Source organism: Macaca fascicularis, chromosome X (assembly GCF_037993035.2).
Source record: "Macaca fascicularis isolate 582-1 chromosome X, T2T-MFA8v1.1".
Taxonomy (NCBI): Eukaryota; Metazoa; Chordata; class Mammalia; order Primates; family Cercopithecidae; genus Macaca; species Macaca fascicularis.
Window position 1 is genome coordinate 75,980,236 of NC_088395.1, and position 144,179 is coordinate 76,124,414.

A 144,179-nucleotide genomic window follows, 5' to 3' on the forward strand; every position below is an offset into this window, starting at 1 on the left:
GATTTTGTCATGACCAGGCCTGCATTACAAGAGCTCCTGAAGGAAGCACTAAATATGGAAAGGAAAAACTGGTATGAGCCACTGCAAAAACAAACCAAAACATAAAGATCATTGACATGATGAAGAAACTGTATCAACTAAAGGGCAAAATAACCAGCTAGCATCATAATGACAGGATCAAATTCACACATAACAATATTAACCTTAAATGTAAATGGGCTAAAAGGCCAAATTAAAAGACACAGACTGGGAAATTGGATAAACAGTCAAGATCCATCAGTGTGCTGTATTCAGGAGACCCATCTCACATGCAAAGACACACATAGATTCAAAATAAAGGGATGGAGGAAGATTTACCAAGCAAATGAAAAGCACAAAAAAGCAGGGGTAGCAATCCTAGTTTTTAGACTTTAAACCAACAAAGATCAAAAAAGGCAAAGAAGGGCATTCCATAATGGTAAAGGAATCAATGCAACAAGAAGAGCTAACTGTCCTAAATGTATATGCACCCAATACAGGAGCACCCAGATTCATAAAGCAAGTTCTTAGAGACCTACAAAGAGACTTAGACTCCCACACAGTAATAGTGGGAGACTTTAACACCCCACTATCAATATTAGACAGATGAATGAGATGGAAAATTAACAAGGATATTCAGGACTTGAACTCAGCTCTGGACCAAGCAAACCTAATAGATATCTACAGAGCTCTCCACCCCAAATCAACAGAATATACATTCTTCTCAGCACCACATCACACTTATTCTAAAATCTACCACATAATTGGAAGTAAAACTCTCCTCAGCAAATACAAAAGAACAGAAACCATAACAAACAGTCTCTCAGACCACAGTGCAATCAAATTAGAACTCAGGATTAAAACCCTCACTCAAATCCACACAACTACATGGAAACTGAACAACCTGCTCCTGAATGACTACTGGGTAAATAATGAAATTAAGATAGAAATAAATAAGTTCTTTGAAACCAATGAGAACAAAGACACAATGTACCAGAATCTCTGGAAACAGCTAAAGCAGTGTTTAGAGGAAAACTTATAGCATTAAATGCCCACAAGAGAAAGCAGGAAAGATCTAAAATCAACACCCTAACATCACAATTAAAAGAACTAGAGAAGCAAGGGCAAACAAATTCAAAAGTTAGCAGAAGACAAGAAATAACTAAGATCAGAGCAGAACTGAAGGAGATGGAGACACAAAAAACCCTTCAAAAAAATCAATGAATCCCAGAGCTGGTTTTTTGAAAAGATTAACAAAATAGAGAGACTGCTAACCAGACTAATAAAGAAGAAAATAAAGGGCTGGGCACAGTGGTTTACGCCTATAATCTCAGCACTTTGGGAGGCTGAGGCGGCTTGATCACCTGAGGTCAGGAATTCGAAACCAGCAGGGCCAACATGGTGAAACCCTGTCTCTACTAAAAATACAAAAAATTAGCCAGGTGTGGTGGCGCATGCCTGTAATTCCAGGTACTCAGGAAGCTGAGGCAGGAGAATTGCTTGAACCTTGGAGGCAGAGGTTGCAGTGAGCTGAGTTTGTGCCATTGCACTCCAGCCTGGGCAACAAGAGTGAAACTCCACCAAAAAAAAGAAAAGAGAAGTATCAAATAGACACAATAAAAAATAATAAAGGGGAGATCACCCCCAATCCCACAGAAATACAAACTCCCACTACCATCAGAGAATACTATAAACACCTCTACACAAATAAACTAGAAAATCTAGAAGAAATGAAAAATTCCTGGACACATACACCCTCCCAAGACTAAACCAGGAAGAAGTTGAATCCCTGAATAGCCCAAGAACAAGTTCTGAAATTGAGGGAATAATTAATAGCCTACCAACCCAAAAAAGCCCAGGAATAGACAGATTCACAGCCAAATTGTACCAGAGGTACAAAGAGGAGCTGGTACCATTCCTTCTGAAACTATTCCAAACAATAGAAAAAGAGGGACTCCTCCCTGACTCATTTTATGAGGCCAGTATCATCCTGATAACAAAACCTGGCAGAGACACAACAAAAAAAGAAAATTTCAGGCCAATATCCCTGATGAACATCGGTGCGAAAATCCTCGATAAAATACTGGCAAACCGAATCCAGCAACACATCAAAAAGCTTATCCACCATGATCAAGTTGGCTTCATCCCTGGGATGCAAGGCTGGTTCAACATACGCAAATCAATAAACGTAATCCATCACTTAAACAGAACCAATGACAAAAGCCACATGATTATCTCAATAGATGCAGAAAAGGCCTTCAATAATATTTAACAACTCTTCATGCTAAAAACACTCAATAAACTAGGTATTGAAGGAACATACCCCAAAATAATAAGAGCTATTTATGACAAACCCACAGCCAATATCATACTGAATGCGCAAAAGCTGGAAGCATTGCCTTTGAAAACCGGCACAAGACAAGGATGCCCTCTGTCACCATTCCTATTCAACATAGTATTGGAAGTTCTGGCCAGGGCAATCAGGCAAGAGAAAGAAATAAATTGTATTCAAATAGGAAGAGAGGAAGTCAGATTATCTCTGTTTGCAGATGACATGATTTTATATTTAGAAAACCCCATTGTCTCAGCCCAAAAACTCCTTAAGCTGATAAGCAACTTCAGCAAAGTCTCAGGATAAAAAATCAATGTGCAAAAATCACAAGCATTCTTATACACCAATAATAGACAAACAGAGAGCCAAATCATGAGGAAACTCCCATTTACAACTGCTACAAAGAGAATAAAATACTTAGGAATACAACTTACAAGGGATGTGAAGGACCTCTTCAAGGAGAACTGCAAACCACTGCTCAAGGAAATAAGAGAGGACACAAACAAATGGAAAAACATTCCATGCTCATGAATAGGAAGAATCAATATCTTGAAAATGGCCATATTGCCAGAAATAATTTATAGATTCAATGCTATTTCCATCAACCTACCATTGAATTTCTTCACAGAATTAGAAAAAATTACTTTTAGTTTCATGTAGAACCAAAAAAGAGCCTTTATAGCCAAGACAATACTAAGCAAAAAGAACAAAGCTTGAGGCATCACACTACCTGACTTTAAACTATACTACAAGGCTACAGTAACCAAAAGAGCATGGTACTGGTACCAAAACAGAGATATAGACCAATGGAACAGAACAGAGGCCTCAGAAATAACGCCACACATCTACAACCATCTGATCTTTGACAAACCTGACAAAAACAAGCAATGAGGAAAGGATTCCCTATTTAATAAATGGTGCTGGGGAAACTGGCTAGCCATAGGCAGAAAACTGAAACTGGACTCCTTCCTTACACCTTATACAAAAATTAACTCAAGATGGATTAAAGACTTAAACTAAGACCTAAAACCATAAAAACCCTGGAAGAAAACCTAGGCAATACCATTCAGGACATAGGCATGGGCAAATACTTCATGACTAAAACACCAAAAGCAATGGCAAACAAAAGCCAGAACTGACAAATGTGATCTAATTAAACTAAAGAGCTTCTGCACAGCAAAAGAAACTATCATCAGAGTGAACAGGCAACCTACAGAATGGGAGAAAATTTTTGCAATCTACCCATCTGACAAAGGGCTAATATTCAGCATCTACAAGGAACTTAAACAAATTTACAAGAAAGAAACAAACAACCGCATCAAAAAGTGGGCAAAGGATATGAACAGACACTTTCAAAAGAAGACATGTATGTGGCCCACAAACATATGAAAAAAAGCTCATCATCACTGGTCATTAGAGAAATACAAATGAAAACCACAATGAGATACCATCTCATGCCAGATAGAATGGTGATCATTAAAAAGTCAGGAAACAACAGATGCTGGAGAGGATGTGGAGAAATAGAAATGCTTTTACACTGTTGGTGGGAGTGTAAATCAGTTCAGCCATTGTGGAAGACAGTGTGGTGATTCCTCAAAGATCTAGAACTAGAAATACCATTTGACCCAGCAATTCCATTACTGGGTATATACCCAAAGGATTATAAATCATTCTACTATAAAGACACGTGCACATGTATGTTTATTGCAGTACTCTTCACAACGGCAAAGACTTGGAACCAACCCAAATGCTCATCAATGTTAGACTGGATAAAGAAAATGTGGCACATACACACCACGGAATATTATGCAACCGTAAAAAAGAATGAGTTCATATTTCTTTCAAGGACATGGATGAAGCTGGAAACCATGATTCTCAGCCGAATTGCACAGGAACAGAAAACCAAACACTACATGTTGTCACTCATAAGTGGGAGTTGAGCAATGAGAACACATGGACACAGGGAGGGAAATATCACACACCAGGACCTGTCAAGGGATGGGAGGTTGGGGGAGGGATAGCATTAGGAGAAATACCTAAAGTAGATGACAGGTTGATGGGTGCAGCAAACCACCATGGCACATGTATACCTATGTAACAAACCTGTATGTTTTGCACATGTATCCCAGAACTTAAAGCATAATTTAAAAATGCATTTGCTGTGTATGTTAACCTTCTTGTCTCTTCTATTTTTAAATTTTTGAACTGTGTGAATTTATTACGTAGTGAAAAATATAAACTTCATTATTTAAAATCTAATAATGTGAATGACAATTTTTATTTACACAAACAAAACAAGGTCTCCTCATCTGTCACACACCTAACCTTGGCCATGCTGTTTCCTCAACCTAAACTGCCCTTCCCCTTCCTTCTAGCTTCTCTGAATGGCTACATTTGCACTGCCCATTCTGGTGGGTACGAGCTGCACATGGATATTAAGCACTTGAAATGTGACTAGTCCAAATTGAGATGCACTGTAAGTGTAAAATCCACACCAGAATTTGAAGACTCAGTATGAAAAAAGAATGTCAAATATCTGCATAATTTTATGATCTTCATTACATGTTAAAATGAGAATATTTTAGGCATGTTGGGTTTTAAAAGATATAATTAAAATTAACTTCAGCTTCCTCCTACTTTTTAAATATGGCTGCTACGCCAGATGCAGTGGCTCACAGTTGTAATCCCAGCACTTTGTTGGGAAGCTGAGGTGGGTGGATCACTTGAGCCCAGGAGTTCAAGATCAGCCTGGGCAACACAACAAAACCTCATCTCTACAAGATAGAAAGTGAAGATTAGTTGGGCATGGTGGCACACACCTATAGTCCCAGCTACTTGGGAGGTTGAGGCAGGAGTATTGCTTGAGCCTGGGAGATCGAAGCTGCAGTGAGCTGTGATCATGTCACTGCATTCCAGCCCAAGCAACAAAGCGAAGCCCTGTCTCTACAAAAAAAAAAAAAAAAAAAAAAAAAAAAAAAAAAACCAAAAAACATCACACACATATATATATACACATACACACACACACTAAAAAGAAACATATGGCTGGGTGCGGTGGCTCATGCCTATAATCCCAGCACTTTGGGAGGCCGACTTGGGTGGATCAACAGAGGTCAGGAGTTTGATACCAGCCTGGCCAACATGGTGAAACCCCATCTCTACTAAAATATAAAAATTAGCTGGGCACGGTGGCAGGCACCTGTAATCCCAGCTACTTGGGCAGCTGAAACAGGAGAATCACTTGAACCCAGGAGGCAGAGGTTGCAGTGAGCCAAGATCGTGCTATTGCATTCCAGCCTGGGCAACAGAGCGAGACTCCGTCTCAAAACAAAACAAAACAAAACAAAAAAACAAACAAACAACATATCTCACAGGGTTTCTGTGAGAATTAAATGAACAAGTGCACATGAATCATTTCATGGTATGCTTACAGTAAGTACTCATTAAATACTGGCAGCTATATTATTACTGTGTGCCAAGCACTATGCTAGTCATGTTACACACGTATTCCAATCGTCACAATTATGTCATGGCAAGCATGTATTACCACCCTCACATGAAGGATGCAGAAATTTAGTCTAGAAAGACCCCACATTGATATAGGTCTCTACTGGCAGAGCTGACATTGGCTCATTCAGTTCCTGCCCCTTCCCGCTTTGACATGCCTTGATCCATTCAAAGGACTTCTGGTCATCTTCAGGGCAGAAGTCTCAACCACTGCTTCCCCTGAGTGCCAGTGAGGTTCAAGGAGTTGTTATAGGCCTTCCTCTAGGAAATGTGCCTTGACACTGGCCTGGCATGGAGTCTCCAGCCAGCTCTTTAGAGTGGAGGCTGGATCTCAGGTTCAGAGTCAACCCCAGAGCAAGGACCATAGAGTCAATGGCCATTGGGTCATGCTAGCTGAGAAAGCACACGTTCTTGAAGCCAACTCTGAGTTCAGATAGCTAAAGATTCATCCAAAGCATTTACTGGATACCAGGGACTACTCTAGGTGACTTTACATGCCTCATCTCAATGAATTATCACAATGAGGTAGGCTTTACTTCCCCAATTTATAGGTAGGGGACCTGAGGCTCAAAGAGGTGACTTACCCATCTGGAGCAAGAAATCAAACCCAGGCCCCACTTGCTCACCAACTCTATTAATTCATATTTCTTAGTCTTTCATTAATCACCAATTAGGTACTGAGGACACAATGTAAATTAATTTCTGTTATAGAAACCAGACTGGGGGAGAACTGAGAAGGAAGAAACCCAATGACAGCTGGGAGGGGTGTGTGTGTGTGTGAAGTGTGTGTGTGTTATGGGGAGCATTGGCAGACAGTGAATGTCTCTGAGACAAAGCGTTTATTGAAGAATAAACACAATTTCACTGGGGGTGGGGAAGGGAGAAGGGGAAGATGTTTTAGGGGAGGGAATAGCTTGGGCGGGGCTGTCAGAATGCAGTATGTTTTGTGGCTGATGAGAGACAAGATGGTATGTGGTGGGGCCTGTAGAGGACATGGGGGACAGTGCAGGAGGTGGACCTGCAACCTGTATCTTACAGGTCTTGTATGCCAGTGCAAGGTGTCTGAACTGAACTTGATGGGCCTGGGGAGCCACAGAGGATTTTATGCATGGTCAGTTTGCTTTGTAGAAAGACCACTCTGACAGCAGGGTGGAGTGCAGATCTAGGAGGCTGAACTGGAGGCAGAAACCCAGACAGAAGACCTTGGGAATAGGTCAGGGAAGGTGATAGATAAACTACAGTTGTGGCCCTGGGGACAGCAAAGAGGGGAAAAATCTCCCAAGAATTGTAGTGGGTAGATGGGACAGGAAGGATTAAAGGCAGAGGATGGGTGGAGGTCAAGGCTGATTCCTAGGCTCTGGGTTGGGCATCTTGTTAGATGAGGTTGCCAGGCCCTGAGTCAGGAAGCAACACAGAGGAGGAGCAAATGTAGGGCATATTGAGTTTCAGGACATCCAGGTATAGAATGGCTACATTTGGAGCCCAGCAGTGAGGTCTGGGCTGGAGAGAGATTTGAGAACCCTTGGCTGCTTTCTTGATTCTTGGTCTCATGCTCCTCCTATTCTGTGCAACCGACGTCAGATATCTTCTGAAAATGGACGGGCCTGGTGACACAGCAGAGAAACCCCCATTGGATTTGGGATCTAAAAGCAGTCCAGCCGGGAGGCAGTGGGGTTTCTGCAGGGTTCATGCAAATGCAGCAAGACTCAGAGAGCTGGACTGAACGGAAAGCCAAGAGGTCACCTCATCCAGCTTGGTTCTAGGCAGAATTCCACCTAAATCCTAATTTCCATGAGAGCCCTCCCCCTCCCCCATCATACCCAGTCAGGGAGAGAGCTGGAAGAACTCTGAGTAGTGCTAGGAGAGGACCAACCGGAGCGTGATTTGCATATAATTTGCATAAGACAATCTGTTCTCTGGTAATTTTCAAGTGAAAATGTTATCATCGCTCCCGGAGGGTTACCGCTGCTTGATTTTTCTTTCCTTTGTTCTTCCGCACACACAGACTGCCCCGGGTCTGCCCTCGAGGAAGGCTTAATGGAGAGGAGGGGCCAGAGAGGGGCTGGGAAAGTAGGGTCTGTAGCGTCCGGGTCTGTGCTCAGTCTGGGGCTCCCTTCCCAGGGCACAGTGTAGACCCATGTTTCTATTGAACCCCCTTAGGGCTCTTCAGAGCCTCCCACCCCCCACCAGGCCTGGGCTGCTGCCTGCCTCCCCCTGACCCCTGGCTGCTGCCGTGCTCTGGGGCCTCCCTTGGGGCCCAGCTGCTCCGTGGGTCCCAGGCAGCTCACAGCACAGGCCTGGCTCAGGGGACGTTTTCTAATAGGCGGATAATTGCCTCTGTTAATTGCAATTTGATTTTAGCAATTTTTCTCTAAGAGCCTAGAGGCCTCAGGCCCAGATATGGAAAGGAGGTGCATGGGTGGAGCCTCCAAGCTAGGGTCTGACTGCTCAGAACTTACCACCTGCTGGGTCTCCCCTAGGCTCTGCCCCTGCCAGGCAGGGGACTGAAGCCTGCACTGCATCTCACCCCACAGCCTCAGCTCCGCAAGAAGGACATGCTGCAGATGGCTCTGAGCAACACCAGCCCTGAGGGAGTAGTTTGGCGGAAGCCTCTGGAAGGGGTCAGTTGGCAGACACCCCAGGGGCAGAGCAGGAGCCCCACTGCAAAGCCTGGAGAGCTTTCAGCTGGAGCCAAGAGACTGCAGGAGTTCTCTCCCATGGCCATCCTTGTTCCTCAGACCCTTTCCTGGGACTGCCAGTCTCCCCTCCCAGTTACCAGCCAGCCTTGTCTTCCAAGGTCCCTCAGAGCATGGTTTTGGAGCCCAGACACCTAATAGACCTAGAGCAGGTTCCTCTATTTCTCTGTGCTTCAACTCCTTGGTCTTAAAGTGGGGAAATAATAGTATCTCCATGGTAGTGATCAAAGCAGTTAATGTAAGCCAAGTTCTTCACCCAGTGCCTGGCACATATTAACTTCTCTATAAATGGTAGCTGTATTCTGGCTTTTACCATAATCCACATCTTGGGATGCCCTGGACTGGCCTCTAGTCCTGCAGCCTATGACCATATGGGTCTTCAGGGGCAAAGATGGAATCATGTAGGAGAAAAGTGCCTTAAGGTGAGCGTCCCTAGATGAAGCAGGGTCTGCCCGGGACGGGGCTGGGAGCTAGGAGGGAGAAGCTGCAGCCTGAAGTCTCCAGAGTGGAAGTTCATCGATTTGAAGCTGAGTGCTTCAGGATGAAGAGTAAATTATGCCTCTTGCCCATCCACTCTCCTTCACCTCTTCCTACCCATCCAAACTGGCCATTCCTCCACTAAAAAGGACTTCTTGGAGGAAGAGGCCTCCAGGGAAGGGAGAGGTTTGTGGAGCTGCATTGCTTCCTTGGAAAGGCATGTAGGCCAGATTCCTTTTCCTCTTGTTAGCCGTGAGCCTTGGGCCTCTGACTCTACCTCTCCCAGCCTTAGTTTGCCCCTCTGTACCAAAGAAGCTACTCTATGTCCCACATGGGGTGGCTATGGGGAGCAGCTAGAATAACGCGTGGCCGCCTGTAAGTAGGTGCTTCGTAAATAGCCATTTCCTCCCCTGCTCCCTCCCCTTCCTTCATGTGTAAGGGGAGCAATTCTCTCCCTGTGTTTATGCTTGTGCTGCCTGCCTCTCCCCACCCAATTCCTCAGCATGGAGGTGTCGGCCACTGCCTTCCTTCCCACTGCACACAGGCCTTCTCTGTTGCTGGCAAGGAGGGGGGAGGTGGAGGCAGGCAGTGGTTTGGGGCCCAGGGAGAGTGTCTCGGCGCCTGCCCACCACCTCTGGCCTGCCACTCCAGGCAGCATGCTAATTAAGCCTGGAGGACCCACAGAACAAAATTGCAGGCCCCCTGCCTCAGCCCAGCCCCCAGTGGCCTAGTGGGGAAATCTGGCAGCACAGACAGGCCCTTTGCTTTGGGCTTGGCGGAGGTTGGGTAGAGCTGGGCTGGGCAGTGGCCCAGAGAGGAAACAGAGGAGGGATTGGCCTGGGTCTCAGGGAGCCTGGCCTCTTAGGCAGGGCAGGAACCAAGAGATGTGAGGAGAAGGCCACAATTTCTGCTTGGTCCTGGGCCATGCTGGGCCTGGTCTGGCCCGACCCTGCCTGTAAAGGAGGTGTTGACAGAATGATGGGGTGGGAGCTCCCCAGATGGGGGCACTGCAGGGCCAGCATGCTGGGAGGTGACTGCCTGGTACCTTTTCCTGGGGCTTCTGGACTCTACTACCCACTATAAATTTGTGTAACTCAGGGGAAAGTCCCTTTACTTCCCTGAGCCTCAGTTTCCTCTTCTCTCAAATGGGGCTGATGATCAATATGTAATGAAAACATGCATGGAAACGAGGTACGCTAGATTCAGGAGAGTGGTTATGTCTGGGGAGGGTGAGAGGAAGGGAAATGGGCCAGGGCAGGAGTATATAAGGACCCTTATCTCTGCTGGATTGCTTTATTCCTAAAACAAGGCGTGAAGCAAATGTGGAATACTGTCAAGATTTCACAAAACTGGGAGATAGGTACACAGGTGTCTGTTAAGGTATTTTTTTCTTGTGTCTTGTCTGTGTGTCTGAAACATTTCATAATCAAACAAATGTCCAGTGACAGCATTACATGCAGGATTTGAAATGTGCTGAACCTCAGGAATCCCTTACAAGAGTGAAGCAGATGTGCCCTGGGAAACAAACTCCAGTGTTGACCGGGACCTCGAGGCCAGAGGCATATGGAAATCCGTGCATTTTAGATTAAGTGAGTAGGAGAAAACAATCTCAAAATTCACGTCCTTTATCTGGGACGAGTGGTTTCCAATAGACATGTACACCTAACTAAGGAGTCAATTAAGTATTACAAGTAGAATCGACAAGCTGCCATGGCAACTGTGGCACATATGAGGCAGCCACCTCTGTCTCCTCTGCCATGAAGTGCTGGAGTATTGGGTCAAACCTGATTCCAGTGACCACCTAGATCACTGGTTCTCAGCTCTGGCTTCACATGAGAATCACCTGGGGAGCTGTTAAAACATACGAATGTCCAGGCCCCATACCCAGGGACTCTGACTTAATTGGTATGGGGTGGTGCCTGAACATTTGTATTTTTAAAAGCTCCCCAGATGATTCTCCTGTGTAGCCAAGGCTGCGAACCACTGGGCTACAGCCAGCAAGGCTGTTCCCAGCACCCCTCGGCCTCTCCCTCTTACCTGCTTTGAGAGAAGGCCCTGAAACCAAACACAAGCAGTCATCCTTCTTGGGCCAAAGCTATGTGATCTTTCGCCATCAGAACACATTGCCTGGAATCCCTGACTCCTCCCTCAACACACAGAGGACTGCTGGCTTTTAAGGAGGGTGAGGAGGTGAAGAGGAATCATCTCCCACCGTGAGGCTGAGTGAGGTCGTAATTAGAAATCATCCACCCCATTGGCTACTTCTCCACCTGCATCTCCTGGGCCTCTGGCCCTGGTGGATGCAGCAGACTCCTTCCTGAAACTCCTCTGTTGATTTTCATGAAGACTTATTCTCCTGATTCTCCTCTGATCTCTCTGCCAATGCTCTCTACCAACACACAAACACACACACACACAAACACACACACACACACACACACACACACACACTTCTCTGCTTCCTCCTCTTCTGTTCACCCACGCCTCATACATTCCCACCTTGAGGTTCTGACTTTGGCACAAAATTTCTGTCTTAAGACACTCTCTGCTCCCTCAGTCACACTGCTGCCCTCTTAAAAGAGGCTTTTCTCTTTTTTTTTTTTTTTTTTTTTTTTTTTTGAGACGGAGTCTCGCTCTGTTGCCCAGGCTGGAGTGCAGTGGCATGATCTCGGCTCACTGCAACCTCCAAAAGGAGGCTTTGCAAATTTCTTCCCAGCCCCATCCTCTTTGCCAAACTCCAGTCTCACATCCCCAACTGGGAGACACCTGGAATTCTCTCTAGCACCTCAAATTTAACATGGCTAAGCTAGATTCATCTTGTCTTCCATGTGCCCTCCACCAGCCATCTGGTCCAATTACTGCTCATGGTACCACTGTTCACTCAGCTCAGCAAGCTTCAGTCACCACAAATGCTCCCTGTCCCTGCTTTCCCCTTACACATCCTCCAGCCAGTGAGTCACTCTCCAGACTGTTGAGTCTCCTCTGGTCATGTCCTCTGCACCCCAGGATTTTCCTCCACCTCTCTACTCCCCACCCCTGCTTCAGTTGAGACCATCTCATCCCTGCTGAAACCATCACAACTGCTGCCTCCACAGTGGCGCTCCTCCCTCTTGACATGCCTCCCCATTGCCTGTCGGTAAAGTCACAATTCTTCAGCATAGGAGACAAGATCCTGTGCAGTCAGTCTGCAACTGCCCTTTCTAACCCTCTCCCCATAGCTTCCGCAGGAAACCTTTCTCTCCTGGCAGGCTGCTACCATTTGACATGCCTTGAGCATCCAGGGCTCCACACTGTCCTCCAACAGTCTCGGTCTGCATGGAGGTCACAAAAATCATTGGCGTGCAGAGGCTGGGTAGGGAAGGGAAGTGAGGGATGTGAGCTGAGTTGGAGATGCAATCAGGAGTAGGGCAGAGTGTGGAGAATGGGAGTGGCATGCCTCATTTACAAGTGGTGACATTCTTCAATTCCCACCAATCATGCCCATGCAAGAATGAGGGCCTGTCTTAGTTTCTTCGGACTGCTGTGACAGAATACCATAGACTGGGTGGCTTATAAACAATGGAAATTTATTTCTCACAATTCTGGAGGTTGGGAAGTCCAAGATCAAGGTGCTGGCAGATTTGGTTTCTGGTGAGGGCCTGCTTCGTAGATGGCCATCTTCTCACTGTAACCTCAATAGCAAAAAGGACAAGGGTGTCTCCAGAGTCTCTTTTAGAAGGACACTAATCTCATTCATGAGGACTGCACTCCCATGACCCGATCAGCTCCCAAAGATCCTACTTCGTAATACCATCACCTAGGGGGCTACGAGTTCAATGCATGAATTTTGGGGGGAATACAAACATTCAGATTACAACAGGGCCCAATGTTGCCAGATCGATCCTCTAATTTATCCAGAAAAGCCAGAAATCCAAAACCTGAAGGTAAAATCTCTAGATTTTTTAAAATGTCAAATCATTCAGATTTTTGTAAAATTTTGAGCTGGGTCACACAAAACACATCTGCCACCAGGTGCTGCTCATTGACTCCAGTCTTGCGATATCCAGGCTCATTCCACACCCAGCCCTGCTTGGAGTAGCGCCCTCCTACCCCTCCTGTCTCAAGCCTCCCCAGTCTTCAAGGCCCAGGTAAGGTACAACCGAGCTGGTGAAGCCCTCCCTGGCCACCCCAGTCCTCTCCAACTTCCTGTGACCTTTAGCCTTCAACATCATGTACCTGGCACCCCAGCTAGGGTGCTTAGGGAGGCAGCAGAGCACCAAGATTAGAGGTCGGAAGTGTGGAATTGTAATTAGGCTCCTTGGATTTGAATGTTGGCTTAGCAATTTATTAGCTGTGTGACCCTAGGCAAGTTTTTAACCTTCCCTGTGACCCATTTTCTTTCTCATGGAGTTGTTATAAGGATTAAATGGGATAATCTATGAAAAGCACTTGGGGCCGGGTGTGGTGGCTCACGCCTGTAATCCCAGCACCTTGGGAGGCCGAGATGGGTGGATCACCTGAGGTCAGGAATTCGAGGCCAGCCTGGCCAACATGGTGAAACCCTGTCTCTACTAAAAATACAAAAATTAACCAGGCATAGTGGCATACGCCTGTAATCCCAGCTACTCAGGAGACTGAGGCAGGAGAATCACTGGAACCCGGGAGACAGAAGTTGCAGTGAGCCAAGATCGCACCACTGCACTCCAGCTTGGGCGACAGAATGAGACGCCATGTAAAAAAAAAAAAAAAAGAAAAGAAAAGCGTTTGCAACAGCGTGTGGTTTATAATAAACACTCGATAAATGGTACCTGTGATTATCATTGCTGCTGGGGGTTGTTTGCTCACCATTTACATGTTCAGATTTTGCCTATTTGCCTATATGCCCAGAGAGAGCAGGAATCATGTCTTATAGCATCTGCACCCTCTATCCCTGAACCCCTCAATACCTTGTCCAGACACTCAGGAGCACAATTGACACATCAGAAAATGTTGGTTGCAACAGATTGAATTCAATTGACAAACATGTATTGCATACTGACGCTGTACCAGGCACAGTGCTAGACACCAACAGCAAAGCACTGCAGTAGCAACACTGGCATTGGAATCAGGCACCCCAGCCTGCTGCTTCCTAACTATGTGAGTGCCAGCCGACTGCTTCCTACCAGTGGACTTCATGTCAGCATCTGTAGGATGGCAAGACCTCCCTATACCTAGGGTTGCTGGGGGCACTCTGGAGAGGTATGGGTATCCTTGTCTCAACTTAGGTAGCTTTTCTAAGATTAGAAGGAAAGCACTCAAGTATCTGTTCATGGGAGGGAAGCTGGCAGATAGGCCACTTCTCCCAGTATCTTCTGGCTCTGAGCCTGCGGCCCTGAGAGATTTTGCTATAGATTGCCTCACTGCCCCGCAGGTACTGTCTCCAGGCTCCCTCTCAGGGAACACACTCCCGCCAGGGGGTGTGTGTGTGTGTGTGTGTGTGTGTGTGTCGTGTGTGTGTGTGTGTGTGTGTGTGTGTGTGTGTGTGTGTGTATGTGTGTGTGTGGCCAACTTGACCACAGGCTGGATAAGACAGAGTAGCTTACAACATAGAATCACCATCAACTTTAAAGCAAGTTTTAGACACCGTTCTTTAAAAAGTTTCCTGAGTGTTTCTCACCATCTAGGTAACCTCTAGCCTGCTTGGCCAGCTCTCTGCTCCCCACTGTTTGCTACCCTATGGCAACTCAAATATACATATGTCTACATCTTCCCTCCCACTTCATTATAGTGAATAATTCGACCTTCTCCAGCCCCTGCCCCCACGCAGCTCCCAGACTGCCTTTCTACCTTTCCAAATTCACTATCATGCTCTACTTAACACTGGACCACTTCCTTTCTCTCTCACACTTTCTCTTTGCCCTAGAGGGGAAGGCAGCGGTACAGAGATGTATCCCCTATCCCCACCCCATGTGAATTTTGTCTCAACCCCTTGGATGCTAGAAGTAACTTTAGTTGTTTGGGTTTAAACTGTTTTTTTTTTCTCTTCCATCATATATTCACATGTGTATGCAGCCATGAAGCATCTAGTGCATCCAGTGCAGCACCTGGCCTGTGAGAGGCGACCCTTGTGATTAACCCTCCCCGCATCTTACGCTTCAGGTTCTGAGGCCACAGACTGGAAAAAGACTGATCTCTGTCCCACACCTCACCCCACCCAAGAGCTCACAGTCCAAAGAGGGAGAGGAAGAGCCAGACACCCAAACCTGTGCTGCCAACAGGAGTAGAGAAAGGAGGTGGGAAAGCCATCTAACCTGGGGCTAGTAGGAAATCGCCCAATAGAAAGTGACATTTCAGCTGTGTCTTTAAGGATGAATGAGGGCAACGGGAGTGGCATGCAAAGGACAGAGGTGAGAAGCATCAGATAGTCTACCTTGGCAGAGGAGAGAGTGGATACAGGTGTGGAGTCAGGAGAGGAGCTAGATTGTGGCCCACTGTGACTGGCCTTGAAAGCCAGGCTAAAGAATTGGGACTTAATCCTGTCGGCAATACTGAGCCATCAGCGGTTTTGTAAGTAGGGGAGTAACATGATCAGAGCTGTGTTTAAGGAAGATTAATTAAAAATAATGTATGGTGTGTTTAATTCATAGCTAGCCCTGGGCTTTGGAGAAGACAGGAGATGAAGAAAACAAGGCCCCAATGAGCAGACAATTCACAAAATAATGGCCAATAAACATATGAAAAGATGTTCAACCCCACTAGAACGCAAAGAAATGCAAATTAAAGCAACAATGAGATACCATATTTGGCCTATCAAATTAGCAGGGATTAAAAATGATAACACTTGATGCTACGGAGGGTTTTGTGAGGCGGTCCCTTGCTCACTGCAGGGAGGGGTGCAGGGGAGGGAGTCGGGCAGCAAATCACTTCGGCCGTTGGAACGGCCGTTTGACAAGAAATAAGAAAAGCTTTTTAAAAGTGCACATCGTGTGACCGAGAAATCCCACTTGTAGGTATTTGTCCTAAAGAAATTGTGAATGTGAGTAAAAATTTATGCCCCAAATGTCCCCCCGCCCTGGGTGTTATTTATAAAAGCAAATAACTGGATCGAATGGGGGAAGTGTTAAAACTGTGTGACCGCGACCTCGGAGACTGGACCTTAACATTTCTCAATCCTCAAAGGCTGGAGGCAGGAGACAAAACCGCTATTTCTTTTTTAAGCTGCCGGTGATGTGTTGCCCGGGTCTCTAAGGGGAGCAGCTAAAATTTGTCCTGGAGGCAGACGGTGCCTTTGTTCCGCTAGGGACCCGCAGGCGAGGCCTCTTGGTCATGCAGATGTACCTCAAGTACCTATTCATTGTCTTGGGGAGGCCCTGACTCCATATGCAGATGCGGTAAGCAGCGATGTTAAGCATTCTGTTTAATAATGTAAAAGGCCTTCTTCATTGTGGGCTGGGCGGCATCTCTGCAGAATCTCTTGTGATGTTAAATGATTTTCAGCTTCCTTTGGCCAGGCTTTGCGACAGCATGGGGGCAGGTGGGGCGGGGGGTGGGGGGTTGATGACAGCCCTGGCATGGGAATAGAAAGGACGGAAGAAAAGAGGCTTGGGTTTGAGGAGGACAGGGTCCCAGCAACGAGGCGGCAGCCTGGATTAAAGACCATGACCGCCAGCAGTGAGCCCTGGGAAAGGGCAGAGACTCAGAGCAAATGAGCCCACTATCAATTGTAATTCCCCATGCCAGTATTACCCCAAGAGAAGTTCTGTACAGGAGAGGATTTTAGGTGGGCCGTGGAGGAAAAAGAAATTGAATACTTGCGGCTGGGTGCGGTGGCTCACGCCTGAAATTCCAGCACTTTTGGAGACTGAGGTGGGTGGATCACGAAGTCAAGAGATCGAGACCATCCTGGCCAACATGGTGAAACCCCGTCTCTACTGAAAATACAAAAATTAGCTGGCTGTGGTGGTGCGTGCCTGGATTCCCAGCTACTCAGGAGGCTGAGGAAGGAGAATTGCTTAGAAAAGAAAAGAATACTCGCTTAGGCTGAAACTCAAGCAAAAAGGTGAGGGGAGAGTATTGCTAGAAAGACCAATATTAGTGTGCATGCTAGGACAGGTGAAACATGAATATGGCAAGTGGCAAAGGTGGTTCTCTATGAACGGCTATGGGAAACACCACTCTGTGTTACCAACAAGCCATCAGAAAGTCAGTAAGTTATGACTTACCAACTCAGCTATATGATGGGAAATTAAGACAGAGGCTGTAGTCTACACAGAGACTGCGGGTCTCAGAAATAGCTGCAGCAACACAGAGAGAAAGGAGCGATGAGGGCACCAGAAGGGAAGAGGGAAAATCCCAGAGCACTGGGGGCTGCAGGTGACAAAGGACAAGCAAAACAACAGAATCACCGGAGTTGGAGCATTGTAAACTCTGGGAGGGCTCTAGCCTTCCTCCGGACACCCAGGTGGGCTCTCGGACTTGGGCCATTTGGATGTTGAGTGCTCATGGGAGGCTGGAGAACTTGGAGATGTTCAGGTCCTAAGTGCATAGCACATCCAGCCAGATGGCTAGGCAGCCATTTACAATTTTGATTTCAAGCATTCCTAATTATGTAGAGGGATGCCAGCGAGATATTGTGAAGTGAAAAAGAACACAAGGTCAAGCACAATGGCTTACACCTGTAATCCCAGAACTTTGGGAAACTGAAGCAAGAGGCTCACTTAGGGCCAGGAGTTTGAGAGCAGCTTGGCCAACATACTGAGGCCCTATCTCTAAAAAAAAATTTTTTTTTTAACTAGCCCAGCATGGTGTCTTGAGCCTGTAGTACTAGCTACTCAAGGGGCTGAGGCAGGAGGATTGTTCGAGCCCAGGAATTTGAGGCTTCAGTGAGCCTTATTGTGCCACTGTACTCCCCAGCCTGGGTGATAGAGCAAGACCCTGTCTCAAATAAATAATTTTTTTTTAAAAAGAAAAGAACACAAAACAATAGTAAGTTATGATTTCAATTATGATTATTATTTTTTAAGACTAGAAGGGAGGCTGGGCACGGTGGCTCACACCTGTAATCCCAACACTTTGGGAGGCCGAGGTGGGCAGATCACGAGGTCAGGAGTTCGAGACCAGCCTGGCCAACATAGTGAAACCGCGTCTCTACTAAAAATACAAAAATTAGCCGGGCGTGGTGGTGGGTGCCTGTAATCCCAGCTACTTGGGAGGCTGAGGCAGGAGAATGGCGTGAACCCGGGAGGTGGAGCTTGCAGTGAGCCGAGATCAAGTCACTGCACTCCAGCCTGGGAGACTGAGCGAGACTCCGTCTCAAAAAAAAAAAAAAATTAGAGCAAAGGTTAACTCTAAATGTGGGCTTTAACCAATGCAACTTCACTGGTATGTGTTCACAGAGAAAGAAGGTCATCCCATCCGAAAATGAAGTTAAAATATCATGAAGTCCTTTCTCCTGCATCCAAACTGCCAGTCTATCACCTCTTCCACAACTCAGGAAATGATTAAGAGTGTGGGCTTTTTGAATTTGAATCTTAGTTCTGCCACTTACTAGCTTTGTGACCTGAATGAGTCATTTTACCTTTGGACTTCAGTTTCCCTAGAAAACTTCATAGGCTTGTTGTTTAGATTGAATGAGTTAATATTTGGAAGGTGCTTAGAACAGGGTCTAACATATAGTAAGTGCTATGCAAATGCTGTCAAAGGTATGATTATGTCATTCCTCACTTAAAACCCCATGCTACTTCCTCTTCGTCCCAAGCTAACCTCCTCCATGAAGTCTTCCCTGCCTGTCCCTCCCTCAACTCCCAAGAGGCTGTGCTGTACTGTAGCTTACCTTCCTCTACACAGAAGTCTCCCAGCAGGAGGTCAGGGACTCTGTCAGAGCTCTTGCTTGGCTCCCAGCATTACAGCACAGCGCCTGCACAAAAGCAGGGCCTTGGGAAATGGTGAATGCATAGATGTTTTACGTTTGAAGAGCTCCTTGCACTTTACAAAGCGCTTTTCACTTCTGTTGTCTCACTTAAACCACACTCTAGACTTGTAGAATGGGTAATATTGCCTTCATTTTACAGATGAGGAAGCTAAGGTTTTGAAAAGTCAGGGGGCGCAGCTAGCATATGGCAGGGCTGGGGTGCAAGCTCGGGGCTTCTGCTGTCAAAGCAAGTGGGAAGATAGCCCTGGGTGAAGGGCTAGTGGAACCCAATTCCTATTCTGGTTTTTGCAGCTGGACTCGCTGTATGATTTCAGATACATTCCTTTCCCTCTCCGGGCCTCTGTTCCCTTACTTGTCCCATGAAGAGGTTGGACTGGAAGGTCCCCAAGGGCCCTTTCAACTGTGGCCTGCTGTCAGTAGTCATCTGGTGCTCCCTTGCCCTCCCTTGCTGCCCCCCATCCCTCACTGCCTCACACCTGGGATCAGCCCCCTTGGAGAACAAATTACATGGGGGAGCAGGGGCATGGAGAGGTGGCAGTGCTGGCTGGGCCCCAGTGGAGGCTAAACTGTTAGAGGACTCATTAGATGGTAATGAACTGCAATTGAGCATATTGATTACCTCTCAAATCATTTCCTCCTAATTCAGTTCTCCAGGGTCAACAGGCCCCTGGCTTCTCTGGGCTTTCCACCTACCCTCTAACTAAACAGTCAAGGGCTTCATCTGAGGGCTGCCAAGCCCAAGGGGAGCAGGGTGGGAGGAGGGAAAATGCTAAGGTATAAGCCCCCATATCTGTCTTACTGCCCCTTCAGCTTGCACTTGTATAGTCAGGGCCAGCCTCACAGATATGCCACCAGTGCAATCCACAGAATCCCACACTTGCTTTAAAGCTCTGCTGTTCTCACTTTGAAATTCCTTTTTTTTTTTTTTTTTTTTTGAGACAGGGTCTCATTCTGTTGCCCAAGCTTGAGCAGCGTGATTTCGTCTCACTGCAGCCTCGATCTCCCGGGCTCAGGTGATCCCTCACACCTCAGCTACCTGAGCAGCCGGGACTACAGGCATGTGCCACCATGCCCAGGTAACTTTTATATTTTTTGTAGAGATGGGGTTTTGCTATGTTGCTCAGGCTGGGCTCAAATTCCTGGGCTCAAGCAATCCAACTGCTTCAGCTCCCAAAGTACTGGGATTACAGGCGTAAGCCACTGCACCTGGCTGAAATTCTTAGCAATTTTTTTTTTTTTTTTTTTGAGATGGAGTCTCACTCTGTCGCCCAGACTGGAGTGCAGTGGCGTGATCTTGGCTCACTGCAACCTCCACCTCCCGGGTTCAAGCAATTCTCCTGCCTCAGCCTCCTGAGCAGCTGGGACTACAGGCACACCACCACGCCCGGCTAATTTTTTGTATTTTTAGTAGAGATGGGGTTTCACCGTGTTGGCCAGGATGGTCTCGATTTCCTGACCTCGTGATCCACCTGCCTTGGCCTCCAAAGTGCTGGGATTACAGGCGTGAGCCACTGTGCCCAACTGTAATTTTTTTTTTTTTAAATCAAGAGGCCTTGCATTTTCATTTTGCACTGGGCCCTGCAAAGTATGTAGCAGATAGGTAGTCACAGGCTAGACTGTGGTCTATGTGAGTGGCACCCACTAGAGTGTTCAAAATGGTAGCTCTGGCTGAGAGGGCCTCTCGAGCCCATAGAGTTTAGTCCCCTAGATTGATACTCAAGATGGGAATACACTTGCCCAAGGCCACACAGTCCAGCCAGTCAGTGGCAGTGTGAAGAGTAGAACCTAGACTGCCTTTCCTTTTCCTCCAGATATTAGAACCCTCCAAGCTTCTCTAGAAAAAGCCCTTGGTCTAGATCACTCCTGTCACCCTTTTTAAAATTTTTTTATTTCCATAGGTTTTTTGGGAACAGGTAGTATTTGGTTACATGAGTAAATTCTTTAGTGGTGATTTGTGAGATTTTGGTGCATCTATCTCCTAAGCAGTATACACTGAACCCAATTTGTAGTCCTTCATCCCTCACCTCCTCCCCACCCTTTTCCATGAGTCCCCGAAGTTCATTGTTGCCATTCTTATGCCTTTGCATCTGCATAACTTAGCTCCCACTTATGAGTGAGAACATACGATATTTGGTTTTCTATTCCTGAGTTACTTCACTTAGGATAATAGTCTCCAATCCCATCTAGGTTCCTATGAATGCGATTAATTCATTCCTTTTTATGGCTGAGTAGTATTCCATCATATATATATATATATATATATATATATATATATATATATATATATATCACAGTTTCTTTATCCATGCGTCGCTTGCTTGATGGGCATTTGGGTTGGTTCCACATTTTTGCAATGGCAAATGTGTCACTTTTTTTTTTTTTTTTGAGACAGAGTCTCACTCTGTCACCCAGGCTGGAGTGCAGTGATGTGTAATCTTGGCTCACTGCAACCGCCACCTCCCGGGTTCAAGCAATTCCCTGCCTCAGCCTCCCAAGTAGCTGGGATTACAGGCGCCTGCCATCACGCCTGGCTAATTTTTCTGTTTTTAGTAGAGACGGGGGTTTCACCATCTTAGCCAGGCTGGTCTTGAACTCCTGACCTAGTGATCCACCCACCTTGGCCTCCCGAAGTGCTGGGATTACAGGTGTGAGCCACCGCGCCCAGCCATGTCACCCTTTTTTGACAATTGATCTTCTAAGTGCTCAGAGCTGGAGATCATCAAGGAGCTTCAGCCCCCACCACAACTCTCATTGGATGCAACAGGCTCTGGTTTTCCTCCCAGGTCATTGCTCCCCTCTAGTGTCAGAGCTCATTGCCTCACATGGCAGACCATTCCATTGTGAGACACCTGTGACACTTTTAGGGAAGCTCTTTAAGAAAATTGTGTGAGTTTCCCTCCTTATAATAGTCACCCTTTGGCCCTAGTTATTTTCTTGAGGAACACCTAGAATTAAGTTGGCACCTTCTCCTCTCAAGACTCTCAGGTTGTAGGCCAGCAGAACAGCTTTTTTGTAGGTGGGAAAATGGTGGAGTTGATCTGTTCACCTTTAGTCCTATTAGCCCAAGGAATCAGGGTCTCCAATAAGGAGGCAGAGGAAGGGCATGACAAATGAGCACACTTGGCTTGCTGTGCTCCCAGGTGGGAGAGCATCCAAGGGTGTGGGCAGCCTCTGGCTGGGAGGTCAGTACCCTTAGAACATGAGAGCAAGGTAAGCTCTGGGGGGTGCAAGGCTTCCCTGTTCTTTTGATTCTCTGCTAAATCTGCCAGGGCTTGTTACAGAATTGAGTCCACAGGAGGAATGCTGATCGTGTACGTGAATGCCCTGTAGACCTCAGAATTGTTCTTAAAGAGAGGATGTATTTCAGTTCCCTCTCTCTCCTGACTGAGGAAGAGCCTATGGGTTAGAGTCACAAAAGGAGGTCTGTGGGTTAGACACCTGGAAGGACTGCCTGACTCCGAAGCCTGGGATGCATCTGAATGAGTACCCATAGAATGCTCTCTGGCCCTGGTATGTTCAACCTCGGCTGCACATTTGAATCAGAGGGGAGCTGTTTCAAAGTACCTGTACTCAGGCCCCATTCTCAGAGACTTGCATTTTTTCAGGCAGGGATATGGCCCAGGTATCAGCATTTTCAAATGGATCCCCAAGGGATTCTAATGTGCAGCTGAGGCTAAAACCTAGTCATCTAGAGCAGGGCTTCTCCAACTTTAACGTAAAGGGAAATCATCTGGGGATTTTGTTTGAATGAGGATTTCGATTCAGTAGGTATAGGCCTGAGATTCTGCACTCCTAACAAGCCACCAGGAAATGTCCATGTTGCCAGCCCTGGACAGCACTCTGAGACATCTTTAAGCCAAGGATGCCTTGAGCCCTCTTAAGTCTGGGACTGGACAGATGGAGTAGGCCCTGAAAGCTCAAAGATGGACTTGATGCCCTTCAAGGACACAGTATGGACAGCCCAGGCCCGGCTCCTCTAGAAAAGCCTCAGGTTTGGTCCTGAGGCAGCAGTACTGGCCGAGTAAGAGGGTTCCCATGGTCAGCGCAGGAAACTCTATGAGCCAGTTTTTGGAGCTCAGAATTTGCAGTTACAAGGTGAATCTCACAGCTCCCAGCATCCTCATTCACTAAGCTCAAGAGCCTGGGCACGTGTTGGTCCGCACTTCCTGCCAAGGTCAACAGCACTGGAATCCCCAAACTCTCCACTGCCCTTAAGGGTGATGCACCCTCAGCCTCCCTCAAACCTCCAAACCAGCCGCTAAGTTGAGCCTCAAATGGTGATGGGTGGCAGAGGGCCCAGATGTCCCCTGCTTTGCTCCCTTGGGCTGTCACTGTTCCCAGGGGCCCAATTAAGCCAGCGCTTTGTCCCTGGGCAGTGAAGGCAGGCATCCCTGGCACTCTTCCGCTCCACACTCCATCTCTTCATCAGCTGTCACCAGACAGCCCACATAATGTTGGGATTTCATGCTCAATATTCTTGATGAAAGTGGAACATCAAAACCTCAGCGGGGTGGACACATGGAGACTAAGTGAGCCTCTTGCCAAAGGAGCTATCTTCTCAGCACAAGAAATCAACAAAGCTCCTTTTCCAAAGCTGTCTTGTATTATTATTGTCATTATTATTGTTGTTGTTATTTGCTTCCCTTGCATCTAAGTAGGAATAATAAGTTACGCCTTGCTTTTACACACACACACACACACACACACACACACACACACACACACAATCTATATATCTATTCTCTCTCGTATGCTTGCTGATAGCAATCTCTGCCTCCTGTTATAATAAATATTGATTGGCACTGTTAGGAAATGCCAGGGCTTTAATCTCCTGGCTGCCTGCTCCCTGGCTCAGCGACATGGGTGTTAGGGAGGACGACTGTATTATCAGCTCACACACCTGTTTTGCCACTCGCCTCTCTCCTGCAGCAAAACTTGGGCTATTAATGCCATGGGGAATTGGCTTTCCTGTGATGTCGCTTTGTCTCTTCCCTGTTCTCTTGTTCTTGTGGCTCCAGGGAAAAGCACTTTTCTGGTCTGCCAGCCTTGGGCTGTCACTACCCACACAGCCCCCTAGGGCCCAGGCGTAGAGAAGGAGGGCACATAGTCAGTCATTTATTTGTTCTTCACTCATTTAGTTGTTCTGTCATTGAGCATTTGTCAAGCACTGACTTTGGGATGGGCTCAAGGCTGAATCCCATGGAAGCAGTGCTCCATGAAACATAGTCCCTGCCCTCCCAGAGCTCCCAGATGGTAGGAAAATGATCCTATTACATACGATGTGGTCAGCATGAGAGCAGAAGGCAGACTAGCCATGTGAGTGGCACCATAGAAGAAAGGGAGATGCTGGCTTCCTGGAGGAGGTGACCATGAGCCTAAATCAAATACCAGTAGGATGGGAAATGTCAGCATATCCCAGCTGAGAGTTCCTTCAAGACCAAGCAATTTGAGGTTCTCAGGAAACGGGTGGCCCTGAGAGGGGAAGAGATGTGCTGAGAGCACTGTTCATTTCTAGTTTGAAACCCCACCCTGCCACTGACACAGCCCCTCTCTGGCCTCAATCTGTCCTAAAATGAAACATGAGCTTCACCTCTTCTCAGAATGGGAGGTGCCCACATCCCTCCACCAGGGGCAGCTCCTCTTAGAGGCAGGAACCACCACAGTGTGAGGTTGTTCCCTGGGTGGAGTGTGCCTGTGACAATAACTCTGTCTTGACGCAGAGGTGAGCAGATCCTCATGCTCAGAGAACCATGACACTGACAGGAAGAAAGGAGTGGGAAGACAAGCAACGCTGGCTTCCAAAGAGCCTGCCACGGGGAGCCAGCACAGGGCCCTTGTCAGAAGTGGAAGAAGAGAAGAATGAACATTTATTGCATGAGGCAAAATGGGAGGCACTTTAACATATATGATGACATTAAATCCCTAACACAAGCCTGTGAAGTAGGGATGATCACACCCACCTCACCGATAAGGAACTTGAGGGGGTGGCAAGGTTTACAGAGATACTCTGCTGTGCAGTGGCTAAGAGCTTGGGCTCTGGCTCAGACCACCAGATTTGGAACCTGACTCTGCCTCTTTGTAGCTAGGGGACCTTGAACAAGTCACTTAACTCCCAGTTTTCTCAGCTCTAAATTGGAGATGATAATCACACCAATTAAATAGATTAAATGAGAATTATCTATATATAGAAACAACTTGGCTGGCGTATAGCAAGTGCTCAAAGATCATTGCTACTAGTGGCTGAGGTTATGGAATCACTGTATTGCAGGGCTACAATTTGAACTTGAGGCTGGCTCTGAAGCCAACACTCTTTGCAATGCTCTGTACCCTCTAGCTTGCCACCTGCTCACCAGCACTGCCGCTCAAGCCTTTCTTTTGAGCTAGGCTGAACAGAGTAGTACTTGGGGCACTCCCTCCTGCTTGGTGGACTTACTGAAGCTAGGTGCTAGATTTCAGAGCAGAGCACTAAATGTAACGGAGGAGAGAGCACAGCGCTATAGGAGTCCAGCTGATGATCAGCACTTCTGAGAGGAGAAGAGGAGCTGTCACAGAGACTGCTCTAATAGTTATTCAATACCTACTCTTCCCTTCTCCCTGAGTAACAAAACTCCAGTTTTACCCACGACGGCAATGCCTAGCTGAAACAGTATATTTCCTAGCCTCTCTTACAACTAGATGTGACCATGTGACTACATTCTGAGCAATAAAATGTAAAAGCAAATGTCACATGGGACTTCTGGAGCTGTTGCCTCAGAGGAAATTGACAGTTAGGATATGTGTCCTTTCCCTTTTCTATTGCCTGGAATGGTGACGTGATGACTGGAGCTCCAGCAGCCATCTTGAATCCTGACAAGACCTTGAAAATGAAGCTGGTACTAGGATGTCAGAGCAGAGAGATGGAGGATGTGAGATCTTGATGACTCCATAGTGCCACTGTGCCATCTCTGAGCTGCCTATCTCCAGGCGTCTGGTATCTGAGACTATAAACCCTTGCGTGTCTAAGCTAGACTTTTTTGGGTTCAGTTTCTTGCACTGAGTGCAATTCCTGAGTGATTCGGAAAAGAACTCCACAGGAAAGAAATAATTTGCATGGGCTCCAGGAATAAGTAATTCCGGACAGAGGAAACAGCCAATTCAAGGCACAAATGGAGGTTTGAAATGTGTGACACATGATAGATTTGGCAGGGGTAACCAAGAAGTCAGACATACAGTAGACACCTTGCATCCCAGTCAAACAGGACTCCTGGCTCATACACCATGCACTCACTCGCTCCACAGTGTGGTCCCCTGAACTCTTCTTTAATAACTCTAGGGACCAGCAGCTTCAGTTGTAATTGTTCATGACCTGTTTATTTTGTCCTTACATCAAATCAAAAGTAATGCAATTTTCAGGTAGTCAGGTGTTATGATCTCCATTTTGCAGATAAGAAAACCAAGGCTTGTGGAGGTTTACCAGCCTATCCTAGGTTACACAGCTAGTAATGGCAGAGCTGGAATTTAAATCCTGGTTGGCCTGAGTCCATTGCCCTCTTTCTACCACTGGTTCTCAAACTCTAGATGCATCAGAATCATTAAGAAGGCTCATTAAAGCACAGATTGCTAGGTCCTACCCCAGAGTTTCTGATTCAGTGGGTCTGTGATGGAGGAGCCAAGAGCTTCCATTTCCAATAAGGTGCACAGCAGGGGAGGTTGGGGAGGGAGTGATGCTGCTGATGTGTAGACCTACTTGGAAAACCACTGAATTGGAGCATTCGCCAGGGACTGGGTCTCCTCATAGCAGGTGTGACAGTGTGGAGGCACTGTGACTTAGCAAAGTGGTGCTTCATCTGGAGTTCTTGAATTTATGACCCTTTTCATCTACTGTCAGCCAGGCCAGGATGGGTGACACCTGAGCCAAGCCTGGGCTTGGCAGGAATGCTGAGAATTCCAAACTAGCAAGCTGCCGGCAGGTTCCAGCTAAAATGCAGACAGGCACCACCCTTAGTCCCTGGGTTAGATTTCTTTGACTCCTTGGCCCTCAGCCTCCAGAAGGGTTAATGCTGACCCACTGGAACAGAGAGACAGAATGAAGAACTTTTTGTAGGCCAAGAACCAATCTGAATCTCACTGAAAACCTCCAACCAGACCTGAGAGATTCCATAAGCCCCCAAGAGGTTGCTCGAACAGGAGACTACCGTGTAAGTACTTTCCTACACATTCATGCAGAGGTTTTAAAAAGATTGTGTCTTAATAGTTGTGCCCTGTTGGCACATCAGTTTCAGGCTATGAATTCCTAGAGAGCAGGAAATTGATTTGCAGGGATGAGAAATTAAAATTCACAATGACGGAGATAACGGTGATGACGATTATAGTGTTAGGATTGATGTTGGTGGCCACAGTGTAAAGAGGAGAGGGAAGTAGTGGTGGTGGTGGGGAGGTGGAAATGAAGGTGAGGGAGGTAGATGGATGTGAGGTTGATGAAGATGTAAGTGGTGAGTGAGGGTAATGAAGGTAGTGAACTGAGTTGTCCATACCCCTCTGAAGACACTTTCCCTCTTATCTCTGTATGTGTCTGTTTCCCCTTCTAGAACCTCCTCTGGGGCAGGGCCTGTGCCTTGTTCACCTTTGTGTCCTAGCACCTAGCCTGGTGCACTGCACATCGTCAATATCAACAAGTGCTTGCTGATGAATGGAGTGCGAAATGGCGTAGGGCAGGAGAGATGGCAAGGCTGGCCAGCCATGATGACCTAGAAGAAGCGGCCACGTTGGAACACTCCCTTGAGGGAGCAGAGGCTCCACAGAATGATGTCCGTGCCCCTGGAGCTCAGAGACAGAACTGTCCCCATGAGGCACAACAATGGTGCTCCCTGCAAGTGGTGGCTGTGAAATGAGTACAGGGGGCCCTAGAGGCTGGTCTGTCTAGTCCAGCTGGGCTCAGTGGGCCCCAACCAGGCAGCAGCAGCAGCAAGTTTGGGGATTTGTTGATTTGCTCAGCCTGCCTGCTGGGTGCAGACTGTTTTTCCATAATCATCTTTTATCTGGCTGAACAATAGAGGTGAAGGGGCAGCCAGGCAGGTGGGACATAGGTTGACAGGACCCAGGAAGAGGAGGGGAGGCTCCCACACTGCTTCTAGCCAGCTGCCCCACTGCAGGCCTCCCTTCCCAACTCGGGTCCACTGCCGTGGACCCCCAAAGGCTGCTGATGATTCTCATCAGGCCTGGGACCCCGCCCCCCGCCCCCCGACCGGGGCTGACTTTCATACCTCCCCACATACCTCTTTCGCTCAGAAGCTTCGAGGCTTTTGATAAATGTTGGTGTGGTTCAGCGCCTGAGGAAGGCAGGCTGCTCCTGGGAGGAGCCTGTCGACATTCGACACTGGGAGAAGGATGGCCCCACATGGGAGCAGGGTGGGGGTGGGGGCTGCAGCCCAATTCCCCACAGAACAAAAAGAGATTTCTCTCTCCCTTGCACCAGCTGCTGAGTCCCAGCCCTGGCTTGATCATTTTTCAAACTGCAGTAAATTAACATTTTCTGGAGCAGGAAAACCACACGGAGAGGCCTAAATACCAAATTTGGGGATGGCCTCAAGCCCCTTTCGGCCTTCTTCCCCTCCCCCCATTCTTACTGGGGACTGGGGAGGACAGAGCCCCAAAGGAACAGCTTCTTCCATTTCACTCACACCTTTCCCAGGACTGGCTGAGGGACCCTCCCCCGCTCCCTGCACACAACCCTGCCTGTCACCTCCTCTTTGCTGACATTCCCTCCTCCATCTCTCCCACCCCATAGAATGTAGTGCAAGCATGTTTATTCCCACTTTGCAGAGGCGAGCTGGAGGACCTGGGAAAGAGTCGGGGAGAAAGGGTCCAGTGAGAGTGCAGGGAGGGGGCCTGACGTTGGGCCCCTGAGGCACAAGTTGGAAGTCCTAACACCCCTGGTTTCCCGAACTTGAAATTGACTTATTTCCACTGAGTTGTGAAACATACAGTTTAGATAGGACAAGGAAGCCCCCATGCTCTCTGGATCATCTTCCTGTCTCTGCAGGGTGGGAGCTCCCCTATTCCAAGCCTCCAAGGGAAGACATTCCGGAAATAAAGTCTGCTGTGGGTATCTCTGCTTTTGTATCTCCTTGTGGAGATACAGAAGTGTTCATTTATTCCGAGCAAGGCAGTTGCCCTTTGCTGTGTGCTTAGTATGTGTCAAGTAGCACGCTGAGTACTTTCCAGGCATCATGTCACTGAAATCTCAGAGAACACCTCCAGGGAAGGGAAACAGAGGCAGACACTGAAGCTCAGAGAAGTGAAATGACTTTCCCAAGGTCCCACGTCAGAGGCAGCATTGCTGTCCAGGTCTATTGGACGTCAGAGCAGTGCTCTCTTCTCCCACCACTGCCCCGTCACCCTTCCCACTCCTCTGTTCAGTGGGCCCAGCTGCCCATGGCGACCTTCCCCTGTTCCCTCTGTCTCTTCTGACTCAGGACTGCCCACACAGGCTTGAACCAGCTGCACTGTCCTGTCACCAGCTGGTGCCTCAGCTCTAGCAGTGGGGAGCCAGGATCTTGGCCTTAGAATGGAATGGGGGGGGGGCTGGCCACAGCTGGAAGCAGCTGGAAGGCAGGCTTGTGGAAGGAAGTGCAATGGCACACACACAGAGATACACGCACAGAGAGATACACACACAGAGACACACACACACACAGACACACACACACTGGGGTTGGGTGGGTGCTCAGGGGAACCATTCCATTTGCCTTTCCAGAGAGCAGAAGGAATAAAAGGAGTCAGGCTGTGGCCTGAACCCTTGTGTAGCTCAAGCCCCAGGACGCTTGGCTCTCTCAACATCAGAGGGCTATGAAGTACCTCAAAATCTGGCACCCATCTACCTTTTGGAACTTATTTCCTGCCCCTTCTCTTTATACTCTCTGGTTCAACCAAACTCAACATTCCTCCTCCGTGCCTTCCCTCATGCTGTTCCTGCTGCCTGGATACCTGCCCTCCTCACTTCCCTGTACGCAAATTCTATCCATCAGCTAGGGCCCTAGGGCCCCGGTCAACTGCCACTTCCTGCAGGAGGCTTTCTTGTCCTCCTCACCTTGATACCTCCCTCTTCTCTGCCCCAACCTGAAAGAAATTCTTCCCTCCTCAGCACTTCCTCTCTTAAGGCACTAGCTACTTTCTCCCTAGAATTTGAATCGTCTGAATTTGCATCTTAGACTTCTTCTAGACCAGGAGTTCTCTGAGGGAGGAGCTTGGTCAGATTCATCTCTGTATTTTCTAGTACTTTGCTTGAAATTCCTCTGAAATGTATTGAGTGTCTACTTCATACCTCACACAGGAGGGTGGCATAGTGTAGTGGGAAAAACAAGGCTTTGGAGTCAGAGGCACCTAGGGTTAAATCCCTGCCCTGCTTCTTTCCAGCTAGTGCCCTTGAACCAGTTACCTTCCCACTGAGGCTTGATTTTCCTAACCTCTTGTAGGATAAAAATAATAATTGCTGGCTGGGCAAGGTGGATCACGCCTGTAATCCAAGCACTTTGGGAGGCTGAGGCGGGCAGATCACGAAGTCAAGAGATCAAGACCATCCTGGCCAACATGCTGAAACCCCATCTCTACTAAAAATACAAAAATTAGCTGGCCATGGTGGTGCGCGCCTGTAGCCCCAGCTACTCAGAAGGCTGAGGCAGGAGAAATGTTTGAACCCAGGAGGCGGAGGTTGCAGTGAGCTGAGATTGCGCCACTGCACTCCAGCCTGGTGACAGAGTGAGACTCCGTCTCAAAAAAAAAAAAAAAAAAAAAAAATTGCTACCACCCAGGGTTATGGTCAATATTAAATGTAGAACTAAAAAATAAAGCATCTCCTAAAATATATGGCACATTTTTGTGTTCAATAGCTTATTTGCTCGATACTTCTCCCTTTAACAGGGTGTGAGAAATGAATGAATGAATGAATGAATGAATGAGGAGATTAATTAATGTTGTGCCATTCAGCCGGCTGTAACCTGAGGTGCTGGGCCACCTCTGGCCTGGCTGTCCTCTCCTCCAGGCAGACCCACTCAACAGCCCACATCCCTCCATTCTGTTCCCAGCCGCCCCAGGCCCACAGTTTACACGCTAAAATTCCCAGAAGCCGAGACTTCCAAACAAACCCCCGAAGTTTGGATTTATCAGCCATGCTATTAAAACAGTAATTTTCAGCTGCCTAATGTTTCCAACTTCTGCTCTAATCCAGCGGGTAAATATTTACGGAGCCTGACACCACTCCTAGGCCACTTGCTCTGCTGCCAAACATTCATTTCCCTTGTAGCTCCACTGGTTTGATATTTTTAGGAGCGGGGGAGGATGGAGGGACGTGTGTGTGTGTGTATGTGTGTCTGTGTGTGTGTGTGCGTGCATGCATGCCTGCATGTGTGTGTAAGGGGTGGGAGACAGGCTGTCTTTCTCATGGTGAATTCCTGGATGGGGAGAGACACAGGGTAACATAGGCCTTTATACTTCCTTCTCCTTGATCTCCCCTACTAGGGGCAGAGGGGCATGGGCTTGGTACAGTGTGTACAGATCCTCAGGCATCCCCTTCCTCAGCCTCCCTCAACCCTTCCACCTTCCCACTACACACACAGTCACACATGCACACACACAGCTAGCCAGCACAAGTCTCCATACAGGCTAACCATAGAGACAGCAAAGAAGCCTCGGGGAGCGCATGCAGGCACTGGAGGCCTACAGACTTAGGCGCCTGCCTCAATTCTGCCATTTGCTAGGTGGGTGGCCCTGACCATGTCCCTCCCCAGCTATGAGTCTGTTTCCTCATCTGTGAAATGCAGGTAAGAATGCCCAGCCCCATGGTGAGATAAGTTGGCGAGCACCAAGCACAGTTGTGCTAGGTGCCCTGTAAAAAGTGCTCCCCTCTTGCCTCCTCCCCATTTCGAAAGAAGATAGGAAGCATGCCCTCCAACCCACTGATGCCCCAGTCCTGCTGGAGTGCTGATCACCTATCAGAACTTCCATGCCCTTGCCTGTGCTCTTTCTTCCGTCGGAAATATTCCCTGAGCCCCAGGAAAGTTCTCAGCATCTTTTCTTGAGACTCAGAACTCATGGCCCTAAGAGAATCTCACTCTGTCTCTCTCTCTCTCTCTCTGTCTGTCTTTCTCTCTCATTAAGCATTCTTAGTGAATGAAGCCTGAGTCATATTCATCTCCACGGCCTCAGCATCTAGCACAGAACTAGACAAGGTGCTCGAAGAATATTTGTTGTGCATGTGCATATATGTTTAATATTTATGGATTGGTTGGAAGAGGGGAAGGAGCAAAGGATGGCTTTTAGCTTGAGCTATCTGAGACACTTTGTCCCCCTCACAGGGAGAACAAAAGGAAGAGAGAATGAGACCAACATTTATGGAATGCTCCATGCAGACAGGGATCTTGTCTGTCTTGTTCCTGTTGCAACCCCAGCATTTAGAATGGTCTCATGACATTTAATGAGCTCCACTCTGTGCCAAGCAGTAAATACTTTACATGGACTAACTTACTTAATCCTTATAACAGCCCTGTGAGGTAGGTGCCCTATTGTGGAGATAAGGTCACTGGAGCACAGAGAGGTTAAGTCATTCAACCAGGTTCACACAGATAAGAAAAGGCAGAACTGGATTTTGAACTCGGGGAGTCTGGCTTCAGAGCCTGCACTGTTACTACACTATCCTACCTCCCTTCGTAGATACTCAAGGAACATTTGTTGAATGAATACATGAATGAATGTTTACCATGTGAATGGCTGTGCATGGCACAGTTATATATATTATTTTATTGACTCCTCACAGCAGCCTTTCCTTGCAGGGTAGGTGCAATCATCTCCATTGTTCAGATGAAGAAACTGAGGCTCAGAGATGTAAGGTAGCTTGTCCCAGGTCACACAGCTAGGAAGCAGCCAGGCCAACTTGCCTCTGGTGTCCTGTCTGGCTGGAAGCTGCAGGGAGAAATCCGAAGGGTGCTTTATTCTCATCCCTTGGTGCACAGAAGGGAGCAGGACTTCTGAATACAGAGGTTTCAGCAGCCCAAGAGGCCAAGCTGGAAATGATCATAGATATCATCCATCCCACCCCTTCAGATTGAAAATGAGGAGCTGGGCCCAGAGAGATTAGTGGTTTGCCCAAGGCCATACAGCAACTAAGCCAGTATACCTGAGCCTGCACAGTGCCCCTGCTCTCCTCATCTCTCTCAGATCTCCCCAGGCCACCCAGCTGGCCCAGCCATGAATGTATTTCCCCACGGGATTGGCTTCTGCTAGCTGGAAACTGAGAGGGGTGTAATGAGGAGGAAAGAGTCCAGCAGGGAGAAAATGGGTTGCTTCGGGGAAGAATTCCAAACAGATTGAGCTACAATGGAGCCCCTGTTATTAGTAATTGTAGTATCATGAAGATGCCTGAAATGATGGTGGCGATGACGGTGATGATGATAACATTCACGGGAGGGGGATAAGGAGAAGGAGGATTTGGCCTCATGGCTTGGCAGGTTCCTCTCTTCCCCTCCTAGACCAGGATTTGCTCAACCCACAGTAAAGAAAGGACAGCCCAAGTAGGGCCACGCGGATGGCTGTGTAGGCTGAGCCCTGCTCAAGAGTGCCTGCTGCAGGTGACCAGTGGGAGCTAAACTTCAGCCCCAGCTCTTTGCACCAACCCATGTACCTTGCCCAGAGGAAGGGATACCTTTTTCTAATTGCACAGGTTCCATGTATGTTAGGAGTGGCCTTGAGATGAATCACACAGGAGCGTGTGTTGGGTCATCTTTCCTGGCCAGGCCAACATCCTGGAGCCAAACAGCTGTAACCCTGAATCTGGCCCATTACCTGTTCCCTTGTGATTTGACCTTGAACCAATCACTTTACCTCTCTGAGCCTCAGTTTCCTCGTCTGGAGAATGGGGCAGTGTTCGGAGAGTTAAATCAGATAGATAACGTGTTGAACAGAGTCTGGCCCAGAACAGGTGATGAAAACAAAATGAATTCCATCTTGCATCCCCTTCCCTCTTTCTCCAGGCATTAAATATTTGTTCTGCTTTTGTTTGGGGCCCAAGCCCCTCCCAGGCCCCACCCTTACCTGCCTAGGCATCAGGGATTAGAAAACAAAAATTGGTCCTAGGACCTCCAGAGATCCAGAGCACCAATGAAGGACCTCTTAGGTGGTTTCTCCTGAGCGTTTGTAGGAGACCTAAATGTCTGGGCCAGTAATACCCTGCCTGGCTGTCTGGGAGGCTCCCTTTGGGAATTAAGGAGGCTGCAAGATCACTGGGCCTTTCCCCTGCCCATCTGCTCCCCCTCCCCAAGGCTGCTGAGAGGCTGGGGTGATGGATGGGGCTCTGACTTCCCCTCACCACTTCTTTGATGAGAAGAAAGAAAAGTCCACCTGAGTCTCAAATCAAAAACAGGTGAATTGCCTCTAAGTCAGGCTGGGCCCTCTCTGGGGTCTGCAGGAAGGTTGGGGGCTGAGGGGAGAAAGGGAGAATGTGATAAATCACACTGTCAGGTGGGGGTGCTACCCTCCAGCTGCAACAAGGACCACTGGCGGCTCCAGAGCTGTCTCCTCCGAGGATGGGTGTGTGCCCAGAACAAGAGGTGGGGAGCAGGCAATCATCCCCAACGACTCCCACCTCCCATCCTGCCCCCAGTTCTGCCATGCACACACACACACCTTCCTCCACTTCACCAGTCCCCCAAAGCACGTGCCAGATGGCAACACCACCTCACCTGCGTTCTCACAGCCCCAGCATGCTCACAGCTGAGAGGCGCGAGCCTCAGGGCCTGGTCTCAGCTCACCACCACCTTGCTGCATGTACCCAGGCAAGTCTTTGCCCCTCTCTAAGTTCTTTTGGAAGCTAAGAGGTGAAAGGCAGGCAATAGGCCTTGGGTGTGTACCCTGGTATAGAGCTGGAGGGTGGAGTGAGGACCACAGGGGTCTCATATATTGGTGTTTGACTTATCTCTGCCCCAAACCTCTTCCAGCACTGACATTCTACAATTCCAGGCACCAAGAGCTGCCCAGATCTCCAGAGTCAGGAAGCAACTACGCCAGACAGATTCCCCAACATGCTGACATCAGGGCCCACACCCAACCCCAGTCCCTCTTCCAGTGCAACTCACAGACACAGACCCCTCTCTGTCATACCAGTGGCCCCTAGCATTTTAAAGGGGGCCATGGGGACAGAGGGTGAATGTGGGAGAAGCCACGCTCAGGCCTCCTGGGATTGACAGTCGCCACTGAAAAATAAAAAAAATAGAGGAAGGGCTGGGAGAGTCCTCAGAGATCTACCTCTCCATTGTGTTCAGGGGCAAACTGAAGCTCAGAGAGAGGATGGGAAAGGTCACACTGCCAGGACCAAGGCCAGAGGTCAGAGCTGGAGCTGAGAGCAGGCCCCAGGTCTCTGGATTCTCAATCTCCCTCCCCTGCAGAAGAGGCTGCACTTGCTAAGAGGACTGGAGAGTTTCTGACCCGCGGCTGCCTCCACTCCCAGATTCCAGCAGCGCTGGATGTTCCCTCCCTCACTCCCTGTCTCAACCCACAAAGCCTGGGAGCAAGCCCACAGCCCTGGGAAGAGGCAGGGCCGAGGCCCACTCCACCCTGACATCTCCACTCCTCCAGGGAGAGGCCGTCTGAGCCAGGGCAGAGGGAAAGGAGAGGGAAGGCAGAAGAGAATGGAGAAGAGGGAAGGAGGAGGGGAGAGAAGGGAAGGGAGAAGAGAGGAGGACAAGGGGAGAGAAACAGGACGGGGGAGAGAGAAGCAGGGAGTGAAAGTCGAAAGCTGATAAGGAAGAAAGGAGGGGAAAGGTCCGAGGAGAGGAGATGGAACGTGGGCTCTGAGAAGGGAGAAGGCTGACCAGGCGGGGAATGAAGGGAGAGATACACCCGAAAAGGGGACAAGCTGAAGACAAGAGCAAGGAAAAGGGGTGGGCAGAGGGGCAGGGAAGAGGGCTCCAGCCCAGGGGACTCCCCTCCCTACGTTTCACGGACCTCCCCCAGGGGCAGTAGGGGCGAATCGAAAATGAAACACCTCGTCCCCGGGCCCAGGGATGTGACCCTCGGCATAAGAGGATTAGGGAGGCTTCCAAGAGGAAATAGGGAGGGTGCCAGGAGTGGGGGAGCCGAATGCAAACTCCTGCTGCCCCCGCGCCCCCACCCCTCCACACCGGCAGAAAGCGCGCCTCCGCGCCCGCCGGAGCCATGGAGCGCCAGTGCCCCCTTGTGGCCATGGCCCTTGGCTCACCCGGCAGCAGCGGCGATCTGGAAAACTAGGGGAAAGGGTGCACCGGGTGGGCCTCTGAACGCCTGAAGGAGACGAGTGCGAGGGAAAATCCAGGGGGTGGGCCAGTGACTTTGCTGGAGGCCTCCAAATCCTTTAAGCATCAGTGAAGACCTCAATAGTGAGGCTGGGCGTTTCTCGGTGGCCTCTTCCACCCTTGCAAGGGTGGCTCACAAGGCACAAAAAATCCCAGCGCACATCCACGCCTCCGAATGTCACGCCCACCCCAGAGGCACAGTTTCAGTCCTTGCCTTCCTGGCCTCTGCCTCTCATCAGCCTCTGGGTGCCTCCCACTTCACTCCCAACGGCCTGCTTCCCTAGGCCATCGTGCATAGCCTGTGTTTGTGTGTGCGTGTGTGCGTGTGTGTGTGTGTGTGTGTGGCGGAGTATAGAGGTTCTTGTCCACAGTGAGGGGTGGAACTAAGCTGGATAAGACACTTACTGGGAAGAGTCCAGAACCCTGGGTTCCAACTTGCTTCCGTGGCTGTCTTGCTGTGCAACTTTGAGCATGTCTTTGCCCTCTCTGGGCCTCATGCGCCCCATCTGGAAACAAAAAGACTTGGCCTCAATGATTTCTAAGGGTCTATCCAGCCCTCTCCACTCTATCTCTATCTCTAACACTCTGTCATTCCAAAAGAGAAAGCTTGAGGAAGAAACTAGTCCAATGCAAGGGAGAATTAGTAAGTACTCCATTGTCATGTGGAGAAGGGGTTTGTAACTACAATCAGGTGGACATCCCACCCAGCCCTTGGCCCCGGCTCCTCCTCCAGTGCCCTCAGCAATACTTCTGCCCCAGATCTGCACAGAGACGCCTGTGGGTTTCAAACTCAGGCCTGCTCAGTGGGACTGGGGTAACTTCTCCCACACCAGAGGTCCGGGGCAAGAGGCCAGCCCCCCTCCTCAGTCCCTCACCGTGACAGCGGGTGCAGGACTCCTCATGTGTCCATTCAGAGCCCAGAGCCCCAGAGTGGATGGAAAGTGCAAGGTCAGCAAGATATCTTCTCTTCAGTGCGCCCAGCTCAAGGCAGGAGACTCAGCCTGGAAATGGAGAAACCTGAGCCTGGCTCAGCTCCCCCAGAGAGGAGGGGAAGGAGGGGAGGAAGCACAGGGAGGTGAAGGGCACCTCAGGGAGACAGCCCGGCTCAGGCAGGAGAGACCTTGCCCAGTGCTGAAAGCCATGAAGGAGAACGAAGCCCTGGAAGGTGCAGGGTGGATGAGGCAGGGTCACCCAGCTAGAGAAATGAACCAGAAAGAAGGCAGAGGGTGTCTTTGGTTTCAGAGTCAGTTTGGTGCTTGAGTCTGTCAGTTATTTTTTCTCTGCCTCAATTTCCTCATCTGCAAAATGGGGGTAATAGTATTCAATTAACTGAGCTGTTGTGAGGATTACGGGAGTTAATATTTGTAAAAAGCACTTAGAACGTTCCCTGGTACCTAGCCAGTAATTTTGTTTTATTTCTATTTTTGACCCCCAGGAAATCCCACCCCAGAGCATACCAGTCTGAGGAATCCTGGAATGCTCTAAGACCTTTATATTCAAACACGTAAAAGAATTGATCAGGGCCAGGCACGGTGGCTCACGCCTGTAATGCCAGTACTTCGGGAGGCCGAGGCAGTTGGATTGCTTGGGGCCAGAGTTGGAGACCAGCCTGGGCAACATGGTGAAACCCTATCTCTACAAAAGATACAAAAAATTAACCGAGTGTGGTGGTGCCTACCTGTGGTCCCAGCTGCTCAGGAGGCTGAGGTGGGAGGATCACCTGGGCCCAGGAGGTGGAGGCTGCAGTAAGCTGTGCTCACCCACTGCATTCCAGTCTGGGACAGGAGTGAGACCCTGTCCAAAAAAAAAAGAGGGAGAGAGAGAGAGAAAGAAAGAAAGAAAAAGAATTCATCAGGTTCAAATTTCACTCCTCAGCTCCCTGCTACCCATTATGAATACAAATAGGTCAATCTAAGCTCAGAGACTGAAAAAGACTTACCTAAGATCACACAGTAAATTGTGGCTCAGTTGAGGTTTCTTCACTGCCAGGCCTGAACTTCTGTTTGTCCTTCCTCAGATTGGTGTCCTTTGGTATCTCTGCTTGCCAGCTCTGACCCTAAATCTTAGATGGGATCTCAGCAAGTGTCCCAATGGCTGGACCACAGCTCTGAGACTGGGAGGCTCTCCTTCGGTTTGTTGAAGGTCCTGTCTGGCAGTTAGTTCATCTCTTCACTCCTGTGTCCCTTGGAACCAGTTTTTCCAGCTGAAAAGAACTTTGGAGGTCACCTGGTCCCCAGCTTCCCCTTTCATCTGCCATCTGCCATCACTAGAGACCTCCATCGCCATCCTTTCCCGTCTCTGGCCCTCTGACCCCCTCCTCCAAACTCCCTGCCCCCGACTCTGCCCCCTCCTGCAGGTCTTTAACTCCAAATAACCTAGACCCTCCCTGGCCTCTTGTCCTATTTCCCTGGGGGCCAGCTGTGTCTGGTTGAAGAGCTTGCTGAGCCCGGTGATTGACATCAAACAGGACAACCAGGGAAACAGAGTCATCAGTCCTATTCAGCTCAGCAGCCAGCTAGCCCTCCTGCCTTGCCACCACCCCACCAGGCTGGCCGCTATGCCAGCTTTTGCCTTTTCTCAGTTTCTGCTTGGAGCGGCCAAGTGTAACAAGCCCAACTGCCCTGCCCAGGAGAGGACAGTGTCCAGAGACTCAGGCAGGACTCCAGGCCACCGGAGAAAGTGACCATGAGCCACCACCAGCAGGGCTGAGGAGCTGGAGGAGCCCTCTCATCCTTCCAGCACTGCCCGCTCCCTCCCTGCAGCCCAGCTTGGGCTGGGCTATTCCCTAGCGCCTGGGCTAGACCTGTTTCCAATGATTCACGTCTATGCATTCCCACCTCGCCCCTGGGAGCCAGCTCTGCACTCTTAATAGATCTTACGGTTAAGAAGTTTTTTCCTGCTACTCAGCGTTAGTGCTTAAAGTGCAGTTACACTCTGAAAATTGACCATAAAATGACACCATGGGGTCCACATTTATCCTCCAGTCACAATTCCAGACCAGCTTGGTTCAGTTTTCAGGTTGAAAAATGGCTTTTGGGGGCTTCAAACTCCACCCAAGTCCTAAATCTGCCTCAGTGCTTCCCCCTCAGTGGCGCCTCCCTCCCCCAGGCTGGGGGAGAGGCAGGCCCTTGGACTGCTGAGGTGGCGAGCCAGGCCCAGCTCAGCTTGGACCATTTCCTGCCACAGTCGGGTGGAGGTGGGGGCAGCTGTGGGAGTGTGAGGGACTTGGCCTGGACATAGGCAGAGATGGGCCCAGCCTACCCAAGCTCTGGGGCCTTGAATGAGCCCCCATGCTATGAGGGACACTGGAATGAGTCCCCCTTCCATCCCTGCTTTCCTGGCAGGGCTAGGGCCAAGGCTGAGAGAGGGAGCTTCCTCAGTCCAGAATCTCTGCAGAGCCTCTGGGAGGCAGGGTGGGAAAGGGAGTGATATTGGAGGTCTTCAGATGCCCCCCTGCCCGTTATTATGCCTTGAGGCAGGGGCAACCCTCTGTTCAATCGCTCTTGTTTGCTCAGCAAATGTGGCAGTTCTCTTATCTTGGGTGTGCTACTCCTCAACTGTTTGGCCAGTTTAGGACTAAGGGCTGGATTCACACTTGCTCTGGCCTTGAGATCACCTCTGGTGCAAGTCAGAATAAGGAGGCACCTGGCGGTGTAAATGTGGGGGCCACGGGCTTTAGTTCTGAGCGCTGTGAGCTGCTGGCTGCTCAGGTTCTCGGCTGCCACCAAGTGCCTACACTAAAGCACAGGCAGGTTACCTGTAGGAGGACCCTCCTTAGTGTTTTTCCCTCCTGTTTACTCGAACAAGGCCTGGTTATCTGGTTCCCCAGTCCGCAGCAAATTAGAAGCAGTAAATCAGAAGGAGGGCAGAGGGGCTGCTGGAAGCAGGCACACTAAAAGTGTCAAGAAGTGAGAGCTGATGGCCTGACAGCAGGGGAGTAGGCAGCAAACTAGTAAAACACAAAACAACCCCAACCAGGTACAAGAGCTCAAAGAAGACAAACAAGCTGGGGCCATTTAGCCTAGAGGGGACACCCTGGGGGAGAGCGCCACAGCACAGTGCTGATAATGGCGGGCTATTAATGAGGACGACCCCAAATCTTTATAAAGCAGAGGCCAGGAAGATGAGAAAGATGTTTCCTAAACATGTATGTCAAAAATGAGTGATCTTGGGCCGGGTGTGGTGGCTCATGCCTGTAATCCCAGCTACTCAAGAGGCCGAGGCAGGAGAATCACTTGAACCCGGGAGGTAGAGGTTGTGTTGAGCTGAAATTGCACCATTGAACTCCAGGCTGGGCAACAAGGGTAAAACTCCGTCTCAAAACATAAAAAGGAGTGCTCTTTTTGGTTTTTTGTTTTGTTTTGTTTTGTTTTTTGGGGGGTTTTATGAGGTGGGCACTCACTGGAATAAAATCTCAGCTTTCAGGCAAATTCTAAAGTCCAGAGTGCCTCATTCCTCAAACCCTCCCCATCCTACAGAGCCGAAGTCAGCTGGGTCACCCATTCCAAGAGCCAGTGCACAGAGAGGCATGCCTGCCTGCCTACTTTGGAGCCAGTCCTGAGTTCAGCCCCAGCTCCAACGCTTGCTGTCCATGGGACTCTCGACAAGTCACTTTACTTCAGCTGTTTCCTCTGTAAAATGTTGGCAAGAATACCTGCTTTGCATGGCTGGGCGGATTCAGTCAGGAAAATTAAAGCCCACATGTCCAACCCCCAGTGCATAGTAGGGGCTCATTAGGTGTTTCGTTTTTCTCCTTTGAGGAGCTCTCCTTCCAGAGGTCTGAAAATTGTGGCCCAGCCTGTTTTTCCCAGACCTCCCTTGTGATAGGTTCTCAGTGGGCAGCAGCACAGGGGCCTCTGCTGTTAGCCTGTTTGGCAGGAACAATGGAGCTCAGAGGTGATACTGGCTTTGGGTGGGGCCATCTGCTCGTGTGTGCCAGAAGATAGGGGAGAAGAGGGAGGAATCAGGGCTGTGGGAGCCAGGAGTTAGGGGCCAAGATGGGGAAGAGGTCAAGAAGCCCCTTTTGCTTCTTCCTCTTCCCCTGGTCTCCACAGCCTTCCCTTTCAAGAGCAGCTCCTCTAGCCTTCGTGATGCCAGTCAAGAGCACCTGGAACTCGGGCTGGGCATGGTGGCCCAAGCCTGTAATCCTAGCATTTTGGGAGGCCAAGATGGGCAGATCAACTTGAGGCCAGGAGTTCAAGACCAACCAGGAGTTCGAGGCCAAACCCCATTTCTACTAAAAATACAAAAATTAGCTGTGTGTGGTGGTGTGCACCTGTAGTCCCAGCTACTGGGGTGGCTGAGGCAAGAGAATCACTTGAACCGGGGAGGCGGAGTTGCAGTGAGCCACTGCACTCCAGCCTGGGTGACAGAGCGAGATGCCATCTCAAAAAAAACAAAAAAACAAAAACAAAACCAAAAAAAAACACCTGGAACTCAAGCCAGGAATAGTGAAGAGGGGCCCACCTCCTGGGGGACAGGTGCCAACAAATGTCATGGAAAAAGTACCTGTGGCACAAGCTAAGCTGGCCAGTGGCAGCATGGACCAGGCATAACCAGTGTCTGCAGACAGGCGGGCACACCTGGCACCTGCTGGCCTGGACACCAGTATTCCAGGGACATGTGGAACACAGTGGAAACTTCAAACTTTCCTTCATCTCACTGATTCCATTCGCAGAGCTCCCTTTTCATCTCATCTCAAACACCTTAACTCTAGTCTCCATTGGAATTCCAAGCATGAAAATAACAGATGGCATTTGTCCAAAAGCCCCTCCCTGTCCCGAGTCGCCCACTCTGTGCTCTTCAGCCTGCTTGGGGAGAATGAGGGAGTAGGAGACACCTGGATCTATCGCATTCAAGAGAGAAAAGTGACATTTGAGGGACCGTGAAAAGAGCACTAGATTAAGTCAGTCTCATCCCAAACCCAGACTGGTGCCGTCTTTTGAGTTTCAGTTTCCCCAAAGAGCTTGGGCTTTGGGGACAGACAGACCTACTTCCTCGATGACTCTGGGCAGGTCATTTCTCCTTCATAAGCCTCAGTTTCCTCTTCTACTTCATGAGATTGCTGAAGAGAACCTGTGATTAAAAGGACTGGCCTGGCACAGTGGCTCACGCACTTTGGGAGGCCGAGGCGGGTGGATCATAAGGTCAAGAGATTGAGACCACCCTGGCCAACACGGTGAAACCCTATCTCTACTAAAAATACAAAAATAATTACCTGGGTGTGGTGGTGCGTGCCTGTAGTCCCAGCTACTCGGGAGGCTGAGGCAGGAGGATTGCTTCAACCTGGGAGGCCGAGGTTGCAGTGAGCCGAGATCACACTACTGCACTCCAGCCTGGTGACAGAGTGAGACTCCGTCTCAAATAAAACAAACAAAAACAACAGCAAAAGGACTAAGCCTGGTGTCTGGGGAGTACATACTAAATAGTGTATGTCTACACACTCCACTATGCTGAGTACTTTCCATGGATCAACTCCTTTACTCCTCGCAGCAATGCTGTGAACTAGGAATTGCTATAATGCTCATTTTAAGGATGGGGACACTGAGGTTCTGAGGGTATAAGTGACTTTCCCTATGTTGCATAGCTAAGAAGCCACAGAAGCAGGATTCAAACCCAGGCATCATGAATCTAAGGCTTTTACCAATTATGCCATAATGAGGATTTATTAGGCAAATGGATGCAAAAGTGCTTTGTCAACTGTAGGCTGCTAAACTCATGTGAGGGGTAGGTTGTGTTATTTAAAAATCATGTTGGCTGGGTGCAGTGGTTCACGCCTGTAATCCCAGCACTTTGGGAGGTCGAGGCTGGTGGATCACTTGAGGTCAGGAGTCCGAGAGCAGCCTGGGCAACATGGTGAAATCCGGTCTCTACTAAAAATACAAAAAAAGAAAAAAATTAGCCCGGCATGGTGGCAGGAGCCTGTAGTCCCAGCTACTTGGGAGACTTAGGTGAGAGGATCACTTGAACCTGGGAGGCGGAGCTTGCAGTGAGCCAAGATCATGCCACTGCATTGCAGCCTGGGCAACAGAGTGAGACTCCGTCTCAGTGAAAAAATTAATTAATTAATTAATTCAAATAAAATAAAAATCTATTAGCAGCTAGTCCCTGGAGACACGGTGGACACAAGGCTGCAGAATGAAAGCCCCCCGGCCCTGCAGGTCTGGGCGGTCCCTCCCAGGCCTCTTGCTTCCCTGGTTTCCAACAACCCATGTTCCTCTTGGCCTGGGCCTTCGTGTGTGGAGCTTCTCTGCTGGCACCTGTCCCCTGGGACCCAAGTCTGTGCAGGGTGGCTCAGCACCCTGCTGCTCCTAAGAAGGGGACATCAAAGTGGCAGCACGAGGGTGAGATGGCTGCCTGCTTTGTTTTTAGAGGCGGTGGGTTTCATGGCTCACATGCAAGCACACAAGGAAGAGGAGACAGACTGGCAGGCAGGCAGGTCAAGGAGCTGGTGGGCTGGGGAGTGGCTGGGAGGAGCAGTGTGGAAGGAGGAGGGTGAGAGCAAAATGTGACAAAGGCCCAGAGGGAGGTAGGGAGGGAGGGAGGTAAGCGGTGGTATTGGTGTGGGCGGCCGGGAGGGTGTGTTCATTATGTCACTGCTGCTGGGCTTCTGGAAGGAAGCCCTGGGGAGTGCTGTATGCCAAGCATCAGGCTGCTAGAGGGTTGTGGGCTGCCATCGGTTGGTATTTCCTTCCTTCCTTCCTTCCTTCCTTCCTTCCTTCCTTCCTTCCTTCCTTCCTTCCTTCCTTCCTGCATGTATGCATTCATTTCTACATTCACCCAACAACTATTCATTGAACCATCAAGTATGGAATCGTGGGTTTAGCGAAAGAACTCTGGAGTCAGACTGCCTGTGTTGAATTCTGGCTGTACTTTTTATTGGTTGTGTGACCTGGAGTGAACTACTCACCCACTGTGCCTCAGTGTCTGAATCTGTAAAGTGGGTATAATAATAGTACTTACCTCAGAGGATGGTTGTGAGGATTCAATGGGTTATTCCATGTAAAATTCTTAGGACAATGCCTGGCACATAATAAGTGCTCAATAAACATTTGTTAAGTATGTTCCTGCTTGCATGCATGCATACACACACACACACACATGCACGCGCACACACACACACAAACACATATGCACAGCCTGCCAGACCTTGTGTCAGGCACTAGGAGCACAGGGATAACAAGACAGACACAGTCCCTGCTCTCATGGAGCTGACCTTTAGTCTTGAACTGATGCTATAGTGGAGGCCTTCCTGTCATTTATAGAATCCTCCTAAGCAGAGAGAAGTGAAACAAATGTTTAAACTGGCACTGCTGGGCCCAGAATGCAGCCTCTGTCCCTCTCTGCTACGCATTGCTCAGTGGGTACAGGCCAGGCCTCACAGTTCTGCACTTTGGAGACCTTTCTCCACAGTCCTGAAAGGAACTAGCCCATGAGCTCAGGCAAATGGCGTGACCAGAATGGACTTCATCATTAGCTGACTTCTAGGATATTTCCTAGTGGAATGATGGAAGGAATTAGTTACCCAAGAAAGTGGACCAGGAAAGAAAATCAAAATCAGTTCTCTCTCTCTCTCTCTCTCTCTCTCTCTCTCTCTCTCTCTCTCTCGATGTTCTTGGGCTTTCTGGATTAGCCCACACTGGTAGGCATGTCACTAGTGTGCCTACACGCACCTCTGCATAGATATATGTAGGAACATGTGCCCACGTACATGGGCACAGATGGACCCAGAGAGCCTTAGGAAAAATGTCCAGGTAAAATGAAAGAACGGGGCAGGTAGAGGGTTGAGCTGAAGCCTGGACTCCAGGCCAGTGTGATGGGATTCAGCAGGTATGTCCTCTAGGGCCCAGAGGAACCTTGCTACCCTACCCATAGTGGCCACTCTGCCCCAGCTGAGGCATGGCTGTAGAACATCAAAGTGTGTCCCAGAGAGCAACAGTGCCCAGGAAGGGAAGAGTAAAAAAGAGGCATCAGGACAGAAAAGATTCTGTGTCAAACAAATATGGAAAAGCCCAGTTAAACCGAAGTAAATAGTTTTTTGGTTTCTGGTTTTCTACTGCAGGACTTCTCAGAGCAGTAAGCTAATGTACAGGCAAATTGCTGAGGATGTGTGTGTTTCTGTGTCTCACAGTCTATTGTGTCTCCCAAACAAATTTAACCACAAAAGTATTTCTTTGCAGAATGGCTCAGGGGAAGTGTTCACTCTGGAGAATATGGCTTTGAGTTTTCTCCAGGCCCTGACCTCAGCCTTCTTCCATTGCCCTCACATACTGGAATCTTCTTGCCCAATTTCTGAAGTCCCAATGTAGAGGGTTGTTGGGGGTCACAGACCTTGCTGCCCGGCCTGTCACCTGTTTCTGCAGTCTGTTCTCTGTCCCCTCAGCCTCCATGCCCTCCCCACGCTTGTGGAATTCATCAGTGAAGTGTCAGAGGCTGGCCACCCAATTCCCCTTCAGACCTTCCTACTGAGGCCAGTCCTGGAGGCAGGGGCTCTCTTCAGATCCCCTCAATGCCATTCACCTGATCCTGAGGCGGGTCAGTTAAGGTGGTGGCAGAGGGGCCCACCCCAGTGCCTGTGGACCTGTGCTATTCCACATGAAGGAGTTCCTGTTCATTACCACCCTAACTCATTAGAGCAGCACCAGGCCCAGGAGGATGAAGAAAGAGAGCTGTGCAAATTAATGAGCGACCAAATTAAACATGTTCCCTCAGCCAGCAAGAGGTTCCAGTTGATCAGCTGAGGACTAGGGATTTGAAAGTGGGAAGTCCCTGCCCCATGGGCCAGAGACCCTGAGGCAGCCATCTCTTACTGTTCCTTAAGGCAGCCCGTCAGGAGCAGGGTTGCCAAATTTAGCAAACCAAAATACAGGGCACCCAATTGCAATCTGAATTTCAATACTTGTACTGTTAGTACAAGTATATCCCATGCAATATTTGGGACATACTTATACGAAAAAATTATTCATTGCTTATCTCACATTCAAATTTAACTGAGGCTGGGAGTGGTAGCTTATGCCTGTAATCCCAGCACTTTGGGAGGCCGCGGCGGGCAGATCGCCTGACGTTGGGAGTTCGAGACCAGCCTGACCAACACGGAGAAACCCTATCTCTACTAAAAATACAAAATTAGCCGGGTGTGGTGGCGCATGCCTGTAATCCCAGCTACTTGGGAGGCTGAGGCAGGAAAATCACTTGAACCTGGCAGGCAAAGGTTGCGTTGAGCCAAGATCACACCATTGTACTCCAGCCTGGGCAACAAGAGCAAAACTCCGTCTCAAAAAAATGAAAAATAAAAAAAATTTTAATTAACTGAATGTCCTGTACTTTATCTGGTCAACCTAGTCTGGAGGGTCCCAAAGCTCCAGGAGCTGTGGCACAGATCCAGTCTGGGACAGGGACAAGCATCGTAAGGGCGAAGACGAAGAGAACTAGCCCGCAGCCCCAGTCCCACCAGGTAAGGGGTTAATTCTCCTTTATCTCTGAGGACCTGATTCCCTTGTACCCTTGAGGGCCTTGAGGAAGCAATGAGGTGCCAGTGAAAGGGCTCTGCCTGGATTGGGAGGCAGGAGCCCCGAGGGCAAGTCCCACTACTGCTCTGGTCTCACTGGGTGATCCTGGGACACCCAGCTCTCTTCTGCTGCAGAGCAAGATATAAAGGCCCTGCCAGTGCTGATTCTACCAGTCTCTGTCAGAAATGCCTCTGACTGACTGGAGAGACTATGGCCACCAAGGCCCCCCTTCCCCCATAGGCTCCGTCGCACTAATGCTGGGAATATGGAGGTGCATGGCATCCACTCCAGGGGATGGTATGTGTGTCTGCTGCTCACCTTTCTCTACAGAGAAGGCTTAATCATATTATCCTGCATGCAAGAGAGCAGGGTGGGCCCATTTTATAGATGGGGAGAACAAAGCCCTAAGAGATTTCTAGCTGAGTCAAAACAGGAACTTCGGCTTCCGTCAGGAGCCCCATCTTTTCTCCTTCCTCACTCTGGGTGGATCCAGATGGGGGCAGTCAGCCCTGCCCCACATGGGCGCCTGTGTTGTTAGTGATGTCACTAGAAAGGCAGTTTGGATCGTTCCAGCTGCTCCCCTGCCCACCCCGCTCCCCACGCTTCAGTGGGCGGAGAGCTTAGGGTTAGCCATATTGTAAGGCCAGATGTGGATTTGGGTTCTAATTCTCTTCTCTTTTTTCCCCCTGAGGTCTAAATCCTTTAAGTCTTTCTTTTTGCTTCCTGAGGAAGGGAAACACATGGGCTTGAGTGGATGGGGCTTCTCTGCTTCCAGCTGCCATAGTCAAGCTCCCCAGACCCAGACCCAGACCCAGACCCAGATATGTCTCCAGCCTGATCTGGCCAATGAGGCTCTACAGCAGTGCCACCCAGGCCCCCAGTGCCAGGCATATTTGGGGGCTATTCCTGGACTGTAATAAGGCACCACTAGGCTGGGTGCGGTGGCTCACGCCTGTAATCCCAGCACTTTGGGAGGCCAGCGGGCAGATCACGAGGTCACGAGTTTGAGACCAGCCTATCCAATATGGTGAAACCCCGTCTCTACTAAAAAGTACAAAAATTTGCCGTGCATGGTGGTGGGCGCCTGTAGTCCCAGCTACTCAGGAGGCTGAGATAGGAGAATCGCTTGAACCCGGGAGGCGGAGGTTGCAGTGAGCCGGGATCATGCCACTGCACTCTAGCCTGGGCGACAGAGTGAGACTCCATCTCAAAATAATAATCATAACAACAACAACAACAACAATAATAAGGTGCTCCTGCCAGAGAAAGCAGACTTCCAACCTTCTCTCTGAGGGACAGGACACTCTCTGTTGCTCCTGGAACACCCTCTTTCCCCATCCTCCAGCACCAAATAGCACCCACACCATCACATTTTTGCTGGTGACTGACTCATTCACTGAATGTAATTCAGAAACACAAATAATAATCATGGCTTGTATCTGCATGTTAGGGCTGAATGGGACCTGATAGAATATTTAGTCCAATCCCCTTTCTATGACAAATGGGGAGACTAAGGCCCAGGGGGAGGAAGGGACTTGAAAACATGTGTTCAACATCTGCCAAGCACCATGTAAACTTGATGAGTAAGGCCCAGTGAGCTCCATTTTATAGATGAGGAAAACTGAGAGCTACAGACTATAACTGACTTATTCAAGGCCACACAGCCGGAAAGGGACTGAACCAAGATTTGAGCCCTAGTCTCTGCCTCAAAAGCACATGCTCCTACCACCACCAGGATGCTGCCTCTGCATGCTTGGCAGGGCCCCAAATGAATGATGCCCTGCTCTGGCCTGCAGGACTGGGTGCCCCTGACAGCCAGTTGGTGGCCACAGAGGAAGCTTTCCTTACTTCTGTGCTCACACTCACCTTTTCACACTGCACTCTCTTCTCTCAGCCCTCACCCTCACAAAATTATCCACCCCAGCTCTACCACTGCCAGGCCAGGAAGCCCCTCCTGTAGCCTGGCCCCATTCCTTAGCACTGTGGCCTGCTGTCCTTGCCCTCTGGAGGGGATCAGACCATCCCTATAATCTGTAAAGCACTATCCCTTAGGTGGGATCATTTAGGTCTCACTCTGGGTGATTGGCACTATCTCTATTTTATGCCTGAAGAAACTGAGGCTCAGCGAGGTTACTCACGTGCAGTCTTGAACTCGCCATCTCATTGATTCCATTCGCAGAGCTCTCTTTTCATCTCAACTCAAACACCTCAACTCTAGTCTCCACTGGAATTCCAAGCATGAAAATAACAGATGGCATTTGTCCAAAAGTCCCTCCCTGTCTCGAGTCGCCGACTCTGTGCTCTTCAGCCTTCCCTGGGGATCTGTCCTCACTGCCATAGCCCTGTCCTGTCTCTTGGTTGGGAGGCGAAGGGGATGACTCAGTTCTAGCTCTAGCGTTGGGCCAGTGCCCCATTGATTGAGACCTGTGTCATAGGTGCCCCTGCCTAGCACCCCCCCCTCCCATGACCCTGGGGTGATGGCTGTCAGCCCAGGCCTTGGCCAATCCTGCTCTCTAATCTAGTCCCCTCTCAGCTTCCAAATGTCCTCATCCAGGCTAGCAGGAGAGCTCAAGTGGGAGTTTCCACCCCTCAGATCCCCACCCCTTACTCCCGTTATTAGTGAGACGCAGAGAAGTGAAGGGAAGACAGAGATACAGTTAGGAAAGGGGGAAAGGCAGGGGAAAAGGGGAGAGACAAAGCCCAAAAGACAGGAGAAGGAGGAGGAACAGGAAGAGGAGAGAAAGCCAGAGACAAAAGGACAGCGACAGAGAAGGAAAGGAAAGACATCCCTCCATTGTTCTCCAAGGACAATCAATTCTGTTGCTGGCAGGCAGCTAAGTTTCCTTCAGGAGAGAGGCTCTTTATTGCATCATCAGCACCTAGCAGAGTGCCGGGCATATAGTAGGCGCTCAACACATGCTCGCTCATTTGAAGGAATGAATGAAAGCCCATCTGTCCTCACTGGCTGTCCAACTCATCCCAACCTCACTTCCTCTGAGCTCCAATTCCGTTTTGAGGAGTTGTAGTGCTCTTCATCTGGTGCCTGGCATGGCCTGCCAGACTGTCAGTTCTCTTTCCATGTGCTTATGTCATAGATTCCTAGACTGTCAGAGCTGGCAGAGCCCTCAGACAACTTCAGCCCACTCCTCATAGTACAATGGGGGGCACTGAGGCCCAGAGCCGGGAAGGAACTTGTGCTGTGTCACTCAGCAGAGCTGGAAGTAGAAGGCTGTATGCATTCTGGCTGCCCTGGGGTTCAGTGCATTGCATCCTGTGGCTCTGGACCTCCCCAGCGAGCCCATCTGCAGCTGTGCTGTGGGTGAGGTCAGAAATCTTTGTTCTGCAGAAGAGATGACAACTCCCTGTCTTCACAGTCTGGTGGACAGCCCTGGCCAGGTGGGGGCCCTGCTCCCAGGGGAGGACTACAGGCAGGATGCTACCGAGGCTCTCCTCTCCAGTGAGTTGAAGGTGGGGGTCCAGGAATGAAGGGAGCACTCACCAGGACCAGGACCCTGACACAGTCTCCCCGCCCATCCATCCTACCTTTCTCTCCTGACTGCCATGGGGTTCTCATTCACTCTGGAGTCGAAGCCCTGAACTTGGGCTCCGACAGACTTGGATCTTCTACTTCCTAGCTGCAAATCCCTTCACCTCTCCAAGCCTTGATTTTCTTGTCAGCAAAATGGGCTAACTACCATTCCAATTTCATATAATTTGTGTGAGACTTAAAGGAGATAGTGTACATCCTGAGAATGGCATAGCACCTGTCTGGCACACAATGAATGCTCAATAAATGTGAGTAATTATGGGGCCCTCTTTCACCATCCTGCTGACCCCACCTCCTTTCATCCTACTGGCTTCTTGCATGGTCTTGAAGTACCCCACTACCTGCAGCCACTGAAAAGGCAGTTTCTGGCCCCAGGGCCCCCAGGTCTCCTTGAGCTTTCAGTGCGACCTTGGGCAGCCCACTTCACCTCACTTCCCTTACCCTTCAAAGGCCTTCGTGGTGCTTCCATATACATCAAGGGACCCTCAGCTTTTTCCAGGTTTAATATTGCATTTCTAGAAACCATCTTTCTGTATTGAGCTGGGTCGGTCTAGAGTCTGGCCTAAATCCTCATGTTTGGATATGTATGTGTGTGTGTGTGCATGTGTTCATGTGCACTCCTAGCGGGAGGGCTGGGAAGTCCCAAACTTCCCCCTTTTCTCAGGCCAGTTTCTCTTCCACAGGGCAAGAAGCTTGTGGCTAGCTAGGATCCAATCTCCCTGGTGCAGACTGGCTGCCACCTGCCTGCCAAAGGGACAGTAGATCTTGTTCTCTGCACCCAACCAGTCCCACCTGTGGTCCTCCACCAAGCCCACCTGTGGTCCTCTGCGAGCAGCACCATCTACTTGGCTACATCCTCCCAGCCTCAGGACTTGCCTTTCCACCAGCCCCTGCCAGGGCTTTCTCCTGACTCCTCTCCTTCTGCTTCTCAGTGCGGGACCCTCTGTGGTCCCCCAGTACCTCACCCCACCACACACATACACACACACACACTCCCTACAGCCAGCTCTCCGTCTCCTGTCCCTGTCCTTTCCTCCTTTTCCAAGACAAATCCAAAAGTCTTGGTTCCTGTGCCTGACTTGCTGTGTGATCCTGAACAGTACACTTCCTCTCCCTCTCTGCCTCCCTTGAACCATTTGTGAAATGAGGGGAATCACACCTCCTACCTGTCAGCATTGCTGCAGCCTCTACCACAGTCCACAACAGGGAGGAGAAATGGGATAGACAGGTGGTTGCTGGGGCAGGTCGTGCCACTGTGGCTGGTCCTATTGGCACAGTACCATGAGGTTGCAGAGTCCTGGCAGGGACTTAGAAGCAACAGAGGTAACCTACCCTTGGACATCAGCATGCCCTCCACAGGGTCCCCACTAAGGGGGCTTCCCAGGAGGACTATGGGCTCCCTCCGCCCTTTTGAACTGTCCACACAGATAATACAAGGACATCCTGATGTGGGTCCTCTGTCCCTGGTCTGCTCCCCAACTGTAAATTTGCATATAAAGTTGTCTCTGAGGAAGCCCCTTGGGCCCAGGGCTGTGGCGAGGCCAGGGCCTGCGGCCAGCCAGGTGGCTTCCATTAGGTGCCGGCCAGCCCAGGACAGCAGAGCCGCTAATCCCAAGGTTTATGGGGCAGCCCTGCTCGCCAAGGCTCAAGGGCCCAAAAAGCAAAAATGCAATTTCCAAACCCCTCACAGTTTTTCCTCGATTTTTGTACTGCTTCCCACTGGACTTTCTTTTTCATTCCTTGTTTTTGTCTCCCTCATCCTCTCAATCTCACAGTGCCTCCCTCTGCTCTCTGCTGGGCCTCCAGGCTCTCTGACTGCCTCTCCCCTCTCTGCTGACCAACTTTCTCCATCTTCACAAAGAACTTGTAGGTATGACGCTGTGGTTGCTATAACTCTGAACCCCCTTCTTCTTCTTGTGCTCTTGCTCTGGGCCTTCTCTGTCCCCCTAAGACTAAGTCATTCATTCTCCCCCTCTCCCTTCTTGTCTTTCCTGGCTCAGCTGCCTCTCCTTCCTGGGCAGCAGCAGGGGCCTCGGTGGGCAAAGTGGGGAGCAGATGTGGGATGCCCTGCACCCCCACTGCTACCTTAGCAGACAAGGCTCATGGCAGCCCAGTGGATGGGTGAGCAGACAGATGAGTGGGTGGTGCAAGCCCTCCCAAGCCAGGCCTGCCAAGCACACAAGCACTTAGCCTGCCTGGCTGCACAGACTTCAGCAGGGGTTTTGACTGACAACAGGAAATAAAGTAAAACACATAAAAGAGAAAAAAGTGCAGCCACCCAGCAACTGAATGCAAGCAGAACAGTAAGCAAGCTGGTTGGGCTTGGAGGGTGCTGGATAGACAAGACAGGCACAGAAAGGGAAGACCTTAAGTACTGGGTACCTGCCTCATGCCAGGGCTCTGGACCAGGCTGGATCTGCACAGCAGTCCTGGCACAAAGATAAGGAAATGAGGTCCCAGAGAGGCTAACTGGCTTTCCCAAGGCATCTCTTCTAAAATATCCTTCACTCCTTCTGAAGGACTCTTCTGTCACTGTCCTGCCCCAGGGTTCCAGGCTCTTCTTTCTCAGGCCTGTCCTCTGCATGGGGCCCCACTGACAGGGCAAACTGCTTAGATAAGGCCAGTTGCCAGGACAGCCTGTCTTGACCATTGCTGAAGTATTGGTCATCTTCGGGGTTTCCCCTGTTGTGCTCCTATCAGCTGCTTCCACTCCAGGCCACACCCCTTGGGGTCACAGTGGCCTCTACTCTAGTCCCAGGGCAAAGTTGCTCACCCTCTTGGTGCTCTTTGCTCCTGGATCCACAAGCTTCTCCATGGCCTGGGGTTTAGGCCCATAACTCAGCATCTGAACCTACCTCAGTGGTCTCAGTGGACTTCCTGAGCTCCATCCAAGACACTTGCGCCAATCAGCCTCTTCTCAGCTACTCCACCCTGTCTCTTTCCCCCCCAGTTCCTCCCAGCTCTCCCCCATATTCCACACCCACCATGCTCCAAGTCTGGCATTCTCTTTTTCCTTTTGATCCATTTTCCTCATCTGCCTTTGCTATCAGTCACCTCTCCCCATTTTCCAGACACCTGATGAAGGGAAGACAGTGACCCCAGCTCCCAGTACCTGCAGAGCAAGGTAGCAGCCATCATAGGAGGTTGAAGCCATATCCCAAAGCTCCTAGCAATATCCCTGGGGAAGGGAGAGCAGGAAAGGGAGCCTACAGATAAGCAACTTCCCTCAAATCAGCTGGTTGCAAGGAAGGCAAAACTTGAGGTTAAGGTGGAGGTTTCAGGTCTTGGTTACATGCTGAGAGAGGATTGCTGCCCCCTTCTCCCAATGCCCATGGGAGAGTCTATGTGAGTGACACTTCTAGAGCACAGAGAATACACTGAGAATGGTGCCTCTGGAGTTGGGGGCTCCACTTCCCTCCTACCCAGAATCTCCTATCCAAGTATTGCAAGGCAAGGACTTATCTCTCCTCTTCCATGGCTACCATCTTGGGCCACGCTGCCATCACCTCTCCCCTGACTCCGACAACAGCCTCCTCTCTCTATGCTCCTACAATTAATTCTCCACACAGCAACCAGAAAAATCTTTCAGACATGTAAATCAGATCACAGCAAACCACAGCTCAAAATCGTCCAATGGCTTCTTCTGTCCTTAGAATAAACTTAGGCTGGAGTTCGTGGCCAACATGGTGAAACTCCGTCTCTACTCAAAATACAAAAAAAATGTCCGTGTGTGGTGGCACACGCCTGTAATCCCAGCTACTCAGGAGGCTGAGGCAGGAGAATCACTTGAACCCAGAAGCCGAGATCCCGCCCCTGTACTCCAGCCTGGGCGAAGAGCCTGACTCCGTCTCAAAAAAAAAAAGAAAAAACAAAAGGAATAAACCTAGGCTGCTTACACACCCCTTGAGGTGCTTCATGATCTGGTCTTCCAGCTCCTGCTTCTCTACTCCCCCAACCCACCCATCTACCGCCACCCCCAAGCACCTCCTTCCTTCCCCCATTCCTGTCCGCAGGCGGGGCTGAGAAAAATGGACATTCTGCCATCAATGATAGACTGGATTAAGAAAATGTGGCACATATACACCATGGAATACTCTGCATTCATAGAAAAGGATGAGTTCATGGACACTCTAGTTCTGGAAGGGAGGACCGCACAAAAACCCTGCCAATCAACTGACCTTTCTCTAATGGTCGAGGGAAGCCGACTAAGGAGTCTTTGAGGGGGCGGTGATGGTAGGGAATTTAGGGGGTGGAGAGATTTGAAGAAAAGTTAGGAAAGTTTGTGCTGAACCTGGATCAAGCAGGAAGGAGAACAATATGCGCACCTGAAGGAAAGAAGGCCACCGACTTGCCTCGGCACCCACCCTGTGCCCCGCCATTCAGACCCATTTTCTCTTTCCGGCTTCACCACCGCGGAGTGTGTTCTGCTAGTTCCATTTCACAGACGAAGAAACTGAGGCTCTGAGAAAAATGAAGTGAACTGCCCGAACTGCCCCGGGTCACACAGCTGAGCCCAGCTGCCAGCACAGGCCTGTGGGACTCTTTTCACGCCTGGGGCTCTGAAGAGCTGCTTGGGAACCATCAATTACTGAATCGAAGCAATTGAGGGAGCCCAGCGCGGCTTCGCCGCCTGCCCTGGCGGTTGCTCGAGCCCCTCCTCTTCTGCGGGCTGAGGCCTTTAGTCATTTACACTTTGAAGGCAGCCTATTCTCACCAGCAGCTTTCTTGCCCGCACATTTGCATTTGGAGCCTTTCATCTGATCTCTCGGAATTAAAGGCTTTGTCTCCAATTAAAAGAATTCCAGGCCCGAGGAGCCCGGAGAGGGAGGGGAGGGGGCTCCGGGCCCCAGGACTTCCTTCCCAGCGCGCCTGGCCTCGAACCGGCTCCGCCGGCTCCAGCTCAGAAGGCGGGGTGGCCCAGAAGGCCTGATTTGGCCGGATAAAACGAGGACCGTCTCAGGGATCCTACTCTACGCTTTAACCCTGCCGAATTCTCTGGTCATCCCGGGCGGAGCCTCCCAGCAGCCTAGAACGCAGTTGGTCCGGTACCGGGAGCACGGGTGGAGCTGGCTCAGGCAGCCTCCCAATCCCGACTCTAATGTTTATTGGCTGTGTGCTATTGGGCAGCCGGGCTCTCCCCTTGGAGCCTCAGTTTCCTCCTCTACAAAATGGGAGCAAGGGAATCTGTAAAGGGTGGGCCCCACCTGCCCAGGGCAGAGGAAAGGGTTTGATGTTAAGAGGCAGGGAAAGAAATGCAAACTCCAGATGTGTCCTTCTGTCCCTTTGGACAAAAGCTTTCTTCTATGTGTGCCTCAGGCTCCCCCTTGTAAAACGGGCAGTTGGGTTTGGAGGGCTTTCCTCCAACTCAGAAATATTATGGGATGCTGAGTCTCCTGGACACATTCAGTCAGCTCCCTCCCTCTTGCCCTGACCCCAGCCTGGACTTGGTCCCCTCCCCCATCATTATAATACTTTTGTCCCAGTTCTCTAGGCCACCCTGGCTGCACATTAGATTAACTTAGGGAGATTTATGAAAATACCAATGTCAAGCCCCAGAGATCCCGATTTAATTGTTTTGGGGTGGGGCCAGGGCCGTTTTTCAACGCTCCCCAGGTGATTCTAGTGTGCAGCCAAGTCTGAGAACCACTGCCCTAGGCCGCCCAGTACCTCTGCCTCAGGCAACTCAAGGGTTGAGAGCGGGAACCTGGACCCTGGTTCCGACCTTTCCCCATGGTAACCCTGGGTAAGTCACTTGCCTTCTCTGTGCTGCAGTTATTTCAGGTATAGAAGATGAGATTGAGGGGATTAAATGAGATCATGCATGTAAAGCGCTGGCTGGGCACAGACGCAGTCCTCACTCACCAAATCCTGTCTCTAGCGTCTCATTTCCAATGTGGAGTTGACTCTGGGCTCCTCTCCGCAACCCTGAGAGGGCAGTAGGTTAAAGAAGCAGACATTACACATGGGTAGACTGAGGCCCAGAGGAGAAGTGACTCACCCAAGGTCATGTAGTTAGAAGGATCCTAGAAGATCCAGAGTTCTTGCAGAGTGGGAGATGGCACCATCTTTAAGTGTGCAGCCTCTGGAGCCACACTGCCTTGGATTCAAATTCTGCGTCCATCACTTATTAGCTGTGTGAACCTGAGTTGCTTATTTTCTGTGCCACAGTTTTCTCATCTTTAAAATGGGGACAATAACAGCACTCACCTCCTGGGCACTCATCAAGCTAGTTCCCCCTTTCCCAGCCCCAGCCACCTCCTACACTGTAAGTCAGAAAGCCCAGGCCCAGAGAGGGGAAGAGACTGGCCCAGTCATACAACGCGTTAGAGGCAGAGCTTGGTCAAAACTCAGTTCCCCTCACCTTTCCAGGTGGCCTCCTGGTGTAGGAACCAGCACTAGTTTCTATAGCTCATACAGTCCTCTCCACTCGCTAAGAACAGTAAAACCTTGTATGGACAGGTCATTGGCAATTTTCTGTCTCCCAGCGTTCATGGAGAAAAGCAGCAAAGGAATAATTTTCATTCTCTCCCAGGCTTTCTTATTTTCTTTTCTTTCTTTTTTTTTTTTTTGCTTTCTCTGTGCTCTCTCTCAAGCTGGCTCTTCACTTGCTCTGATGCTTCTCTTCCCTTCCATTTTCTCCCTGTTTAATTCCCTCTGGTAACTCAAAACCATCTGAATGGATTTAAATAAACCTCTCCTCAAATAGTCTCCTTCAAGGGGGAGAGGATGGAAAGTTCAGCCTGAAGGGAGAGTTTCTCTGATGAGTCTAGTGAACGCTGACAGTAGGCGGGGGAGGGGCGGGGGGAGGCACAGTGACTGATGGTGGTGATTGACCTGGGCGGGAGCTGATGGTGTGGCAGGGGTGCAGGGGGTGCTGGCTTGGATGACAATGTGGAGGCATGAGCTGAAGAAAGGGGATGCAGCTGGCCAGGGCTGAAGTAGGGGGCGGGGTGTGTCCATGAATAGGGTCTCAGAGGAGTCAGCACCTGGGGAGTCATAGAACAGCCTCACTTGAGAGGCCCAGAAGGCTGGTGTAATCCACTTCAACTCCTGCTCCTCCCCCAACACACACACACACACACACACACACACACACACACACACCCCAGATGGAAACGGGCCTTTCCCAAGGGGTTCAGGAAGCATTGAGCAGTGAAAGATCCTGTTAAATGGCAAAAGCACCACCTGGAGAGGGAATATCTTACCTCATTGGCACCAGTGAGTAACATCACATATGAGTTTATCATTTACCCCAACAGTGTGTATTACATATCTACAGTCCCTAAGCACAGTGACAGGCTGAATAAGTGAAAATAATAATCATAATAATAGCAGCCAACCATGTCTGAGTGTTTACCATGTGCCAGGCACTGTTCCAGGTATTTCACATGCACAGATTCACTAAATCTCACAACGCAGTGAGGTTGGTACAGTTAAAACCCCCATTTTGCAGATGTGGAAAACTGGGCCCAGAGAAGTTAAGAAACTTGTCCAAGATCATTCAGCTAGTAAGTGACAGAGATGGGTTTAAACTTGGCTGTTTGGCTTCAGAGCTCACGAACTTAACTACTCTCATATGCAGAGATGAACAAAATGGGTCACTCCCTCAGAGAGCTGGCAGTCTGGAGGACATGCCCTCCTAACAGCAAAAAACAACCCTTCAGGGTAGCAAATGATGTCATATAAATAACCCTAGGAGTCAGGAAACTGCATTCAAATTCTGAGCTGTGTGGTCTTGGGCAAGTTACTCGACCTCAGATGCAAGGAGCCATAACCCTTCCTCACAGGGTTGTTGGAATAATCCATCGAATGTGAAAGTGTTTAGTAACCCAAACAGAGCTGGAGGGAAGGGATCGTTACTGGTAGTGTTTTCTATCCACCTGCTCATGACCTATCATGTTCTGTTCCCCATCCGCCAATATATATACCTGTGTACTTACCCAGCTTTGAACCTCTGTCCTCCAAGGCAACAGTACTCAGCTCCCAGCAACACCCCACAAAAACACTCCTACTTGTAGACATGCACACACCTCTCCCTGCACACACGCTCCTTGTGCAAATGCACAGCCCTATTCTTGCACACATGTGACTATCCCTATGTACACAAACCCTCCCTTGAAATTCTGTCAGCAAGAGCCCTGTCTACAGGGTTCGGAAATGCAATTCTTGTGCAACTCAGCTAATCTTTCTCTCACATGGGGGCTGTAGGCTGGTGGGCATCAGCAGAGAATGGGGTGGTGTAGGGTACAAAGTACAGTGTGGAAGAGACCGGTCAGGAAGGCAGCAGAGACCTGCTCAGGCCCTGCCTTTCAAGCAATCTGTTTAGCCCTGCAGCTAAGGAGCCCATTAGCGGTGGCTTCTCATTTCAGATTTCCCAGCATGCCATGGCTCGCAGACTGCACACTGTTTATTTGGAGAAGCCGAGAAAACTTGTTTGTATAATTAGAGTGGGGACAAGGGCTGCCCTTGAAGGGGTTCTCTGCAGGAGATCTGGGCTTGCAGCAGACGCCAGCTCCAAGGTCCCGCCACCCGCCTGAGGAGCACCCGGCTGGAGCCCAAGAACAACAGAGGCCAGCAAGCTTGAGCTGGCTGGGCTGCAGGGCCTCCACTGTGGCCTCTCTGGCCCCCTCTCTTGGTGGTAGCTGATTGGACAGACCACCGTTGTTCCACCAGGGCCCCCCTAGGACCAAGTAGAGAAGAGAGAGGGTCAAAGTGCCAATGAAGCCTCCATGGGGTGCAAAGGGCCCAGGCTTTGGATTTAGATATTTGCTTCACTGGGCCTCGGTTTCCTCATCTGGAAAACGGGGATGGTAATACGCCTATTGGAGCATGGTGACTGGAAAGAGAAGTGACATCTGTGTCAAGGTCTGGCAGGATGCCACAGTGTCTCATAGATGCCTTCCTTCCCACCCTTTTCTGGGATGGACCTTCATTTCTTGTTTCTTTTACATCTAGATAATTGCCGTTTGAAGAGTTAGTTTTAAATCTATTCACCTTGGACTTTTCAATGACTTCTAACATAGTATTTCTGAGTCCAGACAATTTGTTTCCTTCTCTCTCTAAGGAGCTCTCTCTCTCTAAGTCTTTTCTCCTATTGCCTTTGATTGTCAGAAATTCTGATTGGATCTAAATCTGTCCTCATGAAACAACTATTCCCCCTTTCCCATCCCCATACCGAGGTCTGAGTTCTACTTCTCATCTGTAGGCTGGCCACTCTTGACACAAGTCCTAGAGCTCTGAGCCAGGGGTCCATGATCGGGGAAGATCCCCACCTAACTAACAGAGGTTCAGACTGGAGCCTGTTCCTTCAGGCCGGGCTGAACCTTGTATTCTATGGCCTAGCCTCGGCACCACACTGCCTTGCCCTCCCTCTCCAGAGCTGCAGCCTTAAAGTTCAGATGGCCATCCGGGCAACCTTCTTCCCTGGTCCTGTCAGGTTGTTGTGGGGTAAGGAGCAACTATCTGTTTAGCTCCTGGGGAAGGAGCTGAAGTTTCCATTTGTACCTCACTTTTGCCATCTGTGAAATGGGGAACTGGGCTAGATAAACTTCAAGACACGCCATGATCTCAGTGAATGCTCACAATCGTCTGTGACGTGGGTAGAGAAGTACCAGGGTCACCAGGCCACAAAGCATCAAGGGGCAGAGCAAGGGTTCCAGTTCAGGTTAGGTTGACTCCAAAGTGCTCTTAAGTCTCAGAGAGATACATACACAGAAAACAAAGAAAAGGCAGGAGAATCAGCTTTCTGGCTGAGAGGAAGCAGCATTCATTCATTCATTCATTCGTTCATCCATTTCTTCTTTTCATTTATTTTCATTATGAAATATTTCAGACACACATGAAGGTTTCAAGATTGATGCAACAGCTCCTTTTCACCATCATTCAGCTGAAGAAATAAAACATGGATGTTTCAGATGTGTCCAAGTTAACACATGTAACTGGAGTTTATTCATTTTTCACTGCTGTATTGGTATTCCATTGTATAAATATATTATGACTTATTCATCTGGTCTCCTGATTATGAACCTGTAGGTAGCTTTGCATAATTGAAGACAAGGAAGAGTGCTGCTGTGAACACCCTTATATGTGTCTCCCAATGGACACATGTGTTAGCATTTCTCTGGGATCTTGCTGGATCTGCATGTGCGTGCTCATCTTCACCTTTACAAGCACTACCAAGTTGCCCTGTTCATTCATCTCTTCATAGGGCAAATGTTTACTGAGCACTTCCTATATGTCAGGCCCTGGTGTGACAGCAGAGCTGGAGGAGCCATCTCCTTTAAAGTGAGAAGCAGAGGAAAAGGGTTAGACTTAGTTGGAAGGAACTCGGAGAGATGTAAGTAGGCAATTGCCAAGAATTTGTGGAGAACTCTATGGAAAGAGCTTTCAGGTGGTTTATGCCATCTTACTTTGGGACACATAGGGGAAGGGGAAAGACCTTTCCCTCCCAGTCAGCTCCCTATGGGATGCAATCATGAGAGCTTGGGGCTGGCAGTCAGCAGGTCTGGGTATTGGTCCTGGATCTGCCTCAAATTCATCATGTTCTGCTGGCTAGGTACCTTTCCCACTGTGGCCTGAATTTCTCCTCAGTACAAGGCAAGGAGGCAAAACAATGCTTCAATCTGTATTGTCTACAGTCAACAGATTTGGGTTGTAAGAATTAATATATCACGTTACCCTCCAGAGCCTTGATTTTCTTTTATTTAACCTGGGCTTGCTAATCTTTGCTAGTATTCCTGGAGTATTCCTGGCAGCCTTGGGAGATGGGAGGTGCCCACTCCCGAGGCTGCCAGGAATAATCCAGAAGGGTTCATTGTTATACTTTGAAGCATTGTTCTCCCTTAGGTACATTCTGGTCAGGAGGCAGTGGGATGGCAAAGATGACCCTTGACTTCCCTGCCGGTTTCTAACTTGCTCCTCCCATTTCTGCAGGGTCTCTTTCCCAGACCCTGCTCCCACTTCAAGTCAACCATCTTCACACACAAAGTATAAATGTAAAAAAAATAAATAAACCTAGAGAGAGCCCGAGAACTGAAGCAAATTGCTGGCAAGCGCTGGCCACTGATTAGCATGCATAGTGGACATGCAACTGGGCATATCGGATAGAACTGCACTTTTCCGCAGGCTAGAGCTATCAGCATGGGCTGAGCTGGGGAGGGGTGCATGGTGGTGGGGGCAATGATGGTGCTCTAGTTGGACCCAGGGAGCTCATCTGCCAGGAGGGCCCCAGGCTTGCTCTCTCAGGCTGCTCGCTCCTCATCCATGCTCCCCAGACCTCATCAGGGGTTTCCCTGCAGCAAGCAAGAACCTAGCACCCACTCAAGGGAGATACAGAAGGTGCGGAAGTGGAGCCAGGTGGTCAGGGGCAGATAGGCCCAGGGTCTAGGGTCCACTGAGTGACCTTGGGCAAGCGCATTCATCATCCTAAGCCTCCACTTCCTCATCTGTAAAAGGGGAACAAGAATAGTAAATACCTTGTAGGGTTCTGGGGGCTCAAGGAGTTTAGAAGAATGCCTAGCAGTGACAAACACATAGCATGAACTTAAATAATGTGAGCCCTTTTCTGCTCCCGTCATCACTAGGTAAAGATCGCCCCACCCCATGTATGGGCACAGACCAGGAAAAGCATAAAGCAAAAGGAATGTCTGGAGGAATCCGTGGATAAAGAAGAAGAAAAAGTGAAAACAGCTCACATATATTGAATGCACTGCGTGAAGTGCTTTGCAGTCTTTATCACTTCATTTTAATGCCTCAGCAGTCCTTTGCAGATGAGGAAACTGAGGCACTGACAGGTTGTAACTTCCCCAAGGTCATGCAGCTACGTAGTAGCAGACCTGGCTGGTATTTAAATCCAGGTCATTTGATTTTAGTTGGGCCAAATACAAGACTCCCAAGTTCAATTTGAATTTCAGATAAAAAATGAATACTTCTGTAGTACATACTTATACGAAAAAGGACATACTTATGCTACAAAATATTCATTGTTTGTCTGGAATTGAAACTTAACTAGGCCTGCTGTCTTTTCATTTGCTCAATCTGGCACTTCTAACTCCAGTGGCTGCACTCCTTAATAGTACCTTAAAACAACTCCCACACTCTAAGGCCTCTGATGAACAGGTTAAGAATACGCCCCTGCCTGGGGCCCCAGGCTCTCTCCCACCCACCTGCAGTTCCACACCTGGTAACTACATTTGAAGAAGCACATAACCAGCCCCTCAGAACTTGGTTTTAATAGAGGAGAGACTGGATCTCAAACCTCAGTGGGGCCCTTAGCAGTCAGGGGGATCACTAAAAAGGGAGTGCCAGAGGAGCAGCTTGTTCCTCAGGGGCCTTGGGGACCCAAATCCCAGAGGCCTGAGTTGCAAGTCCATGGGGTAGAACAGTGGAAAGGGTACGCTTGCTCTGGAATGAGCGAACGTGGGTTTGAAGCTTGGAACTGCCACTGTGTGATGCTAGGCGAGTGACTTCACCCCTCCAAGCCTCATTTTCTCATCTATAGAACAACTATGAACAATAATAGCGCCTTTAACTCATGGGGTTATTGTGGGGAGTAAGGGAGATAAGGCATGGCACATTGTAAGCACTCAGTGAGTGTGACTTATTCTTACCAATCCCCTGGAGCAGTTCCCTCCCCTCACCTACCCTTACCCAGGGTTCTCTCCCGCTGCACTGCAAGCTTGAGATTTCTTTCAGGGTGGAGAGAGGGAGACCATGCAGCTGATGAGGGTCGGGCCTCTGGTGTTACTTCCCCTGCAGCTGCCGTGCTTGACATGTGAGGACACCTGCTCCCACCCTTCTCCCAGCCCCCATCCTGCCAGCCCCAGCTCCTGAATAATTCACGAAAATACCAATACCCCAGTTATCCTCTTTCATTGAATGGGAGCTCTGGACAAGTGGTTTCTCATCTAAACTCTGCTGTAGCTATGGCGAAGATCAGCTGGGATGGCGGGGGTGGGGGGCAGGGGAAGTGGGGGATGGCAGAGGCTATGGGATAGGGTAGGCAGGGCCAAGGGTTGAGGGGAGGAGCAAGAGGTGTAGCTTTATGGCTCCACCTCCCCCAAGCCCCCCATCCCTCCCATTGCTGATCTCCAACTTGGGAGACTTGGGAAAACTTGGGAAACACTGGAGAATTGTCTCTAGCCACTTTTCTTCTTTGAGTCTGTTTCCCCATCTGTGAAGTGCTGATACAATCCCCACATCATAGGGTGAGTGTGAGCAGAAAGTGAGAGGGTGGATGAGAAACCACTTTTTCAAGCTCTCGAACACTGTCCACAGGCAAAGCATTATCATTGCATCTGCGCCTTTGTTTTACCATCTGTAAAATGGAAGCCAGAATGCCTGCCTTCTAGGGGTGTTTTGAGGATTAAATAAGATGTCTTCTGGGCTTCTCAGGCTGTTTGCCCCAGCACAGAGCACCGCTGCCCACCCTCACTCCCCTTTGCCTGATTAATTCCTTCTCATTCTTCAGAGCTGCTCAAAGTGTTTCCTCTTCTGAGAGATTTTCCTGCCTTCCCCCAACCCCCATCACCCTCCCAGCTGGCTTGGGCACCCCGTACCCTGGCTTGTTTTACCCCCTGTCCAGACTCCCACTCCCACATTCTGTCCTGGCCCATTTCCTCGTCCGTTTCCATACTACTCAGCCAGGTCACATCTTGTTCCTCATTTTCCCCCTGCCAGCATGGGGCCTGGCATAGAGTCTGCACTCAGTAAACATTTGCAGAATGAGGAAAAGTGCCTCATAAACACCGACGTGTTGTCCAGATATGAGGGGTTGTTAGCAGGGCATCCCTTTGAAACCCAACATTCTTCCTAGCATCATTGGCATCATGACGGAGCTGCATTTTTCACCACTGGACCTCTCCTCCTCATCTGAAGCCTTTGTCCCTGGGAGTAGGCCTAGGGTGACACTGGGGCTGGTGGGGTGGGTGGGGGGCACCTGGTGGAATCTGGGGCCAGCTGGGGCAGTCTGTGAGCTTGCTCCAGCCTGTCTCCCGGGCCTCTGGTCTGCTGTTCTGCCCTGCCTAGCCCACTGCGTTCAGTTGCAGACACCTCATTATCGCAGCGATGCAGCCAAGCTGGAGGCAGTTCAGAGAAGAGCAGTGAGAGCAATGTGGGGAGGTGGGGGCCTGGCGCTGGTGCTGGCGGCGGGGGAAGGGAGCAGTCCCAGGGCCCAGGCTGGAGTTTGGCTCAGCAGGGCTCAGCGGGGAACCTGAGAAGTGCGGCATCTGTGCACCAGCGTCTGGAGAACGGGCCTCTTCAGCAACGGAAGAAATGAGCTAGCCACAAAGACGAGAAGCCAGGGGGACCCCGGCATAAGCCAGCGTAGGACCCAGCCATCTACCCTTTCCAACCTTCAAATGCCACTCCACCTGTTGCCACCTTTGCCACTACTGCTGTGACTGAGGAGAGGCCACATTCTTCGAGTGAGAAGCAAAGGGGAGAGGCCTGCTTCCCAGGAAGTGGGGAGGCTGGCAGTGCCCTCGGAAACCCACAGTCTGTGGAAAGTGCTTCTTGGTGATCTGGGCTGCTCCTGCTGTCTACTGCCCAAGATGGAAGGGAACTTTGAACACTGCTGAGCACCACCCTCCCCCACCCCACCCCCATCTTATTATTAAAAGACACAGGCCTAAGGAGGGCACTCTCTAAGTGAGGGACTTGGCCAACATTCCTTGAGTCTATGGTGCAACCTGGACTGGAACCTGGGTCTCTGGACTCCAAGTTTTGTTCTTTTTCCACCATGCTTCCAAGCTGTTTTTTTTTTTTGTTTTTTTTGTTTTGTTTTTTTTTTTTTGAGACAAGGTCTCACTCTGTCACCCACCCTCAAACTCTTGGGCTCAAATGCTCCTCCTGCCTCAGCCTCCTGAGTACCTGGTACTACAGGCATGTGCTACAACACCTGGCTAATTTTTTAAAGTTTTTGTAGAGATGGGTCTTACTATGTTGTCTGGGCTAATCTCAAATTCCTGGCCTCGAGCAATCCTCCTGCCTCAGCTCCCCAAAGCACTGGGATTACAGGCGTGAGCCACCGCGTCTGGCTTCACCATCTTTTCTCTCCCCAGGAACTGAGAGAGCTGCTGTCCAGACTGTGTGTATCCTGCCATCTGTCCAGGGACACACACTGTAGTAACATCACCCCACAGTCACACTCACACACCACATATACATAATACACTTGTTCCAGGTGTGATACTACTTTGGCTTTCCAAGACACCTTCCAGAATGGAATGGCATGAGATGTGGATCAAGCCCAAGACCTCTTGCCTCATGGTCTGTGCTCTTGCCTCTAAGCCTTTGCCCTTTTGGCCTCTCTGCCTGAAATATTTTACTCTGGAATTTGACCTGGCTGATTTCATCTCATCACCAACGTCACTCTTCTCAGAAGCCTTCCCTGACCACAGGTCACTCCCTAGCTCATCACGCTGTTTCTTGTTCTTTGCAGCACTGAGCACTCTTAAATCAGCTTGTTTGTAGTCTTTCCTACTCCCCCAAATGGAAACTCATTAAGGGCAGGAACCACATCTGGCTGGTGAAGGAAATCAAAGTGCTTTACCCCCAAATAGATTTCTTCGACATATTTTGAGATGGCTGTCCGAGGGCCAGGAAACAGAAGTGTCCCTGCAAAGCTGTCTTTCCTGGGGGCGATTTGCATCTGTGCAGAATCTGCATTGACGCAGCCAGGCCTTCCCTTATCAGGATCTGGGAAAGATAAGCTGAGAGTCTCACACCTTAAAGATCTGAAAGAAACATTCACCGTCTATTCTCTCTGAGGGCTGCTTCCTGTGAGGGTTCATCTACCTAAGGAGACCACCTTTGCTCCTCAGGCCTCCTCTTCTCCCCCTCCTATAACCTGTCCTGCCACCATAATCTGATTTACCACCATGACCTGTTTTTGGCCATGCCTCAAGGGAGCTCCCATTCTTTCTGTAACCTCAAGATAGTATAAAAGCTTTTGCACTCCATTGTGGGCTTGGGTAATCACTCTGAGATGCTCCCTGTCTACACATGTACACACGAATAAATTGTATGCCTTTCCCCTGCCAGTTAGCCTGCCTTTTGTGAGATGATATTTCAGCAAACCTTCAGAGGGTGAAGGGGAAGTTTTCCTGTGGCCCCTACACTGGTTTTCTGCTATAACCACAGCATCTAGAATAGTACCCTAGCACACTTGTGCACATACATACACACACACTCACACACACACATTAAGTGAATAAATAACCAAACTCAGAGCAAATATTTTTTTCTTCCAGAAAAAAAAACTCTAGCACATACATAGAGAACTCAAGCCCAGGCCTGAACTGGAGGAGTACTGGGCTAGTTGATTCATTCAATAAATATTTATTTATAACCAGGCACCGTTCTAGGCACTGGAGACACTGTGAGCAAAACACAGATCCCTGCCTCCATAGAGCCCATATTCCAGTGGGAGCTGATGATGATGAGGAAGGCAAGTAAGAAAATGATAGTGCATGTGAGAAGCTGATAAGTGCCCTGAAGAAAAATAAAGTAGGAAGGGGGGTAGGAGTGCTGGGGTTGGGGGGGTCACATTTTCTTTACTGCTTGTAGTAGGAGGACACCTAGGTGTGGAAATTTAAATATGGCAGCCTTTTCAGCAGAAATCTAATGACCCTGAGACAGCCAGCCTGAGGATATCAGAAGAAGAGTGCTTCAGGCAAAGGAAAGCACAAACACAAAAACCGTGAGGTTGGAGTGTGCCTGAGTGACTGAGGAGGTCTGGACAGCTGGAGCAGAATATTTGAAGGGGAGAGTAGTGGCAAGGGGGTCTATTGTCACAAGGCAGGCAACCCTCCTATCAGTGGCCTGTGCTTGAGGAGCCAGGAAGAATCAGGGACTGCAGAGCACTCAGAAATGCCTTCCAAGGAGTGTCTCAGACTCCTGCCTCTGCCACCTTTCCTGAATCTAGGGTCCTAGCCTGGCCCAGCTCCCTTGGGTGTCCTAGTTTGCTCTGCCCGTGGGCAAAGGATGCTTCCATCAGCTTGGCTGAGGACAAAGAGGGCTGCTGGCAATAACCCTTACATTTGCTTGCACTATGTCCCTTAATCCTGCCATAGCTTCCCCCAGCCTACCTTAAAGCAGTCAGGGTTGGTGACTTTAACCCCACTTGACAGAGAGAAAAAATGAGATATAGAGAGCAGGCCAGTGGTCAATGTTTACAAAGATTCTCATTGAATCTTCACAAGGACCTTGGAGTTCCAGCCTCTTTTGACAGATGGGAAAAGGGAGACACAGGCATGTTAAGTGAGATTTTTCTGAGGTCGCACAGCCAGATCATGTCAGAGCTGGAACTGCAATTCAGATCTTTCTATCTCTGCTCTTTCATGTTTTCCATGATACTGCTCAGCCTCTGCAGAAGGAGTGGGAGGTTGGGAGGTGAAGCCCAGGACACAGGTAGGTCATTTACACTGAGGAGGTGCTAATTAAACTTCATGGCATAATGGAAAGAATGTGGACTTTAGAATCCTTACAGACTGGAATTAAAATCCCAGAGTTGCTGTGTGACCTTGGGCAAGTTGCTTCTCTTTTCTGAGCCTCATTTTCTCGTGTCTAAAGCAGATTGAAAATCTCTACTTTGTGCAGTTGTTTCATGGATTCAGTGAAATCTTAGGTGGGCAAGTGCCCCATTTGGTGTCCAGCACATAGTCAATGCCTATCAGTGTGGGGCCTTCTTTATATGTTCATCGAGTTATGTCTGACTGAAGTGAAAAGGCAGAGGCTGCTGGCACTGTGGCCAGTCTTGCTACCCCCGTGCCTGGGTGAAATTAGGGTTGGGGCTGGGCCTGGATAAGAGTCCCAGAGAGTGTGCTAGACTTGTCAGCACCAGATCTCAGACCTGGCCCTGAGAAGCCTTCTGGGACTAAGTCAGCCGCAATGCCATTCCTCTGCCAGTCCAACTCTTTACTGGGAACGCAGAAAAAAAAGGGTGGTGGGAGTGGATGAGCAGGGTCGGGATCTAAGCCCAGCTCTTCTCCCAGGATTCTCATCCTGCCTTCTCTCTCTCCAGGCCTGCAGAGAAAGCAGTACTCTGCCTCCAGCAGTTCTGCCCCTCCCCCACCTGAGGGTTTCCCTCCCCACAACCCCAGGGCTCTGGGCTGTTTAATGGGGTGGAGCTGTCTTTAATCTGCTCCATAAATGTTTTCTGGATCCTCATTAGAAACCATAATGTCCTATTAATATGCTGATGAGATTTCATTTGGGGCTAGGGAAGGAAGAGTAGCTGAGAGGATGTGGGGTGGGGGCGGGGGGAATGGAATTCACCGTGGGGATCCCAAGGGAACGAAGCGTATCTGAGCTCCTGGTGTCTCCCCCTAGTCCTTGGGAAACTCAGGAAGACTCAGTCGCAGGCCCCATTGTTCCCTCCACACAGGCCCCCAGGGGTCTGAGTCAGCTGCTGTGGGGACTGGCAGATAGATGCGCACACACCCCTCCACACCCCACCACTGAATACCACCTTGGGGCCTCACCCCAGTGACCAATGTTAGTCACCAAAGCCTACACTCATTCTTCATTTTTCCTACCACTGGCATCTACACTGAACGCGCTGGGGCCTAGCACCCAGTTAGGCCCCGGGCATACGGACTTCAGTAAGATACAACATGGCGCTTTTGGACAATGGAAAGAAGCAAGTTATGTAATGTGGCCAGCCTGTAGCCGGCTCCCAGTAAATTGTGGCTATGAAGACAGGTTTCTGCCCTTGTGTTTCTCCTAATCTGATGGGTAAGGGAGGCAAATGTGTAAACAATTAAAATCCAGCTGAGATGATGGAGGAGTTTGAACATAACAAAGAGGGAGGGGCTATGTGTGTTCACGCGGCTGGGTGTGTGGGTGCAATTCCTTAGATATTTACAGATGTGGCTTCTGTGCCAGGCCTTTCTGCACGCTGTGCCCTCAGCCAGGAATGCCTGGTTCTGCTGGCTAACTCCACATCATGTCTGCCCCTGCGATCTCCACCATAGGCAGAGAAGGGCTGGCGTATGCAGAAGAATTGGCATCTCTGTCTTGTTTCCCTGAATGAGGCTGTGAGTTCGGGCTGGTGCCTCGAATGGCTTTCACTAATGGTCAACTGCATGCTCCTCTCCAAAGCCTATGGGCCCATGTGAATCCTTTACTCCCTGCTCAGCAAGAACCCTATTCCCTCACTTCCTTCAGACTGCCTTGGCCACTGCTGGCTCCTGACTCCTGACTCCTGGCTCAGACCCTCTATTCTTGGCTTCTAAAGGTCATTCAGATTGGGAGCCCTGATTCAGCTAGCTCTTACTGCCTAGGCAGGCAGCTGATCCCCTTCTGCAGGGCTCCCTGCCTAACTCTCCTCCCATGGCTACCCCTGGGAGCACCTTGACCTGAGTCTCTCCTATTCCCCTCCCCTCTTCCCAGCAAAACTCCCCTTCCTGGCTATTTGGCCTCTGTCCCCAGCTGGAGCACATTTGCTGTGGTACCTCACAGTTTGCAGGCTGTTCTTTCAACCCAGTATTCAGGTATTTGGTCAGTCATCTGGGCTCTGAACTCAGAACCAGTCAGTCACCTATCCCTGTCTGTGACAGGTGGAAAGAACAAGTGGAACAGGCAGTGTTCAGGTTCTAACACCACTACTTATTTGCTGGGTTAGGCAAGTTACTTAAGCTCTCTATGCCTTGGTTTCTATAAAAGGAGAATAATAATATCTATGTCACAGAGACCTTGTGTGGATTCAAGGAGATGATGTGAATAAAGCACTCAGCACGGTGCCTGATGCACAGGAAGTGCTCACTAAATGCCAGTTATCATTCCCCAGCCTTCTCAGAGGTTCATACAGGTTATTGCCAAGCCCACACTGCTGCTGCCCAGCCTCCAGGTCTTTCCCCTGCCCCTAGTTCAGCTTATTCCTGTTAACCAAGTTCTGTCTTTGAAATCAGGCAGACCTGAATTCACTTCTAGTTCTACCACTTAACTCCGTGAGTATTCCTCTGATCCTCAGTTTGTTTCTCTGTAAACTGGTGCTATGAATTGCCCCCCTCCACCACCAGGTTGATGTGAGGGTCAAATGAAATGGCTGCCATCACAGTGCCCATCACGATGTCTATCACATAGTAGGAATTTATCTTACCGCATCCATGGAGCTCAGGTATGAAACCAGCTTGGCTTGGGCCCAGGGGTGGGGTAGGCACAGAGGGAGGAGAATGACTGGGAAAACTGACATGGATGCCAAGAACGCCCTAGTAAGGGTAGTCAGGCTCACCGAGGCAGTGCCTGAAGGGCAGAGTAAGCTTAGACATGAGGTAGGCAGTGGGCACTGACAAGAGTACTGAGCTGACTTTTGGGTCCAGTAGAAGCAGTAATACTAAATCTTGCAGAATGCAGTCCCAGGCAGTAACACCCTCATCCCTGCGGGTGGGAGTGGGAGTAGTACAAGGAGGGACCTGGGGAATATGCTGGTGGTGGTGGTCAGGCAAAGGGTGAGAGATGGAAGGAAAAAGGCCCATACTAGAAAGAACCCAGCGAGTGGGGATCAGGTAGAAACAGAGCATGGGAGGAGAGCCAGGGCCCCCACACCAGCACCCCACATACCTGGTCTGCTGTCAGCAGCATTGAACTGCAGGCTGGTGGGGCATAGGTTTGGGGGACTAGGCTGCCTGGGATTGGTTTCCCATTTACTAGCCATGTGACCTTGGGCATGCCACTGGCCTCTCTGTGCCTCAGTCTCCTCATCTGTAAAGTAGCAATCATATTCTCTACCCCATAGGATTGTGCTTTACTATGTGTAAAGCACTTAGAACCAGGGTTGGCATGTAAGTTTTGCTATTAATAGTATTACTTTAGCTATTACTTTATGATCCTGCCTGCCCCTCCCAGGTCTGTCTTAGGACCTGGGCCAGGAAGGGAGGACCCTCAGGAAGGCAGTCTGACTGGGGATAAAGTCTGGTGAGGCTGACAGTGGGGAAAAGCTGAGATAGGTGCATCCACTCTCTGCCTTCCCATCAGTACCTGCTCCTCTGAGGTAGTCTCATCTCCAACGGCCCTCTGAACTCTGATCGCCTGTGATATATGATCAAGAGTCCTTCATTAAGTGTCTGTCATCCTGTACTGGGATCTAACCAGGCCTGCCTTTAAGGACAAATCCAGACCCCCAGATAGGGGCAGAAAAGCAAAGCATCACAGATTCTTAGAGCTAACATCTTAAAAGGTCTAGAACTGTCCAGATTTCCAACATTCTGCCTCATTGTTTTCATGAGCAGTCAGAATTACTTAGAAATTCCAGACAATTGGCCAGGCACGTGGCTCATGCCTGTAATCCCAGCACTTTGGGGGGCCAAGGTGGGTGGATCACCTGAGGTCAGGAGTTCAAGACTAGCCTGGCCAACATGGTGAAACCCCATCTCTACTAAAAATACAAAAATTAGCCAGGCATGGTGGCACATGCCTGTAATCCCAGCTACTCGGGAGGCTGAGGCAGGAGAATCGCTTGAACCCAGGAGGCAGAGGTTGCAGTGAGCCAAGATCACACCATTGCACTCTAGCTTGGGCGACAAGAGCAAAACTCCATCTCAAAGAAAAAAAAAAAGAAAAAGAAAAAGAAATTCCAGACAATCTGGTTCAAATCCTAACTCACACACTTATTAGCTGTTTAACATTGGGCAAGCAATCTGACCTCTTTGAGCCTCAGTTTCCCCACCTGTAAGATGCAGGTAACAGCAATCTCTCCCTGTAGTGTCACTGTCAGGATAGAGAGTGGTGTGAGAATAGGCAGGAAGGTCTGACGGGGGCAGACAGAATGATTATGAAAGTAGAATCTCTAAGTAAAGTGGGGTTAGGTGGGTGAGTGAGTGAGTCCCAAGTGCAAACCCAGATATTTCAAAGGCCAGTCCCTGTCTCTGACTGCCTGAAGAGTTTTCCAGTGCCTGATTCCTTCCTGCAAGGACTTGGGTGGGCCCTGGTTGGATGGGGATCAAGACATGGCAGGGTCTGAGGCTGAAGTTGCGGGGAGATGGAAACCAGAGGCTGATTAACATAAAATCTCCCTGAGCTGCAACCTCCTTGACACCAGAGCAAGGAAAGGTAGGAGGGGGATAGGAGCTGAGTAAGGCAGTAGAGGAAATGGAGACTTGGGCAGTGGATGACTTTAGGAGGACTCTAGAAACATACAGGCAGCCTTGAAGTCAAGGCCAGGGGCTTAAAGCCAAGAGCCGGCCCACCTCAAAGCAGCCATTGTGGTTCTCCAAAGCTCAGCTTATCTCTAAGGAGCTGCTCAGATCAGGAAATCATCCATCTAAAAACATTTATTAAACGCTTACTAGGCAGCCACTGGAGCTGGGAAAACAGAGGTGCAGCCCACAGGCCTTGTCTTCTTATGATTTGATATCTCTAAGTTGAAGTCCTCAGGCAGAGGCAAGATGAGGGATGGGGAGTGTGTAGAACTTTATCTCAGCTCTATCACTGATTTGCATAATACGGCCTTCTTTCTCTCTGAACCTCAGCTTCCCCATAAGCACAATAGGAGGGGGTGGGGGAACAGATGCTTTATAAGGGCTGATGAGTCTGAGCTGGTGAAGTGGGTTCAGCGGCCATAATAGGGGCTGAGCAGAGCCCAAAGTCTCAGAGCAACAGGGCTGGGAAGCTCTTTCTGAGCCTAGAAGGTGCCCACTTCCCACCCCACCCCCTCCCCAAGCTTCCTGGCCTTCCTATACCTCCCAGGGAGGTCCTTTGGGCTGTGAAACTCCCTTCTCACCTTTCCTGCTATGTGGTGTGGTCTGTCCAGACGTCTGCTTGCCCACCAGGCCTGGAGCACTTAGGTTTTGGACCATGGAAGAGCAGCCATGGAGAACTGATGTGGCTGTTTCCCTTATAGGCCCCAGACCCTCTCTGGTGACCATAGGAGGCCAATTAGCAGAGAACAAAATGCTTCCTGCCCTGAGCCCTTACCTACCACTGCCTGCATCTGCTCGGAGCTTAATGGTCATTTGAGCTGTCTCTGGGGACAGAGGATGGGGCTTCCATGGACTGCCTGGCTCCAGGCAACAGCCTGCATCCTGAGGGAGGCCAGAGGAGGAGGAGCAAGGTGCCTGCTGCTGCTGGAGAAGCCCAAGACAGCAGGAATACAGTATACTTGGAGCCAGCGCCAGCATCTGGAGGCTGCTCCTGCCACCTACCTGGGAACTGATGCTCCCTAGCATCTCCTGCACCTCTACAAGGCCCTAACTGTTGGTGGGCATAGTGGGTGGGTGCGGTGGGGGGCAGTGCAGGAAGCACTGAGCCTTTAGAGAATCCTCTTAGTGGAGGAAGCTGCTGGGGTCTAGCTCCTCACTGGACCCTATGCTCTTGTGGGTAGGATATGGCTAAAGGCCTTCATCTCAAACTTTCCAGTCTGGTCTGGAAAACTGGTTTCTTTGCCTGCCTGCTACAGAGAAAATGCTCGGTTGGAAGGGAGAGGAAATGGTTTATGGCTGGCGCCTGCTGCTGATGTGCTGTTCCATGGTTTTTCCAGCCCTGGGCCTCAGTTTTCTCATCTATTAGGTCAGAATGACTGTGCACCTTGCCACGTCAGCTGACCAGCTTGGAAGAGTAACTAACCTCCAAGAGTTCAGGCAGGTGGGATGGCTGATGTGGGGAAGCTGGAGTGGAGGGCACAGGGGTTGGGGTGGAGAGAGACTGAGTCTAGAGAGGTGATGTCACTTCCGCAGAGGGGTCTCCACTGATGCCCCTCTCCCACCTTGATCTGAAATCCCGCCCTACCACATGTATTAGTTGTGTGACCTTGGGCAGGTCACTGAATCCTTCTGTGCCTCAGTAGAGTGGTGATTAGGACAATCTTACAAGTCACTCATAAATGAGGTTACCTTTGTGAAGCACCTAGCAGTGCCTGGACAGAACTCAGGTGAGAGAGAGGGAGGGTGGGAGCACTGTCACATGGAGAAAATGCCTGCAGGAGCCCTCAGGCACAGCTGCTGTCAGCCACCAGCCCCAGCCCCCCACCCCTGCCCTGCTATGAATAATGAACTGGTATCGATCCCCTACTCAGCAAATTCCCTGTGACCTGTGATAAAAATACACCCAGCCTGCAAGCCTGGAGCTCCAGACAGGTTTTCAACAGCCAGGGCTGAGCTTATCTGCACGGCCGCCACCCCACTCCCAGCCCTAAGATGTGGGGAAGCTGGAGTGGAGGGCACAGGGGTCAGTGGTGGAGAGACTGAGTCTAGAGAGATGAGTCTAGAGAGAGCTCAGTAGAACAGGGCATTAGAGACTGAGACCAGGTGGTGCCCACCATCTCCGCCATCCCATCTCCAGGGAGATGAGATTAAAAAGCGGGATAATCTGTGGTGGGAGCCTTCAGAGCCAGGCCCCAGGAGGGAGGACCTGGGTTTGAATCCTGCCTCTATCACTTCCTGCCAAGTGCCTCAGTTTCATCAGCTGTAAAATGAAGATAGTCATTCCTTCTTCATAGAGATAGTCCTAGATTCAAATGATTTAAGGTATGTATAAATGCCCAGCACAGTGTCTGGCCAATGGGAAGCACTCAATAAATGGCAGTTTAGGCCTTCCCAATTTTTCCTCCTGCTCCCTGTCCTTGCTGTAAAACTCAGAACTGTTTTGCAGGGGAATGAAACATTGAGTAACTTATTAAAAATAAGAGGCTTATTGATATATAACTCACAAACCATAAAATTCACTTCCTTAAAGTGCACAATTCAGTGGTTTTTTAAGTATATTCACAGAGTTGTGCAACCATCATGATTATCGAATTTTAGGACATTTTCATCTACCCTAAAAGAAACCTCTTGCCCATTAGCAGTCACTACCAATTCCCACCTCCCTCATCCCATGACCTTGACAACCATGGATCTACTTTTTATCTCTATGGATTTATCTTTTCTGAATATTTTATACTGGTGGAATCACATCACATGTGGCATTTTGTGTCTGACTTCTTTCAATTAGCTTAATGTTTTCAAGTTTCATCCGTGTTGTGCCAGGTAATAGTACTCCATTCTTTTGTATGGCTAAGAAATACTCATCAGCTCTTCCCGCCATTTTGGCTCCTGTGGAGGCCTGCTGGGAACGGGACTTCTAAAAGGAATTATGTCTGGAAGGCTGTGGTCCAAGGCCATTTTTGCCGGCTATAAGCGGGGTCTCCGGAACCAAAGGGAGCACACATCTCTTCTTAAAATTGAAGGTGTTTATGCCCGAGATGAAACAGAATTCTATTTGGGCAAGAGATGAGCTTATGTATACAAAGCAAAGAACAACACAGTGACTCCAGGCGGCAAACCAAATAAAACCAGAGTCATCTGGGGAAAGGTAACTCGGGCCCATGGAAACAGTGGCATGGTTCGTGCCAAATTCCGAAGCAATCTTCCTGCTAAGGCCATTGGACACAGAATCCGAGTGATGCTGTACCCCTCAAGGATTTAAACTAACGAAAAATCAATAAATAAACGTGGATTTGTGCTCTTGTAAAAAAAAAAAAAAAAGAAATATTCCATCATATGGATAAACTATGTTTTGTGTATCCATTCATGGGTCGACAGATATTTAGGTTGTTTCCACTTTTTGGTTGTTGTGAATAATACTGCTATGAACCTTCATGTACAAGTTCTTCTGTAGACACATGTTTTCATTTATCTTGGAGATATATACATATATAACATTTTGAGGAACTGCCAAACCATTTTCTAAAGCAGCTGCATAATTTTACATCTCCACCATCAGTGTATGATGGTTCCAGTTTCTCCACATCCTTGCTAACACTTGTTATTATCTTTTTGATTATAGCCAACCAAGTGGGTATGAACTGATATGTCATTGTGGTTTTGATGTTGAGCATCTTCTCAGGTGTTGTTAGCCAGTTGTATATCTTCCTTGAGAAATATATTTTCAGATACTTTGCCAGTTTTTAAATTGGATTGTCTTGTGTGTGTGTGTGTGTGTGTGTGTGCTTGTTTTATTTGTTTGTCTATTTAATCAGACAAAAATTCAAAAGGAGCAATAAGGATATTCAGTGACAAGTAATTCTCATTCCTCCTTTCCTCCAAATATCCATTCTCCCTCCTGGGAGACAGACACTTTTAGTAGTTTCTATTTATTTTTCCAGAGATATTTCACGCATTTACAAACATATAAATCTATTAAGATGTATATTAATAAATTATTTAAATTACTTCAGTAATGAAATTTGTTTTATAATTTCATATGCTAGATCATCATAGGCACAAAGGTTCTTAACAACAAGGCAACATTCCTTATTTCAGTTCTGTGTTATTACTTTAGATTTTACCTTTATGTAATGATATATCATTTATCATCTACCATATTTTTATCTTCATTGGATACTTCAAAAACATTAAGAGAAAATTTTTTCAGGCTGGATGTGGTGGCTCATGACTAATCCAAGCACTTTGGGAAGCCAAGGGGGTAGATCACTTGAGGTCAAGAGTTTGAGACCAGCCTGGCCAACACGGTAAAAACCCATCTCTACTAAAAATACAAAATTAGCTAGGCGTTGTGGCGCATGCCTGTAGTCCCAGCTACTCAGGAGACAGAGGCAGGAGAATTGCCTGACCCCAGGAGGCGGAGGTTGCTGTGAGCCGGAGATCGCACCACTGCATTCCAGCCTGGGGGACAGAGTGAGACTCTGTCTTTAAAAAAAAAAAAAAAAAAAGAAGAAAGAAAGAAAGAAAATTTTTTCTTTAGAGACAGGGCCTCATTTTGTCACCCAGGCTGGAGGGCAGTGGTGCAATCATGGCTCATTGCAGCCTCAAACTCCTGGACTCAAGCGATCCTCTCACCTTAGCCTCCCAAGTAGCTGGGATTACAGGTGGGTGACACCACACCCGGCTAATTATTTTATTTTTTGTAGAGATGGGGGTCTCACTTTATTGCCCAGCCTGGTATCAAGCTCCTTGTCTCAAGTGATCCTCCTGCCTCGACGTCTCAAAGTGCTGGAATTACAGGTGTGAACCACCACACCCAGCCTAAAAACATTTTAATATAGGAGGCTTAAAACATACCCAAAAGGAGAGAGACTAATACAACAGATCCCCAAGTACCCAACTAGTATGCACATTTTAAGCTATTAATAAACAATGCCAAGTTTTTACCTTACACAAGGTTTTTAGTTATTTATATTTCTATCTGCTACATATGAAATTTACACTATCTTTTGTTTATACAGAGTAATTGTACATATTTATGGGGGTACATGTGATATTTTGATACATGCATACAAAGCGTAATTTTCAAATCTGGGTAACTGGAATGTCCATCACCCCAAACATTTATCCTTTCCTTTTCTTGGGAACATTCCAAATCTTCTCTTCTAGCTATCTTGAAATATACAGTACATTGTTGTTAACTATAGTCACTCTACTGTGCAATTGAATGCTAGAACTTATTCCTTCTATCTAACAGTATTTTTGTACCTAGTGATATGGTTTGGCTCTGTGTCCCCACCCAAATCTCATGTCAAATTGTAATCCCCAGGTGATTGGATTATGGGGTTGGTTTCCCCCATGCTGTTCTTGCGATAGTGAGGGAATTCTCACACGATTTGATGATTTAAAGTGTGTGGCAATTTCCCCCTTACTCTCTCTCTCTTTCTTCTGCCTCCATGTAAGACGTGCCTTGCTTCCACTTCACCTTCTGCCATGACTGTAAGTTTCCTGAGGCCTCCCTAGCCAAGGGGAACTGTGAGTCAGTTAAGCCTCTTTCCTTTATAAATTACCCAGTCTCAGGCAGCTCTTTATAGCAGTGTGAAAACAGACTAATACACCCAGTAACCAATCCTTCTTCATTCTCCCTTCCCTCTACCCTTCCCAGCCTCTTCTAACCACTATTTTATTCATTGCCTCCATGAGATCAACTTTTAAAGCTCCCACATGAATGAGAACATGCAATATTTGTCTTCCCATGCCTGACTTATTTTACTTTACATAATGACCTCCAGTTCCATAAATGTTGCTACAAATGACAGCATTTCATTATTTCATTTTTTTTTTTATGGCTGAAGAGTATTTTATTGTGTATATGTGCCACATTTTCTTTATCCATTCATCTATTGAGTTCACTTACATGGATTCTGTATTTTGGCTATTGTGAATAGTGCTGCAATAAACATGGGTAGGGGTCTCCTTGATATACTGATTTTCTTTCTTTTGTGGTATACACCTAGCAATGGGATTGCTGGATCATATGGTAGATCTATTTTTAGTTTTGAAAGGCACCTCCATACTTGTTTCCATGGTGGCTGTACTAATTTGCAGTCCCACCAGCAGTGTACTAGCATTCCATTTTCTCCACATCCTTGCCAGCATATATTATTTTTTGTCTTTTTGATAATAGCCATTTGAACTGCAGTGAGAGGACATTTAATTGTGGTTTTGATTAGCACTTCCCTGATGATTAGTGATATTGAACATCTTTCCTATACCTATTGGTCATTTGTATGTCCTCTTTTGAGAAATGTCTATTCAAATCATTTGCCTATTTTTTTTTTTTCTTTTGAGAGGGAGTCTTGCTCTGTTGCCCAGCTGGAGTACAGTGGCATCATCTCAGCTCACTGCAACCTCCGCCTCCCGGGTTCAAGTGATTATCCTACCTCAGCCTCCCGAGTAGCTGGGACTACAGGTGCTTGCCACCACGGTCGACTAATTTTTGTGTGTTTAGTAGGGAGATGGGGTTTCGCCATGTTGGTCAGGCTGGTCTCGAACTCCTGACCTCAGGTGATCTCCCCGCTTCAGCCTCCCAAAGTACTGGGATTACAGGCATGAGCCACTGCACCCAGCCATTTGCCTATTTTTAAATTTGATTATTTGTTTATTTGCTGTTGAGTTGTTTGAGTTTCTTATATATTCTGGTTATTAATCTCTTGTCAAACAGATAATTTGCAAATATTTTCTCCCACTCTGTAGGTTGTCTCTTCACTCTGTTGATTGTTTCCTTTGCTGCGCAGAAGCTTTTTACCTTGAGGTAATCCCATTAGTCTATTTTTGCTTTTGTCACCTGTGCTTTTAAGGTCTTACCCCAAACATCTTTCCCCAGACCAATTTTGGGAAACATTTGCCCAATGTTTTCTTCTAGTACATTCGGAGTTTCTGTTCTTACATTTAAGTTTTTTATTTTTATTTTTATTTTTATTTTTTTTTGAGACGGAGTCTCGCTGTGTCTCCCAGGCTGGAGTGCAGTGGCGTGATCTCGGCTCACTGCAAGCTCTGCCTCCCAGGTTCACGCCATTCTCCCGCCTCAGCCTCCCAAGTGGCTGAGACTACAGGCGCCCGCCACCACGCTCGGCTAGTTTTTTTTTTTTTTTTTTTTTGTATTTTTAGTAGAGACGGGGTTTCACCATGTTAGCCAGGATAGTCTCGATCTCCTGACCTCGTGATCCACCCGCCTCGGCCTCCCAAAGTGCTGGGATTACAGGCTTGAGCCACCGCGCCCGGCCACATTTAAGTTTTTTAAACCATTTTGATTTTATTTGTTTTTATATGGTGAGAGATGGGTGTTTAGTTTCATCCTTCTGCATATGGATATCCAATTTTCTCAGCACTATTTATTAAAGAGACTGTCCTTTCCCCAATGAATGTTCTTGGCACTTTCGTGAAAAATGAGTTGGCTGTAAATGCGTGGGTTTATTTCTGGCTTTTATATGTAATATTTTGTTCCATTTGACTATGTATCTGTTTTTATGCCAGTACCATGCTGTATTGGTTATTATACCTTTGTAGTGTATTTTTATTTACATATATATAAATATAAATATATAAATATACATTTTGAGACAGGGTCTCACTCTGTCACCCAGGCTGGAGTGGAGTAGTGTGATCACAACTCACTGTAGCTTGGATCTTTGGGGCCCAACCAATCCTCCCACCTCAGCCTCCTAGGTAGCTGGAGCTACATACAGGCACACACCACCACACCTGGCTAATTTTTGTATTTTTTGTAGAGATGTGGTTTCACCATATAGCCTAGGCTGCTGTAGTCTATTTTAAAGTCAGGTAGTGTGATGCCTTCAGCTTTGTTCTTTTTGCTCAGGATTATTTTCACTGTTCAAGGTATTTGTGGTTCCATATGAATTTTAGGATTTTTTTTTCTATTTCTTTGAAGAATTTCATTGGTATTTTGATAAGGATTGCATTGAATATGTAGATTTCTTTGGGTGGTATGGACATTTCAATAATATTAATTATTTCAATTTGTGAACATTGCATGCCTTTCCATTTTTCATGCCCTTCTTCAATTTTTTTCATCAGTGTTTTATAGTTTTTATTGTAGAGCTCTTTCACTTATTTGGTTAAATGTATTCTTATTTTTTTGTAACTATTATAAATGGGATGGCTTTCTTGATTTCTTTTTCAGATTGTTCACTGTTGGCATATAAAAATGCTACTGACTTTTGTATGTTGATTTTTTTTTTTGTCCTGCAACTTAACTGAATTTATCAGTACTAACAGTCTTTTGGAAGAGTCTCTAGATTTTTCTAAATGTAAGATCATATCGTCTGCAATTTGGCTTATTTGTTTCCAATTTGAATGCCCTTTATTTCTTTTTCTTGCCTGGCTAAGATTTTCAGTACTACATTAAATAAAATTGGTGAAAGTGGGCACCCTGGTGTTGTTCCAGATACTAGAGGAAAGGCTTTCACATTTTCTCCATTTAATATGATGTTAACTGCGGGTTTATCACATATGGACTTTATTTCTTTTCTTTTCTTTCTTTCTTTCTTTTTTCTTTTTTTTTTTTTTTTTTTTTTTTTTTTTTTTTTTTGAGACAGAATGTCACTTTCTCGTCCAGGCTGGAGTCCAGTGTTGCAATCTTGGCTCACTGCAACCTCTGCCTCCCAGGCTGAAGCGATTCTCCCGCCTCAGCCTCCTGAGTAGCTGGGATTACAGGCACCTGCCACCACACCTGGCTAATTTTTGTATTTTTAGTAGAGACAGGGTTTCACCATATTGGTCAGGCTAGTCTCGAACTCCCGACCTCAGGTGATCCACCCACCTTGGCCTCCCAAAGTGCTGGGATTACAGTTGTGAGCCACCGCGCCCAGCCTATGGACTTTATTTCTTTAAGGTGTGTTTCTTCTATATCAGTTTGTTGAGAGTTTTTATCATGAAAGGGTGTTGAATTTTATCAAATGCTTTTTCTGCATTTTTTGAGATAATCATATGGTATTTGTTCTTTATTTTGTTGATGTGGCCTATCACACTTATTAGTTTGCATGTGTTGAATCATTCTTGCATCCCTGGGATAAATCCCACTTGATCATGGTGTATTATCTTTTTGATGTGTTGTTGAATTTGATGTGCTGGTATTTTGTTGAGAAATTTTACATTTATATTCATTAAGGATATTGGCCTGTAGTTTTTGTTGTTGTTGTTTTTCCTCGTCTGGTTTTGGTATCAGAGTAATGCTGGCCTCATAGAATAAGTTAAAAAGAATTATTTCCTCTTCAACTTTTTTTTATACTTTGAGAATTAGGGCTAGTGTTTGGTAGAATTTAGCAATAAAGTCATCCAGTCCTGGGCTTTTCTTTGTTGAGAGATATTTTATTACTGATTTAGTCTTGCTACTTGTTTCTGGTTTGTTCAGGTTTTCTCTTTCATCCTCATTCAATCTTGGTGGGTTATTATATGTGTCCAGGAATCTATCCATTTCCTCTAGGCTTTACAATTTGTTGGAATATAGTTGTTCATAATAGTCTCTAGTGATCCTTTATATTTCTGTTTTATCAGTTGTAATGTCTCCTCCTTCATTTCTGATTTTATTTGTTTGGGTTTTCTCTCTTTTTTCCTTAGTCTAGCTAAGAGTTTGTCAAATCCTTTAAGAAAACCAACTTTTCATTTCATTGATATCTTGTATTTTTTAGTCTCTGTTTCATTTAGTTCTGCTCTGAATTATTTCTTTTCTTTCTTTCTTTTCTCTCTTTCCTTTATCAAATGCTTTTTCTGCATTTTTTTTTTTTTTTTTTTTGAGATGAAGTCTCTCTCTGTCACCTAGGCTAGAGTGGAATGGCGCAATCTTAGCTGACTGCAACCTCTGCCTCCAGGGTTTAAGCGATTCTCCTCAGTAGCTGGGATTATAGGCGCATGCCATCACGCCTGCCTAATTTTTTGTATCTTTAGTAGAGATGAGGTTTCTCCATGTTGGTCAGGCTGGTCTTGAACTCCTGACCTCGTGATCCGCCCGCCTCAGCCTCTCAAAGTGCTGGGATTACAGGCGTGAGCCACCACTCCTGGTGGTATTTGTTCTTTATTCTGTTGATGTGGCCTATCACATTTATTGATTTGCATATGCTGAATCATTCTTGCATCCCTGGGAGCACCAGGTTGGCCATTCCACAGGCCCCTGGGTAACATGTGGGCACCAGCAGTGTCTACAGTGGGGTAGGTGGGCAAATCCCCAGGCCCGCAGGTGAGGTGGATGGGCGCCAGCAGTGTCTGTAGTAGGGTGAGTGGGCCAGTCACTGGGCCCCTGGGCTGGGCAAATGGATGCAAGGTGGCCCAGCTTTTGGAAGTGGGATGTGGTTGCTGTCAGTGGCAGCAGCCCCGAGCAGACTGCTGTCAGGCTCTTGGATTGTTTTTTGTTTTTGAATTGTAAGAGTTCTTCATATATTTTGAATACAAGTCCTTTATCAGGTGTATGATTAGCAAATATCTTCTTCCGTCTTGTGATGTGTATTTGTCTCTTCATTTCTTGATGGTGTCTGTGTTAGGCCATTCTTGCATTGCTCTAAATGAATACCTGAGCCTGGGTAATTTATAAAGAAAAGCGATTTAATTGGCTCATAGTTCTGCAGGCTGTACAAGCATAGCATCAGCATCCTGTTTGGCTTCTGACAAGGGCTCAGGGAGCTTTTACTGTTGGCAGAAGGTGAAGCAGGAGCAGGCACATGACATGGCAAGAGCAGGAGGGGTGGGGGAGGTGACGCACAGTTTTAGACAACCAGATATCACAAGAACTCACTCACTATTATGAGGACAGCACCCAGTCATGAAGGATTTGCCCCCATGACTCAAACACCTCCCACCGGCTCCATCTCCAACACTGGGGATTTCATTTCAATATGAGATTGGTGGGGACAAATATCCAAAGTACATCAGTGTCCTTTGAAACACAAAAGTTTTTAATCCTGATGAGATCAAATTTATCTTTTTTTGGTCACTTGCATTTTTTTTTTTTTTTCCCGAGATGGAGTCTCACTCTGTCGCCCAGGGTAGAGTGCAGTGGCACAATCTCAGCTCACTGCAACCTCCGTCTCCCGGGTTCAAGCGATTCTCCTGTCTCAGCCATCCAAGTAGCTGGGACTACAGGCACCTGTCACCATGCCTGTCTAATTTTTGTATTTTTAGTAGAGACAGTGTTTCACCATATTGGTCAGGCTGGTCTCAAATTCCTGACCTTGTGATCCGCCTGCCTTGGTCTCCCAAAGTGCTGGGATTACAGGCGTGAGCCACTGTGCCCGGCCATCACTTGCATTTTTTATATTGTGCCTAAGAAACCATAGGAACCTAATCCAAAGTCATTATTTTCTTCTAAGACCTTTATGGTTTTAGCTCTTACATTTAGGTCTCCAGTACATTTTGAGTTAATTTATGAATTGGTATGAGATAGCAGTCAAACTTCATTCTTTTGAATGTGGACATACAATTTTCCCAGCACCACTTGTTGAAAAGGCTATTCTTATCCCACTGAATTGTCTTGACACTCTTGTTGAAAATCAATTGACCATATATGCAATGGTTTATTCCTGTATTCTAAATTATGTTCCATTGTTTTCAACGTCTACCCTTATGCCAGTACTATAGTGTCTTGATTACTGTAGCTTTGTAGTAAATTTGAAATTGGGAAGAGTGAGTACAGTGAGTGTTCCAGCTTTGTTCTTCTCATTTAAGAGTGTGTCGACTCTTCTAGATTCCTTTCAATTCAGTATGAATTTTCGAATAAGTGTATCCATTTCTGCAAAAACAACAACAACAACAAAAAACTAGCCAGGTTGTAAAATAGGGATTGGATTTAATCTATGGATCATTTGGGGGCCTCTTGCCCTCTTATCAATATTAAGCTTTCTGATACATTAACAGGGGTTTTTTAAAAATTTCTTTAGGTCTTCTTTAATTTCTTTCAGTGATAGTTTATAGTTTTCAATGTACAAGTTTTGCACTTCTTTCATTAAATCAATTCCTATTTATTTATTTATTTGAGACGGAGATTCATTCTTGTTGCCCAGGCTGGAGTGCAATGATGCGGTCTTGGCTCACTGCAACCTCCACCTCCCAGGTTCAATTGATTCTCCTGCCTCAGCCTCCTGAGTACCTCGGATTACAGGCTTGCTGAATTTTTTTATTAGTTCTGTGTTGTGTGTGTATGCATTTCTTGGAATTTTCTATATACAAGGTAATGCTATCTGTGAGTACAGAACATTTTTACCTCTTTCATTCCAACCTGGATGTTTTAAAATATATTTTTCTTGCCTAATTTCCCTGGCTAGAATCTGCAGCACAATGTTTAATAGAAATAGTGAAAGGAGAAATCTTTGTTTTATGCTTGATCTTGGTGGGAATGCTGTGGGTGTTTTGCAGATTCCCTTCATCCAGTATAAGAAAATTCCCTTCTATTCCTAGTTTGTGTAGTGTTTTATTATGAAAGCTTATTGCATTATGCCAAGTGCTGTTTCTTTTTCCATTGAGATGAATACATTTTGTCTTTTATGATATTAATATAGTGTACATTGATTGACCTTTGAATGTTAAGACAACCTTGAGTTCCTGGGAAAAATCCTACTTGGTCATTATGCGTAATCCTTTTTATAAGCTGCTAGGTTTGCATTACTAGTATTTTGTTGAGCATTTTATAGTCTATATTTATTCGTCTGTGTTTTTTTTTTTAACTTGTGACAATTTTGGTTTTAATATCAAGGTAATACTGGCCTTATGGTATGAGTTGGCAAATGTTCCCTACTCTCATATTTTGGAAGATACTGTGATCAAGATAATACTGGCCTTATGGTATGAGTTGGCAAATATTCCCTACTCTCATATTTTGGAAGATATTGTGAAGATTTCTTATTAATTTTTCTTTAAACGTTTGGTAGAATTCACCAGTGAAGTCATCTGAGCCTGGGCTTGTCTTTGTGGAATTTAAAAAATTATTAGTTCAATCTCTTTATTTTTTACAGTCTATTCAAAATTTCTATTTCTTCTCACATCAGTTTCAGTCATTTTGTCTTTTTATAAATTTGTCCACTTCATCTGGATTGTCTAATTTATCAGCATGCAGTTGTTCATAGCATTCCCCTATAGTCCTTTTTATTTCTGAAAGGATGGTATTCAAATCCCTGCTTTCGTTTCCCATTTTAGTAATTTGAGTTCTCTCTTTTTCTCTTGGCCAGCCTAGCTAATGGTTTGTCAATTCTATTGATATGTTTGAAGAACTGTTTGTTTTAATTCTTTGTATTGCTTTTCTATACTTTATTTGATTAATTTCTGCTTTAACCTCTGTTATTTACCTCTTTCTCCTTGCTTTGGATTTAGTTTGCTCTTCCTTTTCTAGTTTCTTTAGGTAGAAGGATGGGGTATTGTTTGAAATATTTGTTCTTTTCTAATACAGGCATTTAGCTATAAACATTCCTCTGACTATTGCTTTAGCTGCATCACATAATTTATTATGTGTTATATTTCTATTTTCATTCATCTCAAAGTGTTTAATTATTTAGGAATGTGTTCTTTAATTTCCATAGATTTGTGAATTTCCCAAATTTTCTTGTTTTATTGACTTTCAATTTATTTCCATTTTGAGTGAATATGTCTTATATTATTTCAATCATTTTAAATTTACCAAGGCTGGCCGGGCGTGGTGGCTCACGCCTGTAATCCTAGCACTTTGGGAGGCTAAGGCTGGCAGATCACCTGAGGTCAGGATTTCCAGACCAGCCTGGCCAACATGGCGAAACCCTGTCTCTATTAAAAATACAAAAATTAACCAAGCATGGTGGTGCACACCTGTAGTCCTAGCTACTCAGGAGGCTGAGGCAGGAGAATCACTTGAACCCAGGAGATGGAGGTTGCAGTGAGCCGAGATCGCGCTACTCCACTCCAGCCTAGGTGACAGAGTGAGACTTCATCTCAAAAAAATAAAAATAAAAATAAATTTACTGAGTCTCATTTTATGACCTAACATATGATCTATTCTACAGAATGCTCCATGTGCACTTGAGAGGAGTGTGTTGAGAAGAAGCTGTTGTTGGGTGGAGTGTTCTAAATTATGTCTGTTAGTTCAGTTGATAGTGTTGTCCAAATCTTCTATATCTTTGTTGATATATCTGTCTAGTTGTTCTATCAAGTATCCAAAGTGGCATATTAAAGTCTCCAACAATTATTGTTGAATTGTTTATTTCTTCCCTCAGGTCTGTCCAGTGTTTCCTTCATGTAATTTGGGTTCTTTTGTTAGGTACATAAAGATTTATACTTTTTATATCTTCCTGGTTTGTTGATTCTTTGTATCATAAAACATCATTCTTTTAATCTAGAAATAATTTTTGTCATTTTTAAAAACTTTTCTTTTAGATTCAAGGGTACATGTGCAGGTTTTTCATATAGGTAAACTTGTGTCATGCAGGTGTGTTGTAGAGATTATTGTGTCACCCAGGTATTAAGCCTAGTACCCAAGAGTTACTTTTTCTGATCCTCTCCCTTCTCCCACCCCCAACCCTCAAGTAGGCCCCAGTGCCTGTTGTTCCCCTCTTTGCATTATCTAATGATAAATGTTCTTATCATTTAGCTCCCACTTATAAGTGGGAACATTTGGTATTTGGTTTTCTGTTCCTGCATTACTTTGCTAAGGATAATGGCCTCCAGCTCCATCCATGTTCCCACAAAAGACATGATCTCATTCTTTTCATGGCTATGTAGTATTCCATGGTGTATATGTACAACATTTTCTTTATTCAATCTGTCATTGATGGGCATTTAGGTTGGTTCCATGTCTTTGCTAAGAAATAATTTTGTCTTAAAATCTATTTTGTCAATAATAGTATAGCCAGTCCAGCCCTCTCTTGGTTATTGTTTGCATGATATTTTTTCCTTCCTTTTATGCTCAACTGATTTGTTCTTTTAAATCTAATGATGTCTCTTGTAGACAAAGAATAGTTGCTCATGGATTTTTGTTTTTGTTTTTGTTTTTTTTTTTTGCTTGTTTTTGTTTTTTGTTTTGTTTTGTTTTGTTGTTATTGAGATGGAGTCTTGCTCTGTCACCCAAGCTGGAGTGTAGTGGCACAATCTCGGCCCACTGCAGAGTGGGTTCAAAGGATTCTCCTGCCTCAGCCTCCCGAGTAGCCGGGATTACAGGCTCCCACCACCGTACCCAACTCATTTTTGTATTTTTAGTAGAGATAGGGTTTCGTCATGTTGGCCAGAGTGGTATAGAACTCCTGACCTCAGATGATCGGCCTGCCTCGGCCTCCCAAAGTGCTGGGATTATAGGTGTGAGCCACCACATCCTGCCATCATGTTGTTTTTATCCATTCTGCTAATCCCTGCCTTTTGATTGGGGTGTTTAATTCATTGATATTTAAAGCAATTACTAGTAAGGTTGAAATTATACCTGCCATTTTGTTATTTGTTCTCTATGTGTCTCATCTCTTTTTTGTTCCTCTATTCCTCCATTACTGCCTACTTCTATGTTAATTAGATGTTTTGTAGTGTACCATTTTAATTCTCTTATTTCTTTTACTACGTATCTTTTGAGCTATTTTCTTAGTAGTCACCCTGGGGATTACAATTAAGATCTTAGTGTAAAACAATCTACTTTGGATTTGTACTAAATATCAATAGTCTACAATAAACTTGCTCCCATATATCTCCATTCCCTCCCCTTCCTTTGTACTGTTATTGTCATACAAATTTCATCTTTTTACATTATAAGCTTGTCAACAGTTTTGTTATTATTGCTTTACGCCAATGTCTTTTAAGTCAGATAGAAGAAGAAAAGCGTCACAAACAAAAACGCATTTATACTTTTATATACCTGTGTAGTACCTTTACCATGCTCTATTTCTGTGGATTTAAGTTATCATCTAGAGTCCTTTCATTTCAGCCCAAAGAACCTCCTTAGTGTTTCTTGTCTTGCAGGCCTGCTAACAATAAAATCTCTATTTATCTTAAAAAAATCTTGAAGTGCCTTAATTTCTTCTCCATTTTTGAAGAATAATTTTACTGGACATAGAAATCTTAATTGACAATATTTTTCTTTCAGCACTTTGAATATGCCATCCCTCTACCTTGTGGCCTCCGTAATTTCTAATAAAAAGTTAGCTATGAATCTTATTGCTGACGCTTGTATGTGATGAATCATTTTTCTCTTACTGCTTTCAAGCTTTTCTCTTTGTCTGTGACTTTTATCAATTGACCATGATGTGTCTATGTGTGGATCATATGGCATTAATCCTAGTTGGAGTTCGTTCAGCTTCTCAATATGTAAATTCATGTTTTTCATCAAATTAGGGACTTTGGGCCAGTTGTTTTCTCCAGATATTCTTTCTGCCCCTTTATCTTTCTTTTCTCCCTCTGAAACTCTCATTATGCAAGTGTTGGTACATTTGATGTTGTCCCACATGTCTCTGAAGCTCTGTTCGTTTTTCTTCATTTTTTTCTTTTTATTCTTCAGACTTGAAAATATCAGTTCAAGTTCAGATTTGCTGAATTTTTCTTCTGCCAGCTCAAATCTGCTGTTGAGCCCCTCTAGTGAATTTTTAAATTACATTTACTGTACTTTTTTGTTTATTTGTTTGAGTTGGAGTCTTGCTCTGTTGTCCAGACTGGTGTGCAATGGTATGATCTTGGCTCACTGCAACCTCCACCTCCCAGGTTCAAGCGATTCTTCTGCCTCAGCCTCTCACGTACTGGGATTACAGACACCCACCACCACCCCCGGCTAATTTTTGCATTTTTGTAGAGACAGTGTTTCACCATGTTGGCTGGGTTGGTCTTAAACTCCTGACCTTAAGTGTTCCGCCCACCTTGACCTCTCAAAGTGTTGGGATTACAGGCATGAGCCATCACGCCCGGCCTACTGTACTTCTTAACTCCAAAATTTCTATTTGCTTTGTGTGTCCGTGCGTGTGTATATGAAAATATATATAACATTAAATTTACCATTTTAACCATTTATATATATTTTTTATATTTTGTTTGTTTATTTTTGAGACAGGGTCTCACTATGCTGCCCAGGCTGGAGTGCAGTGGCACATTGTGATCATGGCTCACTGCAGCCTTGAACTTCTAGGCTCAAGGGATCCTCCTCCCTCAGCCCCCCAAGTCGCTGGGACTACAGGTGCATGCCACTATGCCCAGCTAATATTTTTGTACTTTTTGGTAGAGAAGAGAGCTTCCTATGTTGCCCAGGCTGGTCTCGAACTCCTGACCTCAAGCAGTCCTCCCTCCTCGGCCTCCCAAAGTGCTGGAATTACAGGTGTTAGCCACCATGTCCAGCCCATTTTAACTATTTTTCATTGTACAGTTGTACCTTAGTACCTGCAAAGTATTGGTTCCAGGACCCTCCCCCATGGATACTGAAATCCATGGATACTCAAGTCCCTTATATGAAACGGCATAGTAGTTGTATACAACCTACACACATCTTCCTGTAGACTTTAAATCATCTGTATATTGCTTATAACATCTAATACAATATAAATATTATATTAAAAAGTTATACTGTATTATTTTCATTCATATCATTTTTATCATTGTATTATTATTTTTATTGCTTCTTTCCAAATATTTTTGGATTGAGTTCTAAATCAAAATATTCCAAATCAATGTTTTTTCCAAATATTTTAGATTTGGTTGAATCAACAGATGCAGAACCTGTGGATACAAGGGGCCAACCGTACATATCATGGAATCAAGTGCATTCACATTGTTGTGCAATCGTTACCATAATTCATCTCCGGTACCCTTTCATTTTCTAAAACTAAAACTCTATACCTTTTAAACAATAACTTCCAAGTCTCTCCTCCCTTCAGCCTCTAGCAATCATCATTCTAATATTTTGTCTCTATAAATTTGAGACTACTCTAAGTACTCTAGCTAGGTATAAGGGGAATCATACAATATTTATTATTTTATATATGGCTTATTTTTCACTTGGCATAATGTTTTCAAATTTCATCCATACTATAGAGTATGTCAGAACTTTCTTCCTTCTTAAGGCTGTGTAATATTCCACTGTATGTCTATACAACATTTTGTTTATTGATTCAGCCCATACATTTGGGTTGTTTCCACCTTTTGGCTATCATGAATGATGCTACTATGAGTATGAGTGTACAACTATTTGTTCAACTTCCTGCTTTCAATTCTTTGGGGTATATACTCAAAAGTGGAATTGCTTGATCATTTGGTAATTCTATGTTTATTTATTTTTTGTCATACTGTGCTTCACAGCAGCTGTACCATTTTATATTCCCACTAGTGGTGCACAAGGATTCCAATTTCTCCTTATCCTGGTCAACTTCTGTTGTTTTCTGTTTTTGTTTTTATAAAGCCATCGTAATGGGTATGAAGTAGCAGTATCTCATTGAGTATCCTTTTATGTGCCTATTAGCCATTTGTATGTCTTCTTTGGAGAAATGTCTATTCGAGTCCTTTGCTCATTTATATTTTTTTGTTTTGTTTTGTATTGTTTTGTTTTGTTTGAGATGGAGTTATACTCTGTTGCCCAGGCTGGAGTGCAGTGATGTGATCTCTGCTCACTGCATCCTCTGCCTCCCGGATTCAAGCAATTCTCCTGCCTCAGCCTTCCAAGTAGCTGGGACTACAGGTACATGCCACCACACCCAGTTAATTTTTCTATTTTTAGTGGAGATTAGGTTTCACCATATTGGCCAGGCTGGTCTCAAACTCCTGACCTGAAGTGATCTGCCTGCCTTGGCCTCCCGAAGAGGTGGGATTGTAGGCGTGAGCCACCACACCTGGTCCTTTGCTCATCTTTGTTTTTTTTGTTGTTGTTGTTGAGACAGTGTCTTGCTCTGTCGCCCAGGCTGGAGTGCAGTGGTGCAATTTTGGCTCACTGCAACCTCTGCCTCGCAGGTTCAAGCAATTCTCCTGTCTCAGTCTCCCAAGAAGGTGGGACTACAGGCACGCACCACCACACCCAGCTAATTTTTGTATTTTTAGTAAAGATGGGGTTTCGCTATGTTGGCCAGGCTGGTCTCAAACTCCTGACCTCAAGTGATCCGCCCGCCTCAGCCTCCCAAAGTGCTGGGATTACAGGCGTCAGCCACCGTGCCCGGCCCTTTGCTCATTTTTCAATTGGGTTGGTTGTTGTTGTTGTTGTTGTTGAGTTTTAGGAGTTACTTATATATTCTGGATAGTAATTCAGAAAAAATATGTGACTTATAAATATTTTCTCACATTCCATAGAGTGACAAAATATTTTTTCCCATTCCTTTTTACTGAGTCAATAGTGTCTTTTAATGCAGAAAATTTCTAATTTTGGTGAAGTCCAGTTTGTCTTTTTTTGTTTTGTTTTGCTGGTGCGCTTTTGGTGTCATATCCAATAAATTATTTTTAAATCCAATGCATTGAAGAGTCTCCCCTCTCCACACATTCTCTTACATGAATTTTATAGTTTTAGCTCTTATGTTTAGGCCTTTGATTCATTTTGAGTTAATTTTTGTATATGGTGTTAGATAATGATCTAACTTTATTCTTTTGCATGTGGATATTTAGTTTTCTCAGAACCATTTCTTGAAAATACTATACTTTCCCCATTGAATGGTTTCAGCACTCTTGTAAAAAATCATTTGACCATATGTGTGAAGATTTACTTCTGAGCTCTATTCCATTGGTCTGTATGTCTGTCTTTATGCCAGTCTGTACTTCATGGTTTCGATTACTGTAGATTTGTAGTAAGTTTTGATACCAAAAAATGTGAATTCTCCATCTTTTTTCTTCTTTTTCAATAATGTTTTGGCTATTCAGGTCTCCTGAGATTCCATATGAATTTGAGGATGAGTTTTTCCGTTACTGGGAAAAAAAAAAAAAAACTAATGGAATTTCTATAGGGATTGCATTAAATCTGTGGATCTCTTTGGGTAGTACTATCATCTCAGTCTTCCAATCCATGACCACAGATACCCTTCAGTTTTCTATGTCTTCTTTAAATTCCTTCAGCAACTTTTTTTTTTTTCTTTTTGTGAGACTCCATCCAGACTGGAGTGCAGTGGCATGATCACAACTCACTGCAGCCTTGATATCCCAGGCTCCAGCAAACCTCCCACCTCAGCCTCCTGAGTAGTTGGGACAAGAGGTATGCACCACCACGTCCGACTTTTTAAAAAAAATTTTAGTAGAGATGCAGTCTTACTATATTGCCCAGGCTGATAAACTCCTGAGCTCAAGCAACCCTACCCACCTTGGCCTCCCAAAGTTCTGAGATTGCGGGCATGAACCACTGTGCCTAGCCCTTCAGCAACATTTTTTTTTTTTTTTTTTGAGATAAGGGCTTGCTCTGACACCCAGGCTGGAGTGCAGTGGTGTGATCACAGCTCACTTCAGCCTCGACCTCCTCAGCTTGAGGCTTAAGCATTCCCCCAACCTCAGTTCCTTGAGTAGCCGGGACCACAGGCGCACGCCACCATGCCCAGCTAATTTTAAATTTTCTTTTTTCAGAGACAGGGTCTCACTATGTTGCTCAGAGTGGTCTTGATCTGCTAGCCTCAAGCAATTCTCCCACTTTGGCCTCCCAAAGTGCTGGGATTACAGGCATGAGCCACTGTACCTGGCCGACATTTTATAGTTTTCAGTGTACCATCATTTTGCTTCCTTGGTTAAGTTTATTCCTAAGTATTTTACTCTTCTTCATGCTATTGTCAGTGTAATTGTTCTCTTAATTTTATTTTCAGATTGTTCAATGTTAATGTATAGACCCACAACTTATTTTTGCATGTTGATTTTGTATTGTGGAACTTCACTGAATTTGTTTATTAGTTCTAACAGTGTTTTATGGAATCTTTAGGGTTTTTCTATATATAAGACCATGTCATCTGTAAATAAAGATAGTTTTATTTCTTCTTTTCCAAGTTGAATGGTATTTAATCATTTAGAGGTGGTTTCCTTCAGTTTTAAAAAATATATTTATATATTAATCTTGTATCCTGCAATGTTGCTATAATAGCTTGTTGATTCCAGCAGATTATTTTTTGTTGATTCTTTAGGATTTTTGTCATAGGCTATCATATAATCTGTGAACAAAGACATTCTTATTTCTTCCTTCCCAATCTGTATACCTTTTATTTCTTTTTTTTATCTCACTGTATTAGCCAGGCCTGCCAGTATGATGTTAAATAGAAGTGGTGAGATCAGACACCCTTTCCTTGTGTCTGATCTGAGCTGGAAACCACCTAGCTTCTCACCATAAGTTTTGATGTTTTCTGTAAGCCTTTTTTAGATGTTCTTTATCAAGAGAGGTTTTTTTAAAAAATCATGAACAGGTGTTGAATTTTTTCAAATAATTTTTCTGCATCTATTGATATGATCATGTCATAGTTTTCTTTCACTTGTTGATGTGATGAATTATATAAATTAATTTTCAATGTACATATTTATATAGATGAGTTGAAGTCTTTGTCTAGTAAGTCCAAACTTTTGTGCCTCTTCAAGGACAGTTTCTATTGGTCACGTTTTTTCATGTATGTGGGACATAACTTTGCTTCTCTGCCTGGCTCATAATGGTTTGTTGAAAACTGGACACTTTAAATAATATAGTGCCACAACTCTGGAAATCAGTTTCTCCCCACTTCCAGGGTTTATTTCTGTTACTGCTTGTTTCAGTTGTTGTTGTTTGTTTAGTGATTTTCCAACCAGTTCTAAAAAGCATATTCTCTGTCATAATTTGGCTACTGAAGGATATACTTGGTTAGCTTACTGGTCAGCTAATGATTGGAGAGAGACTTCCTTAAGTGCCTTGAACCAATAATCATCTGCCCTGTGACGAGGGGTGTGTGCGTGTTGGGACATCTCTTCAATGACCCAGCAGCTTACAACTTTGCCTTAGCCTTCATTTTCTACTTTTACCAGCCTCAATGCCAGCCAGAGGTAAAACCTTAGTGCATTCTCAGGTATATCTGGAGCATGCACACAACTATGAACATGTGAGTGGCCTTCTAGAACCCTAGGAGTTTGTCAGAGCATTGCAAATCTGCTTCTGAACATCTCATTCCTTAGATCTTCTTTTTAAGTTTTTGGCCAGATAGCCTCTTGTTTACCCCAATTTTTACTGCTGTTGTAATGTCAAATAATTGCCACTGATTATTATTATTTTTTAATTCGCTTTGGATAGAATGTTTCCCACTGATTGAACTCTGAGCCAGCTCAAATAAAAGCAAATACTGTGAGTGGTCCTTTTCCAGGGAGCTGCTAGACAGGTCAAGTAGTAACAATTATCTGGGAATCGAGCTCTTTGAGGATCTCCAAACCTTGTCTGCCCCATCTGATTGCTTTGAGGCTGCTGGCTTTCCATGGATCTGGAAAGAAAGAGATGGGGAATGGGGCAAGTTCAAACCCCACAAAACTTACTGTTCTTACCAAGAGTCAGCAGGGTTTTTTTTGAATAAAACTCCTTGGATTGTTGCAAGATTTTGGTTAATTTCTGTTGCAAGCTTTTGGTTAATTTCCAGAGTTCTAGAAAAGTTAATTGTGATCATTTGTGCCAGAGTTCTCATTGTTTTCAAGGAGGAGCAGATTTTTAGAGGTTCTCACTCTACTGTTCAGACATCTTGCTCTGAGTGACTCTTATAGGATAGGCAGACATCTATGTAAAAAGCAGGGGAAAAATTCCAGACAGAAGAAACAGCATGTGCAAAGGATGGAGCTGTGAAAGATCATGGCTTATTTGGGATTGGCAAGTGACCTTGAATGACTAGACCATAGGAAAGGTGGTGAGGAAATATATTATTTGGGATTTATTTCTATTGCAAGTAATTAAAACTCAATCAAGCAGGCTTGAGGGTTTTTTGTAAAAAAGATATTAGTCAACTCATGAAATTGATAAGGTTATGAGTAGATCTAGCTTTAGGCACAGCTGGATCTAGTGCCTCAAATGATTTTTAGGATTCAACTTTGGTCTCTCCTCCCTGAGCTCTGTTCTTTTGTATGTTGGTGTCATTGTTAGATAAATTATTCTCTTATGGTTGCAAGATGGTGGCCAACAGGTCCAAGCTTACATCCTCAAGACTCTAAATTCAATGGTAAAAGAAATACCTTCTTCCCAACAATTCTGTCAAAAGTCCCAGGACTAGGTCTCACTGTATTACTTTCTAAATTAATCACTGTGGCCAGGGGAAGCAGAACAAATTGATTGGCCAATCCTGAATCATGTGCTCTTTCCTTGAACCAGGGGTAAAGTCAGCTCCTAACTGAACCACAGAGACTAAGCAGGGGAAAAGGGTAGTTTTTCAAGGAATATATAGATTAACTTACCAGGAAATGGATAATAAATGTGAATCAGGCAAAAACAATAAACACACCCTCCAGAAAGAGTGGTAGAAGCTAGACTAAGAAGTGCCAGCTCTACAGAGATTCTGCATCCCAGGATCACACTCCTGACCACTCAACAAACTGGTTAGAACACACTCTGTGCTGGACACTGAAATACTAGCCCTCAATAAGGCTCCAGTCTAGTTTTAGACATTCTCTCTGTCTTTTTTTTTTTTTTTTTTTTTTTTTTTGAGAGAGAGTCTCACTCTGTCACCCAGGCTGGAGTGTAGTAGCACTCCTCTGCAACCTCTGCCTCCCGGGCAAGCGATTCTCATGCCTCAGCCTCCCAAGTAGCTGGGATTACAGGCACATGCCACCATGCTAGGCTAATTTTTGTTTTTTTAGTAGAGATGGGGCTTCACCATATTGGCCAGGCTGGTCTTGAACTCCTGACCTCAGGTGATCCACCCAAGTCGGCCTCCCAAAGTGCTGGGATTATAAGCATGAGCCACGGCGACTGGAGTTGGACATTCTCAACCTACAATTTCTTTGATGAGACTTTTTTAGGTGATCACCTTGTCCAAACCTTTCATTATCCAGACTAGAAAATTGATGCCCAGAGAGGGATGGGAACTTTACCACTGTCACACAGCAAATCAGTGGCAGAACTGGGACAAGAACCAGGTTGGTTTCTTTGTGCTACATACATATCCCACATCCATTCTTCAAGTTATCTTTCCAATCCACCTCTGGAGAGCCTTCTCAGAGTACCTCTGTCCCTGCTGGTATCCCCCACAGAATGGCTGACTTCCACTGGGTTGACTCTAATGGAGTTAGTAAGTCAGTCTTTAGGCTCACTGTTCGATTTTTCCCCTGTTGCTTCACCCTCTGTCCAGCCCCAACATGTAGGCTTCCTGTCCCTATACTATTGGGTCTCTTGTTCCACCTTCTCTGGATAACCACTAAGAAGCTTTTGAAAGTAGCCACTTTTCCATGGGATATTCTGTGGGCAGTTCACAGAGGTAGCACTCAGATACAGGTAGTGTGAGCCAAGGGGTGTAGATAACACCCCACTCTAGGAGCATGGAAATCAGGGGGACTGTCACCCTTTCCACTCCTCTAATCAAGGAAGAGGAGAGAGGTGCAGAAGAGGTCACAAAAACACCTTGGGAGTCACCTAAGTAACTTGAGTCTGTCTGCTTAAGAAACTGGATCTCTCGGTCCCATCCATCAGTGAGGTCATCTGCACCCTTTCGTGGCCGTCTCCCCTGACCCACAAAACCATGACAACATCCCCCCTTTCTGGAAGCTTCCCTGCTGGTTCCTCTCAACTGGGACTCACTGCAGCCTCGCTGCCCCACCATCATCTCGTGCTTTGATCACTGCAGCACCTCTCTGCTTCTACTTACGCCCTTCCTCCCACCGTCAGTCTATTCTCTAGACAGAAACCAGGGGGATTTTGTTCAAATAGAAGCCGGACCATGCCCTTCCTCTTATAAAACCCCTCCCACAAGCTCCCTATTTCACTCAAAATAAAGTGTGAAGTCTTTATAATGGCCTACAAGACGCTTCACCAACTGGTCTGTTAAATCTCTGATTACTCTTGCTCTCCCTCCTTCCCCGTTCTCCTGCACCCTGACCTTCTGGACAGCCTGCCATGCTCTCTCCTCAGGACTTTTGAGAGCTGGACAGGCTATTCATTGTGCTTGGAATATGTGTTTCCCACATATCTGTGTGGTGTGCTCCCATACCAACTTCAGTTCATTAATCAAATGTTACCTCCTTGGTGAGGTCTCCCCTGACTACTCTTTTAAAATGTTTAACCTCCATCTTTCCCCAACATTCCTTTATTTTTCTCCATGGACCCTCTAATAGACTACAACTTTTTTTTTTCTTTTTTTTTAACTGATTCTCACTCTGTCACCCAGGCTGGAGTGCAGTGGCGTGATCTTGGCTCACTGCAACCTCTGTCTCCCAGGTTCAAGCGATTGTCCTGCCTCAGCTTCCTGAGTAGCTGGCACTACAGGTGCGTGCCATCACACCCAGCTACTTTTTTGTATTTTGGTAGAGACGGGGTTTCATCATATTGCCCAGGCTGGTCTCGAACTCCTGAGCTCAGGCAGTCTGCCAGCCTCGGCCTCCCAAAGTGATAGGATTACAGGCATGAGCCACTGCATGCAGCCATATGCTACATCTTTTGTTGATTGATTTTATTTATTGATATTATTAAACCTTATGAAGTAGCAGTTTTTGTCCGTTTTTCGAAATACTTCATTGCTAGAACCAATGCCTGGTGCATAGTAGGTGTTTCATACATATTTGTTGAATGAATAGATGAATGAATAGTTCTGAATAATCAGAATTTTGGGCAGTTTTTGAATCATGAAAAGTCAGAGCTAGGAAGTTACTTAGACCACTTTGCCTAACTGCCCAGTTTCATTTGACAGGTGAGGAGACTGAGACTCAGAGAAGGAAACAGACTTGCCCACAGTGACAGAGGGAGTTAGTTTAGTCAGAAATCAGCAATTTAACTCAGAGAACCAGGGAGCTTTCCATAGCTCTTTTCTTGGGATCTATCCTGTCCTACAAGGAAGCCCCTTCTATGCATGAGGAGAGGGGAGGGGTCATTGCAGTAGGGAGAAGAGGGTGGTGATGAGTAGCATGCGTCAAATACCTATTTTGTCCCAGGTGTTACACTAGGCATTTCATCTAAGGTGTCTCAATGGTCTCATTCCACTTGACACTTTGAATAAATATTCTTTTCCCCATTTTACAGGTATGGAAGCTGAATCTCAGAGAAGTGAGTTGCCTAAGATCACGTAGCCAGTAAACAGTGGTGTAAGGATTCACTTCCAGGTATGTTGATGAATAGAGTCAGTAGTCTTTCTCTGACATTCAGGACCCTAGCCAGCTCCCCAGGGACTCCAGTTGAAGGCTGACTCTCAGTCAGGAGCTCAGGGTCCCGAATGTCCTTCAGAAGCAGCAAGTCTGGAACAGGCCATGGTAGGCCCAGTGGCTGCAGGAGTGTCATGCACTGCTGTACTGCCTGGCCCAGAGCCTCCTTTTTCTGTGTCCCAGGCCTGAAAAGCTGGGCCTGTTTTCAGGATTGGACTAACTTTTTCCCCACAGAGTATGGATAGTCCACAGTGGAGCCAGATGGAGGCTCCTCCCACCCCTTGAAGGAGAGGAGAAAGGGGGAAGGGGTGCAGAACAGCCTTCCAGAAGGGATAGCTTTGCCGAGTTTCAGCCTAATATCCTGGAGCTATTCCTAGGTAGATTGTGGTCAGTGGAATTATGCTTTTATCAGGCTGCTGGGAGTTTCAATAAAATCTTTATGGCCGGGAAAGTTCTCTTTATGGAAATCAGATTATTGAAGTGCCTGCCGGAGGGAGGGCCTCACCAGCCTGCCTTTCTCCCCACTGCCTCCCTCCTCCTCTTCAGGATGGCTTCCCCACTCAGTTTCCTCCCTCCCCTACCCATGGGCCCCCAGCTCCCAGGACAATTTCAGCTCCATAGGCTGAAACAAGGAAAATGCCTTGGCAAGTAGAGGAGCACTAAGGGAACTTATCGAGGGTGTTGGTGGGACTGCAAAATTAATGTTGCAAAATAGCTCTTGCCCCGTTCCCCCTTCATCATTCCCATTGAGAAGCCCTGGTTTTGCCATTTCTGGGTCAACTTATCTCTACTCCTGGCTCACTATATTGGCAATTCCTAGATTTTAATCCTTGGGACGCAACTGAGCCCTCCCCTACTCCCACCATCTTCTGTCCTGTCCATTTGTCTACAGAACCTTCTAGAGCCTTCCTGCCTGGTATCTCATGGGGCTGGGGTTGAGGCCTGGTCCTGAGGCAAGGTTGCTACAGCTCTATGGGGACTAGCTTGGGAGTGCCCTTCCTTGTGACTCTTTCTTGGGGTTGGAGGAGTAACTATGGCTGAGGCCCCCCACACTCTGCCCCATAAACTGTCTGCCGGGGGAAGGCTTGCCCTAGGAGGTTTTCCTTGTGGCTTTCTGGGAGGTTTTAATTTAGCACAAGGAAAGTGGTTTGGACCAAATGGTCTCTTTCAGGACTAGAGTCTTTAAAAAGCCCCCTGAAATTTGGTGCTTTTGCCTACCCAAGTTGTCCCACTGCCTATCTTCCAACATCCTGTCCCCAATGTCTTCTACTAGGTGACTAGTTTGAAAAACATCATGTCCTCTGAGGAACAGTTGAAAGAACTGGAGGAGAGAAGACTGAGGGGGCCTGAGCTATGTCTTCAGCCCTTTGAAAGACTGTCGTGAGGCAGAGGAAGTGGACCCTGCATGGTCCCAGGAATAGAGTTAAGCGAGGCCCCAGCTGGTACGTTCACTCTGTTATCACACAAAGCATTGTCCCCATTTTATAGATGAGGAAACTGAGGCCCAAGGCCACATAACTAGGAAATGTGTTGTGGGGCTGCCTTTCAAAGCCAGGTCACTTAACATCAAATCTAACACTCTCCATATCCCGCTGCTCTGAGCACTGGACAAAGGCAACCAGTAGGCAGTGTTGGGTTCAGCATAGGCGACCCTTTTTAGCTATCCCTCAAAGCAGCCCATACCCCACCCATGCAAGGTAGAGGCTGAGCTGTGCATACCCCCAGGTTGTTCCCAACCACTGCCTACAACCCACTCTGTTCAACCCCATCTCTCCACCCCCGACCGTGCCTTAGACCTTTGGCCTGTATCCCAGTTCTGCATCTATCTCTGGCATTCGTGTTTGCCTGGAAGTAACACTCATTCTCCCAAATGCACATGTCCCAGACTTTCCTCACTCCCGGGCTGGCTTTGGACCTTTCAGAACTCAACCCAGACCAGCTAGTTTGCCTTGTGCTCCCATCCTGTCCACCCCTACCCTCCTGACTTAGACAATAAGGAAGAACTTCCTGACAGTCAGAGCTGTCCAAGGATGGCTGGGCAGAGCTGGCTGCTCAGGACCAGGCATTAGGTAGGGGACTGTCCAAGCTGGGAATCCTTCCAGTGGTTTCCATTGATTTACATATTCATTTTCCTGCGTGAGCCCTTCTATTATAATTCACTGGTTTTGCAATTACCCTCGTTTCCTATTCTTTCTTGCTCTCTCCTTCTGCATCCTTGTCTTCATCTGACTTTCTCCTCTTTCTGTTTATTTTTCACTTTGATTCTCTATCTTTCTCTGTGTACTTTTACCTCCTCACATTTGTCTCCCTTTTGCCCCTCTGTTTCTGTCTTTTTCTTCCTTCCCTTGATCCTGAGTCTCTTTCTCTGTGTCCTCCCTCCCCCTTCTTTGTCTCTCTAGCTCAGTCCTCCATCTGTTTCACTTTTACTCTGGGTCCCACTGTATTCTTCTCTCTCTCTCTCTCTCTCTCTCTCTCTCCTATTTTCCCACCTTTCTCCCTTTCCGTCTCTGCCTCGCCTGCCCCAGCCCCTCCCTCAGAGCCTGCCCTGACCGAGGGTCTGCTCTACTTGGCGAAGCCTGCTTTCCTCAGCTCTCTACAAAGGAGTCACCTGTGTCTTTTGTGTTTCTCCAATCTCAGGCTGTAACTTCTGTGGCAGCTCATACTGGGAAGCTGGATTTGAATAAGATCATCTTGGCCCCTGGGAAGCTGGAGGAAATCCTGGGTCCTGCAACTTCTTTCCCCAAAAGAGGAAGTTACATCCTCAGCCTCCTTCAGGCCTCAACTGGAGCTCCTGGTCTGCTCAGAACCTTGGGACTCAGGAATAAGCGGGGCCTCAATGACGCTTAAGAAGTCTGATCTTTTGAGTTCAGTTCCACCACGGCCACCCTTTGTCCATATCTGGAGGTCACTCCCCTCCTCTGGCACCCACTTCAGGTCTGGCCCCACCCTTGTTGCAGAATTGCTGATGCTTACTCTCAAAAGAACAGGAAGAAGTTCAGTATTGCTGCAGTCTAGAGTGTGGGATGACAATTTGGCCTGAGGTGGCCTAGAGCAAGAGCATAGCATGGGAAGAGTCGAGGACTCAGGTTGGGAGTGGCTGGGAGAAGTCAAGGGATGAAACTGGAGTGGTAGGCTGGGGCTAGACCAAAGATGGGGGTTGGATTTTATCTTCAGACTACTGGGGAGATATTGAAGGTTACTAAGCAGGGAAGAGAGAGGACCCTATCTGGTTGCTGGATGGGTCCTGGATTGCAGAGGGGCAAAAGGAGAAGCAGGGAGAATGGGAAGAAGGCTGTAGATGAAGTCTAGTTGAGAAATAATGGAGACTTGGACCTGGGTGGTGGCAGTGGAGATGGAAAGGAGTGGACTTTTCATGGCATATTTAGGATGTGGGAAATAGAGCTTGGTGGTTAATTAGCTGTATGTGTGGTAGAAAGGGAGGTGTCAAGGCAGATTCTGGCTTGTACAATTGGGTGGCTGTTGGTATCTGCTATTGGCATAGAAAATATAAGAGGAAGAACAGTTTGGAGACAAGATGAGTTCCGGGTTGGCCATGTGGAATCCAAAGTGCTCGTGGGTCATCCGGATTGAGATAGCAGTCAGGCAGTGGCAGGCCCTAGAGCTCGGAAGGCAGGTCTGGAGTGGAACTAGAGATGTGGGAGATGGCCAGGGAAGCTGTGGAAAGGGGTGAGCTGGCCCAGAGCAAGAGCATGGCATGGGAAGAGGAGAGGGCTTAGGTTAGGGTCTGGGGAGATTTTCAGGAATCTGCAGAGCAAAAGAAAGTCTGTTAAGGAGACTGAGCAGGATGGCTCAGAGAGATTGGATGCCTGGAAAGCACAGGGGCAGAAAAACCAAGGAAAAGAATTAGTGCCAAAAGGAAGGGGTCATCAACTGTGTGAAATGTTATGAAGTCAAATATCATGAGGGAGGAAAAGTGTCCAGCAGATTTCATGATGAGAAGTGGTGACTTTCATAAGAACATTTTGCAGCAGTGATGGGCATGGTAGCTGGACAGCAGTAGTTGAAAAAATGGGGACAGCCAAGAGTGTTTGCCCTAATCCTGCCACATTCCACTCTCTTTAATCATGTTCCTCTGCTCAGGAGTGAAGAGGAGGAGCCAGCAAGCTTCCATTGCTTTCCACTACCCTGAGGTCTGAGGTCTGATTTTCCCTCTCCTCCCGTGTGACTCTCCTATGCACACGCACACACACACACACACACACACACGTGACAGACACATGCTTCTTCACTTCTTTTTGCTTTAGCAGGCTGAATTCTAGGGTTCCCCTACCCTTTCCCACTGCAGACTCAGAAATAAATTGTTCACTGCCCCAGTGGTGAAACCTTATCTGGTCTGGTAAAAAACATGTGTCTGAAGCAGCTGAGCTCCACGTTTCAGCCAAGTGGGTGAGCTGGCCGCTGGCTGGCTGGCTTGTGTGCAGCCTGGGGTGGGGGCAGGGTTGGGAGATGGGAGGAGGAAGGGAAGCAGAGACTGGGATGGGTGTGAGGAGCGGGGGAAGGGGAGGGGAAAGAAGAAAGAAGATTGGGAAGTGGGAAGTGGGGCAAGAAGAGCTGTGAATGCTGAGAGGCTAGAAATGCTGAAAATGGAACTGCTTTCTGGAGTCAAAACTTGCGTCTAAATCTTGCCTTCACTACTTGCTACCTCTGTGGCAAGTAACTTTCCTCTCTGAGGCTCAGTTTGCTCATCTATAAGATAGACTTCATAATAGCTATCTTATTATACTCTTCATCAGGCAGAATATTTTCTTCTTACTCTTACGGTCATTGTCATTGTCATTATTATTGTCAGGACAGTGCTGGTGTTGGGAGAAAGCCAGGCAGCTTCCCGGGGACCTTGCCTGAGCTACAGAAGCAACCACCCTGGGTCCCTGGGCCCCAGAGTCCTGTACTCTCCACCTGACTTTCTTTTGAGGGAGTACTCGGGTTGTCTGAAGCTGGTAGTGGCAGCCAGCAAAGATATCCGGAGCAAGCTTCAAAGAATGGCCATCTGGCCCCAGGCTTAGCAGTTCCTGCAGCCCTTTTAGCTTTTGCTCAGAGACAGTCTATGGAAGGGAAGGCAGCCCAGCCTCAGGGGCTCGAACTCCACCTGCTTAGACACACCTATCTTAGCTGTACACCAAAGCCAATCCATTTTCAGGCCTGACTCTCGTGAGCCACGACCGCAGCTTTCCACAGACACCTCTGGCCAGCTGCTCACCACATGCTGCCTGGGTTTGGGGATAGGGGGAGCTTCTGATGCCACAGGAGGGCAAGCAGGCCAGAGGACCACACCAGGCTGCCATCCACCCACCCCCCAGGATCCTGATGTAGAGGCTGGTGTTGCTCTCAGGCCTAGTGCTGGTGATCTCTACCTTCTCCTGTCCCTAGATCTGCGGAGTCCTGAGGAAACGCCAAGCCATGTCTGCCCCTTTGTGCCTACTGCCACTTCTGCTCTAACCCCTGCTCTCCTACCCTGTCAGGACGTTTCAGCAAAAGGAGATCTACTGCTGAGGGGATTACGACTGATGGAAAAGAATCCATCACAGCACTGGGGCAGCAGGAAGTGGAGAAATGAGACACACTTTTCAGGTTGGGAGGGGGATGCCACCTCTTCCTGATTGGCAAGGCAGGAAGTTGGGGCCCAGACCATGTAGAAAGCCAAGCCAAAAGGGTGCTGGTGCTCCTCCGGGGCTGTAGGCCAGGAGCAGCAGTGGCAGACCGTCTGGATGCAATCAAGCCTGCAATGACCTCATGGGGAGAAGGGGGGAGCCCCCAGAACTGAGAGCTTTGGGCCTCACTCTCACTGATGAGGGAGGGAGAGGAGCTGTGTGGGGATGAGATATGGAGCATTTAGTGAAGTGAGAAGTATGAGGATGGATGAGTCAGGACAGAGGGGAGAAGCAAGCTGCCGTCCTCGACTCACTTGGACTCAGAACTTTGAGAGAACCAGCCTGAGAAGAGCCAAAGCAGAAGCTGAAGAAGAGCTCCCATTCCCCAAATCCATGGGTTCCAAGTGCAGCTCTTGCTTGGAAAGGCAGGGACAGCAGCATGTGGCAAGGCAGGTTTCAGATGGGTTCCGGTCCCTGCATAGACTTAGAAGTTGGTAAGCAAGGTAGCTGGCAAGGACTTTCCAGTGTGAGAGGACTGGGTCCTTATGGACGATCCCTTGGAGAGGTCTGTAGGGCAGAGCAGGAGAAGTGGAGTCCACAATGCAGCACAGGGGAACTGGCAATGGCCTGAAGCCCAGGTCCCAGGCAGAGCTGGTGGAGGAGCTGGAGCTTCCCAGCTTGGAGGAGAGAAGGGAGGGGAACAGGATCGTTGTCCTCAAAGCTCAGAAAGGCTGTCATGAGCAGGGGGAGCAGACAGTTTCTGTGGGGCCCCAGGGGGCAGAGATGCCTGGGCAAAAGCCACAGGGAAACAGAGTTCTTCAGCTTAATCCAAAAAGGAATTGTCTTAAGAACTCTCCAAGCACAAAATTGGAGAGGAAAGAGCTAGTGAGTGCCCCATTACTGGAGATGTGTGAACAAGGGCTGGACAGCCACATTGTGGATATTCAAAGAGTAGAGGTGGGTGGTCTCTTGGCATCCTCTGGCCACCCTGTTATGAGTCTGCCTGGCCCCATGAACGAGGTTACTCACCTCTGTGAGATGCAGTCCAAAGAAACAGCACTCGCTCCTTGGAGCTCTCCAAGGGACGGTGACTTGAGTCTGCACCTCCCAAGATACCTAGCTCGATGTGATAACATCATGTGAGCATTCGCTTATGTGGCTATGCTGTTCTTTCATCATTGGATCCACAGGCTTTGGGCCTCTTACAATGTCAGCAACATCAGCATCTCAACACACTGAGTAGAGTGGACGTGTTTGATGATACATTTTTTTTTCATACTGCATGGCTCCTAATAGCTTCCTATGGGGTTCAATTCAGAAAGCAGCAATTGGTTTCAACTTCATGGGCAACTGAAGGGATTCTCCAGGGTGATTTTGACTACCTGCAATTGAGTCTTATAGACTGACTTAAGACACTAAGCTCGTGTAAGGCGTGGCTTCACCAGATGCTTTATAACACTGCTAGGCACAAAGCAGTGTGCTGGGGAAGGTATGGTGTGAGGGCCCAGACACAAAGGATCTCTCTCTTCCTGGAGGCCTGATGCCTCCATCCCTCCCTGAACACAAGCCAATTACCTCCCCTCTTCCCCTGCTCCTCCACTGGAGATCCTGTTGCCGCTACCTTCTGAAGAGATCCAGACTCAAACCATTTTTTTCCATCTCACCAGTTTCATTTGGGTCCAAACCACCATCATATCTCATTGGAGCAATCCCAAAAGCTTCCTTACTGCCTTATCTGCATTCATTCCTGCCTTCCATGCTGTTTGTTCACCCCAAAGTGGCCAGATCATTTCTGTCAAGACGTGAGTCAGATCCTGTCACTCATCTGCTCAAAACCCTCCAATGGCTCCATTCTTCTCAGAGCAAAAGCCAAATGACTTACAAGGCCCTACAAGACCTGGCCCTCATGCCGCTTCTCAGACTCATTTCCATCCACTCCCCCCATCACTAGCCGTTCCTCAAACCCACCTTGATACCTTTGTACCACTCTTCCTGCTACTGGAGACACTCATTCTATAAAACTTGATATAACTCATACTCTTACTTCCTTTGGTCTCTAATCCAACGCCACTTCATTGGAAAGGCCTTCTCCCTGATCACATTATATAAAATAGTGACTCCACCTGCCCATCCTACCCAGCACTGTCTACTCTCCTCGCCTGGATTTCCTTTCTCCACCACTTCTCACCATTTGACATATTATATATTTATGTGTGTATTTTACCTTTATTTGCCTATTAGAATATAAAACAGGGTCTTCTGTTCTCTGCTGTATCCCCAGCATCTAGTGCCTGGCGTGTAGTAGGTGCTCAATAAATATTGAATGAATAGACAATTTAGAACATACCCCTATGGGCTATCGCAACCAGGGCAGAGAGCCAATTGCCTCTGTCCTAATACTCCACGTTTCCTGTTTTTTAATGTCACTCATTCTGACCTTCTGGACATTGGACTCAGCCTGACTCCACTCATGAAGCCTTTCCGCCTGCCTTAGTTGACACTTTAGCCTTGCCCTCCTGTTTTTCTAATGCCTGTTTCCCGCCTGCCTGATCGTTTCTGCTAACCACAGCTAATCCTCTGGCCTAGCATCCTTACGTGTGAGATGCAGGACTGTGGCCAGGCACTTCCTGGCTCATCAGACTTCTGGCTCATCAGGCCTGGAACACGTCAGGCAGGCCTATGCTGCACACTGCCACTACCTGTGCCACACCAACCAAAAGTACATGCTAACTTGCTCACAAGCACCCCAAGATGTTGAGAGAGGAGGGTTGGGGGAGAATTTGGAATTTATGCTATCTGAGCCTCTTCAGAGAGAGGCAAGCCTAGGACACTGAACTCTGGAAGGAAGTAGTTCCTGCCTCAATGGACAGGTTCCATGTTGTGCTGAGTTGGAGGTGACACTGTAGTGGAAGATCAGGGCAAATACCTGGGTCTAGAGTTGCAGAGAAAGCCTTGAAGGAAGCAAACAACATAGCTTGTCAGTGAGAAGCCCAGGTGGCCAAACACTGGGGCTCCGGAGCTCTGTTCCTGGAGTAGTGACTGGGCCAGATGCACCTGAGAGTAACTTGGTACTAAATTCAGGAGCCCAGACAGAAGTCACAGACTCTCTTGAGTAACCAGGATCACTAGCTCACACTGCGGGCAGAGAGGAGAACTGAGCAGATGTATAACAAAAAGCAGAGAGAGCACCAACCACTGTACTAAACACTTTGGATGCATTTTTTCACAACAGCCTTATGCATGATTATTCCCATTTTACAAATGAGCAAAGTGAAACTCAGATTTGAAATGACATGTCTAATTTCACAGCTACAAAATGGCAGAGCCAGAAAAGAACTTCTGTCTCTGATAAGGTCTTTCTACCAAATTTGTACTGAGTATATACTGTGCAGTCTGCACTTTGCACCTATTGTCCAATTCGCTCATTTGGATAGCCCTCCAGGGTAGATGGTGGTGTTCCTATTTCATAACTTAGGAATCAGGCTCAGGACTGGTTGAGGGACTGCCCCAGCTAGTGAGAAGTGAGGCTTAGTTTTAAACCAACTTCTTTTTTTTTTTTTTTTTTGTTTTTTGTTTTTTTTAGACGGAGTCTCACTCTATCGCCCAGTGGCATGATCTCAACTCACTACAACCTCTGCCTCCCAGGCTCAAGCAATTATCTTGACTCAGCCTCCTGAGTAGCTGTGATTACAAGTGCGTGCCACCACGCCTGGCTAATTTTTTGTATTTTTAGTAGAGACAGCGTTTCACCGTGTTAGCCAGTATGGTCTCGATCTCCTGACCTCGTGATCTGCCTGCCTTGGCCTCCCAAAGTGCTGGGATTGCTGGCGTGAGCCACCAGGCCTGACTTAAACCAACTTCTATTACATTCCAAGGTCCATAACCTTTTTACTATATTCCCCAATAAACATTTGGTTGAAAGAAAAAAAAAAAAACAATGAATGAATGAACAAAGACAGCCAGTTCTTGGGGAGGTTGGAATGAACGCTTGCCTGAGAACAGGTTGGTCTCAAGTGGGGGCTAGAAGTGGAGGGGGTCTCAAGTGGGATCTCAAGAACCATCTAGCTTGGAAGGAAGGGAGGATTTTAGATGTGTCCAGGGGGGTTGAATGAGACTGGACAGTTTTCCCCAGGCCCTGTGGCACAGTCCTGGGTAGTGAGCCCAAGGTAAAGGTTGGGAGCAGGTCGGCTTCAGAGATGTGGAATCTGGGCACTCACACAGGGCCTAGTGCTCAGAAAGGTCCCACACTTGGCTTAATGCTCTGTAGTTGCTGTCTTGAAATTCTTAATAATTTTTGAACAGGAGTCTTGCATTTTTTTTGGGTGGGGGGACAGAGTTTCACTCTTGTTGCCCAAGCTCCAGTGCAATGATGCAATCTTGGCTCACTGCAACCTCCGCCTCCCAGGTTCAAGCTATTCTGTGGCCTCAGCCTCCCGAGTAGCTGGGATTACAGGTGTGCCACCATGCCCAGCTAATTTTTTGTATTTTTAGTAGAAATGGGATTTCACCATGTTAGGCAGGCTGGTCTCGAACTCCTGACCTCAGGTGACCTACCTGCCTCGGCCTCCCAAAATGCCGGGATTACAGGCATGAGACACCGCCCCAGGCTGTGAGCCTTGCATTTTAACTTTGCACTAGGCCCTGCAAATTACATAGCCAGTTTTACTGGGAATTCCAAGTCTTGGAGGAATAATGTCCTTCCTCCATGCCTCCTTGTGTCTGCTCTTTCCTCCCAAATTTCACCCTGTACATGTTTCCTCAGTATATTCCCTAAAGCACAGCCTTGCATTGTCATTGCTCTGCTTAAGAACCTCCAGTGTCTCCCAATTGCTCATTGTTTCACTCCAAACAGCTCAGTTTGTACAGCCCTCAAAGCCCCCCTTCTATCTGTTTTCTCAGGACCCTTTCACACAGACCTTCTCCTACTGCCCCCAACATGCCCACAGGCCTGGGCCTTCCCCGTGGGCCTTGGTGTACTGTAAAACTTCAATGCCTGATGGCTGGAGGAAGGTGCCCAGGCACTTACATGAGGAATTCTTCCTTTCTACCAGCACATCAGGTCAAAAAGGGCAGGGTATTTTTTGTTGTTGTTGTTTTGTGTGTGTGTATGTGTGTGTTCTTTTCACTGATGGGTCCACAGCACCCAGGACAGGACCCAGCACACAGTAGGTAGTAAATAAGTAACCACTGAATGAATGAATAAATGAGTGAATTCAAGCTTCTCCATGATCTGGCTTCAACACACTCCAGGCCTGACCCCTATGTGCTTCAGCCCAATGGAACAAGTCCCTGTTCCTCATGTACATCCTTTAATGTTCTCACAACCTAGATGCCCCTACTTCCAATAATCACGTCTTCATATCTGAGTCATTTTCAAGACTCCACCCAAATGCCATTTCTTCCATGAACACTTCCCTAAACACTATAGCTAGCCATGATCTCTTCTTCTGGGTTATCTGTAGTGATTGATACCTCTCTTAAAACCTCTCTCAATTTTTGGATGTAGCAGAAGGAGTCAAATAGACGGGCTCAAATCTTTTATCTGCTACTTACTAGCTGCATTATCTTTGACCTGTCACTCGCCTCCCAAGCCTCAGTTTCTTCAACTGTAAATTAGACTTACAATAGCACTTACCTCATTGAGTATAGGTGAATTAAATGAAACAACTTACAACAATGAAATGAAAACAGCTTAGTGCTGAGTGTATATAATGATAATATTATCATCATCAACAACAACAATAATAATAGCAAAATGCTTTCTATGTATCTGCACAATAATAGTACCTTCCTATGGGGAAGGTGCTATTATTATTAATTCTCTCCATTTTACACGTGGAGAAATAGACCCAGAGGTTTTGTAACCTGTTCAAGGTCACACTACTAGCAAACGGTGAAGCCAGGATTGACAAGCCAGGCCGTCTGCTCTGCCCAGTTTCAGAGTTGCAGACCTCTGTCTGCTTCCAGAGCCCAGGAGAGCAGGTCCTGCTTCCTCACGGAAGCACCCCATGCAGCAGCTTCAGAGCTCAGCTCAGCCCAGCCCAACCAAGAGGGATTGCATTTGTTCCAAATTATGGATGGTTTGTTTTGAAACGCAAATCATTTGTAATCAGAGGGGCAAGGTAGAAATACATGCTTCTCTTTCTCTAAACGAAGCCCTCAGCCAGACTTGCCCAAAGGGTATTCTTTTTCTTGGCCCTGAGGAAGGCATGGTTACAGTGTGCTCTCAATGAGGTCTAAATAAAAGCAAACAAGGGCTAATTCAAAACTGGCTGTCTTGCCACCCACACCCCCCTGTTCCTGCCTCTCTGCCCTCTGTTCTGCCATTCTGGCCTTGGATTGGTGATGGCACAGTGTTCCCCAGGGGGAATCTTAAGGGGTGTCATGGAAATCTCCTCTAATTCTCTAAACAAAATGAATTTGAACCTGATTTTAACTGAAAAACTAATGGAAACCATATATCATCCTTGACTGAGAAGGTCTTGGGGAGGGGTGCTCAGAAAGTCCTCAGAGAACCAGGAATCCTGGGACTGTGCACACAGGTAACATGGAGAATCAAGGCAATTTTCTGGATTACGAACTCCCAAACTACCTTGGCCTCAGCTGGGCTGGAGACTATAGTCACCAAGTTCCCCTCTACAGGGATTACTTCCCCAACTTCTGTCTCTCCCTTGCCCCCAACACCAGATCTTGACAAGGTCACTTTCACGGATGTCATCATGGGGAGAGCCTTCTTTCTGTGAGTGAGAAGAAGGGTAAGGGAGACCCAGAATCCAGTTGCATTTAGCTCAGCAGTGTCTCCCCTCCCCCTGCCACCTCAGAGTTCCCATCTCTGTATTGTTCCAGGTTGGGGTTGGCTACAGGAGAAATTCACACGAGATCTGGAAGGCAGAAACACAGCAGCAGCCATTGCTCTGCTGGTTGACTTAGAGCAAGCTTGTTCAACCCGTGGCCTGTGGGCCGCATGAGGCCCAGGACAGCTTTGAATGTGGCCCCATACAAATTCGTAAACTTTCTTAAAACATTATGAGATTCTTTTGAGATTTTTTTTTTTAGCTCATTACCTATCATTAGTGTTAGTGTATTTTATGTGTGGCCCAAGACAATTCTTCTTCCAGTGTGGTCCAGGGAAGCCAAAAGATTGGGCACCCCTGAAGAGGTACAGTGGAAGCTCGCCGGCTGGCTTCCCTCTCTGTCATGGGGCAGTGATCAGTCCTATGTCTTTCTAGCTCTCCCACATCTTCTTAGGCTTCTGCAAGTCCCTGACCCCAAGTATGTGCCGCTTGGTGGTAAAAGATGCCAGCTTCTTCTGCAGGACCCCCCACACAATCCAGGAGCTGTGTGACAGGTGTGGGTTCCTGTTTGTCCTCATTCTCTCCCACTTCCTGTCCAGCTTTTCCTTCTGACTGCTAACCTCGCTCTCCTCTAGCCACTTCAGCCTCACCACTAGATGTAGAGGCCACAGTCTTCCATAGGTTTCTTTATCAGCTCCCAAAATGGTGAAAATCATAATTCCCATAATAAATTTCTTATTCTATATCACTCACAGTGGCTCTGCTTCCCTGATCACACCCTAACAGATACAGTGCTCAGTAAATGCCATTTAATCAGTATGACTACAGTAGGGGTTTTACACACTGAGAGGAGTCTTTGTCATCTGTGTATGTACCAAGGGGCTGGCAGAGAATCCGTGAGTTGCTTCAGTGGTGGTTGCTGAATGGAAGGCAACTGAATCAAGGCTCTGGACGATCTGTCAGTAATTGCTGTGACCCATTGTGAGCTAAGTCCTGGATATGCAAATGTAATTGGATGCAATTAATACTCTGCAGTCTATGTGGATATAGAACACTCAGAAATAAACAACAACAGATAGCCAATGATAATAAGAATATTTAGTACTTATTGAGTACATTGTATGTGTTACTCCATTTAATCCTCACACTAGCTTCTGAGGTAGGCGGGAAATGTGATCCTTGGAGAAATTAAGTAGCTTGCCCACGTTCACAAAGAATGGAATTGCAATGAAAAGGATTACCCTCCAGGGCCTGCGTAGGGCTGTAACTGCTGTGCCTGGCAGGGGCTTTCCTAGTAAGGGGGCCCTTGAAGGCACTGAGAACACTGAAGAGTCACGAGCAAAGTCTACCCCAGTGTTGCCAAGTGTTGTCAGAGCTCAGAGGCTGGGAGGAGAGAGCAGTGAGCAGCGGCCAAAGGCCAAGGGAAGCTTCCTGGTGGGATTATGGGGCTTGAGCTTAGCCTTGAAAAGTAAAGAAGACTGAGCCTGAGCTTAGCTTTGAAAGCTAAAGAAGACTGAGCCAATTCTCCAGGCTAGAAACCTGAGCCTTATCCTTACCCTCTTTTACCCTCTCTGCCCCATCTGTCATCTAGTTCTGTAGATGCTTCATTGGAAATGTCTTCAACCATACCCCTCTCTAGCTTCCACTACTCCTGGAACCTGTGGGACCTCAGACCTTCCTCATCTCTGGCCTGGTCCTTTGTTCCAGCCTCTTCCTCCCTGGCCTCCTAGCCTCCAGTCATACCTGTTCAAATTCACACTGGCTTCCAAAGCTATCTTTTTCAAACTCAGCTCTGATCTTGCCATACCCCCACTTCTATCAGGGTCCCACAGGATAAAATAATGATGTTAAGATTGAACGATAATAAAGTTACTGATATTCAATCATTTTTGACCTACAAAAGTGGCAATTTCCTATGGTTTTTCTAATATTAGTAGTGGTAATAATAATCAGTTTATCAAGCCCTTATACTGTGTTAAGGCTGGACATATTGCCTCCAAACACAATTCCCACAATTTTCCCACTCTTTTACCCCTGTTGTCTGTCTGCCTCTTTTGAGCTTTTTTCTGCCTTACTTGGTCTGGTTCAGTGTGCTTTCCTCTGTACCTTGGTCTCACTCCCTCTATTGCCTACCCTGTCTCTCTGTCTTCTGTTTATTTCTCTTTGCCACTTTGTCTCTCTCTCTCTCTGATTCTTTTTCTATCTCTGACTCTATCTCTAGCTGTCTGGCTTATAATAACTGTCTCATTATTTTTCTCCTCCCCTTCACTGTCATTCTCACCTTCTCTGTGTGTATATTTTCCCTTTCCTCTGTCTCTGTGTTCATTTACCCCACTCTTTCTCATCATGAGTGAGAGAGAGAGAGAGAGAGAGAGAGAGTGTGTGTGTGTGTGTGTGTGTGTGTAGACATGTTTCTTGACCTCCCAGGACTCTGGTATCTATGAGGCCCAGCTGAGATTGAGATCCAGAGCTCCCCTTCTAGGGAGCTGGAAAGACAGAACAGCCAGAAGCAAACAGCTGGCTTGGGGGCTGTGTTTGTCCTTGAGTTCACGGCACCCCCACAAAGGCAGCTTCAGGAGCTTGTGGCCTGCCCTAGGGCTGCAGCCTCATCCTGCCTGCAGCCAACAAGGCAATAGGTACACATGGCAATGGCCCAGATGTAAAACCCAGCTGTGCAAATTAGCCTAAGGCCTGTAAGAAATTAGACTGGATCTAAAAGAGATCAGGCTGTGGAAAAAGAAAAATGTTAGTTAAAAGAGAAAATTCCTGCTCCCACCTCTAGGTCATAGATCACAGAAGAGAATCCTGGAATCAGGAGGGACTTCAAGGGGCCATCTGGCTTGGCTGCATCTTAGAACCGGTCAGGCCCCAACCAGTCAAGAGAATGGCTGTCTTTCCATCTTTCAACAACACAGACCAGAGATTTTTCAGTGTCTCCCCCCAGTACTTTGTTCTTGGAATGAACCCCTGCATTGTGAAAACGTTTGACAGAGAGCCCAGACCACTGGAGTCACTCATACTGGGACCCAAATATGTACTCTAACCTCAAATCTGTCTCCCACCCACATTCTTTCACATCTCAGCACCCACCACCACCATTCACCAAAATGATCAAACCAAAGCCTGGGAATCGACCTTGCTTTCTTTTACCAGCCTGTCCAATCTATCAACAATCTTGACAGCTCCAACTCCCAACTGCATTCTCAGTCTGACTCCTCACATCACAATCACACTTACCGCCATGGTTCAAGCCACCATCATGTCCACCTATAAGCCTATGCACCTCCTCCCAGGTCTCCTTAATTCCATTCTTGCCTTCTCCACTCCATTCTCCCCAGCATACGGGAAGATTTATTTTTAAAGGTAAATCATCGGATCATGTCATTCCTCTGCTCAAAACTCTCCTCTGGGTTCTCATCACACCAAACCCCAAGTCTTCACTGTGACACATGAAGCCCTGCATCATTTAACTGCATCTCCCCCTCCTCCTCTCCCACTCCACTCTGGCTACAATGCCCCCTTGCTGCTCCTTGAACATACCAAACTCATTCCCTCCTTAGGGACTATGCCTTAACTCTCTGTTCTTTTTAGTATGTTCTTCCCCGAGATCTTCATGTGTGTGCTCCTTCACTTCATTTCAAGCCCCACTCAAAAGTCACCTCCTCCAAGAGGCCCATTCTGATGGTCCTAGCTAAAATAGCCCTTGCCTCACATCCCCTCACAAAACCTCCACCCCACAGCTCTCTATCTATTTCATAACCTTCTTTTATTTTTCTTCAAGGCATTTTGCACTGAGTGACATTATATTCTATATCAATTTGATGATTGGCTGCCTCCGTCACTGTTTCCCCAGTGCCTAGAACTGTGTCTAGCACTTGGTAGATACCGAGTGGTGGTTGAAGGGATGAATGAAACCCTGTTGCTTATAGGCTATGTGACTTTGGTCAAGTTAGTTAACTCTTCTGACTTTTAGTTTATTCATCTTTAAGACAGAAATAATTACACCTACCTTGTGAGCTGTTGTGAGGAGTAAATGAGATGATGGATGTAATGATCAGAGAGTCTGGCACTAGAAATTACTAATCATTAAAATAGCCAGTGTAGTTGCCACTGAATTATTCAGGTTCTGTCCTCAGCGGAAGCAGAGAGTAGCTACCCACCCCTTTCCAGGTTGAATAACCCCAATCCTATTCATTTTTGTGATATTAGACATGGTAGTACAGGATGCAAGAGCACCAAGCTGACAGCTTCTCAGAATCCACCTAGGGCAGGAATGAGCCACAGAGACTTTAATTTAACTCCCTTAAATATGCTAATAGAGCTAAAGAAAACCATGGATAAGGAGCTAAAGGAAATTGGGTAAACAATGTATGAATAAAATAAAAATATCAATAAAATGGCAGAAATTATAAAAAGCAACAAACTAGAAATTCTGGAACTGAAAATTATAAAAACTAAAGTTTTTCTGAGCCACAGATGTCCTCTTTCCTCTACTGAGGGACTACAGGCCGGGGGCCAGGGTCTGTGATTTTGAGGTGCAAATCCCATGAGGTTCCAAGAAAAGGAACTTTATTACCATTGAGAGCACAGGATTTAGAGTTAGACAGACCTGGGGTCCAATCCCAGCTCTACTGTATAGCTTTGGGCAGTGGCTTACTCTCCCTGGCCTTAGTAATGGCGATCTTAGTAGTCTGTCAGGAGGAAGAAATGAGATAGCTCATGCAAAGCACTTAGGCCTGTATCTGGCATGTGGTCAGCACTCCCTAAATGGCAGCTATTATTACAAGTATTATCGTGATCTCATTCATCCCTGTCTCTAGGCAGCTCTGCACTCCAACCATTTCTCAGAGGTCTGGCTCAAACTCTTTAAACCATCCCACCCTCCTGCCAGGAAAACCACCCCAGCTTCAAATTGGCTATGGCACATGGAGATTTTGCCCTGCATGGAGCAAAATGGCACCAGCTCCCCCTATGGCCATGGAGATCCAAGCTGGAGACATGGCCTCTGCTGTTTGGTGCCTATGGGGAAGAAGAAAAAACCCAAGTGACGTCAGCAAAATGGCAGACCAGGCAGCTCCAAATGCCCATCCTTCTACAGAAACATATAAAAACTTGCAGAAAATGTCAGTATCAACTTTGTCAGAACTCTGAAAAACAGACAAATGCTTATAGCAACCATAGAAACATTGAATTTTTAAAAGTCCACTTCAAAATGCTCCTGGCATTCAAGAAAATCTCTGTCAAAACACTAGTTGAACACAAGATAAAGGAACAAAGATTTCAGTGACCACACATGGCAAAAAAAAACCCCACAGTCTTTGCAAAAATAGTTTGGAAAAGTCACTAAACAAATGGATGACTACAACCTTCAACAACCAAGAACAGCAAACCCCAGGGAAGGGGAGGAAAATGATTTCCAGAGTTACAACATTATAATATTCAAATGTCTAGCTTTCAACAAAAATCACAAAGTATACAAAGCTTATTCAAAGGGAAAAAATAAGAACGCTCAGATGTTGGAGTTACTATTGAAGGCTTTAATCAACTCTCTTAAATATGCTCAAAGACCTAAAGGAAACCATGGACAAAGAACAAAAGGAAATCAGGAAAATGATGTATGAACAAAATAAGGCTATCAATAAGGAGATAGAAATTATAAAAAGGAGCCAAATAGAAATTCAACACCTGAAAAGTACAAGGATTAGTGAACTTTAAGACAGAACGATTGAAGTTATTCAATGTGAGGACCAGAAAGAAAAAAATAAATAAAGAAGGGAGAAAAGCAAATAGAGTCTAAGAGACCTGTAAAGCACCATCAAGCTGACCAACACACACATTATGCAAGTTTTAGAAGAAGACAGAAAAGGAGAAAGAAAGAATATTGGAAGAAATAATTGCTGGAAAGGTCCTCAAACTTGATGAAGAATCCAAGTCTATAATCCAAGAAGCTCAACTAACTCCAAACTGTTCAAAGGCAAAGAGAGAATCTTGAAAGCAACAAGAGAGAAGCAGTTCATAAAGTAGAAGTTTTCCTCAATAAGATTATCAATTGATTTCTCACCAGAAGCCATGCAGATTAGAAGGCAACAAGGTGGCATATTTAAAGAGAATACTATGAACAACTGTACGCCAACAAATTAGATAAGCTCAATGAAATGAACATATTTCTAGAAACACACAAATTATCGGCCGGGCGCGGTGGCTCAAGCCTGTAATCCCAGCACTTTGGGAGGCCGAGGCGGGTGGATCACGAGGTCAGGAGATCGAGACCATCCTGGCTAACATGGTGAAACCCCGTCTCTACTAAAAATACAAAAAACTAGCCGGGCGAGGTGGCAGGCGCCTGTAGTCCCAGCTACTCGGAGGCTGAGGCAGGAGAATGGTGTGAACCCGGGAGGCGGAGCTTGCAGTGAGCTGAGATCCGGCCACTGCACTCCAGCCTGGGCCACACAGCGAGACTCCGTCTCAAAAAAAAAAAAAAAAAAAAAACGAAACACACAAATTATCAAAACTCACTGAAGAAGAAAGAAAATCTCAACAGAACTATAACCAAAAAAAAAAAAAAAAAAAAAAAAAGAATCAGAAATTAAAAGAAAAAACAACAACAACAACTCCCAATAAAGAAAAGTACAGGAACAGATTGTTTCTTTACTGGTAAATCCTACCAAACATTTAAAGAAAATTTAACATCAACACTTCTAAGACTCTTCCAGAAAACTGAAGAGGAAGGAACGCTACCCAACTCATTTTGTGAGTATCATTACCTGATACTAAAGCCATATAAAGACATTACATGAAAAGAAAATTGAAGGTTACTATTTTTACGAATATACATATATATATACACACATATACAAAAATGCAAAATACTAGCAAATCAAATCCAAGAATATATCACAAGAATTATAGACATAGTCAAGAGGGATTTATCAGAGGAATGCAAGGTTGGTTCAACATAAGAAAATCAATCAATGTAATACACCACATTAATAAAACGGAAGTATAAAAATAGTCTCAATTGATGAAGAAAAGGCATTTGACAAAACTGAATATTCTTTCCTGATAAAAACAGTTAGAAAACTAGGAAGAGGAGGGAACTGTCTCGACATGATAAAAGTCATATATGAAAAAGCCACAACTAACATTAGAGTCAACGGTGAAATACTGAAAGCTTTCCCCTAAGATCAGGAAAAAGACCAGGATACCTGCTTTCTCCACTGTTGTTCTACATTGTAATAGAAGTTTTAGTCAGAGTAATTAGGCAAGAAAAAAATAAAATGCATTGAAGTTGGAAAGAAAGAAGTAAAAATATCTTTATTCATAGGTGACATAAGCCTATATATTGAGAATGCCAAAGAATCCACAAAAGAAACTACTAAAGCCAGTAAACAAATTCAACAAAGTGTACAAGTTCAACACGCAAAAATCAGTTGTATTTCTATAAACTAGCTATGAACAACATGAAAAGGAAATAATACCTAGAAATAAATCTAACCAAGAAGGTGAAAGACTTGTACACTGAAAATTACAAAATATTATTGAAAGACATTAAAGAAGACCTAAATAAATGGGAAAACATCTTATGTTCATGAACTGGAAGACAATATTATTGAGATGTCAACACTATCTGTTTTAGTTTTTTCAGGCTGCTACAACAAAATACCACAGACTGGGTAATTTGTAAACAACAGTAATCTATTTCTCACAGTTATTCTGGAGTCTGGGAAGTCCAAGATCAAGACATCAGTTGGTTTGAGGGCTGCTCTTTGCTTCCAAGATGGCACCTTGTTGCTGCATCCTCCAGAGGGGAAGGACACTACGTCTTCACATGGTATTAGGAACAGAAGTGTGAACTCACCCCCTCAAGCCTTTTTAAAGGTTTGAGGCACTAATTCTTATAAGTGCCTAAAATGCTAATCTCATCCATGAGGGTGGATCCTTCATGGCCTAATCATCTCCTAAATGTCCTACCTCTTAATATTGTTGCATTGGAGATTAAGTTTCAGCATAGAATTTGAAGTGGACACAAACATTCAAACCATAGAACTACCCAAAGAGATATACAGATTCAATGTGATCTTTATCAAATTCCAGTGGCTTTTTTGCACAAAATGGAAAAGCTTATTTTCAAATTCATATGGAATTGCAATGGACCCTGAATAGCCAAAAAAAATTCTTGAAAAAGAATAAAGTTGGAGGATTAATGCTTTCCAATGTCAAACTTGCTATAAAGCTATAGTAATCTTTAGACTGGGGAGGCAGCAGCTCAGGCTGAACAAGGACTCTAAGCTCTCAATTCCCACCTCCCACCCAGGATGATTGTCTTCCTCACAGGGGCCTGCCAATGCCTCTTAATTTTCTTTATTCCCCTGAGCTGACCCAGCAGCAGCCTGGCCTCCAGCTGGGGATATCTACTGCTACACACTTTCATGAGGAAAGAATGCAACGGCTACAAAGAAACTCAGAGAAGCAGGCTAGAGTAAGGGCTTTGCCAGGTGTTGGAGAAGGGCAGGGGTCCTTACTCCGTAAGTCCTCCCACTCCTGTACCCCAAAGACTACAGTCATAAACTAAGAGAAAGCCACAGCCAGAAGAACCCCTAGAAACCAGAGTCCACCCAACCCCACTTTATAGATGAGAAACTGATGCCTGGAGATGGGAAAGGAGTGACCCAAAGTTACACAACTGTTGAACTAAGTGAATCGTAATACTATTGGGCTGGAAAACACCTTTAACTGTGCCCTAGCTTTCCCATTAAACCCCTAATCTAATGAAGACTTGCTCTTAACCGCATCTGCAATGACAAGTGATTGTCAGGCTGTGACTTAAACACCTTCAAAAACAGGGTGCTCACTCCCTTCCAAGGCAGATTTATATTTCTGGCTTTCTAAGGATAAGCAGGCTGGTTGAGAAGGAGTAGCCCCATCCCATCCAGCAAACCCTGAATGAACATAAGGTCCATCTCATGGTATCCCTACAAGGAGAAGTCTTGCCTCCCACCAGCCCTCACTCTTCTCTTCTCTCTCTGTCCTCCATGCACCTCTTAATTTTGCCTGAGGCTAGGATTTTGTTCCAGTAAAGAAGCAAAGGGTTTCCTTTTCTAGGAGCTGGCTCAGTATACTGTCTGAGAATCACTAACCTCTAAACACAGCCGAATGATTTTCCTCCCAAATCCCTCTTTGGGCAGAAACCAGAAATGGAAAACTTTCAGGGTCCTTTGGGGTATCTGAACGGCCTGCATCCAGGGTGGCCTGAAGTCCGTGTGAACTCACAGCCCCACATCCTGACTGGTGGAAATGGGTGTTCCAGAGCCCCTGGAGCTCTGGAAATTGTCAGCACCTCCAGAGCTCACCTTTGCTTGGGGAAGGGCCCCTCTCTACTCTCTTCTTGCCCCATCTCTGGCAGCCTAATGTCCCACTTTCCCTGCTCCCCTACTTCTCCCCTATCAGTACTTCAATAACAAGGCCCATTGGCTATTGTAGTCTAAACCCTGCCACCATTTTACAGGTGGGAAAATTGAGTGTCCAAGAGAGTTTGGGCTGTGCAGATGCATGCATTTCAAGCTTCCCAGGAACCTGCAGGAATGCCACATCCTCACTCCCAACCTCCCCCAAGTTCTTGACCCAATCTACTTGCACACTCTGGGCATACCTGACTCTGACATGCTGGGGTTAGAAAAGGCCTGGGGAAACCTGAAAGCTTTTGACCTAAGGGAGGCCTTGTTGATGATGGACCTAGTGATTATCATGATCATTATCATGCCCATGCATATTTGTTACCTATGCATGATTTCCCCATAGCTGCATGTGCCCACTTCCACCCATCTGCCTGCCTACCATGAGGATGACACTGGTGCCAAGTGGCACACTGGGATTCACTCCAGCTCAGCCCAGCCTGCCCAGACCACCATTGCTCCTGGACCACCCTAAAGATGCCAAGTCTGCTTCTGTGGCTGCTGGGGATTTGGAGAGGGACAGCTGGCCTTTGCCCTCAGCCTGCTCTTCTTGCCCTGTTCTGCTCTCTCTCCTCTATATTCCTTCTTTGCTCATGGAACTTGGTTATAAATCCTAAAAACCCAAACACCCATAAATTCTCAATTCATTCTGCAGATATTTCCTGTGTTGGGGTTTTCAGCAGCATCTGCTGGTTTGAAGTTCCCTCTTTATTTGTCCTGGGGGCACCATTACTCTCAACTTTAGCAGTTTTCCTGCTCTGTAGTTCTTGCCAGACTCCATCGGAGGAAGAGAAAATTGGTGAAAGAATAATTATTATTATTGTTATAAATATATATTTCATTTTGGTTTCTTTTTTTATCCCTCTAGGCTCTGATGAGTATCCCAGGCAGGGGCTGGCAAGAGGATGGCTTCTTTATGGACCTCAGGGCAGTGGGCTTGCCCTGTTGGCTCCTGGCAGTTTGCCCTCTGGGTAAAGGCATCTGCCAAAAGGCCATTCCTTGCTATTCTGCCCAATGGTACCTGGTTCTCCAGCAACTTTCTTCCCACCAAATCTCCTGGCTGAAGTTCCCAAGTCTCCAGGAAACTTCCTTAAGCAAGTAGTAAAGCACCTACTGCATATGAGGCACTATCCAATACTTGGGCTTGATTATTTCTCACCATATCTTTATAAGGCAGGGCTACTTAGTTACATTGTGCAGAGGAGGAGACTGAGGTTCAGAGAGGAGAAGTTATTGGTCCATGGTGATCCAACTAGCAATTGAAGAGCTGGGATTTAAATTCAGATCTGTCTGGCCCCAAAGTTGATACTCATTCCACTTGACTATACACTCTCCTCCGAATTCCTGAAGAACTTCTTTTATGAGCTGCAGTATCTTACACCTGGAACGAAGTTGCTTTGGCTTGCTCTACTTGTTTCTGGAGTCCACCTGACTACAGTTTGTAGATTCTCAGAATTTTAGAACCTTATGGATCCATTCGTTTAAGGACTTAATACTATAGAAGGGAAAACTGAGGCCCAGTGTAGGTGGCACATAATACATTCGTTGTTTTCTTCATGAGATGTAAGCCCCTTGAAGACAGGAACCATGCCTCCCCCTATATTTCTTTGTTTTTTGTTTTTTGTTTTTTTTTTTTTTGAGACGGAGTCTCGCTCTGTCTCCCGGGCTGGAGTGCAGTGGCCGGATCTCAGCTCACTGCAAGCTCCGCCTCCCGGGTTCACGCCATTCTCCTGCCTCAGCCTCCCGAGTAGCTGGGACTACAGGCGCCGCCACCTCGCCCGGCTAGTTTTTTTGTATTTTTTTAGTAGAGACGGGGTTTCACCATGTTCGCCAGGATGGTCTCGATCTCCTGACCTCGTGATCCACCCGTCTCGGCCTCCCAAAGTGCTGGGATTACAGGCTTGAGCCACCGCGCCCGGCCCTCCCCCTATATTTCTTATACATATCCCCAACACACACAGACACACACATGAACACCCCACTTGATGCAGTATTTAGCACAGATAAATAAAAACTATGACTTGTTAAGTGACAGGGACTGCTGGATCAGAGAGGGAAAGCAATGTGTCCAAGGTCACACAGTAAGGTATTGGCCGAGGCAGGATTTGAATTTCCGATCTGACAGACCCTTTCTGTCATTCTGCATGGTGACTTTAACAACAGCATAACAACAGCTAACATTTATTGAATGAGTACTATGCATGAAGGACTAGCTAAGTGAGTAATCTAATACAAGTAATTAATTCAATCTTTACAATAACCCTATGAAATTTCCTCACTGTACAGATGAGAAAACGGTTGCTTAGGAAAGCTGAGAAACTTGCCCAAAGCCAAAAAAACTAGTGAGTGACTGAGCCAGGTTGATTTGATCCAAGGTTGATCTTACCCACACTATAAAATGTCCTCTTTATCTACAGATAATTGATATTGCGGGGGGGAAATTCCACTGAAAGAGAATCTGTTTAAATTGTCATAGTAAATAAAGAATAGGTTTATTTAGATTTCTTATTAAAAAATGAAACCAAAAAGTATGATAAGCAATTTATCTTATATTTTAAAAAATAGGACTGAAATTATAGTTCTGTTCTAGTTCTTAGGGTAGGCAAAAACGACGACTCCAACATTAGTTGCTTTGTGGTGTGATTTTTCTGACAAAACTGTAGGACATCATGGCATAACATCTTTTTCTTTGCTTTTCATAGCATGATCATAAAGAAGGTCAGTTTATTAAAAGCATTCAAGGGCTTTGGTTTTCCTAAGGATATCTTTCAATAATTTGGGAGTCAACTCATTTTTGAAGCTTTTATTTTGTTCTCATCTTTGTTGACTTGCTCTTCAACTTTTAACTGATCTAATTCTGCCAGCCTATCATGTGTCAATGGTTTTGCTGAGATGCTGGCAGTTTTCCAATATCACTTTTGTTGATTTCATGAACTCCTGGATCTTTTCTAATATTTGCAGTTTTACTTTGCAAACTCATTGGCATTGTATTTGCTCTTTACAGTCTGATGCTTATAATACTCAACAATCAGAAAAGACTGGTCGAGATTCTAATGTTAATCTGGGAGGGATGCCAGAGTAATTTTATAATTAACCAGTTTGCTAGTGAATACCTTAATGGTCTCTTGCTTTCCTACCCAACCTTATGACTGCAGTAACTTAGAAAATGAATACTTGGATAATAAGAACATATTTGTACTACTTCAGTAAGTACCTGGCAATTAACATATATTTAGTAGTCAATAAGTATAGTAAAATAGGGAAGCACTGGATTTACTTCTCAGTTGTGTCATTTACTAGGTGTTACTTTGGGCAAGTTACTTCGTTACTTCATCTCAGTGAGCTTTGGTTTCCTTTTCTGTAGGAACATGGTAGTATTTAAGCATCCTTCCTTCCACTTCAAATGATTCAGCTAATCCAATCACATCATTTCTATTTTCCTTGCTAGCGATTGGTTCAGGAATGAATATACAACCCAATCCTAGCCAATGAGATATAAGGGGAAATCTACCTGGGGACCTCTGGGAAAGATTTCCTTCCTCCTAGGGAGACAAAGAGAGAGTTTCTGCCTTCCTCCAGGTTATGTTAACACCTAGAAGTGACATTTGGCACAGGTGTATTCATCTTCAACCACCAGGGGAACCAACCTTAAAAAGAAGTTTTGCTGAGGATGGTGGAAAAAAGAGATGGAAAGATTCTAGCTTCCCGATGATATTGTTGAGTTTTTGATTTTGTCATGCTTGAACCCACTCTACCCCTGGAATTCTGTTATTTGAGATAGTAATTTTCTAATTGGTTAGGCTGGTTTGAGTCATGGTTTCTCTCACTCACAGCTAAAACCATACCAATGGACACAAGTACCTATTTCACACAGATTTTAAAATAAAAAACATAATCCATGTAAAGGGCATAGCACTCAATACCTATTATCTTTAAGTACCTAGAAATTAAAAACTGTGTTCAGGTTTATTTACTATCCAGATGGTTTCTCTTGTGACTCTTTTTCAGAGAAGGGACAAAGGAGCAAATGTACATCTCTCTACACATCCTCATAGTTTACATCTTGCTGGGGTTGAGGTAGAGAGAGAGAAAAAGCATGAGTCTTTGTTTTGTCCTAGAACGATCAAGAGTTGATGTCCCTCTGAGGAACTGGATAGGTTGAGTGCCACTCTTCTATTTTGACACACCAGTTACATCAGTAAAGAGTGACTAAAGAAAGAAAGGAATTAGCAAGTACTTTGCAATCTAGAAACGTCCCAATCAGGATGCCATGAATCTGTAAGAATGTCTAGAGTTTTCAACACAGGCCTCCCAAAGAGGGGTTCACAAAAACTGGAATGTTTCCTCTTAGAGAAGAGAGAGCTGAGGCCAGAAAAGAGCTCCTTCTCCAGTATTCCACATCTCTGAAAATGGCACCACCATCCATTCAGAAGCGAAGCATCATCTTTGACACCTTCCTGTCTCCTCCTCTGCACTCATAGGCAGTACAACCCCAAGTCTTATTAGGAGGACTCAATGAAGTAATAATGCCTGAAAGTAAGCATTCAGTAGGTGCCTGATATATATTAAGTGGTCAATAAGTGGTAGCTGCTATCATTATCATGCAACATACCAGCCTCAGGATGGGCACTAAGCTATTCCCTTGGTTCCCTCAAACATATTAGTACCGGCTGACTTTTTCACAAGGAAAATGAACAAAGAGAAGAAGGAAATACTATAATTTACAAAACCACAGGCAGCACAAAAACAATCCATCAGGATCAATTCCAGTTTAATCCTAGTGAAAAAACTAATAAACTTCAAGGACCCTCAAACCGTTGTCTCTTGAAGGGATGGCACACTCATTCCTGATGACCTGACACAATCCTAGAGGCAATTTTGTCTGGTGTCTCCCCCACAGCTTCCTGCCTGTCTTACCATGTGGTCTCCCTAATCCAGGAGCTTGGACTCTTGTCTCATTCTAGCACAAGTGTCAACTTCCCTACCCTTCGATTTACAACATCCCAGTAGCTCTAGTCAGTGATACACAGCTAGTTCATAGCTGATAGGCAGAGTCACAGTGAGTGAAGTATTTGCACCTCCTCGCAGGAGGAGGCCTTTAGAAGTCCAAGATGGCAGCCCTGCTGTTGCAGATGATGTTGGGCCAGCTCCCCTTTTCCAGCTATCCTGTTTCCACCCATCTCCCAGCTGTGAGTGCTGTGGTTAACAGCAAGGCTTCCTTGGATACTTGCCCTGGACTGATGGGAGCCACCTAATTCAGAGTTGCATGGGAAGTTATACTTCCCCCTCACCAGCAGGAAGGACAATCAGTGACTGATATGGGAATACATAAGTACAACCTCTCACTCAAGATGGGATAACCCTGTGATGTGATTTATGCTCCAGAGCCCCCACATCCACTCTGAAACAGGTCAAAACTAGACATTGCCTTTCTTGCCCCCTGCCTCTTCCCTATCCTGCTTTCCTGCCTCACAAGCCTTTCCAGAAGGGCATGCCCCCAATAAGTCACATGCCCTGAATCCCTGCTTCAGGCTCCACTTCTCATGTACCTGACCTAAGACACTCACCCACAGCTGGAACTTGTCTGATTGTTCTAATGTTCTTCCCAAACAGGAGTATATCTTACAGAAATCCACAGATTCCAGACCTAAAATAGAATCTGGTCTTAGTCGCATAGTAACCCAGACACACACAAGTTGCAGGCAGAAGAGCAGCCTTTCTTCATACTATTCTGCAGGCTCCTGGATTCTCACAGTTAGATCAACTGCTCCAGACAAAGGTGCCAAAGCCGGGGTTCTCTCCTGAGGATAGCTGATCACTGGGATGGAGAAAGCAGATTTCTGAGACCACAAAGGAGAGAAATGTTAGAGACAGTCAGAGCCTCCAGGGCAGGGATAATCACTCCTCAGGCTAGCATCATCTGGGGGCCGCATACATGTCTGGTAAATTGATGTTGACCTAAGTAGTGAAGAGTTGGCAGAATGAAGAGAAATAAGATTTGATTCAGCAGAAATGGGCCATTCATCCACTTCAGTTCAAACTTTCTTAGTTCCCAACATCCCTATGGTCTTGTCAGGACAAACCATGACCATCATCAGTCTCTGGCACCTTCCAGTCATCTGACAATCTGCACCTCTCACTCAATGGAACATTATGCAAATTTCACATTCAACAATGGTCTGTCGGTGCTGTAATTGACATCCAGATTAGCTCTAAGAAAGGATTTCCTGACATTAGCAGAAAAATGTTCAGCATTACCTAGAATGGTTGGTTAATGTCATATTCCAACTAATGAAAATGTGAGCAATTCACCACCCCCACTACTTTTCAAGTGTTAGCGATTTGACACACAAAATCAATCGGGAAAGAAAATGTCATTAAAGAAAAAGTGCCTTCATACCCCCAAATAAATGTTTTCTGAATGCTTTTTTCCCCCTGGTCGTCATTGGCCATCTGTCTACGTAATGTTTGCTATTTAAGAATGTTTCTCCTCTAGGTCTCTGATGGCTCTGCTTTGCTGCTTTCTCCATCCCTCCTTTTTCAGCAGCCAGTCCTGCATGGCACTAAGAATGATTCCAGTAAAAGGAATTTAGGTGAAACCTAAGGAATGAGTTTCTGGCTTTGAAAGATGTGAGATATTGGAAAAAAAAAAATAGTGGAGAGAAGTAGTGGAATCTCCATGGGAGTACCTTGGAGAACACTGACCCTCACAGAATCATAGATTCATGGAGTCTCCGGGCTGCAATGAATTTAGGGGCTTGCAGTCTCACTTTTGATTCAGAGCCTCAAGCCTTCTCTGCAGTATTTCTACCAAGTGCTTAGCTTGATCCGGTTTGCACACCACCAGCTTACCCTCTCTCAATGCAGGCAGTCGGTTTTATGACAGGATAGCTTGAACTCTGAGAAAGTTCCAAATCTGTCTCCCTATAGCTACCACCTCTTATCTCAGTCCCCAGGGGCCACATACACCATACCTGTCCCCATGTCCCTTAGAGATCTGAAGTCACATCCTGAGGCCAAATAGCCTCACTTCTTCCAACTATTTCTCATGGGACTTGGGCTCCACGTCCCTTCTTAACCTCCTCATTCCCCTGTAGAGATGCACCAGTGTGCCCTCAATGTATGGGGACTCTAGGCCGGATATGTGTTCCAGACAGCAGAGAAGAGCAAAGCAGTTACATACTTGACTTGGTCTCTTGATCTCTATTGATACATCCCAAGTTCATGATGGCTTTTGGGATAGCATTTCTGCTCAGTGTTTCCTCTCTTTCCTTAGAAGGGATTTATATTGCTGGAGAGGTCAGCCCATTGCATTAGGATCTGTGCCTGGCGTGGTAGTTGTGTGACCCTGGGTAAGTGAGTCCAGCTGTCTGAACCTGTTTTCTCATCTGTGAAATAAGGATTATAAGAGTACCTACCTCATATGGTTGTCATGGGAAGTAAATGAGATAATGGATGGAAAATACCTGACACATGGCAAAAGCTCAGTATACATTAGCTCTCTTTCTCTTTCCTTTCCTTATTTCTTGGCCCTAGGACCTGGCTAACAGCTGGGGGCATCTCCAGGCCTGTGTGTGAAGGAAAAGCTGATGGGTGGAGTAATAGGACAGTAACCAGATGGCCCAGATTTCCGAGGACAAGCCTAATTTTAAATATTTTGTTCTGTGATCAGATCATGTATTAGACAATCTGGCCTGATTTTTTAGCTTGAAAAATATGGTCACTAGAATTGATGATGACATAGTGTGAGTGTGAATGCCCTAGCATAGACCAGCAGGCAAAAGGTGGCAGAGCTTGGGTCCTAGTCAGGCAGCAATGTGCTCATTCTGTGTGGTAAAATCAGGCAGTGAGCCTATAAAGAGAACAGGTGGCAGAAATAAAAATTCAAAGCCTTCTCTCTAGTTCTAGGATCCAGCTTGGGCCCCTTCTTCACATATCTGGTCCCTGTTCTAGGGTGGGCTAGGCATGGGCTGAGCGGGGCAGGACAATGCCATACAGAGGGAAAGCTGCCTACCCTTAGGTGGGACCCTGGGGTGAAAGTCAGTGGGGAGGGGAGCTTGTCCAAATCCTTCCTCCAACTGGCTCTGAGCACTCTGCACCTTCCTGCTCTCCTTTTCCCTTCCTCCTCTTGGATTACCTCCCTTGGCTCTCTATCTGTCTGTTTCTAGGTCTCACTAGTCTCTTGAACTCTGCGGAAAATGTTGGGTAGATCTCTGGGCAGTTTTCATGCATACTGCCCAAGGAGGGCCTTTCAACAAAAGAGGTGGAGTCTGGGAACCAGGGAAGGATCCAGGCTGGGACTAGTCCCTGCTTGGTCACAAATTTTCTGTGTGGCCTCAAGCAAATCACATCTTCTCTGAGTCTCTGTCCCCATCAGTAAGGTTTGGACTAAGTGACCTCTAAAGGTCTTTCCATCTAAAAAGTTCCACGATTTCGGTATGTGTGTGTTGATGCATCCCACGGAATCTCTGTACATCTTTGTTTTTCTTTGAACTGTCAGCCTGTTTCTCTTTTTGTCCCTCTCTCTTTCTCCCCACTTCCTTTCTTCCCTCCCTTTCTGCAGTTCCCTCTTCCTCTTAGACTCTTTCAAGCTCCCTGATCTTTTCCTCCCTCTGAGATGTTCTGTCCCGCCTTTCACCATTGCTCTGAAGCTGTTCTTCAGTAAGCACTTATTTATCCCAACTCTGGGCACCCCTCTGCCACAGGGGTCCCACATGCACTCAGGGTACCAATCTGGCCAACTTAGGGCCTGAGAAAGGGGGACTGGGCAGGCATAATAATTAACGCCTAGGTTGCCTACCATGGTCCTCTGCTGCCACCTGTCGTTAGTCCGGAGTGACACTGCTCTGGGGGCTGCTGGGCCCACAGGGGCCACTACCGCTGCTCTGGCCAACAGGAATCCATTACATGCAGTGTCCTGCCAGGCCTGATTTAAAGCTCATCCTGTAATCCGTCTTGCGCCCCCTCTGGGCCTGTCTCCGGTTTCCTTGCCTGTGAAATGGATGGAAGTTGTCTTCAGCTCTGGCAGAGAGAGGTGAGGAGTGGGGGCACTAGGGACACCTGGCTTTGCATCCTGCCCCTGTGGTTGTCCTGGTGGGTGACCTGGGGTGAATCCTTCCCCTTCCCCTTCTTTGGAGCCTGCAGTATTGAAATGGATGATGTGGGAAGACATGGTTGAGAGAAAAGGGGCAAGATGGATTCCTGTCTTTCCGACAAGCAGCACAATGCTGAGAAATGAAATGGACATACCCACTGCATCTACAAATCTTTGACCAGGTCACAACTCCATCTTAGCAGCCAAGCCTTTCTATTCACTCGCCCATTCACTTATTACTCACCCATTCATTCCACCAAGCAGCCTGGGGCTGTGGGAAACAGCACTCAGCGGGAAATCAGAAGCCCAGCCTTCTTGGCTCAGTTCTGCCACCGGCTCTCCAACCTGGTCCAAGCCCCTATCTTTCTCTGAGCCTCCATTCCCTCCTCTGTAACATGAAGGGGTTGGAACAGACCAGGAGAAGTCTAAATCCCCTCCCTCATTCTGCCATTCTAAGGTGATGATTCTCCAATTGCATGTGCCTTGCCAAGCACGCTGGGTGATGAGCAATTACAGATTCCCACTCAGAGGGCAGGGATAACCTGCTTCATAGCCCCCAGACTCCCTCCACTCACCTCCTAGGCCTCTGGCTGGCCTTTTCAAAGCCCATCAATGAGCAGGCCCTTGCTAAGTTCCTCATTTCTTCCCCTGGGGCACTGTTCTGGTGCCAAATATCAGGTCACATGATAAGCACAGATGTCTAGACGTCATCTAGCCCTGGCCACTTGGGTTCATGAAAATTCCTGGCACTGAAAAGTCCTTAAGACTTCCTCCTGGCAATGCCAGCCCCAGCGTCCCCAGAGACTTGAACTGGGGCCAGGATGAGCAGGCTGGAGCTGGTTGGCGTCAGATCCAGAGTCCCAAACTCCTCCCTCTCCAGGTTTTAAAGCCACTGAGAACCCTGCTGCACAGCAATTGACATCTGAAGGGTTGCAAAGAAGCCTAGCTTGGGGACTGGTGACTTCCTGGCCCAAGCTCTACTCCCAGAAATACTCAGCTGAAACCAGGGTCCCAGGCCAGCTGCATCATCTCAGCCTGGCTTCACCGCCATCGGCAAGGTGCCATGCACAGAATTGCAGCCAGGTAGTGGCCTCCCAAAAGGAGCTGACTGGTGGTGTCTGGGAGCTGTTCCTCATCTCCCCACCCCTGCAAACAGCCCCCAGACCTCAGCCGTTCATGAGGGAGGTCCTGCCCACATCTGCTGCTGGCCATCACATCTGCAATGGATTACAAGGCTGGCCCAGGCTCAGGCCCATCCCAGATGTGGATTCCCCTGGAATGTGCCTTCTCTCTAATTGTCCAGCCTCTGAAGGGTCCAGGCCCCCCTCCTCTTCGTCCGCCCCTGCTGCACCCCAGTGAGCATGCTGAGGCCTTCCTCCTTTCCCACAGCTTGTGCCGGAACAGCCACAGCCGGGACCAGGGCCAGCCCAGTGGGGGGCTGCACTCTCCTCCAGCCTGGTCCATGGGGCTGGGGAGCGGGAGGTCTCAGCCCATCCCCCTCCTTTTTTCCTGGGGCCAGGTACTGGGGGGCAGAGGGAGAATCTCTGGAAAACTCACTAGAGGTGAAAGAATTTGGCTCTGAAGTGCAGGCTCCCCTAATCCCTGGCCTTTCCTGGGAATGCCATTAACCTCCCTAGACCCACTGATGGAAAGAACAGGTCTTCATTGGGCCAAGCCTCCTCCTCAAAGGCTCCCAAATGACAGCCTGGCTGGGCAAAGTGGCTCTCCTGGGTCCCAACCAACATCCTCATGCCCCGGTGGGTTGCAACAGCCTCCCAAGTGGTGGTGTGGGCCCCAGTCTCTCTCCTTTAACACGATCTCTCACAGGGCCTCCGGAGAAATTTTTAAGACACAAATCTTAGCTGGAACTTTGGCTTTGAAACCTAGCTCTGCCACGAGCTGTCTATGTGGTTCTGGGCAAGTGGTTTCACCTCTCTGAGCCTCAAAATCCTCCTACACAAAATGAAGATACAACTGTCATTATTCCTGGCTGAGATTTATTGAGTGCTTACTGCCAGCCAGGTTCTGTTTTAAGCACTTTACGTGTCTTACCTCAGAAAAACCCTATGAGAAAGGTGCTATTATTGCCTCCATTTTACAGATGATAAAACTCAGCCGCTGAAAAGTTGCATATCATGCCCAAGGTCACCCAACTAGTAAATGGCAGAGCCAAGATTGAACCCAGGCTGACTGACACCTGAGCGTGTACACAAAAAGGATTTCATTAATGGAACCTAATATAATCTGTATTATTATTTAAAGTAATAATCTGATTATCCCCCTGCTTAAAAGCCAGTCACTCCCCAATACTTAAAAGATAAAGTTCAAATTTCCTAGCCTGGTCTTTAAGGTCCTTTAAAATCTAGTTCTGATCCGATTGTTTTGCCTTTGCTCATGGACTCCTTTACTCCAGCTATTTCGGAGCACATTTACCATTTCCTCTAATTTGCATGTAATACCCCTGTGGCTGTGTGCATTGTGATTCTCTCTGCCTGCAATCCCTTTGCCCTGTACACCTGCAGCTCTCCTACTCATTCTTCAGGACTCAAGACAACTGTCAGCAGCCCTGTGAAGCCTTTCCAGATAGTTGATTCCTCCTTGGTGCACTCGTAACATTTTGCCCATGTATCTATTATCATACTTTTTACACTGTATTCTAAGGGCCAAGTCTCGTCCTCTCTCTGGAGCCTCAGTTACCCTGGTGGGTGAATGAGTGGATGGTTTCTAAAGGCCCTTTCAGATTTGCCTTACCATGGCCTTGAGGTCAGTGTCTGAGTGAGCTCTGGGCTGGCTTTGGCCCCAGCCAACAGCTTGGGAAGATGTACAGAGAAGCAGAAAAGAGATGGCTTGGGAAGGCGGGGTGAGACCCTGAGTCCTGCCACCACTTCTCCCTTTCTCCCTGCCAAACCTCTTTCCTCCCCTTCCAAACCCCCCTGAAAAATCCACTTCCTCCAAACGGCTTATCCTGCCCCTCTAGCAGTACCAGAAGTGGCTCATTCATTCCACAGCATTCCAGCCCAGGCACAACCACCTCCACTATACCTCCCCCAGGACAGATCAGGTTCTGTAGTTTGTTCTTTAGCTGAGGGGTGTCCCAGCCAGGGATCTTGGCTCATACATCTGTTTGTCTGTAAGTCTGTCCATACTTTCTTTAGAATTGGTGTCCTTCATTTGGAGGGCCTGTGTTCAGAGAACTGACCCAGGCCAGAAGACCCAGGCGAGAGCCCAAACCAGGTCTCAGGGTTGCAGAGTTCTTTCTCCCAGGCATGAGCCAGAGAGAGAGAGCCAGGGTACATCAGAGCTGGAGGCCCTGTAGGGCTCATCTGGTCCACTGCTGTGCCCCACTTGCCCCCCAGTGGCACAGCTGGGGAATCAGGGCTCAGAGCTAATTAGAGGTTCTCCAGCTAATCAGAGGCAAAGTGGAGAGTAGAGCTCTGTCCACCGCACCACCAAATCCTCAGTTCCCTTAACCCCTTACCTCAGGGTGACACCCTGAGCTGCTTTGGTTGGAGTCAGGGAGAGGGCTAAGAAGTCTCAGTTCAGTCACCTCTTTCTGGGCCCCTTTCAAATGTCTTTCCTCCAGGAAGCCTTCCCAAATTATCCCCCTCCCATTTCATTCTGTCCACCTTGCTGCTGCCCATCTCCTCAGCACACTGATGTCCCTGCTCTCCCCTCTTCCAAATGGTATGGGATGTGTCCTTCCTGTGGTCTCTGTACCATGTCTCCTCCTAAAATAACTGAAGGACTGAGAGACAGATTTACTGACTCAGTGATTGCCTAGCTGGTATGGCTGGTTGACAGCAGTGGACTGTCTGGCTGTCTGACTGAATGACACTGTCCTGCTGGCCACTAGAGACTGATGGTTGATGGACAGGCTGACTGACAGACAGATGAACTAACAGACTAACCAACTCTAGGAAGACCCCAGAGGGTCCAAGAACACAGCACACCAAGCCGAGGGGCAACACATAATGAGAGTCCCTCAGCAAGGCTTTTGTCAAGACACCTCAAGCAGCCTGTCACCAATGAGGACGGGAGGGAGGTAGTGGAGGGGTAGGGTGGCAGAGGGGCTAATGAAAACCAGATGTGCTGCTGGTCTGCCTCAGTGAGGGGACCCAGGTGGGGACCTGAGCTGGCTCCTGGCACTAGGACCTTTCTGGTACCTTGCAGAAAAGCAGGAAAAAGTCCAGGGGGTTGGGCATAGGGGGCACTTTCCCTGTAGCACACAGAACTGCATCTGGGCTTTCAGGAAGAGGAGCCTCATCCTTTTCCCTGTCATATCCTCCATCCAGTTGACATTTTAAAATAATAGACTCAGTCTGACTTTTTACAAAGGAACAGGGCCCCCAGTAGGCTCACAGGATTTTGAGCTGGTTCCTATGAAGTTCTCTGCAATTGGAAGGCACTCCTTTTCGTAGGCAAACCCTCATCCTTTTGCTGACAAGTGGAATTGTGTTTGGGGGCTGCTTTCTCATGCTTTTCAGGGTTGGTCATTTCACCTCTTCTGTGTCTGTCACTATGCTCCTGGGAGGGGAAGTGCCTTCCCTAAAGAGATCCGTTTGCCCACAGGGAAGAAGGCTCACGCTCCTGTGGGTGAAGGTATTGGATGAGTCTCTAGGAAGCCCATTCCCCTCCACAGTCTTACAAAGAGGAACAGGCTGGGGCTGAGAGAGAGGCCCCTGGAATCTGAGAGTGCAAAAAAGGGAGGAAATCCTGCTTCCAGACTGCTGGGTCCACGGTCAGTCACACATAATTGCAGTCATAACAAACACATTTGAAGCTCACAGGCCTGTGCAAAACAATGTGATTAATAAGGGAAGACATAAAGCAAATGAGCACCCCAGACAAGAAAATTGTTTTCGGGGCCATGAAGCCAACCAGAGGATAGGCTGCCCTGTTGGTCACCTCACTCCCCATCTCATGCCTGACCCACCAACTTCTGGTCTTTCCCATTTATCTCTCCCTGGCAAGCACAAGCTGTTACCCACAGTCTAGGCAGAAGGAGGAGCAACAAGGGAGGGGACAAGGCCATAAGCAGTTTTCAGTGATGGACAAAGGAAAGTGCCTGACCTGGGAATTAAGGGAGTCCTAGCCTTTCTGTGAATCAATTCTATGGTGGCGGTGGGTTAACAGGGAACACATTTCAGTTCAACATGAGGAAGAAGTTTCTGAAAGTTTGAACTGCCTAAAGCGAAAATGGTGAAGTCCTGCACTAGTGGTGAGCTAACAAAGCTTGGTGGTTAGCTCACCCATTGGGATGTTGTTCGAAGAGTTCAGGCATAAAAGAGGAAAGTATGAGAAGCTTCCTTCCCACATTGTGACTCTATGGCTCTGTGACCTTAGGCAAAGCACCTGAATGGTCTGAATCTTGAATTCCTCATCTGGAAGGAGAGATGGAGAGCATTTTCGAGAATAATGGAAGGCTCAGTTCCACCTTCATCACAATGGCGTTGAAGGTCTGAAGTGGATAGTGTGAGTACAAGCACTATGAGAAGGACAAGAAAGCCATGAGGGATGGTTCAGGGAGGCATTGACTCCCAACCTCAATGGCGTGGCTGGTGCTGCACTGCTGGGGGAGCAGGCAGCCTCCCAGTGCATCTCTTCTGCATTCCCCGTACTTTCACAGTCCCTAAAGCGCAGCTGAGATCCAACCCCATCATCTCATCTTGAGTGATTGGCTGTCCCTGACCTTAAGAGCCTTCTGACTGTTCTGTTCTCTGAGCTGCCACAGATAGTGGCATTTGGAGAATTTGCTATTCAGTTACCTGTGCTGTTTCTCTAATGTCATCTTGAACTGTTCCTAAATCTTTTCATAGTTGCTTGCCTGCCTTCTCATCCAGACTGTATTGAATTCTTCATCACACATTTTATTCCAAAAGTATTCAAAGCAGAAGCTACACTCCAAGCTCCATGGGGGCCAGGAGTGGATCTTAAGCATCTTGGTCAGGGTAGTGTATCACACACTGAAAAACAGTACTAGCCTACTCACATATTGGAAGGACATAGCTCACAAAATCATCCAGAGGCTTGAGATCTAATTATTGAACAAGAGAGATGAGGTCTAGCCAAGATGCTACATCAGCAGCAAACTGCTACATGCTGTCACTAATATTGCCACCTCTGGACACTTGCCCTTATGCCAGCAGACTCTTGGCTCTGCTGTAACCATCACAGATAATCTCTTGCAATGCAGTAGGAGCATCCGATTGGCTGTATTTAGGTCATGTGAATGTGTCTGTAACTGTCAGGGAGCTGGAAGAACTACTTGTCTCCCTTTGGCTTCTGTACTGCTTCCCACCTATCTTGAGAGTGTCCCCGAACAGGCAGGGTGTTCAGGTACTAGTCAATCACCACTGCCCTCTACCACCCAATGTTACAGCAGTCACTCAAAGTTGTGAGCTGTATTTGATTTAAGTGTTTACAGAGGTTTTCAGAGTCCTCTTGGGATGCAGCCTACACCACTGTCACATACATACTGCTGTGGTCAACCCCTCAAACTTGCTTCACAGTGAGGCATGGTTCTTATCTCAGAGAAGCCCTCTATAAACCCCAAAAGTGGGATACTGAAACAAAAAATCCCAGCTCAGCCTTGGACCGTACCCACCACCTTCACTCAGACCTCACACCCCAACTTGTCCTTCAACTCTCCAAGCTAAAGACTTTGTTGTTTTCTTTCTTTCTTTCTTTCTTTCTTTCTTTCTTTCTTTCTTTCTTTCTTTCTTTCTTTCTTTCTTTCTTTCTTTCTTTCTTTCTCTCTTTCTCTCTTTCTCTTTCTCTCTTTCTCTTTCTTTCTTTCTTTCTCTTTCTTTCTCTTTCTTTCTTTCTTTCTTTCTTTCTTTCTTTCTTTCTTTCTTTCTTTCTTTCTTTCTTTCTTTCTTTCTTTCTTTCTTTATTATTTTGAGACAAGGTTTCTGTGTGTTGCCCCTGCAGTAGCCTCGATCTCCCAGGCTTAAGGGCTATCCCACCCCACCCCACCCCACCTTCAGCCTAACCACGCCTAGCTAATTTATTTAATTTGTTCAGACTGGTCTCGAACTCCTGAGTTTGTTATTCTCCCACCTCAGCCTCCCAGAGTGCTGGGATTATAGGCATGAGCCACCAAACCTGGCTAGGACTTCATTGCTCATCCTCCTGTCTCCAACTTCACCTCATCCTATGGCTCTGATGCACTTCCCTATTTTCCAACCTGTGACCTCTCAACAATGAATCCTGACTCCTTCCCAGTAATATCATTACTGACTGCCTTAAATAGCATCCCACTCCACTCCCACCAGACCTAGGGAGCCTCCAGCCAAATAACATAACTCCATCCCCATTCATGAATCAGCCTCTCCTGCAGACTACTGTCCATGCCCCACTTCCATTGCCAAAGCACTACCAGTGCAGCTGGGAGACCTGCTAGGAAAATGTGTGCTAGGAGAGAGGCTGTGGGGTAGATGGTCCAACAGTGGCCACTTGGCTTCGGTCAGATGTCTCTAGTAAAATGGTAGTCATGGCTCTGTCTCCATTTTTACCTTTATCTGCATCCTTCTTTGTCTTGGGGAATAGGACTTGAACTTGCTGGGAATCTATTCCAGAAGGAGAATCTTGGTGAAGCTGTACAGAAGTGAGTTCTGCACTGCCCAGCACTCAGCTGCCTCCTGCCTGAGGTTCCTTCAGATTGGCTGGGAGCTTTCTCTCCATCTAAGGTAAAGCTTAGGGTTCCTGATCCTCATTACTTTTAGAGTAGCTGCCATCCATTTCATATGCCTCCCTGCAGCTACTTCTGCCTCAACAACCAAGACTTGAGTTTGAACCTAAAAGGTAGGCTCAGCTGCCCCAGCTTACCTCTAATCACTTGTGATAGTCTCCACTTCAATCTCACAACACCAGGTAATTGTATCACAGAGGTAATTACAGTGGGTTGTGGCAGAGATAGCCTGCTGTCCACAAAAGATTGTGCTTCACTTCTATAAGTATAGAGCTTTTGCTGGGAACCAACCATCTAGCTAGGGACTACATTTTCCACTGTCCTTATATCAATGTTAGGCCATATGACTGGTTTTATGGCAATAGTAAGTGAGCAGAAATTATAGGTATCACTCAGAAGCTGAGACAGTTAAGTGTTAGGTGTGCCTTCCTCATGCTCTCCTCCCCTTTCCTTGCAACTTTGGGACTTGTGTTCAAGGTGGCAACATTACAAGATAGTTGAAGCTATGTCTCTGAATGGCGACAGAAAGCAGAGTGGCCCGACCCTTGCAGACCGCATTGGACTGCCATGAGCTAGCACTAAATTTTTATTATGTTACAGTTTTAAGATTTTGAAGTTGTGTTATAGCAATTACCCATCCTGACAATATCTTAGGCCAAATATGCAGCCTAGTGTGGTTTCCAATAACCTTGTCTGAAGAGGCTCCAGTCAGCACTGTTTTGATCCATGCTGCTTGATTCTTTACAGGAATGTCAGGCTCCCCTTTCCATTGCTGTATGCAAATAGGTGTTTAATCTCATCCCAAATGCAGAACTTCAGATCCTCTCTCTGCCCGATAGCCAAGAACTTGACATATGCTTTCCTAGCACTTTCTCCGCTTCAAATGACCTACACTAAAATCAACAACCAACTGTAGCTGAAAAATTTAGTGCCTTCAACCCATGTACCAACTCATGAATGGAACCCTGCAAGTTCTCTAACATGCCTCCTCAGTATAGTCTCCTCAGCTCTCCAGAAGCAAACTGATCACCTCTTAAAATTCTGTGTTCGTCTGATTTCTCGAGGGGAATTTTAAGCTTGAACAACCCTGGAAAATCTCCAATGCAAATAGAGTCCCAGCTCCTTGGTGAAGCACCCATTCCCACGCATGACCCTCCTCCAGGGACTTTAGTGCTGAGACCGCTGCTGTCTCCACCATATTCCTCTCCTACCGGGAGGGGATCCCAAACACCATTATTGCCTGGGATACATCCAGTTTGTCTCCAGCCCTAGGCTCATTCTATTAACAATTTAAGGGCCACAGGGCCTCATCTGCATTCAGTTCTTCGGTATGCTTTGTTTTGGGTGCTTCTAAACTCTGCATCACACACACTTCAACAATTCTGGATGGGCCCCATCCCCTGACAACTCCCCCTCCAACACCATGTGACTCCCTTATTATGCCCTTTAACATCAGAAGAGTGGGCTAGTATAGTCTTTTACTGGAGGAAAAAGTCTTACTATTACCTGATCAATCACACATACAAAGCCAGGAACAATGTGAAGAATAGGTCTTTACTCGCGGCTCCAGTTGCCTATTGCAAACAGGAGAGTTGTGTCTCTGCCCTCCCCCTCCCCCCTCTGGGATTAGCTCTTCTATCCAAACCAATGGCCTCAGTAGGCCTTTGTTCTCCCCTTTCAGGGCCACCCACAGAGTTGCCCTCTCTTGGTGTCTCAAGGAGCCTCTCCTCTGAGATTCCTTCTGTCCCTCTCTTCCCCCCTTAAAAGGCTCCTTGGCCTTTTAAGCTGTCTGTCCCCTCAAGATCTAATCTTTTTTCCTCCTTGACCTTAGGCATGGTGTGTCAGTTATACTATTCAATTGAGTTTGCCCCTGGATGGAGCTAGAAAGGGCTTGTACCCTTGCAGGTGGAAAGGGAGATGAAGGAAAGGATTCCCACTGGCCCAGCTTCAGGGTCAAGCACTTACAAGGGTCAAGCACTCACAGTGAGGCATGGTTCCTACCTCAGAGAAGCCCTCAGGTGCCTCTTACAATTGGGCCTTTCACATTGACAGGGGTGACTGCCTCTTAACATACCCTCTGTGTGTAATGCTGCTAAAAGAATCTCGTATCAGTTTGCTCCCCTTTGGGTTGCATCACAAAAGGTCCCCTTCGATTATCCCAGTCTGGTATGTTCCAGGCCCCAGGAAGGGTGCAGAGAGGAAAAACTCCATCTAGCTGCATTGGACAACTCCACTTATGTGACATTACTATGGATTCATTCTCAACTTCTCCAGATTTCAACTCTACCCCACCTCCATTATTTATTCCATTAAATCATTTATTCATTTATTCATCAAAACTCACTGTCCCAGGCCCTAAGCAAGGTGCTGGGGGTACAGAGACAAATAAGATGTAGTCCCCTCTCTCTGGTTGTTCCCACACAATGGAAACAGACAAGCACAGTATGCTGCAATTAGTACTATGAAAGCAGGAAGCAAAGTGGCATGGAAATAAGAAAAAGGTTCACCTCTTGCAGACTGGCATAGTTAGGGAGGGCTTTCAGGAGGAAAGGGGGTACATGAGCTGAGGCTTAAAGAATATGAGAGGCAATCTAGGCAGAGATAAAAGCTGGAAGAAAAGTCCTGGAAGGTGAAAGCATCATGCTACAGCCTGGCAACTCTGTAGTTTAGTGTTGCTGGAACAGAAAGTGCAAGGCAAGGTGTGGCAAGAGATGAACCTGGGAAGACAGGCAGGAAGAAGGCTCAGAAGAATCTTGAGACTAAGGGTCCCAAGGTTCTCCTGAGCCTGCTGGAATTTCAAGTGGCTCCTGTAACCCAAAGGTGGTGGTCAAATATTTAACAACTGGAAGAACATACTCTCCAGCCACCCAGAATTAGGCAATGACCAATCAGAATAGAAGACTGGCTGAAAACTACGCATATGGGCAAATGACTAGTGAAACGATAGGTCTTATCAAAGTTTGTGCCTTACATATAACCCCAAGACTTGCTTAATCCTGTGGTGGAGGAGAATATCTGATAATAACTGCTGAAGTTAAATTTCCCAAGAGTCTGAGGGTAGTTGGGGGACTGAGAATAAAGATCAGATTCAAATTGGCTTAATGAAAATAAGGAGATTGATGATTTCTTGCCAATATAACAGGGTAAGGCAGCTCCTAGAAAAAGTTATAATAGGCATGAAGTACTCAGGTGCTCACCTGTGAGTATGGAGAGGGGCCAGGATGAAAAGGCAGAGTTTCTGTAGATTTGCCTGGTGAAGCTAGCTTGAGGCAGGCTAACACCTCCAGGACAATCCACCCCTTCTCCTTGGTAATACGTCACTTAATTAAATAATCAGATTGCCTTTTGGTAGGTTGCGGGGGCCCCAAGGCTGAGGAAACCTAGAATCAGTGGGTTGGTGTGCCTGTTGCTAGGTGATGCTCTGGGTTAGAGGATGGGTATATGGTACCCCTGTGAATTCTGGCCACTGCAGCTGGCTTCACAATGGAGCTAGGTGGGATGAGCTAGTGGCATGGGCAGAAGCTCGTCATTATAGAAGATACATGCTGTGAAATGGGTTGCTCTGAGTCAATAGCTGTGGAGTGGTAGGTGGGTCCTTCTTACGAGTGATGGAATCCCTGAGGCTGCCTCCAGTGTCCTGTTATACCCACTGGTTGGCTACACACTTGGGTACAAAGGGGCATTTTCACCTCCAGAAGCTCCTTCCCAAATGGGACCACCACATAGGTACCTTGTTAGAAATCCAGAGGCTAGAGAAGTGGCTGAGAGCATGGGCTTGGAAGCCAGAAAGTCAGAATTCAAAGACTAGCTTGACCACATGCTTAGCTAAGCAAACTTGGGCAAGGCATTTAACCTCCCTGCATCTCCGATTCCTTGTCTGCAAAATGGGAATGCCTATCACTGGTGGTGTTGTGAGGATTAAATGACATCACAGGTCTTAAGAGCTTAGTAGAGCGGCTGTCACACAGTAAGCACCCAGCAAATAATGGCTGCTATTGTTACAAGGAGCCCAAAGCCAAGTGGGGATCCTGTGGTGGGAAGAGAAGGGCCGTTTTTGCAGAGATTGTCTGTGGCAAGTGTGGCATAATCACTCAAGGGAAAGGGGTCCAAGTTCTTTGTACGGCTTCTGTTCCCACGGGCACTTGAAGCTTGGAGATATCTATAGTGGTCCTTCTTGTTGCCTAGCTTTTTCTCTTTCCTTCGGCCTCAGGTCCGTTCTATTAGCATTTAGTCTGATGTCCTGACAAGCCAGGATGAGCAGGCCTCAGGAGCCCGCCAGGTTGGGGTACTGACACAGGTGGAAGTGCTGGCTTCAGTCTTGCCAGGGGCATGTGTTGGTGCTGGGATGCTGCCTAAGACCCTTCAGCCTTTGGTCACTTTGAGGACTGTGGTGAGCTGGTCTTGGAACTCTGCCAGCACCCAGCGAGCTTAGGAGCTGGCTTGCATCTGGTACTGAGAAAGGCTTGTAAACTGCAGGTGGAACCCAACCCACTGATGTTTCCCAGGTCCTGAGGCAGGAAGTCGCTGGAGAACTCTGAGTGCATAGGCTGACAGGTGTCAGCTTGGCGATTCTGGCTTCCTCTAGTGGTTAGATCTGATAGTAGGATCCCTGGGAATACAGGTCTGTTTCTGGGAAGTCTACTACTGCTCTGGGATGTGGTCATTGCTATTTGAGTCCATGAATTTCCAAAGCTCTTGCAAGGTGGCCTTCTCAATCATAAACTCTTCCCCTTGTGGAGTAATCATAACAGTAGCTCTAATGACAGCAGTGCATTTATCAAACACCTTCTGAGGTAGCAGAGCAGCTTTGTGCAGAGTGCAAGCTTTGGAGTCAGCCATATCTGGGCTTAAATCCAGATGCAGCCAATTTTTTCCACATCTTTATTGTGACATAATTCACATACCATACAATTCACCTGCTTAAAGTATACAATTCAATGGTTTTTAGTGGGTCCACAGAGTTGTGCAGCCATCACCACAATCAATTTTAGAACATTTTCATTGCTTCAAAAAGAAATCCCATATCCATTAGCAGTTACTCCTCATCCCTACTCCAAATGCTGTTAAAGAAATCCAGAGTCAGTAGTCATGGACATAAAGATGGCAACAATAGACACTGGGGACTACTGGGGAGATATGGGTTGAAAAACTACCTATTGGGTACTATGATCATTACCTAGGTGACAGGATTAATCATACTCCCAAATCTCAGCATCCTTCAATATACCCAGGTAACAAACCTGCACAGGTACCCCCTGAATCTAAAAGTTGAAATTATTTTTAAAGAAAGAGAGAGAGAGAGAAATTTTCAATCATATAAAATACATATTCACTCTAAACTTAAAAAACAAAGAAATCCAGAGTTGGACAGTAGTTAAAGGAGTAAAACCAAATTTTATTCAGGAACTATTGCAATAGTGGTAAAGAACCCTCAGCATAAAACCTGGCTCAATTCCGAATAACAGCAAAGACAAGTAGGTGTTTATAGTCAAGGAGCAGGTTTGGGTGAATGGAGTTGGTGGATGGAAAATTACTAAGGAGACACCAAGGGTAGGGGGAATGTTTGCTAAACTGACCTAACAGGATATTTGCTAAAGGAAGGCCAGTGTGATCAGATATCACCTGGGGGGATGGTAGGAGATGAGGAATGTGATCAGATATTGAGTGTGATCTATCTGGGGTGGGAGATTCTCAATGAACTGACTTAGCAGGATTCTTGCCAAAACTGAACTATGTGGGCCGAAGGACAAAGCCCAAAGATGAGGCCTAGTTGAGAAAAGGGCTTAGAGGACCCTGACTAAAGTTTGGTCAAGGAGACAGTCTTTGTCACCTCTGCAGCCTCTGGCAACCACCAATCTGTGTCCTGTCTATATGGATTTGCCTATTCTGGAAATTTCATATGAATGAAATCATATAATATATTGTGTTTTATGTCTGCCTTCTTTCGCTTAGCATAATGTTTTCAAGATTCAACTTTGTAGCATGTATCATTACTTCATTCCTGTTTAAGGCTGAATAATATTCCATTATACGTATTTACCACATTGTGTTTATCCACTCATCAGTTATTGGGCATTTTTATTGTTTCCACTTTTGGCTATTATAAATAATGCTGTATGAACATTCATGTACAAGTTTTTTTGTGGACATATGTTTTCCTTTCTCTTTTATATATACATAGGAATTGAATTGCTGGGGTATATGGTAACTCTATGCTAACATGTTTGAGAAACCACCAGACTGTTTCCCATAGTGGCTCCACATTTTACATTCTCACTATTAATGTGTAAGTATTTTAATTTCCCCACATCCTCGTCAACACTTGTAATTATCTGTCTTTTTTTATTGTAGTCATCCTAGTGGGTGTAAAGTGGTATTTCACTGTGGTTTTATTTGCATTTCCATGATGGCTAACAATGCTGAGCAACTTTTCATTCATCATTTGTGAATTTTTTTGGATAAATGTCTATTCAAATTCTTTGCCAATTTTTAAATTGGGTTATTTTTCTTTTTATTATTAAGTTGTAAGAGTTCTTTATATGTTCTAGATGTAAGTCCCTTATCAGATTAACAAATGTTTCCTCCCATTCTGTGTGTTGTCTTTTCACTTTCTTGACAGTGCACTTTGAAGCAAAGCCGTTTTTAATGTTGATGAAATCCAACTTATCTATGTCTTCTTTTGTCACTTGTGCTTTTGTGTCATGTCTAAGAAAGTTTTGCCTAACCCAAGATCACAGAGATTTACTCTTAGGTTTTCTTCTAAGAGTTTTATAGTTTTCACTCTTATACTTAGGTCTATGAGCCATTTGGAGTTCATTTGTGTGTATGTTGTGAGGTAGGGGTCCAACTTCATTCTTTTGCATGTGGATAACCAGGTGTTTCAGCATCATCTGTTGGAAACACTATTATTTCCCCC

At 46.9% G+C, this 144,179-nt stretch overlaps 1 long non-coding RNA gene and 1 pseudogene across 3 annotated transcripts; one reads left to right on the top strand and one right to left on the bottom strand.

Annotated features, from left to right (window-relative positions):
- Positions 1-32,646: 32,646 nt before the first annotated feature.
- Positions 32,647-56,802, bottom strand: LOC107128581 (uncharacterized). Of its 3 annotated transcripts, XR_010584137.1 has the most exons (8): positions 56,633-56,802; positions 56,134-56,196; positions 42,434-42,551; positions 38,156-38,419; positions 37,895-38,010; positions 37,092-37,217; positions 36,622-36,722; positions 32,647-32,854 (listed from the first exon to the last, which is right to left on the bottom strand). It is a non-coding gene; the product is annotated as an uncharacterized lncRNA (long non-coding RNA). The 3 variants fall into 3 exon arrangements; XR_001488001.3 differs by lacking the exons at positions 56,134-56,196; positions 56,633-56,802 and adding an exon at positions 54,597-55,060; XR_006695476.2 differs by lacking the exons at positions 37,092-37,217; positions 56,134-56,196; positions 56,633-56,802 and adding an exon at positions 54,597-55,057.
- An 18,475-nt stretch (positions 56,803-75,277) lies between these two features.
- Positions 75,278-75,735, top strand: LOC102125362 (large ribosomal subunit protein eL33 pseudogene; annotated as a pseudogene).
- The last annotated feature ends 68,444 nt before the right edge of the window (positions 75,736-144,179 follow it).